General features: G+C 34.0%; 14 protein-coding genes across 18 annotated transcripts in view; 6 read left to right on the forward strand and 8 right to left on the reverse strand.

Annotated features, from left to right (window-relative positions):
• Positions 1-1,920, forward strand: part of LOC111400688 (probable terpene synthase 13) — a 1,965-nt gene extending 45 nt beyond the window's left edge. The window contains exons 1-4 of the mRNA XM_023028080.1: positions 1-102; positions 217-332; positions 952-1,233; positions 1,707-1,920. The exon at positions 1-102 is cut by the window's left edge and continues 45 nt beyond it. Coding sequence (XP_022883848.1) covers positions 1-102; positions 217-332; positions 952-1,233; positions 1,707-1,920 — 714 coding nt within the window. The remainder of the gene's footprint in view (positions 103-216; positions 333-951; positions 1,234-1,706) is intronic.
• Positions 1,921-2,260: 340 nt separating this feature from the next.
• LOC111402310 (pentatricopeptide repeat-containing protein At1g55890, mitochondrial-like) lies at positions 2,261-4,551 on the reverse strand. The gene is made up of 2 exons (XM_023030528.1): positions 3,360-4,551; positions 2,261-3,061 (listed from the first exon to the last, which is right to left on the reverse strand). Exons 1-2 carry the CDS (start codon positions 4,488-4,490, stop codon positions 3,050-3,052), a joined length of 1,143 nt encoding a protein of 380 aa, XP_022886296.1. The 5' UTR covers positions 4,491-4,551; the 3' UTR covers positions 2,261-3,049.
• A 16,062-nt stretch (positions 4,552-20,613) lies between these two features.
• LOC111402311 (DAG protein, chloroplastic-like) lies at positions 20,614-23,174 on the reverse strand. 2 transcript variants are annotated; one of them, XM_023030530.1, is made up of 5 exons: positions 22,730-23,174; positions 21,915-22,012; positions 21,738-21,803; positions 21,442-21,617; positions 20,614-20,986 (listed from the first exon to the last, which is right to left on the reverse strand). In XM_023030530.1, exons 1-4 carry the CDS (start codon positions 23,080-23,082, stop codon positions 21,448-21,450), a joined length of 687 nt encoding a protein of 228 aa, XP_022886298.1. In that variant the 5' UTR covers positions 23,083-23,174; the 3' UTR covers positions 20,614-20,986; positions 21,442-21,447. The 2 variants fall into 2 exon arrangements, with proteins under 2 accessions (XP_022886298.1, XP_022886297.1); XM_023030529.1 differs by having other exon boundaries at positions 21,434-21,617; positions 22,730-23,173.
• Positions 23,175-33,614: 10,440 nt separating this feature from the next.
• Positions 33,615-36,413, forward strand: LOC111402312 (transcription factor bHLH112-like). 2 transcript variants are annotated; one of them, XM_023030531.1, is made up of 6 exons: positions 33,617-34,073; positions 34,492-35,032; positions 35,135-35,200; positions 35,282-35,341; positions 35,722-35,772; positions 35,935-36,413. In XM_023030531.1, exons 1-6 carry the CDS (start codon positions 33,784-33,786, stop codon positions 36,082-36,084), a joined length of 1,158 nt encoding a protein of 385 aa, XP_022886299.1. In that variant the 5' UTR covers positions 33,617-33,783; the 3' UTR covers positions 36,085-36,413. The 2 variants fall into 2 exon arrangements, with proteins under 2 accessions (XP_022886300.1, XP_022886299.1); XM_023030532.1 differs by lacking the exon at positions 35,935-36,413 and having other exon boundaries at positions 33,615-34,073; positions 35,282-35,396.
• A 7,633-nt stretch (positions 36,414-44,046) lies between these two features.
• Positions 44,047-47,962, reverse strand: LOC111402314 (G-type lectin S-receptor-like serine/threonine-protein kinase B120). Its single transcript, XM_023030533.1, has 7 exons — positions 46,366-47,962; positions 45,746-45,853; positions 45,440-45,654; positions 45,146-45,356; positions 44,801-45,038; positions 44,567-44,714; positions 44,047-44,486 (listed from the first exon to the last, which is right to left on the reverse strand). Exons 1-7 carry the CDS (start codon positions 47,672-47,674, stop codon positions 44,172-44,174), a joined length of 2,544 nt encoding a protein of 847 aa, XP_022886301.1. The 5' UTR covers positions 47,675-47,962; the 3' UTR covers positions 44,047-44,171.
• A 17,633-nt stretch (positions 47,963-65,595) lies between these two features.
• Positions 65,596-66,185, forward strand: LOC111402783 (calcium-binding protein PBP1-like). Its single transcript, XM_023031116.1, has one exon. It carries the CDS (start codon positions 65,780-65,782, stop codon positions 66,104-66,106), a length of 327 nt encoding a protein of 108 aa, XP_022886884.1. The 5' UTR covers positions 65,596-65,779; the 3' UTR covers positions 66,107-66,185.
• Positions 66,186-66,852: 667 nt separating this feature from the next.
• LOC111402315 (universal stress protein PHOS32-like) lies at positions 66,853-70,759 on the reverse strand. 2 transcript variants are annotated; one of them, XM_023030535.1, is made up of 2 exons: positions 69,856-70,749; positions 66,853-67,204 (listed from the first exon to the last, which is right to left on the reverse strand). In XM_023030535.1, exons 1-2 carry the CDS (start codon positions 70,574-70,576, stop codon positions 67,200-67,202), a joined length of 726 nt encoding a protein of 241 aa, XP_022886303.1. In that variant the 5' UTR covers positions 70,577-70,749; the 3' UTR covers positions 66,853-67,199. The 2 variants fall into 2 exon arrangements, with proteins under 2 accessions (XP_022886303.1, XP_022886302.1); XM_023030534.1 differs by having other exon boundaries at positions 66,924-67,194; positions 69,856-70,759.
• LOC111400690 (WD repeat-containing protein 75-like) lies at positions 70,680-78,405 on the forward strand. The gene is given in 16 exon segments (XM_023028081.1): positions 70,680-70,781; positions 72,650-72,739; positions 73,154-73,280; positions 73,891-74,319; positions 74,486-74,604; positions 74,700-74,742; positions 74,745-74,776; positions 75,348-75,488; positions 75,936-75,980; positions 76,291-76,481; positions 76,615-76,693; positions 76,761-76,843; positions 77,135-77,198; positions 77,200-77,265; positions 77,413-77,637; positions 78,128-78,405. Coding segments are annotated over 16 exon segments (1,872 nt in total). The 3' UTR covers positions 78,164-78,405.
• Positions 78,406-88,353: 9,948 nt separating this feature from the next.
• On the reverse strand, positions 88,354-89,163 carry LOC111400691. The gene is made up of 2 exons (XM_023028082.1): positions 88,668-89,163; positions 88,354-88,580 (listed from the first exon to the last, which is right to left on the reverse strand). Exons 1-2 carry the CDS (start codon positions 89,161-89,163, stop codon positions 88,354-88,356), a joined length of 723 nt encoding a protein of 240 aa, XP_022883850.1.
• A 1,734-nt stretch (positions 89,164-90,897) lies between these two features.
• LOC111402316 lies at positions 90,898-92,513 on the reverse strand. The gene is made up of 2 exons (XM_023030537.1): positions 92,433-92,513; positions 90,898-92,331 (listed from the first exon to the last, which is right to left on the reverse strand). Exon 2 carries the CDS (start codon positions 92,324-92,326, stop codon positions 91,031-91,033), a length of 1,296 nt encoding a protein of 431 aa, XP_022886305.1. The 5' UTR covers positions 92,327-92,331; positions 92,433-92,513; the 3' UTR covers positions 90,898-91,030.
• Positions 92,514-95,500: 2,987 nt separating this feature from the next.
• On the forward strand, positions 95,501-98,422 carry LOC111402784 (equilibrative nucleotide transporter 3-like). Its single transcript, XM_023031117.1, has 10 exons — positions 95,501-95,551; positions 95,739-95,802; positions 95,898-96,002; positions 96,157-96,312; positions 96,405-96,548; positions 96,650-96,755; positions 97,036-97,211; positions 97,301-97,455; positions 97,764-98,022; positions 98,114-98,422. The coding sequence occupies exons 2-10, from the start codon at positions 95,752-95,754 to the stop codon at positions 98,222-98,224; spliced, it is 1,263 nt and encodes a 420-aa protein (XP_022886885.1). The 5' UTR covers positions 95,501-95,551; positions 95,739-95,751; the 3' UTR covers positions 98,225-98,422.
• A 1,640-nt stretch (positions 98,423-100,062) lies between these two features.
• Positions 100,063-108,680, forward strand: LOC111402317 (lysine-specific demethylase JMJ25). 2 transcript variants are annotated; one of them, XM_023030539.1, is made up of 14 exons: positions 100,063-100,993; positions 101,175-101,311; positions 102,927-103,029; positions 103,126-103,255; positions 103,346-103,400; positions 103,499-104,228; positions 105,509-105,838; positions 106,025-106,543; positions 106,624-106,696; positions 106,778-106,863; positions 107,247-107,383; positions 107,465-107,536; positions 107,855-107,952; positions 108,102-108,680. In XM_023030539.1, the coding sequence occupies exons 1-12, from the start codon at positions 100,406-100,408 to the stop codon at positions 107,466-107,468; spliced, it is 2,892 nt and encodes a 963-aa protein (XP_022886307.1). In that variant the 5' UTR covers positions 100,063-100,405; the 3' UTR covers positions 107,469-107,536; positions 107,855-107,952; positions 108,102-108,680. The 2 variants fall into 2 exon arrangements, with proteins under 2 accessions (XP_022886307.1, XP_022886306.1); XM_023030538.1 differs by having other exon boundaries at positions 100,064-100,993; positions 107,264-107,383.
• An 8,586-nt stretch (positions 108,681-117,266) lies between these two features.
• On the reverse strand, positions 117,267-118,623 carry LOC111402318 (transcription factor MYB102-like). Its single transcript, XM_023030540.1, has 3 exons — positions 118,425-118,623; positions 118,190-118,319; positions 117,267-118,094 (listed from the first exon to the last, which is right to left on the reverse strand). The coding sequence occupies exons 1-3, from the start codon at positions 118,555-118,557 to the stop codon at positions 117,422-117,424; spliced, it is 936 nt and encodes a 311-aa protein (XP_022886308.1). The 5' UTR covers positions 118,558-118,623; the 3' UTR covers positions 117,267-117,421.
• Positions 118,624-131,598: 12,975 nt separating this feature from the next.
• LOC111402319 lies at positions 131,599-135,057 on the reverse strand. The gene is made up of 4 exons (XM_023030541.1): positions 134,706-135,057; positions 133,063-134,047; positions 132,357-132,439; positions 131,599-132,047 (listed from the first exon to the last, which is right to left on the reverse strand). Exons 2-4 carry the CDS (start codon positions 133,907-133,909, stop codon positions 131,895-131,897), a joined length of 1,083 nt encoding a protein of 360 aa, XP_022886309.1. The 5' UTR covers positions 133,910-134,047; positions 134,706-135,057; the 3' UTR covers positions 131,599-131,894.
• Positions 135,058-144,179: the final 9,122 nt, after the last annotated feature.

Genomic DNA, 144,179 nt, shown 5'->3' on the forward strand with positions numbered 1-144,179 from the left:
TGCGGCTGTTCTATTCTCTCGACCGTTACTCGGAAAATAGGAAAGGGAAATCCCTTTCGTGTTGCATGTAGAGCTTCTACTACTCGGAAATGGAGAATTCTAGTAACTTCTGATATAAATGAACACGGCTCCAATTTATCAGATATTTTGTATTCACTACGTGTAAATCTATTTGATCTATATATATGTAAAGAATATATGTGCTCTAACTTGCAGGTCCAGGATGAATTTTATGTTCAAAAAGTGGAGAATCTTAGGCACTTTTTGGTATCATCATCTTCAGGAGTAAATCAAAGCAATTCTGAAGCAACACTACGTGGCAACAAGCACTTGTGATTATAAATACTACACTCTTCATCATGTTTTACTTTCTTTCGGACTCTTGAGACAACAAGGATACCATGTACAAGCATGTTAATTCTTCTTTTATTTCCCATGAACTTCATTCATTTTTTAAGTTATGAAACTCGTATGCTGTAACTCGAGGGGCATCTTTGGTACGCAGTACTAGACAGTCTCGTACAGGAACAATCAAGATTTTGACTTGTTTTTATTCCTCATTCCTGTCTAGTATTTGCACAAGATGAAAATAAAAAAATAAAAAAAGAAAGAAAGACTTTAAGCTGCTTCTATAATCTTGTATGTATCAAGCTTATTCCGGTACTATTTACAATAACAAACAAGATTTTTTACTTATTTTTCTTACATAATACTCTTAAATAATGTCAAATCGCATATAAATATATATATAATCTTTTAAATACTGGTACTTAGGAGATCATTTCCGTATATATATATATATATATATAATGTATATATATAGTATCATTAACCAAGTAATAATAGAGATCCATAATGCATATGTATTCACCAACTTCAAGGGCAAGGATGGGAGATTCAGACAAAACCTAAGACAAGACATCATAAGATTGATGGAATTGTATGAAGCAGTACAGCTTTGTTTAAAGGAGAAGACATTATTGATGAGGCTGTATATTACAGTAGCCAGATTCTTCAAGAATGCATGACAAATATGGATCAAAATTTATCCAAATTTGTTAATCACAAATTGAGACATCCTTATCACAAAAGCATGGCAAGATTGAATTCGAACGACTCTGTCTTTTATTTTAAAGGCAAAAACAGACGGGAAAAAACATTGAAAGAGCTGGCAAATATGGATTTTCGGATGCAAAAATCCGTTCACAGACATGAATTGCATCAAGTTTTCGAGTAAGAAAAAGGTTATACACAATATACAGTTTAATCTCTTGATGAAAAAGCCCCTCAGTAATCTCTACCTATCCACTAATATCATTTTCAAATATAAGTACCCCGTACCCTTTCATTTAATATGTGCTCCACTGTTCATTCATACTCTCGATCATGAATCGATCTTCAGGTACACGTACCATTTTGGGCACTCATATCCTTGTATTAGATCGCTCTAACTTCCTACCTATATAAAGGAGTATGAAAGGCAGTTTTTTGTGTGGTGCGAGATCTATATCGTAAAACTTCTTCTTTATCATAGTGAAAAACTGCAACCAGTAGACATGGCTCTTACGTTGAGGGTGAGCCAACATAAATCTATATGTTCTTGTGTATGTTTTTCTGTTTGTTGCGTCGTTCATTATTTGCTCTCAGATATTTGGTTAGGACTTCATCCCTAAAATAAGGTCGGGTTTTAATCCTTGATATTTTAGGTGGTGGAAAGAACTTGGCTTGGCAGAGGAATTGAAGCTCGCTAGGAACCAACCAGTGAAATGGTACAGATGGTCCATGGCCCGCCTAAAAGATCCCTCCTATGAAGAGCAAGGAATTCAGCTGACAAAATGCATTGCTTTTATCTACATAATAGATGACATTTTTTATTTTATGGGACACCCCAAAAACTGGCACTGTTTACAGAAGCCATAAACAGGTATTTTTCAGTTATTTGATTTCTCAGAAGCAAATTTTAGCTACAATATAATGACCAAAATTTGATTATATATAGATGGGAATATGCTGCCATGGATATGTTACCAGACTTCATGAAAATTTGTTACGAGGCACTTCCTGACACGATGAATGAGATGGGCTACTGGATCGAAAAGAAGCATGGACATAACCCGACTAAAACCCTAAGAACATTGGTAAATCAGCAATTCTCTATGGAAGCTTGTTTTGTAAGGCGGTCTTGACAATATTAAAGAACAAAACAAAGATGAATAATGTTTATTGTAATGTCGAGTACTTTTAACGAAACATGCAAAATGTATATTTTCTTAACCGTACGAACACGACAATTTAATAGGATTCTTTTAAGTTTCAGTGGGCGACTTTGTGCAACGCGTTCCTGGTAGAAGCAGAATGGTTTGCATCTGGTGACTTGCCAACAGCGGACAAGTACCTGGAAAATGGGAAGTTAAGTTCCAGAGTACGTCTAGCGCTAGTTCACTCCTCTCTCTTGGGTATTGGCCAAACAACACAAAATGCCATCCATTTGAATGATACATCCAGACTCATATCCTCAGTGGGGACAATTCTTTGCTTATGGGACGACTTAGGAAGTGCCAAAAGGTAATGATTTCACAACTTATGATGAATATATATGTCAACGTGATCATAATTTAGGATCATTTGGCAGGATGAGCATCAATATGGCAATGATTGATCATAAAGAGAATGCTACATGAAACAGCACAGAGGCATATCTGTCGATATTGCACAAAATCATGTTCTTGATTTGATATCAAGTGAATGAAACTGTCTTAATAATGAGTATTTCAATCTAAAACTTTCGGCACCATCTTTCGCCCAGGGCTTCTCTTAATCTTGCAAGAATGGTTCCTCCTATGTACAGTTATGATGAGAATCAACGGCTCCCACTTCTTGTGGAGTATACGAAATCTATTGTGTTTGATGATGCATAGAAAAAGCAACCCTTCTTATATGATGGAATTATTCTTGAGTGGCAGTTTGAACTGTAACTGGATTTCTAGCAAAGCACGCTACTAGATCAAACTGACGCCTATCTTCTTGCCATTACATGCTCAAAAATGGTTCACTGGCAAACCTAACAAAAGAGCATAAAGTTTCACCAAACATAGCAATGGTTCCAAAGCAATAGTAGGTATTAAGGGAAAGACGTAGCATGCATGCATTTCAATTGTATTCCAACATAAGCGGAAGGACTGCAAAACATTCTGTCTAAAAGTCTGTCTCTAAACGAGGCCAAAATAAACAAATCTTTCAACTTTAGAGCAATTCTCAAGTCAGTAGCTCAAATTCATTCAGCTATCTCAACTCAATATTCAGTCAAGCCAAAGATTAAGTACAAGGATAAAAAAATGTAGTCAGGATAATTAAACTACTTGTGATGGCAGCTCAAGCTTATAATGGCAGTAATCATTTGACCTCCCCATCTGAACAACCGTCTTAGCCTCTTCAATCCTTGAATCCTTCATCAACCCATCCACCACATTCTGCAACAATCTTGCATCAACCAGACGCTTCCTCTCGAAAACCTCTTTGCAAAGCTCAAAAACCCAATCATAATCACCCTTATCTAATGCAGAAGAAAGAACCACCCTGAACAATGCCCTATCTGGGACATGATCGCTTCTGACCAAGTCGCCATACCATTTCTTCACCCCCTTCAAATCTCCCTCATCGCAATACCCTCTAATGAGAATTGCGTAGCTAAAAAAATCAGGCTGTATCCCACTTTTCCCCATTTCACTAATCAACTTAATAGCTTCATTAAACTTCTTCTCATTAACCAATCCCACAAGCCTCGCATTATAGCTCCTAACATTGGGGAAAAATCCACTGTCCACCATTCGTCTCCACATCTTTTCACCATCATCATACCTCTTATTCGAATATAACTTATCGAGAACTGTATTAAAAGTAACCAAATCGGGCTTCACCCCACTTCTTTCCATCTCATCAACCACTCCCAACCCTTTATCCCACTCCCCCATCTCACACAGCCCTTTGATCACAATATTGTATGAAAAGACATCAGGCCTCACTTGCCACTTCATCTCAATTTCCCTAAAAATCCCCTCAATCTCCTCAAGTTTCCCCGAATTCACACAAGCTGATAAAAGGGCATTCACACTCTTCACACTCCTTTCACAATTCCTCTCAGGCATTTCATCGAACACTTTTTTCGCATTCTCAAACATGCCCGATTGTCCATACAATTTGACAAGCCGGATAGAGAAGTTCTCCTTGGAAATATCATGTCTGAATTGCTTCTGATGTTCGAGAATTTCTTCGATCCATTTGAAGCGTTTGGCGGAAGCCAGGCGGCGGACCGTAGACTCATAAATACCATTCTTGGTGCGGAAACGGTCGGAAGATGAATAGAGCTTGAATTTATCGACGAGTTTCTTCAGGTTTCGCTCCTTGTAGAGGTCCTCAGAGAGGGACTTGATGGAGGGAGAATGGGCCGTGGTGGAAAAAGAACGGTGGAGGAGGCGAGAGACGGCGGACATTGGTTGTGGCAGTGTAAAAAGGTCGAGGCTTCTCGATTCAAATGGAAATGAAAAGAGGAGGGAAGGGTTTTAGGAGGAATTAGTGGCCAACGGCCGGTTGACCCGATCAGTTTTTTAAAGAGGCCTTTGATCAGTTAAAAAAAAAAAAAAAAAGGCAAAATTATTTAAAACAGTGAAAATCAACAAAAATCAAGAGAAACCTAATTTTACCCCTCAGGACTTGCAAGAAAAAAAGCAGAAGGCGAGTGGAAAAGTACTGTAGTACAGTCGACCCAGTTATCGACAAATAAGGAAAAATAGGAGACCTAATTGGCCATTTCTCTCTGAAAAATGTAAGATTTTTATACCAAAAAAAACAATGTTTTTATTTTTATTTTTGGAAAAAAGTATGATTTTATATATATGTGTTGAGAAATCCTTGTGTGAATGTGAAATTTGGGTTATTGTTTGGGAAGGAGTAGAGATCGTCGAAAATGGAGTTTTTCGGCGATTTCCATGGCCGGAAATGGAAGGCTAGCGTTGGGCACGCCGCCTGGGCGAATGTACCCAGTCAACTGGGGCAACCCAGTTGACTGGGCCACCTGGGCACAGTAACGCCCAGTGGCCCAGTCAACTGGGCAACTGGGTGCCCAGTTGACTGGGCTGGCCGTTATTTTGGGCCGTGGGCTTTTTTTTCAGTAATTATTGAAGTTAATTAAATAATTATTAATGGCTTATATTGTGTTTTCTAATATTTGCCCAGTTGACTGGGTCGGCCGTTATTTTGGGCCGTGGGCTTTTTTTTCAGTAATTATTGAAGTTAATTAAATAATTATTAATGGCTTATATTGTGTTCTCTAATATGTAATTGTTTATTTGAATTGCTTAATTTGAATGTATATTATGTATTTAAAATTATTTATAGTAAATATAAGGTGTAAATGTTATATTATTTATCGAAATATTTATTAGTTGCTAATTTAGATTAATTAATTATTTTATATTAAGTAATAGTAAAAAAATTAAAAGAAATAATATAATATTAAATAATTAATATATATAAAGAATTTAAATAAATATTTAAACATTTGTAAACTAAAAAAAATAAGCAATTAAATTAGCAAAAAAATTAATTTTTTTAAAAGCAATTAAAATAAATTTGTAAATATGAAATAAGTATTATGCGTAAAGAATTAAAATTAGTATTTAAACATTCATTAGAATTAAAAAAACTAAATTAAGTGTTAGAAAAATAATTAAAATATTAAAATAAGCATTTAAAAATAAGTGTTACTAAATTAATTTTAAAAAATGAAATATTAAATAAGATATATATAAAGAATTTAAATACATAATTAAACATTTGTAAATAATTAAAATAAGTTTTAAAATTTCATTAAAAATAAATAACTAAATTAACTGTTAGAAAAAAAATTAAAATAAGCAATTAAAATATCAAAATAAGTGTTAGTAAAATAATTAAAAGAAATAATTAAATATTAAATAACATATATATATAATTTAAATACATATTTAAACATTTGTAAAACAATAAAAATACGCAATTAAATTTGAAAATTAAAATATTAATCAAATTAAGTTTTTGCAAAGCAATTAAAATAAATTTGTAAATATGAAATAAGCATTATGCATAAATAATTAAAATAAGCATTTAAACATTCATTAAAAATGAAAAAGTAAATTAAGTGTTAGAAAAATAATTAAAATATTAAAATAAACGATCAAAAGAAGTGTTATTAAAAAAATTTAATTACATGTTCAATAAGTAATATGCATAAAGAATTTAAATAAATATATAAACATTTGTGAAATAATAAAAATAAACAATTAAATTAGGATATGAAAATGTCAATTAAATTAATTTTTTACGAAGCAATTAAAATAATTTTGTGAATATGAAATAAGCGATATGCTTAAAAAATTAAAATAAGTGTTTAAACATTAATTAAAAATGAAAAAGTAAATTAAGTGTTAGATAAATAATTAAAATAAGTAATTAAAATATTAAAATAAACGATCAAATTAGCAAATTAAGTATATGAAAAATAGTAATTTACGTTCATTTTGTTTATTCCGTTATCGGTTGGTTATTGCATCTAATAGCAGTGTGTTAGTATATTTTTTTAATATTTTTATTTATCGAACATTATTTGCATAGGGTTCTAATATTTGAAATTTTGCAGGATGGAATATCATCTGCACGACGCTGTCAGACAAATCCCTGGTAAAGTTACGTCGAATTGTAACTTTACCAGCTTCGCTTTGGCATTAGATTTGCTGGACGACGATCACGCAGATATATTACGTCGATCATGCTTATGGCCATTGTATTCGTTGCGTGATGTACAGTGGTCTGGGCAGCTGCTCGATGCCTGTTATGTTGCTTGTTGAAGCCAGTTGACGGAGACGCCCTCCATTTTAATCTTGGGGGCAAGGTAGCCACGTTCTCCATATTTGAGTTTGCCCTCGTCACTGGACTGCGATGTACGGACGATGCAGAGGCGAAGGCCTGTGTTCCGAGGAACAGGAGGCTGTTGAATGAATATTTTCATGGACAGACGACGGTTACTCTAACGCAACTAGGAGATGCATTAAGGAGACGTGATCGGATGTCTGATAGGCTGAAGTTAGGCTTGGTGCTTATCATCGAGAGCATACTCCGGTGTCATCACAAGAAGACATCGATTGACATTTTCCATTTGGAGGTTGTTGATGATATTGATGCCTTCAACAACTACCCATGGGGTTGGAGATGTTTTCTTGATACATTACGCGTGTTTAGGAGGGGGTTTTCAATGCCAAAGGGGGATAAGCCCGAGCGCAAGTACGATGCATATGGACTGTCGTTGGCGCTGCAGGTATATGTTTAAGTTAATGAATTACCTACACATTTTTTATTGAATTCTATGCATAATAATTGTAATTGTTTCAGATATGGGTGTACGAGACTGTCCCCATCTTGGCCAGTCAGTATACGAGGAGAGGAGAGACACGCTATCCTCGGATGCATCACTGGCGAGCACAAGACAAGCCGCTTGCCAGACAGTTATCGGCTTTCTTCAACGATCCTGAGGTACGTATTATACAATTGCTATTTATGTTGTACGTCCTTTTACAATCTGAATACATAGTCATTAACTGTGACATATCAAAATGACAGCTTGAAATTCTCACTGAATTGGCACCATTGATCGAGGAGGAGAGTAAGTTTTATATTGGCGAATTGCCTCTTCGTACTGCGCAAGACGATCAGATGCCCGAGTCCAGGATGGATCGAGATAGGGTATGTCACCGTGCAGGATTTGTTGAATATCGCTTTGATCTTGTAATTAAGTGTTTCACTTGTAATATTTATTTTTTCAGGAGGATCGTTCAGTACTACCTCCGTTGAGGATAGAGTGGAGAGCACTGCAGCTTGGGTAAGTTTTGTATTTTATATAATTAGTATAGTACGCAGACGCAGACGCTGACACATGTATACTTCTTATAATTAAAAATTTTGTTCTTATTTTTTCAGTGCCAGCCGCACGATTGCTGAGAAGAAGATCTCAAATGCTTACAAGTGGTTCCACTATATCACCACTTCGAGGGCTTGGCTCGCCGACGATATAAGTGAAATGAAAATATTTTTATTTATTATGTATGTTCAAAATCAATTTTTTGAATGAAATTCATAGATTAACTCCTTTCTTTATTGGTGTTTCTTGATGTAGCACATCTACTTGAGCATGGATTTGCTACGAGATCGTGCTGAAAGAAATTCAAAATCGTTCAACATTCCTGACAGACTTATATTGAACACCGAGTTCATCCGTGCCGTTGACATTGAGTATCAGTTGTTCCAAGCTATGGGTAGCGAGTACACGGTGCTGGAATATATGATGGAATGGGTCGTAGGGATGTGGCCGAGTGTCGGTTGAAAGCCATGGGATGGCTGTACGCAAATGTACATACCAGTATGTGTGAATCATCACTACATTGCAGTGGAAATCGTATTGGCCGACTCCACGATGTATGTGTACGATCCCGATCATTCATGCCTGACAAAATCTAGAGTTGGTGTCTGTGATCGTTCCCATGATGACTAGACGAGTGAATATCACTGTACAGGATAAATTGGCCACCGTGCGGAACACGACGACGACGAGGCAGCAAATATCGTAAGTGTTTGTAATTTTCTTTTTGTCATTTACATCTTAAGTTCTAACTAATTTTCGATGTGTTAATACAACATTGTTTAATTGTAGGGGTGATTGCGGCATGTTCGTCATCAAGTACATAGAATTTTTGAGTGTGGCACATAAGGTTGATGCAATCAACCAGGCATGGATACAAAATTGAAGAAATAAACTAGCATGTGATTTATTTGAATTTAATGGGGATCCGTAAATAATTGTACATATTTTTACATTTATTTAAACATTGTACAGTTCATTCATTTATTTATAATTACGAAAGAATTGTAAAATGTTGATTATTTATGTAATATTTAAATATTTATTTTACAATGCAGCCTACCGTATAATGCAGTGTCTACAAAAAGTTTCGATTTCAAATAATTAACATAAATAATATGCATAACAAATGAATGTAATGAATAAAATGTTTGAAAAAATACTAAATCTAATAATTCACATAAATAATATGCATAAATAATTAACGTCAATGTTATAAATAATTACATTGCCAATAGTTATTAAAATTACACATCCGTTACATTGTCATGCAGAGGAATCTGACTTGTACAATATCTTCTAGTATGCCTTGTTGCACCGCACCTACAGCACTTACGAGGCTGGAGAAACTCTCCGGTAGATGGTATTCTAGACATACGTGTACGTCCAGAAATACGTGGTCCAAACTGCTGGTGGCAACAAGTTATTCAGTGGGAGAATGTGGTCGGGCACTTCCCACTCGACTTTATTTGGTACAGGCAATATTGTTTCCGCATATGCTACTCTCCAATAATCAATCATGTAATACACACTGCATAAGGTGTGTGGTGGTAATCCTCTATGCATAGCCACTGTCACTGCATGTGTACACGGAAAACTCTCCAACTGAAACAGTCTAACACGTGCACGTGTTATCATTCAAGTCCACAATGTATCCGAAACTACGTGCACATCTCATGGAGAAGTGAAATTGATCCAGTGGTTCTACATATACCTTTCTTGTCACATCTAGAGTCTTGAAGAGCTTATCTTCTTGAGCCGAGGTTAGCACACTTGCACAGCTCTATGATTCTTCACGTATATCATGAAATCACTGTTGTAACTTGTCATGAATGTTCTCAATCATTGCAAGAATTGGTAACTCTCGATCTTTCTTGAATAAAGCGTTAAGCGACTCCGCATTGTTCGACGTCATCATGTTGTGTCGACGTCCTGGAAAATGTGATCGTGCCCAATGTTCAATCCCCATCTCTATTAGATACTCCCATGCAGCATGCGATTTACTGTCTATTTCGACCATGAACTTATCAAACTCTTCAAAACTGTAAGTCTCTGCAGCTCTCCTAAACAATACAATGACGCCATTGCCTCGATACTTGGTCTTCAAGTTTCCCTATATATAGTACATACAATAACCATGATGTGCCTCAGGGAAGACTTCGACGATACCATTTATTATTGACTGCCCTCGATTGGTTACGAATGCAAGATTTTCGGCATCTCCAATTACTTCCCTCAACTTCGTGAAAAACCAACTCATTGTTACATCATTTTCTCCGTCGATTATGTCGAACGTAAGAGGGTAAATTTGGATGTTCGAATCTTGACATGTTGCAATAATCAACTTGCTCCTATATCTCGCTTTAAGGGTTGTACCGTCGACTAAGATTAGGGGTCGCACTGCATTTTGAAATCCTCGAACACATTGTCCAAGAGCCATAAAGAAATATTTGAAGCGATTTTCATCATCATTCTCAATAAAAAATGCCGACCCAATATTAATTCTTCCCATGTTATAGCAATACCTGGCTAATGTAAATAAAAATAATCATAATTTAGATAATATATTAAATATTAAATGAACAGAAAAATAAACAATTCAATTAAATAATTAATTACGTATAAATAAACAATTGAAATTAAAAAATTAAAATTTAAAATAACAAAGAAATAAACACTTAAATAATGAAATACCTGGCTAATTTAGCATAACTCTCCTTGGTCGAATCCATCAAATCCTCCAATGCACATTCTTTAGCCTTCCAAGTCTGCTGATAGCTCATGACCACCCCGTACTCTCGTCGAACATCATTAATGATGTCCGAAGGTCTGTAGATCGTTCGTGGATCCTAGAATTTGTGCATTATTTCTCGACCAATGAACCATGATCGGGCCTGCCTATGATCATTTCGAAGAATACCCACTTCGCAAGTATGTTCCTGTGCATACTTACGGACTACAAAGAACTCATTCGTGTCCATCTTAGTCGCTCGCAAACGCCAATGACAACTGTCGTCACCGCAGATAATTGTGTATGTCGACTTGTTTGATTTCTTCACTTTAAACTTGAAGTTATGTTTTGAAGCAATCCAGTGCACAGCTTCTTGCAATTCTTTTTTTGATTCGAATAGTTGCTCGACATATACATCTTCATCATCGGGAACTACACGTGAACAATTAGAGGACCGTGTACTCGGTCCGGCCTGTGAGCTCTCACCCGACTCATGTCTCCTACGAGATAAAGCAATCAAATCCTCGTTTGTAAATGCGTTTTCATTCTCATTGTCTTCAACTATCGATTGAATTCTGTGCGTAACAGTGTGATCATGGTGAGTAGCAGTGGTCTCGGGAATAATCACATCATCTTCACGAACAATCTGAATTGTATCCCAAACATCATTTACATTACAATTCTCTTCATTTGAAACTTCGTGTTCACCCTCGTGGACATTCTTCTCCAATAAAGTTACGCAAATAGGAGTCGACTTTTGGCCTTGGTTCAATTTAATTAGATATTTCATTTCCACTTCAGAAGTAACTTTCATGGATGGAATTGGAATGGTTGAATGCTTATGAAACAAAAATCCCAATTCCATATCGTACTGAGAGGAATCGACGTTAAGCATGTTTTGTATATCACAGTACATTTCTGCAAACGATGTACTCATTTTTATAAAAATTGCTTTAACCCCATCTCCTCCACTGGTCCATTTTCATTCCCACTGAACATTTTCATTCATTTGAAATTTACCAAAGTAACAAATTGGGACACATGCTGATGTCATATCTGCCACAAATTAAAAAAATAAGGAATTAATATATAATTTTTTAAATTGTTCATTTCATATTTAATTTAATTTAATACTTTAAATGATTCATTGATTATTTTAATTGTTTCAAAAATATTTATTTCAATTAGTTTTAAATATTCATTAATAATTATTTCAATAAACATATTAATATGAACAAATAAATTCTAAAATCTAAAAGGGGAGGGGAAGAGAAAAAAAAAATTAGGCCGGCTGGGCTGGATATTTCTAGCCAGCCCGGATAACTGGGCCGGTTGGAAACATTTGGCCCAACTTTTTTCGTCCATTTCATCTGAAATTTACGCTCGAATTTTTTATTTTTTCCCCTTTTCAACGAAATAATGTTTAAATATTTATTTTACAGACACCTATAAAATTTTTCTGTAAAATATATGCATACAGAGATGAATTTTTTTTGTTGTTTTTGCTATAAAAAAATTATACATCTGTGTTTAAATACTATAAAATTCATCTGCCTTTGTCAAAAAAAGATTTAAAGATTCAAACAATAAATTTAACAAAAACAAAATTAAAAATACGTATTTACACTTACCAATTTTCAGTACCAACTGTGAGTATTGTTTCTTTGTTGAACCTTTGATAATTTTGGGAAATTTCAATATTTTAGCAGATGGAAGGAAAAAATTCTTTTTTACTGTATTGGAGAAATTGATAAGCAAAACTGATTTTGAAATTTATGTATGGAAGTAACTGAATTTATTTAAACTATTAAGGGTATTATTGTCTTTCGAAGAATTGATATACTTTTGTAATTGTGAAACATAAATAAGGGCACAATTGTCTTTTTATTGACAAGAGGCCAATGTGGTGAATACAAAAAAAAATGGTCAAACTGGAAAATTGGTTGTTTGACCAAGCCAATTTAAAAAATGCCCCGAGTTTTAGGGGGTAGTTTTAAAATTAACCTAGTTAAAGCATCTAAATTTCACATTGACTTCTCAACAAAGGGATATTATGAAATTGGCCTATCCAATGTTAAAAGACAAAAATACCCTTAAATACATTAAACAATTGCAAAAGTTAGTTTTTTTAAAAGACATGAATCTTCTTTCACTTAACAAATAAAAATCAAACACTTCCTACATTTCTTATCTGTATACTCCAACACAGATAAATAAAACACTCTCATCCTTCATCTGCTTCAACTGCAGAAACTTAAAAATTTATCGAAATAGGAAGTTGAAAAATTTGTGGACATCAATTTCGTCGGTTCAGTAAGTTTATATACGTAAATTTAATCTTATTTTCGTTAAATTATTGTATGTTTAAATCGATAAATTGTATTTCGACATTTAATGATTAGTGGAAAAAAATGTAATAGATCTGTAATTTTTGAAGTATTTGACCGAAAAAAATTCATCTGCATATTATGCCGGTGCCGGTGAATCGACTGTTTAAACCTGCTGTTTGCCAAATGTTTTCTTCTTTCCCCCTTTTTTGAGTTATTTTTATTGTTGTTGATATTTTTTCATGTAATTAAAAATTCTGTTTCGATATGCAGATATAATTGTAGTCCCAGTTTATTACTTTGGTGATTTCGAATTGGATGAAAAAGTTCAATGGGTATGGGAATGGACAAGTGATAAACGTGGTGGTATCATAATTTCCATATCATCAGGTACATCGTATGCAAAACTTTATAATGATTTACAGAATAAGTTGAATGTTGATCATTTTCAGTACAATGTGGAATTGAAATTTAAATTTAGCAAGCATGCATCAGTTCCGATTCCACCTATAATGATTTCTTCTGTTGATGAAGTGAATTATCTGATTAATCTGAACAATAAGCACAGGACTCCTCTTTTCGTGACTTTAGTAAGGAATGATGTCGTCGAAGATGAACAAGTAGACTCGGGAGGTGGGGATCACAATGCTAATGATTTTTGGGATACGGTGGAGATAGCTCGTGAAGATGATGTGGTTATTCCCGAAATAGTTGCACACAGAATTCCCTCCGCTGCTCGTAACAACGAGAATGAAAATGCAAACACTTTTATAAATGAGGACTTGATTGGTTTATCCCAGCAGAGACATGAGTGGGGTGGCACCTCGAGGGGCTAGATCGAGTGGACCGTCCTCTAACTCCTCACGTGTGGTTCCTGATAATGAGGATTTGTATGTCGAGCAACTGTTTGAAATGAAGAAAGAGTTGCAAGAAGTCGTGCATCTAATTGCACTAAAATACAACTTCGAATTTAGAGTGAAAAAATTGAATAGGTCGTTGTTGACACTATCGTGCGTAAATGATAGTTGTAGTTGGCGTTTGCGAGCAACGAATATGGACACGAAGGAGTGCTTCGTAATTCGCAAATATACACGAGAACATACTTGTGAAGTGGGAGTTTGTCGCAATGATCACAGGCAAGCCCGAGCTTGATTTATTGGTCGCCAGATAATGCACAAGTATCAGGATCCACGGACAATTTACAGACCATCGGACATCATTAACGATGTTCGTCGAGAGTACGGAGTAGTCATGAGCTACCAGAAGACCTGGAAGGCCAAAGAATGCGCATTGGAGGATTTAATGGGCTCGGCAAAGGAAAGCTATGCTAAATTGGCCAGGTATTGTCATAATATGAAGAAAACTAATCCTGGCTTGACATTTTTTATTGAGATGGAGGTCGATAACTACTTCAAATTCTTCTTTATGGCTCTTGGACAATGCATTTGGGGATTTCAAAATACTATGCGACCCCTAATTCTAGTTAACGGTACAACTATGAAATCCAAATACCAAGGTCAGTTGATTATTGCTACATGTCAAGATGTCAACATTCAAATTTACCCTCTTGCATTTGGCATAGTTGATAACAAGAATAATCTGTCGATGCTTTGGTTCTTCACAAAGCTAAGGGAAGTAATCGGAGAAGTAGAGGACCTTGCATTTGTCACCGATCGGGGACAGTCTATAATAAATGGTATTGCTGAAGTTTTTCCCGATGCACATCATGGGTATTGCATGTACCATCTACAAGGCAACTTGAAGACCACGTATCTAGGCAAAGGCATCATTTCATTGCTTAGGAGAGCGGTCGAAGCTTACAGTATTGAAGAGAGTAATAGGTACATTGTTGAAATAGGAAGCAAATCATTCCCGGCATGGGACTATTTAACGAAAATGGGGATTGAACATTGGGTGCGCTCATATTTTCTAGGACGTTGATACAACATGATGACGTCAAACAATGCGGAGTCTCTCAATGCATTATTTAAGAGGGATCGAAAGTTACCCATTCTCGCACTGATTGAGAATATCTGTACAAAGTTGCAGCAGTAGTTTCATGATCGACGTGCAGAATCATATAATTGCACAACCGTGCTAGCCCCAACACAAGAGGTAAAGCTCTTCAAGACTGCAGAGGCTGCGAGAAAATTAAATGTCCAATCACTAGACGAGTCGCGCTTCTCTGTAGAATATGCACGTCATACGGCATATATGGTAGATTTAAGTGATGGAACATGCACTTGTAAACAATTTCAGTTAGAGAGTTTTCCATGTGAGCATGCAGTTGCAGTGACCATGTATCGAGGATTTGCAGCGAGAACATTGTGCTCTCCTTATTACACTACTGAAAACTGGAGAATTGCGTATGCTGAAACCATATTTTCGCTTCCAAACGAAGCTGAGTGGGAAGTTCCCGATCATATTCGCCCGTTCAATACATTGTCGCCACCTCTCATTGAACCACGTGGTCCTGGACGTCTAAATACTTCTAGAATATCATCTACTGGAGAGTTTTTCCGACCACGTAGGAGTAGCAAGTGCAAATCAGTAGGACATACTCGCCAATTTTGTACAAGTCAGGTTCCCCTAAATGACAGTTAGAGCATTGTGTATTTCCATTGAAATGAAAAGTATTTACATTGAAATGAATAATATTTACATTGAAATAAACAGTATTTACATGAATAATAAAAAAATAATTACAAATATTAAGTACAAAAAATATTTACAAATAATTTATGGATCACAATTAAATTCGTATAAATCACATGCTAATTTATTTCGTCTATTCTGTATCCATGACTGGTTGATTCCATCAACCTTATGTGCTATACTCAAAAATTCTATGTATTTGATTGCGAAAATTCCACAATCGCCCCTGCAAATGAACAAATATGTGTTAGTTCGGTTCCAATTACGTATGAACTGATTACTAAATTAAAAAAAATTACAAAGACTTATGATATAAACTGTCTCGTCGTCGTCGTGTCCCGCACAATGGCTAGTTTGTCATCCACAGTCAAGCCCGCATGTCTAGCCATCATAAGAACGATCACAGTCATCGGCTCTAAGATCTGCTCGAGCTGTCCCTGTGTCAGACATAAATGATCGGGGTCGACATATATCGTCGAATCAGTGAACACGATTTTCAGTGCAATACAGTGCTGATTCGCGATATCTGGAATGTACAAATGCGTACAACCCTCCTATGGCTTTCCCCCAACACTCGGTGACAGCCCGATGACCAACTCGAGCTTATACGTGGGAAGCACGTACTCGTTACTTAGAAGTTGGAGGGACTGATACTCAATGGTAACGGCACGAAAGAACTCGATGTTCAGTATGATGTGGCCAGGCTTGTGGAATGATTGTGGATATCTCTCAACTCGATCGCGCAACAAGTCCATGGCCATGTTGATGTGCTACATCAAGGAAAACAAAGACATAAATACTTATTTCATTTACCAAATTAAACATAACGTATACAAAAAGTAACATTAACACTTCACTTACATCGTCGGCGAGCCAAGCCCTCTGAGTGGTGATATCATGGAACCACTTGTATGCGTCCAATATCGTCTTTCCGGCTATCATGTGCGTGGCTCTGGAAATAAAATAGAAAAAACGTTAAACAAAGCATATACGAGTAATTCTAGTCTACTAAATCATACAATACTTACCCGGGCAACATTCTTCGCCTCTCAGTCTTGAATGCTTTCCACTTCGCATGGTCGACCTCCCAGAATAGATTGGGGTACGTCCCATCAACGAACCTCCACCTCTTCGCCTCAGCCGTGAAGGGAGAGACGATGTACTGTGATGGCACTCTCGGCCTCTTATCGATCACCGTTTTCGGCATGTCAACAACACACTTTTTTGCTTGATACATTGTCACCTCCTCCATCCCCTCATCTACCACGATCTTCGACGGGGCCACTCCCTCATCTGTCACTCCAACATCTACCTCCGTCTCCGTCCCTGACGGAGTCACTCCCACATCTGCCACAATCTCCATCCTCGACGAGGCCACTCCCTCATCTGCCTCCGTCTCCCTTCCCGACGGGCCCCCATCCTCTGTCACTACTCCCATCCCATCGCGCTCCACGGATAAAATAAACGATTCCCATGCATCGTCATCATGTATGTATGACTGCCGGAGACCCCCATCTCTATCACCCCCATCCCTATCACCATCTCGATCACCCCCTCGATCACCGTCTCCGTCAACCCATCGCCTACCGGCTATATCACCCCGAAGTGCTGCAATCTCATTCGACAAACCTTCGGCCCTTCCTACTAACTGTCGTCCCAGATCATCAACCCTTTCTATTATCTCTCGACGTAGCCCATTGACCTGTCCCTCTATAAATCTGCTCAGACGGGCGCACAGATCATCAAAATAGTGCCGCTGACTACGTACAGGAGGAGATGCTGTTGGCGACATCTTCGGCGGAGGAGGAGATGCTCTCGACGGAGGTGGTGATGCCCTCGACGGAGGTGATCGTCGATCAACTGGATCACGCTTCTACACAAGCAACAACATTACAAATTATTAACTTCATCAATAGATTTTATTTAATTCGTTCACCGAATCTCGATCGTGGATCGGACCGGACATATTGTTGTCTTCGGTGTGCGAAACGCCTAATTCACGCACAAAACCCTGAGCCTCCTCCTCCATCGACGGGGTCAACTTAGTTATGACTTCAAGCTGACATATTAATATTTGAACTAGTTAACGATCATGCAATCAGATGTTAAATCACGCACAATATAAATTACAAATGCATAATACTCACCTGAGGGTCATCCAGGATAGCCGATAACTGTTTCCCAGTGGGACATCCCTCCGATCGAGATGCTCTCCAATGGTGCATTTGAGAGCAGCATGTCTCCTCGCCTTGCAAATCGGGCACCCAATATGGAGATGGCCTCATACGCCCAGATCTGCAACACATATAGTTATTATATATAAAATTAATTATGAAAATAATTTTAACAATCATTATGTTAACCATTTACCTGCACCGCCAGGGGCAATCCATAGGTGTCGTACTTATGCATGGCTCCCTTCGGCTTCGAGTGCGATCTGGTGAAGACGTGTATAGTGTCCTCAAAACATTTCCGACCTCACGGATAGTCGTTGAAATGATCGATGTCGTAACTCGCAGTCTTTTTATGGTGACACCGCACCACGCTCTCAAGGATGTAGACCAGACCTAACTTCAGTCTGCCTAACATCTGATCACACCTCCTGACTGCGTCCAACAGCCGTGTAAGGAGCACAGTACCCTGTCCCTCGAAGTAAGCGTCAAGAAGCCTATTTCTTCTCTGAGTCCCATCACCAACTGCTTCATTGCCCGTGATCTTTAATCCCGTGATCAGAGCAAACTCAAACATCGAAAAACTGGCGATTTTACCCCCGATTGCAAAGTGGAGGGCAGCGCTATTGACTGGACTCAGCAATCGACATAGAAGTGCATCAATAATCTGACCCGAGTACTGCAGATCTCTCAAGGGGTACAAAGGCCACAGGAAGGACTGACGCAGCATATCAGCATGCTGATCATCATGCAGCTCTAACACAGCTGTGAAACTATCAAAGCTACTATTCCATGTAGCTTTGCCTGGTATTTGTCTCAACTCTGCGTCAAGATGATAATCTATCCTGTACAAATTCAAAATGTTATAACATTGTACAAATTATGATAACAGAAAATTTAGCGAACGAAATTGTAACTACAATACGCAAAAGGTAGATTCATAATAATTAAAACCATCAATAATGTGAATTTTTTTATCCTATTATCAATAATGTCAATTTTTCCCAATTATCCTATTATTAATTTTTCCCAATTATCACAAAATAAAAATAAATATTAAATTTCAAATTAAATTTCCAACAATTATTTCAAATCACAATTACAAATTTCCCAACAATTATTTCAAATTATTATTTACCAAAAATGAAAAAAATAAATATTAAAACAAAAATTAAATGTAAAGATTTTATTTAAATTTAGTCGTAGCAATTTTATCTAAATTCGACAAACTAAATAATTTATTATTTATTAAAACCAAATAATAAAAAAATTTAAAATTAAATTATTAAATTATTTGTGAAAAAAATAAATTGGAAAAAAAAGTAATATTAATTATCAAAACTAATAATAAAAATAAATATAAATATTAAATTTCAAATTAAATTTCCAACAATTATTTCAAATTACAATTAAAAATTTCTCAACAGTTATTTCAAATTATTATTTACCAAAAATGAAAAAATAAAAATAAATATTAAAACAAAAATTAAATGTAAAAATTTTAGTTAAATTTAGTCATAACAATTTTATTTAAATTCGAAAAACTAAATAATTTATTATTTATTAAAACCAAATAATACAAAATTTTTAAAATTAAATTATTAAATTATTTGTGAAAAAAAAAATTGGGCAAAAAAAAAAGTAATATTATTTATCAAAAACTAATAATAAAAATAAAAATAAATATTAAATTTCAAATTAAATTTCCAACAATTATTTCAAATTATCATGTACCAAAAATGAAAAATAAAAATAAATATTAAAACAAAAATTAAATGTAAAAATTTTATTTAAATTTAGTCGTAACAATTTTATCTAAATTTGACAAACTAAATAATTTATTATTTATTAAAACCAAATAATAATAAAAATTTAATATTAAATTATTAAATTATTTGTGAAAAAAATAAATTGAAAAAAAAATGGGCCGACTATTTTAACAGTCGGGCCACACCAACTACAGTAGTAACAGTCGGCCCAATACCACTGCTACCCGACTGTTAACAGTCGGGTTTCAGCCAAACTGGCCGGCTGCTCTTCACGCTTTCTCCCCGGAAAATCACCATTTCCGGCGAGAAAAGCTTCCAAATTCAAGCAACCAATATTTTTTTAGACTATATAAACCCTATTTTACTAATATAAACAAATAAATATTGAAAAAATCTCCAAAATCTAAATATTAAATTAACCAACAGTAACTTACCTTAACATGATGTCATCGGCGATAGATCAACCTTGCTCCGACCAGTTTTGTGATTTTCAGTTTTGGGAGAGTCAGTTTTGTGAGAGTCGATTTTTGTGAGGGTCGATTTTGTGAGGGGTATTTTGGGATTTTAAGCTTTAAATTCGATTTTTTTTTTAATTACAAAAAGGGGGTCAAAGGTTACTTTGGAAATAGCATCGGTTTATCCAGTCAAGGTTTTAGGGCTTCAGGAAATCAGGGCAGATTTGAATTTTTATTTTTTAATAAAAAAACCTTTAAAGGAAAATCGATTATTATAAAAACTATGCAAAATGTTATACATCTATTATTTAGATATATTGTCAATAGGAAATTCTAAAAAAATTATCATACTTCCATTCCATTTTGTATTGAATAAAAATTTCGCTTCAACAAAGCATGATCCTGACTGTTCCACTGTTCCCAACAAAACGGTTAAAAAAAAATGCAAAAAATACACAACCCCACTTCAAATTGCTCAGCAATATGGGACAGGTGGAACTCATCACTACTGTGAACAAGATTTTAACCTTTTTTCATAATGCCTAGTCATATCCATATTGTATACCAAACACACATGGCTATATCCGCTTAGTGAAAACTTGGTTACATAACATTTCACAAGTAAATAAAGCGAACTAGTTGCAGGAGAAATAAGTTCAAGCTGCCGGAACATAGAACACCAAGGAGACAAAATCAGTTCTCCATTACACACTCACACTGCATTGACTGTTGTTGCTCACATAGAACAACTATGAACTGGTCTCAATGTCAATAATCGACAACAAGAACCGGTGACCAAAGCTTAAGAAATAAGCTGAGTTTGGTAACCTCTATGGACCTCCCATTGCCATAAAACCCTCCTACCTTTTAAAACTATTAACGACATAATAGCATTTCACTAATACTAATTCAACTCTGCAACCAATTCGCCACCTGCAAACCAGCAAGCAACAACAACAATATTAAAAATTTAAATTGACTAATGGCATGTCTGCTACAAAAAATTGAAAGAAGCGAACAGTACTTGACATCAATTAAAGTACAGCAGCAAAAAATGAGAAAACAAAGTAAAAAGAAAATAAAAGACAACACTTATAGTGCACTTTAGACTGAGCTTTTGAAAAGTCAAAAGTTATTTCTGAATCAAAGAAACTGCTCTTGGGTCTGTTTGGATAATTTTCTAGTTAGAATAACTTATACAGGTAGTTGGCCTAAGATAGCTTCACTAGGAAGCTCTTTTACAAAAAATAGAAGTAGAAGATATCCTAAAGAGGACCTTAGTATTATCAAATGAAGAACAAATTATATGCTTGCACGTTGTCTCAAGTCATTAGAGATAAGAAGCTAATAACAGAATCCATCATGGAAAAAAATTCGTACCTACTGACCGTTCATCAAGAGGAAGATTCAGGAGTTGCTTCTTGTCTTGGTTTTCTTCGTTCAGCTGGAGGACCATCTCTCTGTCTCACGTATGCTTTGCTCTTGTATTTTGAACTTCTAGACTGCTTTGGTTGATAAGTTGGGTATTGGCAAGGAATTATCTCTCCATTAATGTACTTATCTCCTAGACTCCCCCCACAAAAAAAAAAAGAAAAAAAAAAGAGAGAGTTAATATTATATAATGGATCGCTGTAGTCACATTTCGATTAGATACAGATACGAAAATTGCTTTTAAGTAAAGAACCTCCATAGTCCTTGTTCTTAACATCAATGTATGAATCCGGCAGAACCCACAAAACACCTGGCAAACCTACAGATACGAAAACATTGTTCGAATAGTCAGTTGAGGACCTGGATTTCCAGTAACTCAAATAATTTCTATAAAAAGTAAAAATGGATGTCGATGCTTGTATGCAAATACCTTTGAATTTCTCTGATGTCTCTTCAGATACAGTGCATTGAAATCCAGTATATGTGGTCGTACTAAACGCATACATATTCTTCTTCGCTTCTTCCATACTGACACAATAAAAACACTCCAAATATGTGACATATAATCATATGAATCCCTACAACATACCTTTGTCAAATTATAATCTCCAAAAAATGGTTCCAGATACTCCATTTCATAAAAGTTGGGTGTGTTCAATTGGAGAGTAATAGACAGGATTCAATTAGCAACAAAAAAATAATATCTTCTCCATCTAAACAATATGGGCATCAAATTACTGCAGTTTCATTATAGCTTAAATCAAGCACATCATAGTATCATTCAGAAGGGCTAATGCAGCAAAATCAATTCCATCATTTGCCAAATACATAAAGGTCGCATTTGGCGCACTGAATTAAATTATGGTGAACTTAGTTGGGTAGTATTATTTCATTTTTATCCTTTCTAAACCCATCTCCACGTTCCGTTTTATGTTGTACCATTGATAGTGCAAATAATACATTTGAATGAAAAATCAAAGAATACTACCAACCTCAATCACCATAATACCATCTACTTAATATTTATCCATTAAAATTTTGCACTAAGTTTCTTATACAGTCAAATCGGTGCACAAAACACAGCCAAAGGTTTTCAACATTGTAACACAGCATAAAGGGGGGAAGGGCAGAAAATGTTAACCACTACTACCTAATGAACAACATAAACAAACACAAAATTCCCAGAATTCTAAAAATGAAACTAAACAATAAAAAAATAAAAATAAAAATAAAAAATCTTCTAACCTTCCAAGAACGGTGGCAAGAGTGTTTAGATAAGTCTCAATCATTTGCTCTCTAGTAGGAGCAGGGTCTTTAGGGAACTCCATAACAATAAGCCAGTGATTATAGTCACAGCCAGGTAACATTATCGTTTCCCTTTCCTCACTGCTGCTGCTTCTTTTGGAAGAGTAATCCCCATCAGTTATGGCTCTCAACACAGGAATAGCGGCAGTTCTTGATGGAATTTGGGGCGTGGAAGTGCAGGGAATGAATGATATGGAGGTAGAGGGAAAGGGGCAGGAGAGATTAAGGATTGTTAGGGTTTTGTAGGTGGAAGATAGGGTTTTGGGATGGAGAGAGAGGCTTGGAGTAGCCATTAGAGTGGAAATGAAGGAGCTTGTGAGGGAGAAAATGATAAGGTCGCAAAGGAGATAATTTGGGAATTGCAGAATGGTAAATTTTGTATTGAAGATCATTTTATTGGACTATAAACCCCATCAGCCCATCGTGGGTCCATCAAAATATCATATCCTACTTATAGGTTGGCAATGTTCGGCTTGATTCATCGACCAACGGGTCAAGTCGTGTAAGGTTTATAGGCCCTGCTCGTGATGATAAAAGTCCAGAGCTCGTGGGGAAATGAGCAGGTTGGCTTGGGCTCATTATAGTATTGTTTCAAGAATCAAAACACACGTTTATAAAATCTTGTTTTTTTTTATATCTGAATGTTTGATCAATATAAGTTCTTACACCTCTTCTAATGAGACCTAAGTATTGCCAAATAACAGCTGCACAACAAGAGAACTTAGGCCCAAACTCCATATTATTTTACACACGTAACAATTTGGCAGAGCCCCCACAGTTGAGCCCTATTGGCCGAACCCTAATGGGGAGCCAAGCCCTCATGTGTGAGGCAAGAAAGGTAGAGGCATCTTAGATCTTCATACAAGATCTTATAACAAGTAGGCAATGTGACAACTCACTGTCTATACAACTCAACTCAATCAGCAAGTCAAGTCTAATCTTACATGTCATGTCTAGAATTACAAATGGTCATACCATTAAATGCATTCGAGTCTAAGTTTGACTGATTGATGACTATGACAAGAGGTCCAAGCCGCCGAGATAAGGCCACGTGTCTCTTCATCCAACGGTTCTTACTCACCTTCTTCTACTATAAAAGTTTACAATTTGTGTCATTCCAAAAATAATATAAGTTTAGACTTTGATACTATAATTTCGCTCTTTGCATTCTTTATTTACTTCACCAACCCCCATTTTTTATATTAGAGGCTCATATTAAAAACCTTCCCACACTAATATATTTCTTTTCAAAACTGATTTGATCGTCGGAGTGTGCGCAGCCACCTTCACCCCCACCGGAGAAGGTCATGTGTGGCTAATGGTTTGTCCTAATGTGAAGGAATATAGCTTGCTTGGATGTGAGAGGTCTTGTGATCTGTTGGCCACATTGGAGGTACATTTTTTGAGGTCAACATGAGTCATTAGCCATGGGTCATTAGCTATATTGGTTGTGCCTCCTTATTAGTATTTTGTTCGTCTAGGCCGGGAATGCCCGGTGTAGTTGTATGTGGATTTGATGGGACATGTTAGCAAGGATATGCTCGGTGTAATTGTAAATCATTTTGGTCAATATAATTCACATTTATGATTTATAGATAAAAAAAAAAAAAAAAAGAATGACTCTTTTTATAAGTTAGTCTCATTTTTTAATTTAATAAGATTTTCAAGGATGTTACACATCTTTACGTTCATTCGACTTCATCCAAATGTATCTATTGATAAAAATATCAACTACATTCTCTTATCTTGTCACTTTTTCTAGAGTTAATTGTTTCAATAATCACCCAACTTATACCATGGTCACGCTTTACTCACTAAATTTCGAAGTGCTTCACAATGCTCATCAAACTTTACTTGCTTGCACTCCATCCATCGTACTCAAAAATTCGTTACCTTATTTGCTGATATGGCGTGTCAAGTTACGAAAGTTAAAAAAAATTACAACTTGGTTAAATCATTGTTTCATTACTCATCCAACTTACAATAGGTCACAATTTGCTTATCAAATTAAAAAATGCTCCCCAATGGTCACTCATCCATTATCCGTCATATTTCGTTCACTTCATTGCTAATTTATTGTACGAAAATTCCACAGTTAAGTACAATTATTAAAAAAAAAATTACAACTCAACCAAACCACAAAAACTCACAAAAATCACTATATGTGAAACGTGATTTTCACACCATATAAACTTCTTTAAAATCCAATAAAACATCTCCAATTTCAGCCCTAAAAAATCTAGTGATAAGTCCATTATGTTACCCTTATTTAGAACTTTAAATTAGAGTATTTGTTGGATATTTTAATAAATTATGGCTTAATTCTATATATATGAACAAGAAAATGGTGAAATATAGACAAAGTACAATCAAAAATACAAAAAAAAAAAAATGATTGAAATCACATATAATCAATTATATGCAACTAGAAGTTAAAGGGCGAGGTATAGACAAAGCATTTTCACAAATTAATTCCCAATCGAATAAGTTATGCTTCATATTTTCAGCTTTATATTGAAACCTATTTTTCATATAGTAAACACTCGAATTGGAAAAGTGATATTTCTAAAAAAATCATTGGAGACGCTTTACTGGGTTTTAAAAAAAGTTTTATGGGACCTTGGAAGTCATGTTTCATAAATGGTGATTTTGATGAGTTGATAATTTTGTTGATTTATAATTTTTTTTAAATATTTGTCACTTACCATGCGGAATTCTATGCTAACATTAGTAAGGAAAGAAATGAAACATGGCGGATGATAAATGAAAGGTAACATCTCAAAGACGAGTAAACTACGACTAAGTATAAGTTGGATGAATAATGAAACAATAGTTTTGTTGAATTATAATTTTTTAATTGTCGTAATTTGTCACGTCAGATTTTCGTGAGCCACATCAGCGAATAAGGTAATGGATTTTTAGGGTGATGGATAAAGTGCAAAGGGATAAAATTCGGCAAGCACTTTGAAATTTAGTGAGTAAACTGCAACAATGATATAAATTGGGTGATTATTGAAACAATTAACTCCTTTTTCTAAAGAAAAAAGATAGATACTAATATGTATATTTGGATCAAAGACCAATTATGACATGGATAATACGGGCTAAAATAAGCCAAATTGGACCATGAGCCCAACCCTATTATTGGGCTGGTTATTTGAAAACAACGGAAATCAAATATATCTCCATATCTAAGGGTGCGTTTGATTGCAAGTATGAAATTTGCATTGAAAGAAAATAAATTCTAAGTAATTGAATTACCTAGAATTTATTTGTTTGAAAATTATTAATTAAACGTATTTGATTGATTTAGTTTTCAACCTAAAAAATATCATATTTGTTCATTTCTATTTGTGGATAGATGAGAGAAAAAAAGATAGAGTGGATTTCTTGAAAAATAAAATCCTAATCCCTCGAAAGAAAATATATTCCTTAATTTTGAGGAAAATATGATCACAAGATCAAATGTAGAAAAACGATTTTCATGGAAAAAATATCAATCAAACAATATAAAAGTAAAAATTTAAATGAAAAACACATTTTTCATGGAAAAATATTAACAATCAAACGTACCCTAAATTCATTTATTCTAAACTCATTTACATCCCCATTTTCAAATATTAATGAATTAATTTTTAATTACTAATGTCACATTGAGTATGCTTGGCCTTCAATTTTTTTTAATTTTTTTTAAGCCCATTTTTTCAAAACTAATTTTCAATCACACATTCTCCGATAACACAATTTTACACATAAACTTAAAATTTTTCTTTATTTTTTAACAACACATTCTCCAAAAAATCGTTATTTCAAAATACACTTTCCCCAAAAATGAGGCTCAAATAAGGGAGTCAAGATCCACTGTCTATTTTGCTGTTCATCGAATTAATTCTTGATATGTCATCAATAATTAATGTGTTATTTCAAATTTATCCTAATTAATTTCAATGTTAAACAACTAAAAATTGATAACGTGTTAAGAATTAATTAGATGGATAAATCTCAACTCCAAACAATGAGGTAATTTTATAAGCTTCATATTAACGGAGGATATTATAATACAAGTGCACACATTTAAATAGATATATAACACTTTCGCTAGCTACTTTTACTTTTACTACTACTAATACGTATAGATTTAGTTCAATCTCTAAACAAATAAGGCGATCGCTTATGGTCACATATTTAGATAAGGTCGAATTTTGGAATAAATGAATTTTACCATCAGAATCTTGGAATTATATTTTCATTTTGTAATAATTAAGAACTCATTCAGTCCCATGTTTGATTCTCTTTACTTTAATTTATTTTGAGAACAACTTTTTACATTCATGATTGTTATATATTCATCCCGCATAATATCGATGACTACTAAAATTTGAAAAAATTACTATTCAATCCACATCATATTCCAATATTATTCCTAATATAATTTTAAAAAATTATTATATTCATCCGCGTTACATATAACATCAATATGGTATTCTCCTGTGTAATTCCAATATATATTAATTCAAAGACTGTACAAATTGTATTCAAATTAATAATTTTTTGTAACATTTGCTCTAACAGTGTCTCTTTTATTTTTTACTAAATTCTTTGTCTATTGAAGTAATTAGTATTGAAATATTTCAAACATATTCACGTATATTTTGTTAGTCTTTCTAGATTCACGAATTTGTTCAAAGAGGCGTGACATAAAATTTATTGAGTTTCTAAATCGGGTTCTCACAAAATTCAATGAGTTTCTACTTCATATTTTCTATTCCTTATTTGGGAGATAATGGCTTAAAGATTTGATGGAATTGTTTGATTTCAACGTGAATGTGAAAAGATGGTGAAATTTAGAGTATTCCATGCATTAAAGGATATCAGAAAGTGAAATGCACCTCTCCCTATCATTTAAGAGCTTTCTAGTTTTAGTTTTGACCAAACGCTTTTAGTTTTGATTTTAGTTTAATATGATATTCTATAATTATTAGAGTTTGAGTTAAACGAAATTTTAAAAAATATAAAATGATCCAAGAGAATTTAGGTTATGTTTAATTGTGAGTATAAAATTTACATAGAAAGAAAATAAATTATAAGCAATTGAATTGTCTAGAAGTTATTTACATGAAAATTGTCAATTAAATGTGTTTCGCTTCTATTTTCAATCTAGAAAATGCTATACTTATTTATTTTTTATTGGTAGGTAGATGAGAAGAGGATAAATGAGAGAAAAAGAGAGTGAATTATCTGAAAAATAAAAGCATACTCTCTCTAAAAAATATTTCCTTATTTTCAAAGAAAATATGGTTATGTGACCAAAATAGTAGAAAAATATTTTTCATGAAAAAAATATCAATCAAACAGCATAAAAGTCAAATTTTTGATGAAAAATGACATTTTCTATGTAAAAATATTGACAATCAAATATACTCTTAGTGAAAATAAATACTAGTAGATGAATTTAGAGATATATTTTTATTTAATTTTATATATGTCTATTTAAGTAAATTTATATAAGATAAAAAATATATTGTAATTATCTTTTTAAAAGTGGATGTGGATATAAAATCCCACATGTAAATAGCATCTCCCTTTATTTTTCATACTCATTTTTAATGACATATTCGCATAACAAAATATTCTACACGTAAATCTAATTTTTTCCCTAATCTTTAATCACATATTCTCCAAAAAATACTATTCAAAACATATATATATATATATATATATATTATTTTATTTCTTAGTAAAGTCCACAAAACAGGGACCTAGTTTATCAACAGAAATTATGTAGTATAATAAAGTAATAAAAAATTTTATTGATAGAAAATTCTATACTATATAGGCATTTAAAATTAGCAAAAAGAGTTTTTTTTTTAATATGAAATTTCCGTCTGTAAATAAAATTACAAAAGAGATTAAATATTATGCCAGTATTTAAATAACATTTAAAAATTATATTTAAGATTACAAACGAACTTTTTTTTTTTTTTTTTGTTAAGTTTGGAGCAAGCGATATCACCGGAGGAAAACTAACAAAATTAGGTAGAAATCCAGCAATATAAAATCAAGAAAAAGGCCTAACTTGATAGATTAACCATAATTCAGTGTCTTAAGAGATATTAGTTGACTTGCAGCAATCGTGTAAACCACTCTTTCCAAAAGTGGTCAAAATCCTTTATTTTATTGAAACCACTTGACAAAATCCCTTCTTTTTTTTTCTTTTTTTTTTGGCATAATTAAAATTATTCACGGGACACACAGGGACCAATTAGGAAAACTCGCCAATTCTTATCCGTCAACGACCCAATTTAATAGCTAAAAATTGAATAGGCTTATTGACGGTTTGATTTTTTGCAGAATATTTTAAACCAAATGTTGGAATTCCCCTCGCCCACACCTCCCTCTCCCCTTTTAACTAGGGTTGCATCTTTACGTAATCCTTAAAAATATTTAGGATTAAATATAGGAAAAATTCATATCTAAAAGATCAAATATGATCAATTTTAAAACTAAGAAAAAAGATTTATTATTTCAAAAATCAGATATTACTTAAATTTTATTTATGAAATAATTAATTAAATATATTAAGATTACAATATTATATAAATTATGATTATAGTTATATATTAGACAATTACAACCGTTACAGTTGCAATCACAAATTTTATAGGTCACAACTCATTTCTCGATTACAAATTTATCATATTAATAGGTCACATATTATTCTTTGATCATAAATAACAAATTTGATAAGTCACAACTTTTTCATGATCAGAAATTATTCTGAGGTCACAAATTATCAAATTATTGATCACAACTAAACAATTTTTTAAGTCACACATTATGATTGATCACAAATTATCTATTTCATTAGTCGAATATTATTTATTGATCACACAATAACCAATTTATTAGTCACAATCAATTAAATAATGTGTAACCACGACTTCACCACTATTGCCAGAGCCATCACCAACACCTCATAACAATCAACGGCACCACCATCTCAAACAAACACTCACTACCAAAAACCACCATGAGCACCACCGTGATCATTCAAATGGAAAAACTACCATGACACCGCTACAACCACCAATATGGCACCACCAAAAACCAGGTTAGCTCGCGACCACAACCACTATGGCATCACCACAACCACAATAGCACCACCATGAGCACTACTGTCGCTGCTAGAACCACCACCAATACCCAAAATCATTGCACAACTACACCACAGCAAAATGCCACAACGCCACCAAAAAAAATATCCAAAAAACCGGATCCAAAATTACCATCACCGCTACCTTGCCGCCACCACTCCCACAAGCAACATCAACACCACTACCACACCCCAAGTGGATTCCCCAAAAACCATCACAAAGTAGATCTAATCAGAGCCAGGGATGACGTTGCCATTGCTGAAAACCATGGCGGCATGAAAACCACCCTAAGTTGCTGCATCGTGATGCCGAAGATGATGCTCATGCTCTCAGATCTTCGAGCATGAGGATGATGTCATCGCCGCTTGCTTCATCTATGTTTTGTGAGTGTTTTTAGTACAGCGAACGGGGTACTGAAAAGGGATCAAAAAATGGGTTGGATCCTATCCGCATCCTGCTGCTATCGCGTCGTCGACGTCGTGCTGCGGTCGAGCCATTGGCGTAGTCTTCGACGGTGGTTGCGTCTATTAAAGTAAAAGAAGGGAAAAATTATAGAGATGTGGAGAAAATGGGGATAGGAAGATAATTAAGGATTGGGTGTATGGAAGTAGGGTGGGTATATAGATTAATTTAAATTTAAACTACTATTATTTTATGTATATTAAAAAGTTTAAATTATTATCTGATTTTTAAATAAAAAAAACTTTCAAATTTGATTTTTCAATTGAAATTTTAAAACTCTGGGTAGATGTAATTTCCTCTTAAATATATCTTCTTGATGATAATCGCCACATGCAAGGGGACTCGAGGAGATATACTATTGTATATCATGATTAATTTCTTCAAATAGAATTAAATACATGAAATTGAAGATTTACGACAACAAATATTGGATTGAGAAGAAAAACGGAATGGAGTGGGGAGATATTAAGTTCATGTTATGTGGCAAGAAGAGGAAATTTGATTTCAATAAGATTTGATCAAAATTACAATTCAAATTCAAGTTGATTCAATGAGAACAATAGAAGTCTTCGAATTGGAGAGTCTATTCATTCAATTTGTTCGAGATTTAAAATATAAATATGTACGAGAGGACATTAAGAAAACACGATTTCTTCTAAGATTAAATGATCACAAAAGGCACCCAAGAGTAGATCGTGTAATTAAAGAAGCACACTGGATGGGCGAGCTTCAACTATGTCTCCTGACAACCATTCTCTTATGCATACATGACCTTGTACTCAATATAAGATGCAAAATCTTAACTACTACATTTTCGTTATCTCTATTACAATTTATTTACATTAAAAGCCGTTTCCCCTTATTTAACCTCTATGAACAATTCGTACATCTTGGAAAAAAATATGATATTGTAACGAGTATTTCTTCAACTTACCTTTAATTATTGTTAGACTTAAAAGACATCCAATACCAAAGATGGTATTTGTCCACAAAAAAAAAAAAGGGCATTGGGGGTCAATATCTAATTAGCAATGATAACCAATGGAGAAAAGAAAATGAAAGAGTAGGTCCACCTTACCTCTCAACTCCATTAGTACACTTCATCCAAGCAAAACAAATAACATCCTTGGCAAAACTCCTCTATAATTTGTCTAATACTCAAAAATCAATCTCATTGAAAAAAATATTTTCTCTAGTTTAAAAAATGTGCACAATACATAGTTTTTTATTTTATAGGTTAGTTTTTTATTTTATAGGTTGAAAAGGGTTGATTATCTTATGTGAATCTTCTTAAAGATTGACAAGAATTATCCAAATGCAAAACTGGGCTAAAGACATGCAAAGGTTTGAATTAATATTTTGGCGAATGTCAATTATGTTTCTAAGGCCATAATTAACAATTTTGAACTAGTATTAGGTGATAGTAGGAGAAGTCATAAACCGTGACATGTCAAGTTTAAATGGTCATTTTTGTAAAATAAGACATCCCACTACTACAAAAAGACAAGTAGAAAATCCAAGGAGTGGATGAGTATGACCTATTTCTCTTTGGCACAAAGAATTTGACCTTTGTGTCAACCACGATATCTTAAGAAAATGAACCAAGCCCAAAAAAGTAATAAAAACGTCAAATATCAAAAGATAGATGTTAAGTTGAAGTGGGATTAAAACGATTGTAAAAAATTTAACTTCTTCTTCCTCTCCTTTTAAATAGAACTAAGAAAAAACTGATAAATTTAGGTATATTTCACTAATTTTCAGGTAGACGGACTGATTCTTTGAATTTTATATCGACTTTTAAATTTTGACTTTTGCTCAGTAATGGAGGTTCGAACTTGAGGTTCAATATGATTCTTGCAACACCGTTGAACCTTGAATTAACCAGAAATCAAAACAAGCACACCATACGATTTGATTAAACATAATCTCAATAAATTTACTAGCTTCTTGTTCATCATATCCTAAACCTATCGAAAAAAATATAAAAATATGTTAAGTTATTTGTATTTTGAAACGAGTCTAAAGAGTATCATAGCACATAAATTATAATGTTAGTTAATTACATTTTGCACAAGTCAAATGCAGCAATTTATGGGATGAAATTATGGACTGACCTAAGGCCATCACCAACATCACATTTCCAATGAAAATGTGAACGTGACCTAACTTACTTTTGAAATATTTGACACACAAGTCAAAGCCAATTAGCCTTTTTTGTTCTTTTTCTTCAATTTTCTTTAAGTTGACCTACGTGCATATATTTATTCGAGTCTTAAATTTCTTGAAGTTGAAGATTTACATACTAGATGAGTCCAAATACAATGATTTCTTACTCTTGTTGACGTTAAAAATTGTTGAAATTTCTATAGCAATGCAAATTACTTTGACCTAATGGAAAAAAAATTGTTGAAATTATTTTTACAAGCCAATTTTCGACCAAATGATGTGTTTTGTCGTTTTTCTTCAACAACTTTTTCATTGCCTTTCATCATTTGGTAAAAGAATTTCATAGCTCAAGAATAAGTAGGGATTAAAACCTTATAGAAAAAGTTGGTAGTGAATTAAGTAAAATTGAAAACCGGCACAACGGTTAAATAAAAGTAAGCTAGATGACTCTTTTGACACAAATTGAATTTCAGTGGCTTACATGACACATAAGTTGGTGATATTCTAGGGAAATTTGCTATTATTTTTCGCAATTGAACATTTGGTAGACCTTTTCAAGCTTAAAAGCTATTTAAACATCATTTTGACTCCAATATTATACAGGATTTATACATTTCATATGATCAACTATAATATGCAAAAAGCTCTACAGATCTATTGATCTACTTATCAAGAAATGAGCTTAATATGGTAACATTGCCCTTGTAACGATCAAGACTGATAAGTCCATTGGTCTGTATAGTTGTCGATGCACCATTAATGGTCTTTACTTATTTAGGTGGAACTTCAAATTGAGGAGTTGATTCTCAAAAAGAGAGGAGCCGTGGTGGTCCTTTCGGACCGTCGGATCCCACAGGTTAATCGAAAGTTGGAATTTTATTCGATCTCACCTGATATTTATGCCAAAACTAATCAAATTTATTTTACTATTCAATATGTTCTTTGGTCTGCCTAATCTACTAATAATAATAACATATAGAGGTGAATCAGATTCCGGAGTTTAATTAACTCACCTGTTCGTATGTACCCTCCACATATTGTCTCTATATATGTACACACATACACACGCAACATTAAGCATAGATTCACTTCCTATAAACCAGTCACAAAGAGCACAAATCATCTCTAAAAGCAAAAAGCAGAAAAAAAAAAAATACAAAACTATTGGAATTGGAAAGGAAAGTTTTTTAGGAACTTGAATAACAAGTGACCATGGCAGAAGAATTAATCCAGGATGGCGTTTGTGGCGGAAACTGGTGGAACCCAGCCAGAAGTTTATTCGGTTCTTCTCCCTGTTCGTCCACCACCAACGACAAGGGAAGCTTTGGATCGCTAAATGATGAACTGGTGAACGATTTGAAGAAAACATGGTGCAGTGATGAGTCTAATTCTAATTCTGAAGGAAAAAAGTCTCAGCAGCCAGTTATTGATTCAACCCTACAAATGATGGGAATCAGCTTTTCATCATCCACAGTGACTGATCATTGGAATCGAGATTTTCTGTAAGAATTTTCTGTTTTACTTATTTGTTGATCTATGTGATTCTTGAACATATGTGCTGCTGATTCGTTTATCTGTCTCGTCTAAAAGCTTATCAGAGCCAACAAAGATACAGCATAAGCTTTAGAAAAGAGGTTTAACATAATCAACAAGCTTGATTATCCAAATAATCATGCCAGGAATAAGTTGCTTGCTCCATATAGATTTTCTTAGGTCAGGTAGATTTAAGAAATTCCTTTTTTTTTTTTTTTTTTTTTTTTTTTTTGCAGCCAAGGAAATGGAATATCTGAGGGAAATTATTCTAAAAAAAAATAAAAATTAATTTTTTTTCTTTTTTTGGTGTTTTGAGGTGGTGTTGTGGTGATTCTGGAAATTTTAAAAAATTTTTTTTTTTTTTTTTTTTTTTTTGTCATCTTGCAGCCAAGGAAATGGAATATCTGAGGGAAATTATTCTCACATAAAGCAAGTAAACCGGGATTCAGGCATGAATTATCAGCAACAAACTGGAATTGACAGTTCACATATTAATCAAATGGATTGGAACTTAAAGAATTTCTCCACTGCTGCCCAAAATTCCTCCTTTCCATTGAATTCAGCTTCGGATAGCGACACTTCATCATTTTTGCAAACTTTATATGATACATATTCTGATCGGCCACAACAACTTTTATCAGATAATGCTCAGGCAATGAACTTTTCATCGGCCATCAATTACCCGGTGAAGTCGAATGAATTTTCGCTTTCTTTGCCAAAACAGCAACCTGGTAGTCATTTACAGTTCTCAAACAACTCACCCTTTTCGGATGCCCTCAACGACAATCGACCAAGCCTTTTCCCTCCGACACAAGCCCGGTTCCCATCATCTCTTAACCCGTCGGGGTCGGAAGCAATGGAAACTAGCATTGAACCAGCATTCAAGCGTTCCCGAATCGAAACACCATCACCATTACCAACCTTTAAGGTACAATATTTCTGATCAATCTTTTGAATAAAGATAGTTGTAATTTATGCATTTTCGTTATTAATTTTTGCAAAAGAAAAATAATTTTTTAGCTTTTATCAGGTCAGGAAAGAGAAGTTGGGGGACCGAATAACTGCCCTCCAGCAGTTGGTTTCACCTTTTGGAAAGGTAAAAGTTCAGATTTTTTTCTCAGCTTTTTCCACAAGCTTTTGTATGTTTTAACTGTGTAATTTTGTTTTACTCTTCCAGACCGATACTGCATCAGTTCTCCAGGAAGCAATTGAATACATAAGATTTCTCCATAATCAAGTCAGTGCATGTTCTCATTATCTCATTAGTCTTGACTTTCCATTGAAACTATAAGGTTGTGTTTGATTACATTTATTTTTCATGGAAAATATCAGTTTTCCATCCAAATTTTCACTTGGAGTGTTTGATTGCTATTTTTTTCTATGGAAAACATTTTCCAACTTTTGAAAATATGCCTAATTTTCCTTGTTTTTAAGGAAAATATTTTCCTTGGGTAGAGGTGGTTTTTATTTTCCACAAAATATGAAAAATATTTTCTTTTCTAGGTAATATTTTCCATGTCAATCAAACACACTCTAAATGATGATTTACAAAAATATAAGAAACTCATTATATATTTTTGAGTTTTGATGTATTATTATTATTATTTTTTTTTTCAGGTATTAAGTACTGCTTATACGAAAAATGGATATCTCGTTCATTGTCAAGAGGTAATACTTGTGCACGTTATGGTATATTAAACAAAATTTAAACTTCTTTTTCTTCAATAATAATATCAATCTTCTTTACCCAAAATGGCAAAAGGAGATCATTATTTATTATTATTTTCGAGTACCATATGGTTTACCTCACCTGTCATATTTTGTATTCAGGCTGCTGATAAATTTAAGAATGAAGAATGGCCAAAACAAGACCTGAAGAGCCGGGGACTTTGCCTGGTTCCAGTATTAAGAACCTTTCCGGTGGCTACAGAGATTGCATCTGATTTTTGGAACCCTACATTTGGAGGAACAATCGGCTAGAAAAGAATATTAAGGGAAAAGAACCCAAAAAAAAAGTTTGGAACTCAGAAAAAAATGCAAATAAGAGCCATCGTTGCCTTCTGCAAAGATTGTGGAAAAGCAAGAAAAATGAGAACACAAAGGAAGTTCAGGCAATTCTTGGCCATTATGTAGGTTAGAAAATGACAGTATAAGATTTGCACTAATAAATTCTCTTTGTATTGTGTGTAGTTAGTTATGGCACGTTTAGTGTTAAAAAAAAAAAAAAGTTAAATTTTATTCATTAGACAGTTGTATCGAATATTATGTACCGAACTCACGCAAAAAATAAAAAGTTTCGATTACCCAAACTCACGAGTCTTTATAAAATCAATGAGCTTTTGAAGTGATACAGCATCTTTTGCACTTCCATTGCAGCATAAACAAGCATTAAGGTGTGGGATTACTAAAACAGGAAAAGTTGTTGAATTTAACTGTGTTTTAAATTAGTTTAGTAAATAAGGGGTTTTATTATATACCTAATTATGGATTAAGCCAAGTATTTTATGTAGGGTTGATCGTGTACCTTTAATTTATGCAAAAGAATATGAAATCAATGTAAAGATTATAAATAAAGGCATTACTATTGAATTCAAGAACATAAAGAATTGAGAATGTGTGGAGTTCATTTGATTGATGAAACTTTTAATTTGTTTAATAGTTTAAAATGTTGTAGTGGAAGTCGCATAATATACTGCTTTCATGCTTTGTAGGGTTTCCTATAATTGAGATGGGGTATGAATTTTGGTGTCATTTATATATATAAAAATTTTAAACTAATGATCTCAATTAAAATTTTGATGCATTTTAAAAGATTATATATTCTAATAAATTCCGTGAATTTAAATAGATTTTCACAATTTTCATAAGGATCTCATTAAAAATGATGAAATTTTAAGAGATTTTGTTATATATATTTTTAATCTTGAAATCCACATAATATCTAAATTTTAAAGAATTTAATTGAAATTCATCAATTGAAAAAACTTAAATTTAGAAAGATTTTTAAAATCTATCAAAATCACAGTTGAGAACACTTTAATATAATGATTCTCACATAGTGTGCCATGTATAATTCCCTTAAAATAAAATTATTAATAAATTTGATATCTAGAATTATATTCTACTAAGTGATTAAATTTGGAAACGTGTCACGTACTACATATTCCCTAATATAAATGACAAATCGATAATTTCTTCCAACATCTCAAGGTTTACTTACCATAGAGAAATATTGTTTCAAACAATTCGTTATATTGCCAAAAACAATTTGTGTATTTTCTATCTTTTAAACAATACCCACCCACCCACCCCCCCAAAAAAAAAAATCTCGATAGTTATCATATTTTATAATATTAGTCATTATTATTTTGGGAGCGGTCAATGGCCAATATTTTTGAAAAAGTATTTGTAAATTTGTATCAAAATAATCTAACGGTGTAGATTTATTTATTTATTTCTAAAGAAAAACCTAATCATATTTACCATACCGTCGCCTCCTTAATAATAAAAGGGCGTTTCTCCGACAAACGGGAGGACAAATCCCCCTAAATTCGATGTAGCACGGGTATATAATCCCCCTTAATTCGCCGAGTTGGGGAGACTTTAACCGGGAATTTAGGGGGAATTTCTCCCGTCTTGTTTTTCAGTTTAACAGGGAGTGATTTCCCTCGCTAATAATCGAGGGGCATTTTCCCCCCTTCCCTTGATTAAGGAGACGGTGGTGGGGTGAAGGAGATGACAGATTTTTGTTTTCATTTTAATTATTTCTGTTTTGTTAAGTTAGATTTATATCCTTAAATTAAGATTATTTGTGAAATACCTTTGTCAAAAATATTTGTCCATTGAATACTCCACTATTATTTTAGTTAGGAATTTTGCAGTTGAAAATTGTCATATAAATAAATTATCTTTACATCATATGAAATTTAAAAAAAAAAAAAAAACACTTTTTTTACTATAGAAATGCAAAATTAGCATGGAAAAATATCTCTGTGTACAAATAAATATATAACATCAAAAGTCCAAATAAATAAAGTTACATGAGTATTGGTCATTAAAAGAAAGAACAAATTGATCTAAACAATCCAAGAAATATTTTAACTACAAATTAGGTCCTGTGCATCCTCCTCTTAATGAAGGAGGGCCTCTTTATTTTCTTAAGGATTACGAGTTTGTCTTTCAAATTAATTCGAGATCGTTGTTGTTATTATGCACGACATAAGACATCAAAATTTCACTAGTATTTGAACTAGAAAGCAAGATATGGAAGTCTAAGTGCCAATTGCACTATGCGACAAGTATTTGAAAATTATGTTACACTCCCAATTGATCCATCCTAGTAAAAGGTGGCTCCGGTTGAACACAACAAAAAGGAAAAGGAAAAGAAAAAGGTCTCCCTTCGACGATCGAATAAAATATTTCTTTTAAAAACTACCGAAAATATACTTGTGAAGTAACATGTAACAAAATCTAATACTTTCTGTTATTTTTCCCTTATCAGAATAGAATAGTTCTATGTATGCATGATGTATGTCTCCTTTAGAATCTCTTTTTCAAAAAAAAAAAATTAATCTAAACCCATAATTAAAATAATGATTGTTTTTGTAGAATACATACTATGCTGAATGAATAAAGTGATTGGAGTTTGAGAATCACTTTTGAAGGTCGAGGAAAATGTTTTTAGCATATCAATAGTCAACTGACTTCATGGGGGAAAACATGCATGTTTTGTATACGTTAATATCGGCAAGAATAAGGAGGGGGAAAAAAACTCTTAAATCTTGTTTGTTGACTCGTACAGACATATACAGTGCAATTCCAATATTTGAGAGCGATTTGATGAATCATTTTTCGTCTACGAAGAAATTATCTGATCATCTCAATTGAACCTTAAACACAAAGAATCCAAATAACAAGTGACAATATATAAAAAGATAAGTTAGGATCGAACTTTTTGAGAGCGAATTTCAAACTTTCTCTTGAAAATATGTTTGGCATCTGCTTTACAAACTCTCTGTGACTTGAATTCAAAAGTTGATGGGAATTATACCATACCTTCCATCATCAAGGACAAGTCAGGATCGAAGAATTCAATTCTTACGTATTTTTCTAAAGATGAGAAACACGAAGGACTACTCAAAAGGAAAAGCATCTTGGCATACACAAGTTTGACATCCAGAATTGCTTTTGCTGTTTTGGCTAATCATAGTGAACTCTTTATTTGTCTTCTGAGACAAGTTTAATTTTCAATTAAAAGGGTTCTCAGTTTATACAACTTTGAATTTTATAGTGCAAGTAATTTATGTGACTACTGACCTTATCATCGATCAAACCCGACATAAAGTTGATTAGTGAAATAGTCGGTGGCCATCGTCATACATTTTGGCAGGGGAATGTCACCGACTGAGCTATTTGTTGGTAATTTTTTACTACCTTATACAACAAATCACTAGCTGCCACATGTATGTCACGTAGGACGACTGCGGTAGTGAGCGAATGCAAATCATATTATTTTTTTCTTATTTTTTTATAAAACCGCGTTACTGATTTTAAGAGTAACATCACAATTTCGTAATAAATAACTTGGTCATTTTCATCTTTGACAAAAAGAAAAGAAAAATTATTTTAGAACTTAATAATTAAAAAATTTAAGCTAAAGCCAAATATGCACTATCTGTATGTACTTCAAAGTTCAAACCAGAGGAAGATAACAATTCAACGGTGCATTTTCATACTATCACAATTTGAGTTTTTGGACATCAATCACTAATGAAACAAAATCATTTTCGGGTTGGATAATTATTGACTAAATATAGCTAATTGTTCGATCACTAAACTGAATTTGTTAAATGCTAACTCAAAAAATAATATATGCAAATAGTGAATTAGTTAATTGGCATATGATCAAAAAACCAAACGAAAAGAACATTGAGATAATGATATGAAAAAAAAATACAAACAAGTGACATTGATAGGAAATGTCATGAAAAGTGAGAATGAGATTGAAATGCTATCTCACAAGTTGCGTGAGTTTATAAGACGTAGCAAAGACTTATATGAAAGAATAAAATCTCACAAAATTCTGAAACATGTTGATTCGCTCATAAATGTCAAGAGACAATATTTGGGGAAAAATAACTTCTCTCAAATTTTATTATATTCAAAAGCAACTAAAGTCATTAAGGCTTACAATCTATATTTAAAGAAATAATTAAAAGCTGGATAATGACTAAATTAAATTCCTAGATAACGACTAGATTTAAATAAAATTAAATTCTAATTTAATTAAAATACCAAAATTATCCCCAAAACACGTTTTCGGAGCCCTAAATGATATAAATTGGTTGAAACGAGGTGAAGCACTGCATTTTGTTCATTGGACCATATTATTAAATTCGTCCCCGTGGTTTATCCAGAAAAATCATCGGTCAACAGGTCAATGATCCAATTGGTGGGTTGGCGGTTCAAGCGTGGGTTATTGTTAAACTTTAATTTTAATTATATTATTTTTTTGAAATAAAAGGAAAACCATTTTTCGAAATGTGTGTGTGTGTGTGTGTGTGTGTGAGTGAGTGATATTAAGGACCATCGTCACTTGTCATATGGTCATGGAGGTAAATTGTCTCCTTTGTTGACAGGGTTTAAATCAAAGCTCTAGCAAATTTTATTTTAAAGTAAAATTTTTCTTCAATTTAGTAATCATCCGGTTCAAACATTGAACCGGATCCAATTCCACTTAAAATCGTCCGAACCTGCTTTAATCGGTTTCTAATCGATTCATACACTTAATTGATTAATTAAATCACCCGGACCAAACGAATATTAGGTTCGGCAGTTCCTGATCTGAATCGGTTAGTTTGGTCCGATCCGATTTTAATAACTATGCATTGGACCATTTTGACTCAAAATAGACACCATTTTTAAAAAACGAACACCCTGAAAAAATACTTCTTTCAAACTCAAATTCACTTTTCAATGAAATCTTCTTCTTTTTGTATTGCATCATTATAGCTCTTCGGCGCTCTTCTAAACTGCTAGTTATCTCTTCAATTTGTTCTCCAAAAACCCTTCATGCTATATATGCAAATCCATGTGCAAATGTTCGACAAAAAACATTCTTTGTAATGGTCTGAGGAAGCCATATTTGATTATTCATACACTTAGTAAACTTAAATGTTAGTTGCTGAGTTAATAATACAAATAGTCATTGTACTTCGTCAAAAGTTTTCAAGAGGTCACTGAACTTTGCCTAAAGTTTCCAGGAGGTCATCGAATTTCAAAATTTTCCTAAATAGTCACGGAACTTTGTAAAAAGTTCATAGGGGTCACTCAACTTTGCAAATTGGGACTCCATACATCATTGGTTTAGTGATTCCCTAAGAAATTTTCGCAAAGTTTAGTGACCATTAGTATTTAGGGAAGTTTTGAAATTTGGTGACTTCCTGATAATTTTTGGTAAAGTTCAGTGACTATTTAGGGAAATTTTGAAATTCGGTGACTTCCTGAGAACTTTTGAAAAAGTTTAGTGACTATTTGGGGAATTAACTCGTTAGTTGCTTGAATTTGAACTTCCCCTTCGTTATTGGCAATTTAGTAGCATAAGGCAAACGATATTTTTTTAGTCAACTGACAGCTATTTGGACAGATTTCATCCATCTGTCCTCCAACCAAACACACTTGAAAGGTTTGGAATTACAGGTGCGATAAATGAATAATCAGGATAAAAGTTGCAAAGATTTCAAAGGTTTGAAACTGTGACTGCAATTATTCCAAATAATTATAATGGACAAGATTTTACTTTTTTTATTAAATATTGATTAGTCCTATGTCATCTCTTATCAAAACAAGCCACAGTTTTTGATCACGTATAATGCTACTACTAATCCAATTAAATAATCGAGATAATCCGTAAAAGAGATTATAGCTCGTTCATGACATATCGGTTATGAGAATCAGATAATATTGAACAACACTAGAGAAGAAAAATTGATCAAAAAGTATTTAAAATTTTACCAATACGTACGTCAAATACTGTATGCCAATCCTGTGAAAAAATTCAAAACCCATGAGAAAAATATAGATAATATGAGATTATAGAAATATATAATATATTCTTTGGTTGCCATTGGATTCAAGAGTCCAAATCTAAAAATGTTGACAAGAGAACAGAGGGAGAGAGAAATTTATGAGCCACCATATACATATAATAGTCAGTGCTGGAGGCTGCGTTGACCATGTGCTAATTGTGACATAATGTCCATAGTTGCCTTCGCAATCATTACTTATTTTGCAAAAATAATTATTTTACAAATAATTTAGTTCCGTCGGACTACCATTATTTTCAAACTTTTTTCAATATGCTTATTTTTCACCATACATTCACATAATAAAATATTTTATACGTAACTCCAAAATTTTTTCCTACTTTTTAATCATAAATTCTTCTAAAAATCACTATTCCAAACATTATTTTTTGAAAATAATGGCCGCCAAATAGGGACTTAATTAGCTTGTGTTGTTTATGTCACGTTTATCATCATTATCATAATTATTAAATATTTTGTGTTCATCTGTATATATATGTTCAAAGTGAAAGCAAAGTGGTCGTGGAAAAATTTTCTACTTACGGCAGCTTAAAATTTCAGAGTGAAAACAAAGTGAATTTTGACCCAATCACTTAGTGGTACGAAATAGTTTTGAGAAAAAGAGAAGAATATGCTACATCGAATCGGCATGACGTGTAGAAACAACTTGAGTAAGACTTAGGCCAAACTATCGTGCATCAATGATTTTCACCTATGTTGCTCGAATCATGTCAAAGGTATATGTATACCCTTATTTATTCAAAGGTGGAAAAAATTTTAATTATGTGGGATTTGAATGAGATGTACATCACTATTTTTAGTGACGATTATTTAAAATTTATTGCGATACTGATTTACAAAACGATTATTAATTGAAATGACAAATCTTCAAAGTCCAAGCCATATAGGCTGGCGAGATTAGAAAATTTAAATATTTGTTAGTCTAAATCAAGCATTTGCAACAATTAATTTCTAAATTATTTAGGGGGTGTCCTCAATTGAGATTTGTGATAGATTTTAAAAGTTATTCTAGATTTAGACGTCTTCAATTGAGATTTTAATGAAATCCTTTAAAATTTAAGTATCCTCAATAATTAATGGATTTATAAAGATTTCATTAGTAGAAGAATTTTAAAAGATTTGAATAGATTTCAAGCTCAAAAATACATTTAACAAATCTTATGAAATTTCATCATATTTGATGAGATTCTTATAAAATTTGTAAGAATTTATTCAAATCAACGAAATTCATTAGAACTCATAATCCTATAAAATTCATTGAAATCTTAGTTGAGAACATCCCCATCAGACTAGTTCTTAGCCCTTAGGTGAGCCAATAAGCATGGAATTTCCAAACTTGACAGTGAAAAATGGTGCAAATTGCTTAATAATGCTGTATTAATTTTAAAAAATAAAAAATACATGGAACCCGCATCCTACCATATTATTTTAAGATTCAATTAAGAGGAGTAGTTGGGCTCATAAAACAATTGAATTAAAAAAAAAAGGTTCCTGCATTAACTCCTAATTATTGGATAGTCAAAATCATTAATTTGGATAAAAAGATTTGAGAATATTGAGAATGTAAGAACGAAGTTTGTACTTTTAAAGTAGAATTGTGTTATGTGTACACAATGGTGTACACAAAGCATTACACTCCTTTCACATGGAAGGGGGTCTACAAACAATAAAATATTCATAAGCCTTCTCCTTGTGAAGGAGGTGTTATCTATTGTGTACACTTTATGGTGTATACATAGAATAATCCTTTCAAAAATTATTTAAGTTTAAACTACCAAATTTGGTACAAAATCGAAATGTTTTGATTTCCTATGTAAACCACATTCCATGGCAAATGTTCATCCAAAAAAATCTAAACTAATCAAATTATTGAAACCCTCAAACGTAAAAACCAACCGAAAAAGTTGGTAAACTCGTATCAACATAAAATAAAAGGAAAAAAATAAGAAAAATATAAACAATTTATCTACCAAGAATGACACTAATAGTTACATTGTTCGAAGATACAACATCATGATTTCCATTCCACATATCTGCATTCTTAATCCCAGAATGTCTCATTGAAGTAAAAGTAGGTTGTCTTGGCAGAGGCAAAGTTGCATTCTCACTCTCCAACATCAATACAACGGCCGGCATGTTTGGTCTGTGATTCGCCATGTCTTGAATACACAGCATCCCTACGTGTATGCATCGAAGCACTTCTTTTTGGCTACAAAAGTTTATGAGGGAAGGATCAACTAGCTCAATTGCTCGGCCACCATCCCAAAGATCCCATGCCTACAACGGGAAAAATTGGATAGGTTATGATGATTCATATACGTAAATAATGGTTAGAAGTGAGACTTCAATAAGCATACATATTCAATAATGTTCGAGTGATCAGATGAGCGAAAGCTAGTGTTCCTTCGGCCAGATACTATCTCTAATAGCAATACCCCGAAGCTGTAAACATCCGACTTCACAGAAAAGAGGCCTTCCATTGCATATTCAGGCGCCATGTAACCACTGCATCGTACAAAATTTTAGTTGATACATACTCTCTCTACAAAAGCAAAAAATATATTTCCATATGCAAGACTATTATTACTTACTATGTGCCCACAACCCTGTTTGTATTCGCTTCATTTTGGTTCCCTCCGAAAATTCTGGCCATGCCAAAATCCGAAATCTTTGGGTTCATTTCTTCATCCAATAAAATGTTGCTAGCTTTTAGATCCCTATGTATTATTCGAAGTCTTGAATCTCGATGCAGATACAGAATCCCTCTTGCAATACCTTCAATAATGGCAAAGCGTTTCCTCCAGTCAATCTGGGCTTTCTTAGCAGGATCTGCAATATGTTTGACAATGTAAGCCTAAATGAACATTCTGTACTAAACTAAGCAGTTTTTAACAATTCATTCTTAAAATTTAGAAATGAAAAAATAAAAAGCTAACCAAAAAGAAATGAATCCAAGCTTTTGTTAGGCATGTACTCGTAAATTATCATTTTTTCTTCTACTTGGATGCAGCAGCCCAAAAGTCTAACAAGATTTCTGTGTTGTAGTTTAGCCATTAGTGTAATTTCATTCTTGAATTCCTCTAAACCTTGACTAGATTTTATGGAGAGCCTCTTTACAGCGATTTCTTGATTCCCCGGCAGCGTACCCTGAAGATAAAAAGTTAGACTTAGCTTTATACAGTTAGACAAAGAAGAAAATGTCAATTCCTCGCCTGCTGACGTGAAGTTACCTTGTAAACATGTCCAAATCCTCCTTGTCCGAGTTTATTCTCATCCGAGAAGTTGTTTGTAGCCGCTGCCAGACACGAGAAGTTGAACAACGCTAATTCAGCACTAGTTCCTGGCTGCCCTTCAACACTAAGGTCAACAGGTCCTGAAAATTCGCTGGAAAATTCCCCACTTGGACTGACTTTAGGCATTTCATTTTTCGTCTGGTTTAAACGATCTATAGTTAAACACGAGCGTTAGAAGTGTACAGCTCTATGGTTAAGCTTAAGCCCGTACTAGGAACTTCATACTTTCTAGCAGAATTTTACCTCCAAATTTCAATTTGCGCATGCATAGCCAGATCGAAGCACTTAGACAGATGATCCCAACCAAAACAACTGCTACAATAACAATTTTCGTCACCTTACTTTTGCCACCTGTTTTAAGATAAAATCATAAACCAAACAACTACTTAACATTTCCTCAAAAATTAGAAGCGCTAGAAAGAAAAATTCATGAATTTCGTTGGTTTGTTAAGGTAATCGTGTTTGTAAGAAGATCGACTATCTACGAACTTATCTAGACAGTTCTGTCTCTGTGCTTAACTTTTTACTTATAGGTTATCCACTGAAGTTAAAAGAAAGGTATAATAACAGACGGAGAGGCTCTACCCATCGTACCAAAGAAAATTGAAATTAAGACTTAAGAAATGCCAAAATTAAGTTAATTCAAACGCAAATCTAATGCAGGCATTTATAGTGAGAATCTTCTAGTTAAAATAAGGGGAATGCTATCAGAAAGAAAATTGGGAAACTACTAAAACACAGAAAACAAAATCTCTATAACATTCTCAATCGACATAGAGAATGCTAGAATGACGGACCGGATAAGATTGGACATGATAATTTCCGGCCTAGTGTACAATGCACACTACAAAAAATAATCGTACCTAATTCAGAACGGTCAAGACGAACGAACAGAGTGCTTCCACCTTCTGCAAATTGTTCAATGTCAACCAATTCCCGACTCCATATCATGCAGTTTATGCCACTAACAAAAGCATATGCAGTGCAAGAACAATTCTCCAAACACTTATTTTCACACTGCTTAACATCTTCTGATCCCACATAATCCACAAAATCGGGCAATTTCACTCGTTCGGCCTTGAAAAAACCATCCCTTTTGACCTCAGATAAACACTCCAACTTTTTCCTCCTTGTGCATCCACCTGACCAATTCCCTCTACTCCATTGATCCAAATTTTGGGGTACAAACCCTTGAATACAACTACAAGCTGGCCTATTCTTCATATCACATTTTCCAAAAGGTCCACATTTGTTGTACTGATCACATTCTTCATCGACAGGGTGTGATTGTATCAAATCCCATTTATCGAGCCCTGCGTTCCATCTTTCTTGCCTTTCGGTTCCATCCCATCTAATCCAAAACCTGATCAAATCAGTACTATTTGAGGGAGTATAGGTAAAGTACAACCTTCCATCACCCTCAGTGTTTAGCTTAAATCCATACAAATATATAGCCCTCATCCCAGGAACACCAACAAATATTAGTCCATTCCAATTCCCACTTCTCCATTTCCGACTCCTCCCTTCCCATATCACAATCTGAGGCGATCCACGAGGATCAATGCCTAACGAGTACTTTCCAGCTCTCGGATCACTAGCACTTCTCCACGAAGTGAAAACGTGCCTCTCTACTTCACTGACATTCATGTAAACTCGCATACTGGGTAAAAATGTATCCGTTGAATGATCGAAACTCTTCCATGAAGCCTTGTTTGGATCACCACTCCCAAACAGAACAAGATTGCCGGTATCCATTAAAACAGCAGTGGAATTATCTGATGCAACTGTGGCATTGGTAGACCAAATCATATCACCATTCTCATTCGAAATGATCAAATTTCCATCATTCCCAATTCTTAAATCTCCACCGTTGCCACTGATGGGATTTTCTCTATTTGCAACCCACACCACAGATTGATTTTCAACTTTATTGTACCAGATTCCAACATACCTAAAATCAGAACCCACAGGACTAAAGAATCCCAATACAAATCTCTCTTCTTTTGATATAATTTCTTCTCCATCTCTTACCGACTGACCTGTTGTAATTCGATTTTCAGCAGAAATAAATACAGAAACTACGTGAAAATTGATCAAGAAACACCAAATGAAGAGATTACTGTAACTTCTGAAATTTGGGGCCATTTCAGAAATTGATAAATTTCTAGACATTCAAGAACGGAGAGATATTTAAATTTTTTAATGGTTTAAAAAAAAAAATATTTGTGGCCGCCCATTGAAGATTTGTACGATTTTAATACAAAGTTGAGGAGATTGACTTCAAAATACCATTTTTTTAAAAGATTGTTGGTTGACCACCACAACAACCCTACGCAATATACACACAGAGATATTCTGACAATTCGTGTGCAGTTTTGAATATAGATACACATAACTATATACACGAAAAGAGAAAGAGAGTAATTTTGGTTCAAGCCTACAAATTGGAACTGTGAATTTGACAGTTCGCCTACAATTTTGACAACGTGTTCAAAGAAAACATGCGTTCATATTTAAAAGTGAATAATACAACATTGGTCCTCAATGTATTGATGTAGTAACAAATGAGTCTCCAATTTTTATTAAAAAGGCGAATTATAGTTAAACATCAATCCCCCGAGGAGCCGTTGAAATGCCAACCAAAACATTATGTTTCCTTTTTGTGTTTTTCAATGTTATTATTTTAATTAGCATGTCCATGTGTCGGTCTTGCTATTTTTAAAATAATGCGTTAACATGTAAGCACATTTACAATGTAACCATGAATCATTTGTACAACATGAGTAAAATAAATTATGTTTAAAAAAATTCATATTCATTGCAATAAAGTAAAGATTTTGTCAAGCTGACGAACAAAGGAAAAATAGATAATATCTAAAATTTTATCGAGATGCAGAAGCTCTATTAGACAGAATGACTTAGCAAATGAATATTTCCTTCTTCTTTTTCTCAAATTCATATTTTCAATTCAAATGTAGCCGTGATTTTTTGTTTTATTTAAAAAATTAAACGACGTTTAAGAAATAGTCATTTGCTGAATCACTTTGTCCACTAACGATATTAATCAAATAGATCAAAAGCTTTTCAACTTGTAATTTTTTATTTTTTGACTTGGATGTCCATTTACTTATATTTTAAGAAAAATTAGTTCATGTTTGGCAAAGTTTAAAAATAATACTAAATTTTCATCAAATATACTTCTTATTTATACATTTTGCATGATTAATAACTACTATCCATTTTTTATTCACAAATCATGTGAAATTTGTTGTTTAAATTATAATTTAAATATTCTAATAATAAGTATATTTTTATATTGGATATTAACTATGTAACTATAATGAAAGATGGATTATCAGCTTCCTTCAGATTAAGGGGGTGTTTAAGTCACATTATTTTGGTAATAATGCATTCTTGAATAGTGTATTGATGGGAAATGTGTGGTTAAAAAATAAGGAAAATTTTTTGGTTTGCATGTAATATTATTTTATTGAAGAATGTGTGGTTGAAATGATATTAAATCACTGTTTAAGAATGTATTTTTTTGAAATAATGTGGCTCAAACAGGCTCTAATTATAAATCAATTTATTATGCATCAATACATTGGGACCAATGGTGCAGTTTTCCCTATTTCCATAATATCTCCTACTTGAAAATAACATCTTACCATAAAGAAATGTGAAAACGTTGGCTCCGGCCATATGTTCACCCCCACCTATTCGGGGGTCGGTCAGCCCCCGTTGCTCCAGCATTTCCCATTTCCTTTAGCTGCACATGGACTTTTTGGGTTCATTGTAAAATATGAATCGAGTACGCGTAGAAGTATCCCTAATAGTGTTTTAAATTAAATATAAATTGTGATTTAAATTTTTAAAATGATCAAAAATCTTTTCAATGGCAAGATGCAAAAAAAATCCAAAATTTATTTTTCGATAGAAAATAAAAATGAAAAAAAGTGTGTGTGTGTGTGTGTGTGTGTGTATCTACTTGTGAAATCCGAAAGAGATAAAGCTACCGACTCACTTGCACCTAATTTTTTAGATTTTTTTATTGGAATATAATTTGAATTTAGATCCACGAAATGTAAAATTGATTTTGGAGATGCCAATTTACACTCAATTTTGCATCACCATCGGAGATATTCTAATTTGCGTAATTTGTAGTTTTTCGAAATTATAATTACTAATATTGTCATTAAATTCAGACATAAAAAATCTCTAATATTGACTTTCTTGTTTCTTGGATATCTTTTCAGGTCCTATAACACATTTCATTATTACATTGGGACATAGGTTTTGATTATTTATTAGTTTTCAAGATATAATTGATCGAACTAGTGACCAAGCTTAACTTTTTTTTGCTTTTTGAAACATTATTTTCTGGTTAAGTTGTCATTGTGTTATGTGTGAACATTTTGGGATATTCAAACTCACGTGTCAAATCATTAGCCACGATAATAAAATAAAATAACAATTTTTAATAAAATTATCTGGAATCGACATCGAAAACCTTGAGTATGGCCGTACTGACGGACAGGTCATGTGCGAGGAATTTGATTCAAACTTTCATTTATGAAGGTCCTCCCCGTTTACGATTATAGGTTTTTTCTTGAGAGTCCAAATTCAAATTCCAAATTAAATGATGTTGGATACAAGTGATGCAAACGTAAATCTTGGAGGACTTAAACCTGCAAATCTTGTAATGGTGTCATTTGCTTAAAATGCGATCCTAAACCACGAGGACGCCTTCACTTTGATTGCTCGACGTGGACAAATGAAGGTCATTTGATTTGAGGGCTTTGAATCCTTCTATAAGCCTCTCCATTTTGTACCAAAGCAGAGAGCTAGTTTAGAAGTAAATTTTTCAAGTGAAAAAATGATTTTATGTAGTCCTTGTATGAGCCCCATTTTAAAGGGGAAAAAAAAGGAATTTTGAAATAGTGAGTTTTTTAAATGTGTGATTAAAAAATGAGAAAAAATTCAATTTACATATAAAATTATTTTATTAAAGAATATATAGTTGAAAATAAGTTTTGAAAAAATGAGGCTCAAATAAGGGCCAATAATATTCAGTTAAAAAGTAAGAAAAGATATGTGTCACATGGAATATATGAAAATATTTTTAAAAAAATAATAATAATGTTTCAAAAAATATCTTCCCAGCAGGCTCTTGAGCACCTCACAGCCTTTTTTGTTCTCATTTCTGTTACCTATGTTCTCTCATATGCAACCCTCATCTTCTTGCAGGAAAATGATTGTGTTACGAAAAAGGTGGTGTTCTATCTTAGTCCAGCAAAAAAAAATTGTGATACTGGTCTCTTGCCAACATTAGTCACAAGTTTTCAACAATGCAATTCTATTTTCATATGGAGAATAGTTGTGAGAGTAAATAAAATATTGTATTGTAATATTTTCACTAATAAAGTAATTTTCCTGTAGCTATCATTACGTTTTTTTAATAATTTCGATATCTCCATCAAAGTGAAAATCCAAAGGAGCTAACTTGATATATTCGGGTTTCATCTGATTTAAATTGAAGAAGAGACGAAGGTCAATTTACCACATAGGAAAGTGTTTCAAGTTTCAAGAAGGTATCATATTGTTGAGATTTGGTCAAATTCTTTTCTGGATCAAGCATTCTTACTTAGAAGACTTGTTTTTTTTCTTAGGTCTCTTATTTCAACGATTGACTTAGTCTGAAAAGTTCTTAAACCCCCCTGGCAAATCTAATGAATAATATTTTTTAGTGAAGATGAAGTAACTAACTAAAATTATTGGAGTGTCCTCTCCTTTATGCTTGCTCATGCATAGGCCAAATTGAGGAGTATTTCATAAGTTGACTTTCATCCCTAAACAAAGCACCAATTAGCCTTTGCTTCCTCTAATAGAGAGCCAAAATTTGCTTTCTACCAATAAATGATTGACACATCATTTTACATTAAAATATTACCTAATTTTAAGCACAAGCGATAGTGAGAAAAAAGTTGAATATGTTAATTTAAAATGATGTGTCAATCATTCATTGGATGGACAATAGATCTCAACTCCAGAGTGATATCTCCATTTATTTTCTTTCGTGCATAATTTTGGATTTTTTGACAGAAGAAATAATAATAAAAATATTAATTCTCAAGAACAATACCAAAGCTACAAATAATATCATGGTATATTTGTTCGAACATGAATTATCGACTGATATTAATTAGAAATTTCAAAGTAGTTCCAAAAGAAAAACTTGCATAAAGCAATAATTGAGTCAATTTAGAATATTTCTAGAAAATACTTTAAAATAATAAACTTCTACCAATAGCTTCAAGTATTGCTTGTCATGACAAAACTTGATATTGGAAATATCGAAGAGGAGAAGGAGAGGGAAACAAGAAATGAAAAATGAGGATCTAACACGTACTTGATGCATTGTCCTAAAACACAATATTTGCCTCCTCTAATATGCTTTTAGGATTTTTTGAAAAATATTTTAGAGGATTTAAAAGCTTTCAAGAAATAAGTACAAAAGAAAAATGATTCTTTTTAGTCGAACTTCTTGAAAACTTGAAGAAGGTTTTGAATATGTATATAAAATTGGGAAAATTTAGTGTAAAATGAATGATGATTTCTAATGTTGTTTTCTTATGTTTGGAATTGGAAATCTATCACATATTTATGAATTTCTAACATTATACCACGAAAAGGCTCTAAACCAAAAAGTATCAGAAATTCAAATAAAAAATCAACCTAACAGCTAGATTTTTTAACCATGTTATATCCATGCGTATGCATGGTAGAAGTAAATTTGCTTTTGTTTTTTGTACAAGGCCGTGCTTACATATGGTTATTTAGCATTTGCTTACGCATGGTTAAGCAGAAATAACCTAATATTGACTTCTAATTTCATTCAACATTGTCTTCCAATATCATAATTAATTTATTCACATTTCAACCCCAAAAAGGCTAGATTTTGAACAAAGAATAATTAAATATAATCCCCCAAACTGTTCAAATTTCTACATATTCATACCTAGTAACAATAATGCATAAGAATTTGATATCTTTCAATTTGAATATAATTATAGTGTAAATCTCACAAAGTATTATCGAAATTACAGGTAACATGATAGCTTTGAATTAGTCATTCCTTGTGACAGTACCGTGAAATCACACACACAAGTGTTATGTTTTTACAAATTCTTGAAACTCGCTTAATGCTATTATAACCTTACACTTATCAAATTTTTGAATTTTTAAGAAAGAAACTCTAACTCTCTATTGAGGCTGCACCACTTTGAAATTCACATAAGTGAAGTTCTTTCAATATCTTTCTTATTTTTAGAGATACTTGTATTTCATATCAAACCTTATTAAGAGTTTTAATAACTTGTCCCTCCAATCGTAACAACCAGCGCTAATTATCAAGGATAGAATTTTATAATAAGTTAATAGTGTTGAAACTTATACACTTATCGAATGACTTGCTATCACTCTTTGAACTTAGGAATACTTATTTAGTATAGTTAGGTAAGGTTGTCATCATTGGAGAACTTTTAATCAAGGAGTTTCAACCTCATATTTCTCGATGTAGATTTTGCTAACTCTGTTGTAAAAGGTATAGTCAACGATACTGCTAAATTTTCACTAGACTTAAACAGATGTGAGCGAAATTACTTCATGCTTGATTATTTTTCTCGCATACTCATGTCTTAAGCTCATGTGCCTAGACTTTTTATCATGTAATTCATTATATACTTGTGCTAAGGTGATTTGACTATCACACAAGATAGGTATTTAAGAAGGAAAATGATAGTCTGTCAAGGTCATTTGCACAGACTCTGACCAGACTATCTCTCAAACAAGGGGGCCCACACCTATTTTTTAAGGACAAAAAAATGCCCACCCTCTCATAGTCTGGCCAGGGTTTGTGCAAATGACTCTGATAGACTAGCATAGTCCATTTAAGAAATATCCTTTGTACCTAAAGGAATTTCATAAAGAAGCTCCCTTAGCCATTCGGTCTATTTTCTTGTTTTAGCCAATGCTACAAATTCATTTATTGTTGAGTTTGTAATGCATGTTTATTTTTTAGACCTCCAATAAATTGCGCCTCCTCTAAAATTTAACATCTAAATCAAAGTAAACTTTTTTTCCCCCCCCCCCCCCCACTCGATATCTAATTAGCGTCATATATCTTTCAAGAATGATTGGTAACTTTGTATATTATTGTCCAAAGTTTTCGATTTTCATTAAGTAACCAAGAATTCTTGCTATGGACTTCTAGTGTTCTAAACTTGCATTACTAGTAAACCTACTTAGTTTACTCATGGTAAATGCAACATCCGGTCTTGTACATTATACCATGTACATAAGACTTCCAATTGCATTTGCATACATACTCAATTTATCTTATTGCTCTTCCATCATTCTTTACTAACTTAATTGAATCCAACGTTGCCTCTATAATGTTCAAATATTGGAACTTATTTATCACATTCTTAACATAATTTGATTGGCTTAATGAATAACCCCCACCATCCTTCATAACTTTGATACCAAGAATAGTATCCACTAGTCCAAAATCTGTCACTTTGAACATGAAAGATAGAAACATCTTTGTTTCTATAATCTTTTCTATGCCATTACTAATAATTAACATATCATCTATATAAAGACGTACAAATATAATAATATCATCACATATTTTGATATACAAACATTTATCAACTGAATTATGAGTAAAACCATCTGACATAATAGTAGTGTCAAATTTCTCATGCTGTTTTTGGGGGCTATTTTAAGGACTTGATTAGTTTGTATACCTTATAAACGAGCCTTTCCGATAGTTCCATTTAGACATTTTCTTCGAGATTTCCATTTAGGAATACTGTCCTGACATCCTTTGATGAACATGTAAATCATAAATAGATATTAATGCAAACAAGATCCTTATCGAGGTTATCCTAGCCATGGGTGTATATGTGTCAAAGTAATCTATTATTCATTTTGTTGATACCCTTTAACTACTAATTTAGCTTTATAGGTATTGAGCGTTTCATCGAAATTATATTTCCTTCTAAACACCTATTTACAACCAATGGATTCAACTATTTCCTAAGTGTTGTTTGATATAATCAAATCTATTTCATTATTCATTGCATCTTTCCAGAATATGCAGTCTCTAGAATATATTAATTATTATAGGTTTTAGGATCACTTTCGAGTTGAAGAATAAAAGGAATTGTTCTTACAATATCCTTCTTATCTCCCTCTACTAAGTAGAAAAATAAGTTATGAATCTATTTCATCCTATTCTAGACATTTTTTCTTTCTAGTTCTTTTACTTTTTCGAGGTTCACTTTCAACATCTCTTGTAGATGTCTCTTCTTGTGATTCTCTAAAAGTCGAAATATTTACATTAGTTTTATTTTGATAATTTCTTGTTGCCAATACATTCTCCAAAAACTCCACATCCCTTGATTCTATTATAACATTCGATTCTAATTGTAATAACATATAGTCCTTGCTATTTAAAGCATATCCCACAAAGGCACATTTGATACCTCTAAAATTTAATTTAGTTCTTTTATGATCCATGTTCTTGCAAATAATCAAGACACTTCCACATTCTGAAATAATTAATATTTGGTTTCCCTCATTTGCATATTTCATATGCAAAAACCTTATTCATTTTCAAATGAATCCTATTTACTATATGACAAGCACTAAATAAGACTTCATCATCCATAGGTAGGGTGAATTCTAAGGTTCTTTATTTCTCTTGTAAAGCGGAAGAAGCCATTCTCCCTGTCCCGCTAGTAGCCCGCATTTTTTATCCGAAAGGAATTGAAAATGAAAGAAGAATCCGTGTGCACTATCTATGGAGTGGAGTGACTATCCTTAATCTCTTATTCCCTATCTTTCCCTTTTTTTGCCGTCGGCTATTACTGGTTGGCAACGCTTGGCCCAAGATTGGATTTGTTTGAAAACAACCAAGTTAGCGTTCATTCAATCAAATCTTTTAGATTATATGGTAATTCAGAATTTAGTAATATAGCATTTATCATTTTTAAGAATGTCCTATTTTTTCTTTCTGCTAGACCATTTTGTTCTTGTATACGTGGTGTTGAACATTGACGTATTATTTCATTTTGTTCATAAAATACATTGAATTTAATTGAAAAATATTCTCCAACTCTATCACTTCTAAGAGTCTTTAATTCCTAATTAATTTTCAACTTCAATTTTATATGTTTTAAAAGTACTAAAGACATTATCTTTATGTTTTAACAAATATATATAAGTATACCTAGAATAATCATCAATAAAAGTAATAAAGTATCTACTATATTCTTTTATTTGCATGCTATTTAATTCACATATATCGGAAATAACAAGTTCAAGTAAGTTTGTTGATCTTACTATACTATAAAATGACTTTTTAATCATCTTTGATTTAATACACGTTTCACATATCTCTATGTTATTACCTTCACATTGTATTAACCCATATTTAACTATTCTTTTCATAGTGCTAATTCCTATGTGTGCTAATCTACCGTTCCATAAATTAAATGAATCAGTAACATAAGCAAAATATTTGTTTTTTATTATAATTATGCTCAAAAGTGCAAAGTTTGACTACTCCTTTAGTAGAATAACCATTTCCAATAAAATTTCCATTATGGGTTAGTAAAAGTTTTTTTCATTCAAATATAGATTTGTTCCCGATTTTTTCAAGAGAACCCCACTTGCTAAGTTCCTATTCATTTCTAACATAGGACATTGGCAAAGTAATATTCTTTCCCAAAATAAAGATGATTTCCACATTCCCTTTATCAATCACTTTATATCTTTCCATTTTTCATTTGGATCTCTTGATCATTATCAATGTTATGATAACTTTTGAAAAGAGACTTATTATAACACACATGAATAGTTGCGCAGGTATCATATCACCAACCCAGAGTTCACTTGTCCCTCATTCTCTTGTTTTGTGCCCACAATCCCTTGCATAGTATCTCGATTTTCTACAAACATAACAAGGTCTTTTGGACTTGGTTTTAAACTTCCCTCAAATCATTTTTATGACCAAGAGGTTTCCTTTTCTTCTTGTACGTGTTAGAGTTATTTATATTGTCCATGGCATTGGCTTTTGAAGGGCCATCATAAGAACTTTCGAACTTAACTCTTGATTTTGATTCTTTCTCTATGCGAAGATTTTTTGAAAGTGTTCCAAAGAGAGGTTTTTGGAATTGTGAGAAATCTTATTCGTATATCCTTTCCAAGACCCTGAGAGTTTAGCAATAATTGCTCCTACTTGAAAGGATTTGGAAAGTTCGATTTTCACCTCTTTTAATTTGTTGATAATGACTTGTAATCCATGTACTTGAGGTAACAAAGGAATATTATCTAACATTTTAAAATCAAAGTATTTAGATATAAGAAATTTTTTCGTACCTTCCTCCTCAGCATTATATTTATTTTCAAGTGTATCACATAATTCCTTTGTCGAAGTGGTGCTGGTGTATAGATAATATGATCGATCCAAAAGAGCACTTAGAATGTGACAGCAACATATCAATTCGTCATCTTGCCTCTTCTTTCTCTCCGTACGAACTTCTTCCTATCTTCTTTGGTTGTATCAGTAATTGATTTTAAGTTTGGATCAAGTACATAGAAGATTTTTAACGCTATTAGAAGAAATTTGAGTTTGTCTTACCATCTTTTGTAAAGTTTGATCCATCAAACCTATTAAAACGTACCAAATCTTGATTCATCAACTTGATGGTAGCGATTGTAATTTTCGTCTCCATCGCAGCAAATATTGATTTTAGAATACGTGGTTAAAAATAAATTTTGAAAAAAAGAGGCTCAAATAAGGGCCAATAATATACAGTTAAAAAGTAAGAAAAGATACGTGTCACATGGAATATATGAAAATAGTTTTTTATTTTTGTTTTTTTTAAAATAATGTTTCAAAAAATATCTTCCTAGCTGGCTCTTGAGCACCTCACATCCCCTTTTGTTCTTATTTCTATTACCTATGTTCTCTCATATGCAACCCTCATCTTCTTACAAGAAAAGATTGTGTTACGAAAAAGGTGGTGTTCTAGCTTAGTCCAACAAAAATGAATTGTGATACCGGTCTCTTGCCAACATTAGTAACAAGTTTTCAACAATGCAATTCTAGCTTCATATGGAGAGTAGTTGTGAGAGTAAATAAAAATATTGTATTGTAATATTTTAACTAATAAAGTAATTTTCTTGTAGCTATCATTACGTTTTTTTAATAATTTCGATATCTCCATCAAAGTGAAAATCCAAAGGAGCTAACTTGATATATTCGAGTTTCATCTGACTTAAATTGAAGAAGAGACGAAAGTCAATTTACCACATAGGAAAGTGTTTCAAGTTTCAAGAAGGTATCATATTGTTGAGATTTGGTCAAATTCTTTTCTGGATCAAGCATTCTTACTTAGAAGACTTGTTTTTTTCTTAGGTCTCTTATTTCAACGATTGACTTAGTCTGAAAAGTTCTTAAACCCCCCTCGTGAATCTAATAAATAATTTTTCTTAGTGAAGACGAAGTAACTAACTAAAATTATTGGAGTGTATCCCTCTCCTTTATGCTTGCTCACGCATAGGCCAAATTGAGGAGTATTTCATAAGTTGACTTTCATCCCTAAACAAAGCACCAATTAGCCTTTGCTTCCTCTAATAGAGAGCCAAAATTTACTATCTACCAATGAATGATCGATATATCATTTTACATTAAAATATTACCTAATTTTAAGCACAAGTGGTAGTGAGAGAGAAGTTGAATATATTAATTTAAAATGATGTGTCAATCATTCATTGGATGGACAATAGATCTCAACTCCAAAGTGATATCTCCATTTTTTTTTTTGTGCATAATTTTGAATTTTTTTGACAAAAGAAATAATAATAAAAATATTAATTCTCAAGAACAACACCAAAGCTACAAATAATATCATGGTATATCTGTTCGAACATGAATTATCGACCCGAAATTAATTAGAAATTTCAAAGTTATTCCAAAAGAAAAACTTGCATAAAGCAATAATCGAGTCAATTTAGAATATTTCTAGAAAATACTTTAAAATAATAAACTTCTACAAAACTTGGTATTTGAAATATTGGAGAGGAGAAGGAAAGGGAAACAAGAAATGAAAAATGAGGATCTAACACGTACTTGATGCATTGTCCTAAAAACAATAATTGCCTCCTCTAATATGCTTTAAGGATTTTTTGACAAATATTTTAGAGGATTTAAAAGCTTTCAAGAAATAAGTACAAAAGCAAAATGATTCTTTTTAATTGAACTTATTGAAAACTTGAAGAAGGTTTTGAATATGTATATGAAATTGGGAAAATTTTAGTGTAAAATGAATGATGATTTCTAATGTTGTTTTCTTATGTTTGGAATTGGAAACCTATCACATATTTATGAATTTCTAACATTATACCACGAAAAGGCTCTAAATCAAAAAGCACTAGAAATTCAAATAAAAAATCAACCTAACAGCTAGATTTTTTAACCATGTTATAACCATGCGTATGCATGGTAGAAGTAAATTTGCTTTTTTTTTTTGTACAAGGCCGTGCTTACATATGGTTATTTAGCATTTGCTTACGCATGGATAAGTAGAAATAACCTAATATTGACTTCCAATTTCATTCAACATTGTCTTCCAATATCATAATTAATTTATTCTCATTTCAATCCCAAAAAGGGCTAGACTTTGAACAAAGAATAATTAAATATAATCCCCCACACTATTCAAATTTCTGCATATTCATACCTAGTAACAATAATGCATAAGAATTAGATATCTTTCAATTTGAATATAATTATAGTGTGAATCTCACAAAGTATTATCAAAATTACAGGTGGCATGATAGCTTTGAATAAGTCATTCCTCGTGACAATATCGTGAAATCAAGCACACGAGTGTTTTGTTTTTACAAATTCTTGAAACTTGCTTAATGTTATTATAACCTTACACTTATCATATTTTTGAATTTTTAAGAAAGAACCTCTAACTCTCTATTGAGGCGGTACCACTTTAAAGTTCACATGGGTGAAGTTCTTCCAATATCTTTGTTATTTTTAGAAATACTTGTACTTCGTATCAAACCTCATTAAGAGTTTTAATAACTCGTCCCTCCAATCGTAACAACCAACGCTAATTATCAAGGATAGGATTTCATAATAAGTTAATAGTGCTGAAACTTATACACTTATCGAATGACTTGCTATCACTCTTCGAACTTAGATATACTTGTTTAGTATAGTTAGGTAAGGTTGTCATCATTGGAGGACTTTTAATCAAGGAGTTTCAACCTAATCTTTCTCTATGTAGATTTTGCTAACTCTCTAGTAAAAGGTAGAGTCAATGGACCTGCAAAGTTTTCACTAGACTTAAACAGACGCAAGAGAAATTACTCCATACTTGATTATTTTTCTCACATACTCATGTCATAGGCTCATGTGCATATACTTTCTATTATATAATTCATTATATACTCGTGCTAAGGTGGCTTGACTATCACACAATATAGGTATTTAAGAAATATCCTTTGTACCTAAAGGAATTTTATAAAGAAGATCCCTTAGCCATTCGGTCTATTTTCTTGTTTTAGCCAATGCTACAAATTCATTTATTGTTGAGTTTGTAATGCATGTTTATTTTTTAGACCTCCAATAAACTGCGCCTCCTCTAAAATTTAACATCTAACTCGAAGTAAACTTGTTTTCTCTCCCCCCCCCACTCGATATCTAATTAACGTCGTATATCTTTCAAGAATGATTGGTAACTTTGTATATTATTGTCCAAAGTTTTCGATTTTCTTTAAGTAACCAAGAATTCTTCTTATGGCCTTCCAGTGTTCTGAACTTGGATTACTAATAAACCTACGTGGTTTACTCATGGTAAATGCAACATCCGGTCTTGTACATTATACCATGTACATAAGACTTCCGATTGCACTTGCATACATACTCAATTTAACTTATTGCTCTTCCATCATTCTTTACTAACTTGATTGAATCCAATGTTGCCTCTTTAATGTTCAAATATTTGAACTTATTTATCACATTCTTAACATAATTTGATTGGCTTAATGAATAACCCCCACCATCCTTCATAACTTTGATACCAAGAATAGTATCCACTTGTCAAAAATCTTTCACTTTGAACATGGAAGATAGAAATATCTTTGTTTCTATAATCCTTTCTATGCCATTACTAATAACTAACATATCATCTATATAAAGACATACAAATATAATAATATCATCACATATTTTGATATACAAACATTTATCAACTGAATTATGAGTAAAGCCATATGACATAATAGTAGTGTCAAATTTCTCATGCCGTTTGTAGGAGCTATTTTAAGGATTTGATTAGTTTGCATACCTTATGAACGAGCCTTTCCGATAGCATACACCAGCACCACTTCGACAAAGGAATTATGGGATACACTTGAAAATAAATAAAATGCTAAGGAGGAAGGTACAAAGAAATTTCTTATATCTAAATACTTTGATTTCAAAATGTTAGATAATATTCCTTTGTTGCCTCAAGTACACGGATTACAAGTCATTATCAACAAATTAAAAGAGGTGAAAATCGAACTTTCCAAATCCTTTCAAGTAGGAGCAATTATTGCTAAACTCTCAGGGTCTTGGAAAGGATATAGGAATAAGATTTCTCACAATTCCAAAAATCTCTCTTTGCAACACTTTCAAAAAATCTTCTCATAGAGAAAGAATCAAAAGCAAGAGTTAAGATCTAAAGTTCTTATGATGGCCCTTCAAAGCCAATGCCATGGACAATATCGATAACTCTAACACGTACAAGAAGAAAAGGAAACCTCTTGGTCCTAAAAATGATTGAGGGAAGTTTAAAACCAAGTCCAAAAGACCTTGTTATGTTTGTAGAAAATCGAGATACTATGCAAGGGATTGTGGGCACAAAAAGTAACAAGAGAATGAGGGACAAGTGAACTCTGGGTTGGTGGTTGATACCTGCACAACTATTCATGTGTGTTATGATAAGTCTCTTTTCAAAACTTATCATAACATTGATAATGATCAAGAGATCCAAATGAAAAATGAAGAAAGATATAAAGTGATTGGCAAAGGGAATGTGGAAATCATCTTTATTTTGGGAAAGAATATTACTTTGACCAATGTCCTTTATATACTAGAAATGAATAAGAACTTAGCAAGTGAGGTTCTCTTGAAAAAATCGGGAATCAAATCTATATTTGAGTCAGAAAAATTTTTACTAACCCATAATGGAAATTTTATTGGAAATGGTTATTCTACTTAAGGAGTAGTCAAACTTTATACTTTTGAGCATAATTATAATAAAAAACAAATATTTTGCTTATGTTATTGATTCATTTAATTTATGGAATGGTAGATTAGCACACATAGGAATTAGCACTATGAAAAGAATGGCTAAATTTGGATTAATACAATGTGAAGGTGATAACTTATAGATATGTGAAACGTGTATTAAATCAAAGATGATTAAAAAGTCATTTTATAGTATAGTAAGATCAACAAACTTACTTCAACGCACTATTTCTTATATATGTGAATTAAATGGCATGCTAATAAAAGAATATAGTAGATACTTTATTACTTTTATTGATGATTATTCTAGGTATACTTATGTATATTTGTTGACACATAAAGATAATGTCTTTAGTACATTTAAAACATATAAAATTGAAGTTGAAAATTAATTAGAAATTAAAGACTCTTAGAAGTGATAGAGCTGGAAAATATTTTTCAATCAAATTCAACATATTTTACGAACAAAATGAAATTATACATCAATGTTCAACACCACATATACAAGAACAAAATGGTCTAGCAGAAAGAAAGATTAGGACATTCATGAAAATGATAAATGCTATGTTACTAAATTCTGAATTACCTTATAATCTAAAAGATTTGATTGAATGAACCCTACCTTGGTTGTTTTCAAACAAATCCAATCTTGGGCCAAGCGTTGCCAACCGGTAATAGCTGAAGGCAAAAAAGGGAAAGATAGGGAATAAGAGATTAAGGATAGTCACTCTACTCCATAGATAGTGCACACGAATTCTTCTTTCATTTTCAATTCCTTTCGGATCGAAAATGCAGGCTGCTAGTGGGACAAGGAGAATGGCTTCTTTCACTTTACAAGTGGAATAAGGAACCTTAGAATTCACCCTACATATCGATGATGAAGTCTTACTTAGTGCTTGCCATATAGTAAATAGAATTCATTTGAAAATGAATAAGGTTTCTGCATATGAAATATGCAAATGAGGGAAACCAAATATTAATTATTTCAGAATGTGGAAGTGTCTTGATTATTGCAAGAACATGAATCTTAAAAGAACTAAATTAGATTTTAAAGGTATCAAATGTGTCTTTGTGGGATATGCTTTAAATAGCAAGGACTATATGTTATTACAATTAGAATCGAATGTTATAATAGAATCAAGGGATATGGAGTTTTTGGAGAATGTATTGGCGACAAGAAATTATCAAAATAAAACTAATGTAGACATTTCGACTTTTAGAGAATCACAAGAAGAGACATCTACAAGAGATGTTGAAAGTGAACCTCGAAAAAGTAAAAGAAGTAGAAATGAAAAATGTCTAGAATAGGATGAAATAGATTCATAACTTATTTTTCTACTTAGTAGAGGGAGATAAAAAGGATATTGTAAGAACAATTCCTTTTATTCTTCCAGTGAAAGTGATCCTAGAACCTATAATGAATCAATATATTCTAGAGATTGCATATTCTGGAAAGATGCAATGAATAATGAAATAGATTTGATTATATCAAAAAACACTTAGGAAATATTTGAATCCATTGGTTGTAAACGGGTGTTTAGAAGGAAATATAATTTTGATGAAACACTCAATACCTATAAAGCTAAATTAGTAGTTAAAGGGCATCAACAAAATAAATTATAGATTACTTTGACACATATACACCCATGGCTAGGATAACCTTGATAAGGATCTTGTTTGCATTAATATCTATTTATGATTTACATGTTCATCAAATGGATGTCCAGACAGTATTCCTAAATGGAAATCTCGAAGAAAATGTCTAAATGGAACTATCGGAAAGGCTCGTTCAAAAGGTATGCAAACTAATCAAGCGCAACATATCAATTCGTCATCTTGCCTCTTCTTTATCTCTGTATGAACTTCTTCCTATCTTCTTTGGTTGTATCGGTAATTAATTTTAAGTTTGGATCAAGTACATAGAAGATTTTTAACGCTATTGGAAGCAATTTGAGTTTGTCTTACCATCTTTTGTAAAGTTTGATCCATCAAACCTATCAAAGCGTACCAAATCTTGATTCATCAACTTGATGGTAGCAACTATTGTTTTTAGATTGTTGGAAATATCGAAGAGGCAAAGAATGAGATGTAAACAAGAAATGAAGAATGAAGCCAAAACACATATATGATGCACTATCCTAAAAACAATATTTGTCCCCTCTAGTATGCTTTTAGGATTTTCGACAAATAGTTTAGAGAATTGACAAGCTTTCAAGAAAGAAGCACAAAAGCAAAACGATTCTTTCTAGTTGAACTTGTTGAAAATTTGAAGAAGGTTTGAAAATATGTATAGAATAGAGAAAATTCAAGTGTAGAATGAATGATGATTTCTAATGTTGTTTTCTTATGTTTAGAATTGGAAATCTATCATTTATGTATAGATTTTTAACATTATACCACGAAAAGGCTCCAAACACTTGAGAAAAGTTGAGAATTTTTCTCCAAAAGGCACCAGAAATTCAAATAAAAATCAACCCAATAGCTAGATTTTTAACTATGCGTACACATGGTGGAAACAAAATTGCTTTTGTTTTCTGCACACAAGGTCGTACTTACACATTGCCATTTAGCCTATTCTTGCATATGGTTAAGTAGAAATGCCCAACATTGCCTTCCAATTCGTCCAACATTGTCTTCCAATATTATAATTAATTCATTGATCACATTTCAATCCATAAAGGAGCCCAATTTTTGAACAACAAACAATTAAATAACATTTGATACGTCGAAAGTTGCACTTCAACAGCTTTTTTTTTTTTTTTTTTTTTTTTTTTTTAAAAAAAAATTTTTTTTTTTTTACAAATAAAAAACAGTTTTTTTTTTTTTTTTTTTTTTTTTTTTGTAGAAAATCATATTGTAATTTTACGACATATAAAAGAAATAAAACAATACTAACGAGGCATCCTCAACTAAAATTTTAATGGATTTTAAAAGATTATAAATCCTAACAAATTTTGTGGATTTAAGTAGATTTCCACAAATTCTATTAGAATGTCATCAAGTATGGTGAATTTTAAAGGATTTGGTTATATGTATTTTTAAGTTTGAAATATATCCAAATCTTTTAAAATATATCTATTAATGAAATCTTTACAAATCCATTAATTATTAAGGATACTAAATTTTAATAAATTTCATTCAAACCTCATTTGGAGACATATAAATTTTAATGAATTTCATTAAAATCCATTAAAGATTTAAAGTCTCAATTAAAGACACCTAAATTTAGAAGAATTATTAAAATTCATCACAATTTCAATTTAGGACACTCCTAAATTTATATGAATAACAATGTCGTGTCTAATTGTTAATGTCTTGAATATCTAGCAATTCTTTTATTTAAAAAATAAATAAAAAATCATTGCTGTACATGTAAATAAACTCTCGCATTCAACTTATAATGAATTTATCGTCACGTATAGATAATGAACTTTTATATTTGTGTATTTAACACGTGTAGATACCAGATAACATTTGAAAAGCCAAATGCGTGAAATTTTACAATAATAAATCATAATAATAGGTAAAAATTGAACATCAATAATTTGATAGCAAATCTCAACTTAAACAATTAAAAATGAGAAAATGGATCCGCCCCCCTCAACCCCCAATACGCTACTGCATTAATATAACATCAAAAATAAAAATAAAAATAAAAAAAGTCATTGAAAATTGTTGCCACAAATAAGTTATAGTTTCTTGCAGAAGAAAGTGCTTGGCAGTTGGCATGACCTCAAACTACATTTCCATGCAGCTTCCTCTAAACAGAAAACACATCTGATCTGTGCTTTCCACAACTTTTTCTCTCCTTCTTCTCAATTTCCTCCTCTTATAACATTATATATACAAACCCTTCATTTCCCGAGAGTTTTCGAAGAGTTTCATTTTCCGTAATGGCGACGAAAAGTGAGGTTGTATTTGAAGATTTTTTCCCGTCAATGGTTGAGAAACTGGGTGCAGATGGGTTCGTGAACGAGCTGTGTAATGGGTTTCGCTTGTTGATGGACTCTGAGAAGCGAGTTATTACATTCGAGAGCTTGAAGAAGAATTCTGCAGTTTTAGGGTTGCAGGAAATGAACGATTCTGATTTGATTTGCATGTTGAATGAAGGTGATTTGGACGGTGATGGGTGTTTGAATCTGATGGAATTTTGTGCTCTTATGCTTAGATTAAGTCCTGATTTGATGAAAAGATCAATGTTTTTTGTGGTTTTGCATTAAATTGATGAATTTCATGAGATTATTTTGTTCACGAATAGATGTCATTAGTTGTTTTTTCTTTCATACACATTTCTTTGTCGATCCAAGTGTTTGAATAACTTTGTTTGTTTATAATTTAATAATATAGTAAGGTTAAGAATCTAGATTCGATGATTCACTAAACTAATATAAATTAAAGAAACATTAATTAATATTTCTAGAGTGTTAAATTTCTCTAAAGTATTTGGCATACTACTATTTCACATTCAAAGTCATGATCTCATCGTCATCGTTTACATGAGCTGGTTGGAATTTCAAGTTTCTTTAATCAATGCTACCAACTCGTAATTCTAGCTTTTAAAAAGAATATTTCTATGTAACCCCACCGAGTTAAAATCTCCGTCTATGTGACGTTAATGTGACATTAAATAATAAGTGAAATATTTAATTTCATCTTTGACTCCGTCTATCATCTAGCGCTACCTAAATTAGAGTTGTTACCCCAGCGCAGCTAAATATATCTACAATATCAAGGGCTCAAAGAGAGCAATGTTATTATACCAATAAATCTTCTACCTAAACTTTCGAATATTACCACTTTGCAAGTTCGGTTAGGCACTTAGGCTTATTATTAGTCACACACAACAACCATCCCGAATCAAGGAATAAACATTTTTCTGAACTTTTCGTTTGAACTTCTCTAAGTACGTCGGGGATACTATTCCACGTTCAAACTCACGATATCATAGTTGACATTAACAGTAGACTATACAAAATTTTAACTTCATTTTATAAATTAATACTGTTCAGTACAGATTTACCTTTGAAAAACATGCCATAAGTATAACAAAATAGACTGAAAGGATAAGTTTGCAAAGCATTGTTCTGAAAGCTAACTTACTACAGCAAATGGAAAGGAATGGATTGAAAAAACTCATCAACAAAGTCACTTATTTCACGCTACAAATAGTGAAAATACAGCTACTAAACATAAGCAGAAACGACCTACAGGGCACAAATTAATATTCATTGAGATCACTTGACTTTGACTAGCTTATGAATACCCAGGTCTCTCCATATCCCATTTGCTCAAGAAGTCTTCTCCATATCTGCATTATACTGAAATGGAAGGATGAAAAATAGCGATCAAAAGTTTCAAAGAATCGTCTGGTAGAAGAGATGCATGGTTAATCACGTCAAAGGAATATAAATTGCCTCAAGAGAATGAAATTGCAAAGATATTGCAATTGCAATCCATAGAGGTTCACGTCTAGGTAATATAAATTCAAAACTTCTACCGTGCATATGATTAGTAGATTCCATCCTCTCAAAGAAGAAATACCACCATACCACAATGATAACTGAGAAGTTAAATGCTTGATTTAACATCTTACGAGTTACAATATCAAGGTCGTATATAGATCTGGATTATTACAGAAATGTTACCATATATCCTTGACAAATTCATGGTGGCTAAAAGATCCAAAGAAATTCTAATCAATGAAGTCGAGGTGGCTTAAGGACTGATGTACCCCCTCAGTTGACAAAGCTCGTGATAAACCATATGGAACCTCTGTGACACTCATCTTCAGCCTAGTGCACTCAATTTACTCAAGAATCAAGTAATCAGTGAAAACTTTTGCTTTATAAAAAATCGTAGATTGTAATGTTCCCCAAGGAGATGAATACTTAATGGCAGGCAGACGCAGATATTTTGAGTTGGTGGGGTACAGTCAAATTTACAAAAGATATAGATTTACGTTTATCTCGAACATCACCAAGTTTAGTATCCTTTTTATTTCCAACATCATTTCATTCTCTTATCTCGAATAATCCTTTCATTAACATTGTGATCATCAAAAGAAAATGCATATTTACGTTTAAATTATTTTTCCATCATAATCAATGAATACAATCAATTCAAGTAAGAAATACAAAAATCACATCAAATTCTAAATATTATATCATCAACTACATTCTAGTTCAAACAAAGAATAAAATCACAACAAGAATCCATTACCATAAAATTGCCTAAACTAGATTGAAATTGGAGTACTTGATCATATCCTCAATTCCATTTTTAAAAAAAAAAAAAAATCATCAAAAAGAAATTATTTCCCAAATAATGAGGCTTCAAATCTGATTTCTGAAAAAAAAAAAAAAAAAAAAAAAAAGAGCTGAATTTTCAGTTGGTGGGTCACTTGACCCACCAGGACCCACTGTGGGTCCGCCAATGGCAGCAGATGTGTATTGTGCTGTGGCTTACAATATCAAAGGTCTTCATTCATGTGTCATAAATCTGAGTTCACCTTTACAATTGAATGCCACAATATAATGATAAACTTGTGGAGCATTTTTTATTTTTTATTTTTATTTTATTTTTTGCATCTTATAAATTAAGCCCTTGTTTGAGCCCCCTTTTGAGAAAAAAATATATTTTGGAATAATAGATTGATAGAGATTGTGTGATTAAAAATTAAGAGAAAATTTTGGATTTGCGTGTAATGTTATTTTGTTGAAGAATGTGTGGTTGAATATGAATTTTAAAAAAAATGAATTTTTATAAAAATGGGGCTCAAACAAGGGTTAAATCAATTGTGCTTGAAACAACAACCACAACATAGTAGGCTATAAGCCTTGTTCAGAATAATTTAGGCTTTGGTTACATAAATCCTTTCTGGCTTTTGCCTCTCCCATTCATTGCTAAATCTACGGGAAGACTTTAAGTGTCTAATCCTTAGCAACTACCACAACTACTGTTTGTTCTATTCTACTCTCCCTATCTCTTATTATGGAATTCCCTTAATTTGTCTTCAGACGAAGCCACCTCCACTTGTTGGCCTATATTATCATTTCTTATTTGTGCATATTAGTAAGATCGTGAGTATATCTTAGCATCCTAATTTCCATTACATTCGTCTTGTGGGCATTTTTCCACAACCCAACACTCAACACCATAAACTATAGAATGTCTAACTATTGTTACACAGATCTAGCCTTTCAAATTTATAGGATCTTCTTATCAGAGACTTCTTGCATCACTCTTCATTCATCCAATCCACTCTATTCCTATGCATTAGATTGTCCAATTCGTTCCTCCTTGTAATAATTGAATCTAGATACCAAGAAAAATCATTTTTAGGACAGCACAGCCTTCTATAATTAGTCCTTCTATTACTGAAGTGGAATAAACATGTACGTGTCTTGGTTCTACTAAACCTAAAACCTTTTAAATTTCTAATTACTACAAAGTTATAACTTACATCCTATCCCATTTCAGTCTACATTGTAGTTTAATAAGACTCATCCAAGTAAAACTATATACTGACTAAAAAGACGCGCTCTCAATTTCTGTCCAAACTCGGTACTCTTTTAAATTAACAAGTTTTTGTTGCCTACTTTTTGGTTTTAATTAGTTTTTGAATCAATTTATATGTTATTTTAGGAATGCATCCAATTATAATTCCATTCAGAGGATGCCAAAGAGTTCTCTGAATCCGAAGTCCAATTCATCACGCTTCCAGTGAAAAACCCATTAATCAATCCATTCAAACACCAGCCACAACATTCTGTTTCGAACTACTCGGCACACTCTCTCAATCAATCATCAGAAAAGCCATTACAACAATCCAAATTGTGGCCTTATGTTTTCCCCACCTCCTTCGTTTCGTCTCTCACATAGTGCAATATCACGATTTAATAACACAACCGAAAACAGACATAATATCTAAAATTGATGGTTATATGCATATCTAATAATTATTTCATACCTGTAGTTTTGTCCGAAGCATCATGGTACTCGGACTCCTCCTCAGGCACTGAATGCAGAATCAAGTCATCCTTATCGATGGCCTTAGCCGAACCCCCATTGCCAATGACAGCATCATTAGCAAAGCTCCCATCTTTCTCATCTGGATACCTCACCACCACAATTGGGCACACGCAGTGCTGCACACAGTAATCACTCACACTCCCAAGCCTCCCTTTCGTGCTCCTCCTCGACGCCCCAAATCCCCTGCTTCCCATGATCACCGCACTCAACCCGAGCCTCTCCACTTCCAAACACAGCCTCTCCTTCATGTCGTGGTCCTTCACTATATGGATCTTGAACGGAATATTCGCATCCACCAAGGGTTGCGCCAAGTCATTCGCCTTAGTGGTGGTGAAATTATCGAAATCGTCCTCGAGCTCCTGCTGAGATTTCTCTTCTGCCGCGTCGACAGAGACATCGGTTGAACCCCAATCGGCGCCATAGAGTACGGATGTGGGCCGGACGTGGAGGAGGACAACAGCATCGCCCGGACGAAGGTAGTTCTGAACAGCCCACTTCACGGCGAAAGCGCTCTCATCGCTGAGATCCACAGCAATCGCGATCTTACGGTGGGCCCCGGAGGTGGGCGTGACGGATGGGAAGCGTGGGGAGGCAGGCCGGTGAAGGATCGCGGACGGTGATCGAACGGCTTCTGGTGGAGGTTTATTCGGTGATGCCATACAATAAAATTATACACTGTATGTGTGAGTGAATTAGGATATTTGAGGATTCAAATTGCTTGTTTGGTTAAATAATTCGATTAATCAATTTTTATCTGCGAATATGGGTTCTCTCTTTCGTTGTGGTTATCTTCTGCTTACAGTAATACTGAGCGGTTGGGCTAGACTCTGTAATGACGTGTTTGTTGTCATTTTTTCGTACGAGGTAAAAATCATAGTGTACAATGACTTTTGTGCGAGTACAATGACTTTTTTTTTTTTTTTTTGGCGATAGTCAAAGTCTTGTATTATTTCCTAATGGGCCGACATTGGGTCACTTATCTTGGGCCAGATTCATTCCATAAGTCCACCGTCGTTTCAGGCTCGATCCACATAATAGTAAATTAGTTAGGGCTAGACAAGACTCTCGAACCAATTGAGCCCGAATTGAGCGGTTTTTCTTAAATTAAATATCGAAATGAATACGTGAATCAAGAATCGACGGGTTTAGTTCGGTTATCAGTTTTAGATTAAGAACCGAATATTCCTAATTTTTTAATTAATTTATTTTAAATATGCCAAATTATTTTATTTTTCTAAATAAATTTGCTAACTAGTTAATTTAGTTAAAACCCAAAAATATAATTTTACTATTTCTAATTTTCAATTGAAAGCCAACTTAATCAAATTGATCTAAATTTTATCCAAATCTATTACTCTACTGTAGTGTCGTTTCTACCGTTCTGGAGAAATCAAATTGAAGCTCGACAATTCTCTTAATTATTGTGAGTTCGTTATCTTTCTCTTCTTGTGATTTTGACAATCAAATTTATAAAAAAAAACTTAGCAAAGAAAGGTACAAAAGACACATAAAATTCGACTACGTTATTTTGTAATAGTTAAAATTGAATATATCATTAGTTGAATTAATGTAACTTTGTAAATATTAAAAAAGTTAATTATAATACGAAACTTGGGAACCGAACTGAACTGAATAAAAGGAAATTCGAACTATTCCATAATTAAATTTGAATCCGACGATTTCATTTACTAAATATCCGAAAATTTCAGAATTGAACCATCCAGCCCTAAAATTAAGGATTTGAAACAAAATTCCTAAAGAGCAATCAACCACGGGCTTTACAGGAATTGGAGGGTTTATACTTTGCAACAAAGTCACTTATCTTGCAACAAACCCAATCGACGAGTTCATTAAATCACTGCTCATTAACATTTAGGTAGGTTACTAGTTGCTCACCAAAAAATAAAAGGTAACTGATTGCTCGCTCACTTTTGTACAAAGTTATTCATCCATCACTCCAACCATCCACTTGGACAAAAAATTACACACAACGGATGAAAATCCTACGTTGCCAGTAACGATGTTAAAAATTGACAAATGGACAAAACACATTCCAGCAAACTCGTTTGCTATTAAAAATTGGAAGAATCGTTCGCCACCATCACCTCAACCTCCTGACCTCCACCTCCACCTCCACCACCTTATTTAGGCTTGACCTCCACCATCACCTCAACCTCCTGACCTCCACGTCCACCACCTTATTTCGGTAAAATACATATTTAGGCTTGAGCTCTTAGTGGGGAATATGGCAGACATGCATTTTAAAGACTTTAGTTTCTATCACCACGACTGGAGATAGGATTATAGTAGAGATTTTAGTTCATGACAATTCCCAAATGTGAATTGTTTTGATACCTTGTCTTGTTCATTCAGGGGAGGCAGGTGTCAGAGCTGATGTTAAGGATTGAGGCAGGTCGAGATGAGGAGGAGTGCCTCTAGGTTTTTTTTTTCTGATCCATTAATTTCTTATCTTATGGACTTAAAAGTATCATTTACAGGACTTCTATGACATGTTCAGTACTATATAAGTTACTTGTGGTTGATATGAGAATGGAGAGAGAGAGAGAGAGAGAGAGAGAATGAGATTAGAAGCAATGTACACGGACCTGTCCGCTAACCTATTTCTCATATAGGGTTCCAAGGTCAATAATAGAGGGGAATAGATCATTGGCAGAGGGAAAAGAAGATGAAGTTGTCAGCATCTTTGTGTCTTTCATAATCCTTTCTGGCAGCTCCTTAAATTGGAGAATGTTTTCATGAGATTTGATCCAAGGTGGTTGGACACATTAGTGAAAGCAAGTTTGGACACAGTACTGAAAGCAGTGAGTTGAACCTTTGCTGTTTACTTTGGAGATGCCCTTGATTGATAGAGGATTGGAGAAAGACGATCCATGTAGCCAATTAGATAAATATGTGATAGTGCTGTGCTGAATTGTTGAACTTCATTTCCAGCCTTATTCTTAATATCCTTGTTGATTTTACGCTCAAGTGGATGTGTCAGTTCGTACACAGATAAAACCAGATTTCAATAGAGTGCCTTCTTCCTGTGATAAATACTCAATATCCACATGATAATTGTTGCATAGATTTTACTTTATTTTATTTATTTGTTTCTTTTTAAGGATGGCCTCATGTCTGTCTTTGAAATTGAGCAATTATTCGGGTAGGATTAGAGCTATTTCAGTTGTAGGTGAAAGTTAGAATGTAAGTGTCTATATTTCATTGATATATTGAAGTGGAAAATTCAGCAGTTAGAATCAATCGAATTTCTAGATCCATGTGAAATATATGCACCATTGCTCATAACTTACCAACTTATGAACTTAAGACTCTTTATTGTAAAAGGATATAGGTTTCCCATTGGTGATTAAAAAAGGTCATAGTAGAAAAATGGTAAAATAAATTTTGCACAAGATCGAAAGAGAAATGAATGCCACACGTTTCAGATATACTAACTTGAGGAGAAGTTATGTAACCTCGGCTAGATAACACTGGTGATTTATTTTAAAGAATTTGAAGGATAGCTTAATCAAATAATATTGGAGATCACTGGATTATATATTTAATATGAAAATTAATTATTATTGAGTGCTATGCTGGGCATCACTGGTTATTTAATATGAAAATTAATAATTATTGAGTGCTATGCTGTGCTTGTTAACTTCTTCATAAGCCCATGTTCGTGTATTTGAGATCGTGCATTCATGTCCCCAGGGCATATCTCCCAGTGGCAAAGGGGAGGGCGGATAGAGCTCAGCGCGGCAGTGTGCAGAGTTCGATTCCCCGCAAGGTGGAATTGGCTTTGTTGCAAGCGGGAGTTACCATATGGGTTAATAGCCTTGGCCTATCCATGTGCTCTCCACCCTGGCTCCTGGGAGGCACATCCTGCGATTTACCTCCTCCACAATGGCCCAGGGCAGGGTCGGTGGGGGCCCCTAAGGTTGGGGTTCAACCTTTTTTTTTTTTTTTTTAGATCGTGCATTCACTGTTTCGCAGACTTATAAACCGGGTTGCATAACTATTAGTCCTTCTGGGGAATATATTGGAATATGCGAAACACGCAGGCTTCAAATATGGGAAATTCTGACAGAAGATTCTGATAATGCTATTTATGAGAAAATCAGATTGCATCATTCAAAAATGTTTACCGCTCTTGCTTTTCATCCTACTGAAAGGGTGGTAGCAGCAGGTGAGGTAACAGGAAGGATCTTGTTGTGGAGAGGTGTTGGTCACGGAACATTCTCTACAGGTAAATTTATTAGTGGAGGACTTAATAAGAATGCAGAAGAAAGGCCTGGAGTTTGGGGCAATGGTGATGCTGATTCTTGCACGACATGGCATTGGCATTCTGCAGAAGTGAATGTTCTCTTTTTCTTGTCTGGTGAGGCGTATTTATTTTCAGGTATACACATGCAATTTGTTAACACTATCGACTAGGTCGATGCAGTAGTTCAAAATGTGTAGGAGGAATCCTCATTTGTTTCTATCTTTTTTTTTATTGCATTCATTTGGTATGTTTATGTTGCATATTGCATTTTTGTCATAATAAGATCTTTAAATGGATCAAGGTGGGAGAGAAGGTGTTTTTGTGGCATGGCAATTAGACTCTGGGAAGAAAAAATTTCTTCCAGGAGTTGGATCTCCGCTTCTATATATCACAAATTCTTCAGATCCTTCACCATCCTCTGTAAGAAATCATCTAAGTTTTAGCCAAGTTCATTTTCTGTACATAATCTTGTATCTGCTACCGTTGAATGAGTTCTTAATAGTAAGTTTCTTCAGATATCCTGTGCAAATAATCGGATTCACCTACTCAGAATGCCTTCAAGAAGATCTTGAGGTCCATTTCAGGGATTAAGGTTTGTTGCAATAAGCCAATGTCTTTTTCTCTTGTGAAAATAATGAAAATAGTGAAAGCTATATTCATTACTTCAATAAAATGTTTTATTTGAAATGTTACCTTTGATAAATTTATCTAAAACCTGTATGGATGAAGCTCTGGGTACTTTTTTAGATAATTTTTGTCTCTTCTCAATTCACCCTAAATTTTTAATCTTCATATTTTCGTCCAAGATCTTTCTGTCACACGGTTGTCAATATGTGCCATAGGTTTGCATGATTGGTATTTTCATAAGTATCATTAATGGCAATTAGCAGCATTTGGGATCAAATACTTACATTTATATTAAGACTTCAACTGGAATTTTTGCTATCTATTTTGTCACAGTTTTCTTGTCGTTCCCTATTAGGCGAGGGAGTTTGTAGGATTTGGAATTGGGAGTGAGATCCCTCTGCACATTTATTGGAATGCTCTTGTGCCAGTTCCTTATAATTCTTGTATTTTTTGTGATGTGTGACAAACTCATGGGTTGTATTGTAACTGTGTAATAGATCACTGTGCTTAAGAAATATTTTCTTTTACAATTTCAGCTTCTGAGTTCAGTTTCTGATATATATGAAGGATCGGGTAGTGGTGTTGTCTCTGATCACACTGCTGGGTTGGTTGCAATACCAGCAGACAATTACAGTGTACAGTTCTACAGCTTGTTTAATGACCTTGAAATTTCCGAGGTGAGCATGGCAAATTGGTTTGTTAGTTCTGCTATTGAATTTGTCGTGTATATTTAGACACTACTTTTTCTTTTTTCACAGTCCTGCATTCTGATGTTCAATATCTCTTCCGCAGTTTTTTATTTACTTATTTATTTATTTGATGTTGTTGAGTGGGGGTGTTGTGAGGGTGACGAGTCAAGAATCATAATTAATTTCTGAGATAATCAGTGATCTGCATAATTTTAAATATCTTTAAAGCTTCTAGGCCTGTTTAGAATGTTATATTGTTTTGGCATGAAACCTTTTGATTTCAGAAGGAGCTCAGGTGCCTTTTTTTTTTTTTTCCTTTTCTAAATTTTAAAATTTAGTATAATTCTTTGCAGTTTCATTTGAGGTAATGCAGAGAGTTATTTTGCAGCATATTATCTTTTAGAAGGTGATGTCTCTTGATTTTCATGTTTTCAGGTCCAAATTTGGGAAAGGAACCATCAGCCCGGTGATGAAGCTACAGTATAAATACTCTTTTAAATATCCTTTTCATTGGATGGACCTATGATTTGGTATGGCATAATAGTCTTCATTTTTTACAAATATTTTTGTCTAACTTTCTTTGTTGCTTTTTGGCTTAGTGTTTTCATGTTGAATTGAGAAGCTCCAGATTCACACCTCACTCTTAATCTCTTTAAATCCTCAAGTCTCAACCTATTTTTATATAAACGGTCCCAGAAATATTTGTGTAGTTAATATTGTATTTTACTTTTCAGCACGCTCATTTCTCCAACTAATATTTGATGCAATTGGGATCGAATCACAGTGATTAGACTTTCATTACATGGCTTTGCAGGTAAAAGTGAATTTGGTAGCCCTCTCCCGAGATGGTTCTACCATGGGCACAGTTGAGGCCAGACTTCCTGAAGAAAGGATAGGCAGCCTTGTAAGTTTTAAGTTCTGGGCCTGTGGCTCTCAAAACAAAGACTTTAGCTTATCTACTGTCATATACGGACCGCACAGGTTTATCATTATCTTCTAACACTTTTATATTGCAGTAGCAGTGATTTCATTTGAAAAATGCCTCTCTTCCCTTCCACGTATATTACACTAGTCTAGATATCCTAATATTTTTTTCCTTCTATAAACCGTAAAGGGGGGCTGGTGTCTCTTCTATTGCATTCCATCCTACTTCTCATATGGCTATCACTTCCTCGTATGGTGGCGACTTCCAGGTGGATGGACTACTTTTGAGTGATTTGTTCTGTAAATTTTCCCATACTAATGATTTCAGATTGGCAGATTTGGGTTCGTATGCATGACACCCACCTGAAGGACCAGATTCAGAGTAGTGGCTGGAAGTGCCATGCTGTTGGTTCATACAAGTCTTGACTTTCCTTCGACAGATAAATCATATTAAAGTTTGTTTCGACTATTGTAATGTATAATATCTACAAATTTGAACAGAATATCAAGGTTATAAATTCCTCCAGGTACTGTTATGTACTCTCATGATCATGAACTTTATATCTAGTTAGTTTCACTTGCCAAGGTCCTTTTATCTGATACAAGCGTTTATTATGACAACAAATGTGCATTTACTAGTATGTTGATATATATGTTAAAGGTAGATTTGCTTATACATACACCTAATAGCGAAGATTTGTTTTTGGTAGGAAAAAGCCTATGATAGCTGCTGCATTTTCTGCCAATGCGTCTGTTTTGGCTGTTGCTGCAGAAAAAAGTTGTCACATTGTGGGATCCAGATCAAAATATTCTGGTGGCAGTAATTGGAGATACTCTTGAGGTAATATTACAGAGCTGTCTATTGCTGTTTTTAAAAAAAAAAAATTGGGGATAGTAACGTGTTGTCACCTGGAAAATTTTAGTTCCCTTCGTGATATCCACTATGAGATTTTAACTGATTTTTCCAAAACAAGATATTGCATACCAGATGGAAATGCTTTCTTCATCTGTAAATCTTTTTGGTCAATATTATGATATATGTGCAGATATAACATGTTCCCTGAATGGTTCCACCTTTTCTGTTCTTGCCCTTCTTCCCAAGACGTATGAATGTGTGGAGTCTACTGAAGCCACATTACAGGGCGTAGATCGGGCAATCTTACTGTTCAATGCAGAAAATCCTGTTCCCTTGGCTACCTGGTTTGTGAGCAAGGTAAATTTATTTTTATAATCTAATGAGATTTAATACTAGGTAGAGATAACGTGAATACCCTTCTGCTTCTTGGAGGGTGTAAACTCTGGTATTGCTCGGTTGGTTTCATAATAAGGAACAAGCCCAGCCTATGGTTTGCTGGCGTGCATGAATAGTAATTATGAGTATGTTCTCTTCAATCCATATGGTGAACGAGGACATAACCAGAGCATTACTCACCATAAAAATCCAAGCAATCTTGAGGAAAAAGGTAATACACTGTTTTTTCGTATGTACGTTAAGGTAAATCTGCAATGAGATTTTATACACACAGTCAGAATGTTTCGCTGCTTTTGATTCTTGAAGTTGATATTCTACTTGATGCACAGTAGCGCTGCTCATTCATTTTGCATAAAAACCTGTTCAGCATGTTTGGTTGGGTATTTTATTGTTTGTGCAGACATAACTGAGTATTCTCATTTTAATCTCGTGTAAATATTTACCTTGGCAGAAAAACTTGGTTACGCACCCATCTATGGTAAACTAGCAGAATTCAGTGCGGAAAAAGATCAAACTTGAATCCCATACATACCATATGAGAAAAATTGGGAAACAATATTCAGTGGATCGTTTCATAAACTTTCTCCTCTGACCAAGTTATGTTTGGACTATTTGGAATCATCACTGGATCCGATCCATATCGGATCCAATCTGTTAAGAATAATTATTCGATCTGATTCGATAATCCAACGGATATTTGAATGTTAAATTTATATATGATTAGCTATGTTATTGGATACTCGATCCGAAATTGAAATAATTAGAAAATTAAAAATTTTATTTATTTTTTTAATTAAAAATCATAGTCTCAACAAGATTTTAATTATTTATTTATTTTAAAAAATATTTGAATTATTTTGATGAGCTCACTTGTTATGTTAGAAGACCCAAATCAACTTTTTTTATTCCAATGATGCTCCTTTTTAAAGGAGATTCCTCTTGAAATGTTTTAGTGATATTTCAATGGGATACTAACTTTTTAAAGAATTCTCCTCTTTCAATGATTTAGTAATCTTTCAATGTGAGATATTAATAATAATCATTTGTCAATTCCAAGTGTTTACTAGTGTACTTTATTATTTTAATTAAAAATCATAGTCTTAATAAGATTTAATTACAAACAATATCAATTTGAACAAAGTAAATTATTTTGGACATATTAGTTAGTTTTTTATGTTATAAAATAAATTACTATTAATTAATAAAAAATTAAATCTCTTCAAAATTTTCAATCAAAAATATTATACTATTACATAATATTATTTATTATTTAAATATTACGTGTAAAGTATAATACAATATTTAAAATGGAAAAAATATGTCATAAATTATGCAATAAGATAAAAAAAATATGTATAATATTTTAATATATCACATCAAGGAAGAAGATTTTAACCTTTTTATAATTCAATTATTTCAATGATACCTCATTTTTCATTTTTCGACATATAATAAATACTATAAAATCATTGTCATTTATAAAATTCGTGTTATTAATTCTTAATTAATTAATACTCATATTAATTTAGATTCAATGAAATTTTACTTGATGAATCTTGAATTACACGAATCTAAAATTGTTATAGATGAATTTCATTTATATTCATGTATCTAGAAATTTTAATAGGTATTTAAATTTATGTATTGACAATTAATTTTTATGTATCAATATAATATAAAAAGATTTATCATTTGTAATATTTCATCATTACAAAAAATTTGAATCATAGTAATTGAGTTTTGATAGTACAATTTCTTTTTTTAAATTTCTATATTAAATTTTATTTTCTTTATTTTGCATAAGACTCATTAAATCCTCTAACAGATTTGTATCAAATATCACTTTTACAATACTTATGAATTAGTTCAAAAGAACGTGCAATGCACGTTAAATTTTGACTAGTTATTATAATAAATTGGATCAAGTTGTTATCGGATTGGATTGACTTATATCTATATTTAATTCATTTAGTTAACATATTATCGAATTCGGATCTCTGTCGAGTTATCGAATTAAGACTCTAAATTCATCTCCCATTGATTTCATCAAATTCAGATCAAAATTCAATCCATTGACAGTCCTAACTGTGACCGTGGAATGAACCGTGTGGAGTACCGTTTCTCTATAGTAGCTAATCATTGATCACTATTGAAGCTTGAGGATGATTCAGTTGCAACGTTGGCAGGAAGCAAGTCATGTGGACTTACAAGCACAGTTTAGCTGGAATGTTGGTAGGAGGCAAAACATGTGAATTTTGTAGCACAGCAATGGAAGAATCGTCTAGAATGAATTAGTTTCAATTTTGCTTGTTGAGCAAGTTGATTTATTCTGCATTTATCTGTGTAAATTAGTTAGGGAGAGGTTTTTCTTTTTTTTCTTTTTTTTTTTTGTTGGCTGTATATATACACTTCCTCAGTGTACATCATGGATAATTTTGAATGAATAGAATTCTCATTACTCCTTAAAGTTCTTCTGTGTACATCTATACAAACTTCATATTCATCAAATCCAATAATTAATTTTCTCCAATTATTGCACAGTTTGAAACAAGGAAGATATTCTGACATAGTTATTACTCGGGTATTTTCGTCTCTGTAATGGAGCAGATGATATTGCAATTATCGATGGAAATACCTACGGGTAACCAGAGATTCAAGATATGGAGGGACGACCCACAATGTCAACCTTTTGCCCCTTGTATGTTGTTAGTTTACTTATATGTATAGCAATAGTTACTCTGCTGACTGGATTTTATGATTGTTAGCAGAAGCAGAAAAATTTGGGCTGAATCGAAGCTATAATTTTACGTAGTAGGTAGTATTTTTTGGTGAGCTCTATTTCTAAATCAAGTCAAAACTAATTTGATTTTATTTGTTGGATGACCGCAAAATTGAAAATTGATTTTCATCTTATCTGGTCAATTCAATAGTTAAATTCGTAACATTAACGTAATAAGGAATTCTTTCTACTCTCGAGATATAAGAAATTCTACTTGATAGAGTTAGTCGAATAATTTAAGGATATCAGTAGTTAACACAAGCGAATATTTGTCTACCGGTTTTAAGTCCTAATGCTTTTAATATTCGAATCTTCTAAGTTTGCTATGTAATAATTTAATTGTTTTCAGTAGTTTTGTAGTTAACGATCGATCGATTGTTGCTATTTGCTGTTCTGAATTAGAGTTAATTCTATACGTCGTAGACTCAGTCATCAAGACCCAATAAACATGACTAACAGTAGTGAGGTCCTTCATTAAGTCATTGACATTGGTTTTAGTTGATAGTAATTTATCATCAACTTGTTTATAAATTAAAAAAGTACATACCAATCATCACTACAGGGAAAGTCAATGAGACATGATTCTCAACGTTGCGAATTTTTGGATTAATTTATTAAGATGTTAACTGACCAAATAATAGCACAAACTATATTAATCCAGTCGATCTAAGGACAAATCAAGAGAGAATTTATGACCTCGTTTATGCAAAGAATATGAACCCATAAGTTTGGATCACTAATTTGTTTTCAAAACTAACTCTTTCACGCCTCTTACACGCATCTTCTTCCATCTATTTATGAATTGGACATTGCTACATGTACATCAAACTTTATATAATGCGTTACAAAATACAATCAATGTTTTTATGTAATCTTTTTCATCCACGTCATTTTTTGTAATCTCTAATGTACTATTTCTATATACAAGTAGCATAATCTTTATCAATTATCATTAGTTTGTTCAATTCAGGGCAATCCCGTCTTTGAATTGTCAATATTTAATAAACACATTCAAACTCACTTTTTACCTTTTTTTTTCTCTTGAGAAATTCATAAGTACTGCTTACTTATCTATATTTTTTTCTATTTATAATTTAAATCGTTCATAATACTAACTAAATATGCTTTAAACCTTACTCTTAATAAATTAAAATTGATAATTGATGCTACCAAAATTCGTACTTGCAGGTTTCCCGAGCTTGATGATTCGGGTTGATCACGATCGTAGTCTTCCGGTACCTGAAACAAAGGCAACAAGGTGTGCTCTCGTCGCCCCTCCGATGCTTAAGTTAGAAAGGGAATTATATGCGTGAGGCTATATACTAGAGAATAATGAAAAACGTACCTGAATAATGGCTCAAGGTTCTGTATTTATAATAGTAAGCGACATTCTCCTAGTGGGACTCAACTAGCTGGATGTCCTTATCTGTTGGAGTCCTGAATAGTTAAGGAGTTGATCAAATTCCATAATTATATGTGGGATAGAATCCTTGCAGGAGTCAAATATATGGTTGAGTTAGAGTCCTAATTGCGTAGGAATTCTAAAGGGTCAACAATCGTAGGTTGTAAGGGGAGCATATGTTCAAGGACAAGTATTGCAATATGCGAAGCAGCCAGGCGGGATGTGGTCAACCCTAAAATAGGAAAAGGCGGTAAAAAATCGTAGGGGGTGGATGTAGGACACGTGGCCAGATCTGAGGGTCGGGGTAGTGACCTTTGGACTACCCGCTCCTGTTGCTTATAAATACTCTCTCCACATTTCATTTTTCACTTTTTACTCTCAGTAAACTTCTCTTGCTAATCGTCGGGATCAGAACTTTGAGTTTTTAGGCGTCGACTTTAAGGTAAGACCTCGAGTTTTTAAGTTATTCTTTAGGCACTTTTTTACCTAAGTCAGGATGTCTAGCAATAATAGTACTGAGTCTTCGTCCACCTTCTCGAGGAGTACTCCCAAGGACATAGTATGCTCGATCATACCTATGGCCGTCCCAATTAATGCCCAACCTCGGGCACAAAGTATCCCGACCCCCTTTAGGTACCTCGAGGTTCCTTTTAAATTTAAAGAGCATCTAGCAATATCGACGGCTAGGGAGCATGGGCTCATGCCAAAATGTGATATTAGGACGCCAAGGGTAGAGGATAGGATGGTCTTTGCTCGAGATGGAGAGTTTGTGATTTTTAGGGACTCACTAAAGGGGGGATTTAGATGGCCTCTGCATTCCTTTTTTATGTCTTTATTGGTCGAGCATAACATGAGCCTTGGACAGCTTGTGCCAAAGGGGTGGAGGATGCTCACCTATTTTTTTATAGCTAGTAGATACCTAGGAATTAACCCATACGTCGATCTCTGTAGAATGGTCTTCGACCTAAAACAGTTACCTTAACATACCTGTTTTGCTTACCTTTCATCCCGAGGAGGCTTTAGATTGCCGAGGATGCCCAGGTCATTGAAAGGATGGAAAAAAAAGTGGTTTTATGTCGCACCTCAGGATAGTGACCTTCCTTTTAGTCCTAGGTGGGTTTTGCCTGATACTCCCAGGTTTTGTAAAGGCCAGGCCTATTTTGAGTCTTTAGAAAGGCATAGGATGATGTTAGAGAACCTCGAGCTTTTTGTATATGATATAGATGACATCCTCGGGGATGACGTTCTCGATCTCGCGGATGTGAAAGGTACTGAAGGTAGGGATCATCTTTTTGCCTTCTTCCTTACTGATCTGTCTTTGAACGTATAATTGTGCTCATGTCAATGACTTGCTTTTTGCAGAGATGACTTTTGATCCTTCAGCCCTCAAATAGGCCGTGAACAAAAAGTCGAAAGCCCCTCAAGCTCGAGCTCCATGTCAAAAGAGAGGGAAGAAGAGAGCTCGAGATTCAGGCCCCGAGAATATTAGGAGTGGGCCAGGGAAACCTTCTGCCCGAGGACAATCCCCGACCATACAGGCCAATGAGACTCCAACTGCCCCACCTCGATCACGTCCTCAGCCAAGGTGTACCCCCGAGGTTGTTGACCTCGAGGATGAGGTCCCACCTATGCCCTCGTTCCAAAATCAAGATCCTGGTGTCCAGCATCGTGGAAAAGTATCCAAAGGACCTCGATTTTGATGAGGGTATGAATGCTCTTGAATCTCTCACTCTGAAGGTAAGGTCGCTCAACTTACTTGGTGTAATTTATGGGTTTATACGATGTGATTGCTTTAAGCTGGGGTTTATATGATGCAGGCTCTGAGCATTGCCCAAGGTCTTTCTCTGAAGGGGAAAGACGAGGCACAAAAAACTACTGAGCTCGAGGACACTTCTCAAGCACATGAGAAGAGGATAGCCGACTTGGAAGCTGAGCGCTTCCTTCTCCAGAGGGAGCTCGAGGACTCGAAGAACGACGTCTAGAGAGCTCGGGAAGAGACTGGAGCTGCCATGGGCGAGGCCGAGGATTTAAAGCTCGAGATCGAGCGTTTGAAGATTGATTTCGAAACTCGCCTAGCTGAAGCTCGAGGGGTTACAATCAAGGATTTCAAAATGTCCGAGGAGTTCAACTGGCTTAAGGGAAAGTACGCCATGGGCTCATACTTCCACGCTTTCAAAGAGGCTCGGGCATTTTTGAGGTCAAAGCCTGACGTCAAACCCGAGGATTTAAAGAACATCCCTGAGATTGCTGATGACCTCGAGCTTTCAGAGTCTGAGGAAATCGTCAAAGACCATGAGGTCGATATTGACGGCAAGGATGTGGTGGAAGAACAGGGGAGCACGACCTCGGGAGAAAGAGCCGAGGACCTAGATTAGTTTATGTTTTTTCTCAGACATCCCCCTTTTTTTGTATTTTGAACAAGTATTCTGCTCGATCTTAGATAATGTTCCATTTATGGTATTTTGCTCAATCAAGTATTTTTCATTTTACGCGATTATGTATGGCTGATGTCTCGATCATGACAAACTCAAATAGCTCGACGTTAAGATGGTTCAATAACTTGACGCCTAAGATGAATTGACAACTCGACGCCTAGATTAATAAAATATCTTGAGGACTCAATTTGTAAAATCATTTTTGAACATCAAGTGTTGAACTCGAGCATGTAGACAAGTTATCCCGAGGACTCAATTTGTAAAATCATTTTTGAACATCAAGTGTTGAACTCGAGCATGTAGACAAGTTATCCCGAGGACTCAATTGTAAAATCATTTTTGAACATCAAGTGTTGAACTCGAGCATGCATGACGACGTAATTGTACCGACCTATAGCGTGTTCCCGAGGACTGTAAATGGCCTTTTTATAAGATCTCTCATACCATTGATCGGGCACTGTGTGATCGGGAATGTTACTTGACGTGCTTGTGTGGTACGAGGCTTTTTTGATTGCTTACGCGGGGCAACGCTTTTTTTATTGCTTGAGCAAGGCAAGGCTTGAGTTGCTTGCGCGGGGCAAGGCTTTTTGTAGCTAGATCATATTTTGACGAATTGCTTAATTCTTATTATACTTTAAAAACAGACTTGGCACGCAGGCCTGACAACTAAAAACGTGAACCTTGGCCGCAGGCCTGACTACCGAAAAATAAAACTTGGCACGCAGGCCTGACAATTGAAAACATGAACCTTGATGCGCAAGCCTAACTACCAAAGAAATAAAACTTGGCAAGCAGGCCTGACAATTGAAAACGTGAACTTGATGCGCAAGCCTCACTACGGATAACTGGAAGACCAAGTTACTTGTAATATATCTTTAAATTCTCGGCGTTCCATGGTCTGGGAAGCGGCCTTCCTGACGTATCCCTTAAATTGTATGCGCCTCCTTGGAGTTGTCGTATGACTTCGAAGGGCCCTTCCCAAACTGGTCCTAGCTTGCCCGAGGCATGACCTGCTGCTTCAGCCCTTCTTAACACAAGGTCTCCGCCTCTAAATCTCCGCGTCCTTACTTTTTTATTGAAGTACTTTGCTGTTTTATCCTGGTAGGAGGCCATTTTTAAAGCTGCCCGATCCCAAACTTCTTCCAAAAGGTCGAGATGTTCAGTTGTGCACCCTACATCTTTGGGCTCGAGCCTCCTTTGGCTGGGCAACCTGACTTCAACAGGTATGGTGGCCTCAATTCCAAAAGCCAACATGAAGGGGGTTTCCCCTGTAGTAGTTTTGTGTGACGTTCTATACGTCCAAAGTATGGAAGGTAACTCGTCAGAGCAGGAACCTCTTGCATCGCCGATCCTTGTACGGAGGTCTTACAATATAATCCGATTGGTCACTTCAACGAGACCATTACTTTGAGGATGGAAAATCGACGTCAAACGGTGATCAACCCCTAGGTCGGTACAAAATTTTTTAAATTGTGCATTGTCAAACTGCCTGCCATTATCAGTTATGAGGACTTTTGGTATCCCGAACCTGCATATGATGGATCTCCAAATGAAACTTCTTAACTTTGGCTCTGAAATTTTTGCTAAAGGCTCGGCCTCTACCCACTTAGTGAAATACTCTACAGCCATAGCCACAAACTTCAATTGTCCCCTATTTATTGGAAAGGGACCAAGGATGTCAATTCCCCACTGCTCAAATGAGGCTATGCAACTAATGCTATTGAGGTCTTCTACGGGAGGGTGGATGACATTGCCAAATCTTTGGCACTTGTCACACTTCTTGACATATTCGTGGGCGTCTTTCTTCATGGTTGGCCAATAATATCCATACCTTATGAACTTGAAGGCTAAAGCCCGTGCTTCTTGATGGTTCCCACATACACCTTAATGAACCTCTTCTAGGGCCTGAGATGATTTGGAAGGCCTAAGGCATCTGAGGTATGGAAGTGTGAGGCTCCTGTGAAATAAAATACCTTCAATCATGCAATACCTCGGAGCTTTGGACCGAATGCTTCTCGCTGCCTGAGGATCTGCTGGAAGATTGCCATGTTTTATGAAGCCCACTATTGGGTCCATCCATGATGGCTTATTATCAATATCCATGATGCCTACGGTTTGATTGATGCTTGGCTCGGTTACAATTCTGACGTGGACTGTCTTGTCAAGCCCATCTATTCCCTTGAACACCAATCTTGACAAGGCATCTGCCCTACAATTCTTAGCCCGAGAAATTTTTACAATTTCACAACTCTTGAACTTTCTCTGGAGATCATGCACTTTCAAGCAGTATAAGCTCATCTTCTCATTCTTTCTATTGAACGTCCCTTCGATTTGCTCAACCACCAACTGGGAATCACTATAAATTTTGATATTTTCAAGCTCGAGATTTATGGCGAGTTCCATAGCTATGATGACGGCCTCATACTCAGCTTCATTATTGGTCGCCTCAAATTCGAACCTTAGTGCACACTGAATGTTTATGAGCATGTCCGGACTTATGATTATGACCCCTGCGCTAGAGCCCAAGGAGTTCGATACTCCATCTACGAAAATTTTCCACACGGTTATGCTTGAACTCGAGCTACTATCTGGCCCCCGAGGCCTTGGAGTGAGTTCTGCAATGAAGTCAGCTAAGGCCTGAGCTTTGATAGATGGACGGGGCTTGAACTCTATGTCAAATTCTCCAAGTTCAATTGCCCACTTTAGTAATCTTCCTGAGACGTCTAGTTTCTAAAGAATGTGTTTCAGAGGTTGATTGGTAAGCACAACAATAGGATGTGACCGAAAATATTGCCGAAGTTTTCATGCCGCTACTATCAGTGCAAGGGCAAGTTGCTCTGCCAAAGTGTATCTTGTTTCTGCATCACTTTGCTTACGTAATAAATGGGTTGCTGGCCCCTGTTAACCTCTTTCACCAATGTCTGCTTGAGCTCTTGAAAAGCCTTCTCACACTCCTCATTCCATTCAAAACAATGGTTACCCGGGCTTTGAAGAAGGGGAAGCACCTGTCTGCTGCTCGGGACATGAACCTGTTTAAGGTGGCTATCCTGCCTATCAACTTTTGAACCTCTTTCTTGGTCGTTGGTGCCAAAGCCTGAATTTTGTCGGGGTTAGCCTCAATCCCCCAATGAGTGATCGTGAAACCCAGAAACTTTCCTGAAGCTACGCCAAATACACACTTCTCTGGGTTGAGCTTCATCTTATATTTTCGTAGGGTGGCGAACACCTCCTCAAGATCGGATATATGTTCCTCCACCTTCTTACTTCTTACAACCATGTCATCCACATAGGCCTTGATGTTCTTCCCTATCAAATCGGCGAAGACTTTGTTGATGAGCCTTTGATATGTTGCCCCAGCGTTTTTCAACCCAAATAGCATCACCCTATAGCAATACATGGCTGAATCAGCCATGAATGAAGTCTTCTCTTGGTCTTCTTTGGCTATAAGGATTTGATGATACCCTGAGAATGCATTTAAGAAGTTGTACAGCTTATATCCGGATGTGTTGTCCACAAGATTATCGATCCTAGGTAGCGGGTAGCTGTCCTTTGCGCATGCCTTATTCAGATCTGTGAAGTCAATGCAGAACCTCCACTTATCGCTGGGCTTTTTCACCATAACAACATTAGTGAGCCAATCGGGGTATTGGACTTCCCTTATGAACCCCGCTCCCAACAATTTGCTGACTTCTTCCTGAATGACCACATGTCTTTCCAGCGCATTGTCTCTTCCTTTGCTTAACAGGTTTGGCCCCTGGGCTGATATTAAGTTTATGGACAGCTATTTCTGGGTCTATCCCTGTCATATCCCCCACCTTCCATGCAAAAACATCAATGTTGCGGGACAGACAACTGATGACTTCCTCCTGGAGGTTGGCCTTCAGATCCCGACCAATAGTAACAACTTTTTCGTGCTCGAGCTCGACCACTTCCAATTCCTCAACGGGGGCCAATCTACCCCTTGCCTCGAGCTCGGGCTCGAGGTCTACCAGTTGCATGACGTCAGCACTCATGCCTCGGATGCTTGTAACATAGCACTGTCTAGCCGCCGTTTGGTCTCCTCAAACTACTCCGATGCCATGACCTGTGGGGAACTTCATGGCGAGGTGGAAAGTTGACACAATAGCCTGGATCTTGTTCAGTGGGGGTCTTCCCAGAATGATGTTGTAGGCCATTGGGGTGTTAACCACTTGGAATGGTGTGATTTCCGTCACTTGTGTACTGCCAACTCCTAATGTAAGCGGGAGCTCGACGATGCCTTCAGGGATAATGATTCCACCACCAAATCCTTATAGGGGAGTTTTTACTGTTTTGAGCTACTTGGGAGAGATTCCCATTTTGGTGAAAGCCTCCTGCGACAGTATGTTCGTGGCACTCCCATTATCAATCAGAATCCTCCTTACTTCGAAGTTAGCCACAACCGCAGAAACGACCAAGGCATTGTCATGAGGATATGATATTCTTTCCAAATCTCTTGCACCAAAAGTGATGTCTTTAACTTCATCACTGGATTCTCTTGGGGTATGAACATGTTGGCGGGCATACTGCTTCCGCCCACTACTTGTGTCTCCACCGGATGCTATGCCCCCAACGATAATATTAATGGTTCCAGCAGTGGGTTGAGCACTGCTTCCAGCCCTAAGCTCTTTCCGATTGTCCCGATCATTCCTTGGCCGTTTATCATGACCAATGTAATTCTTTAAAAATCCTCTTTTGATAAGGGCTTCAATTTCCCGCTGTAAAGAATGACAGTCCTCTGTAGTATGCCCATGATCCCGGTGAAATTCGCAATACTTGCTCCTATCTCTTGTGTCAGGGGGCGACTTCATCCTTGAAGGCCACTTTAATTCTTTCATATCCTTAAACTCCATCAAAATGTTTGTCTTAGAGGTGTTCAACCGAGTGAGAGGTGCTGATGGCGCCTCGTTCCTGTGCTTATCCCGAGGAACCTCATGCCTAGGGACGGGATCATGTTGCCTTTTGTTCTATGTCTTTTCATGAGAAGGACCAGGTCTCCTTGGATTTAGTGTTTCCTCCATATTGAAGTATTTTTCAGCTCGGGTGAGGAGCTCAGTCACTGTCTGCGGCAGGGTCTTTGATAAAGACATCTTGAAAGCCTCACATCTTACGGCATAAGTAAGGGCGAAGACAGCTGCTGTGATGTGGAGGTCGGGTATTTGAAGCCTTTCCTTGTTGAACCTTATCATAAATCCTCGCAGGGTTTCGGTTGGTCCCTGCGAAGTTGCATGAGATAGGCCACGATCTTCCTGATTCGCTTGCTACTTGCAAAGAAGGCTGAGAACTTATCAGCCAAATCTGAGAATGAGGCTATGGAGTTGGGCTCCAATGTCGAGAACCAATCCCTAGTAGCATTAGTTAGCGTTTGTGGAAAGGGTTTGCACGTAACCTAATCCGGTGCAACTTGCAAGTTCATGACATCAGTGTATACATTGAGATGGTTGATGGGGTCGGTCATCCAATCATACTCTTTAATGCGAGGATACTTGAATCTGTCGGGCAAGGGATATGTCAATATCTCTGGCATGAATGGAGTGTTAGGGGTGAAACCTGTTAACCCCCGAGCATTACGTTGCAGGCTAGCTGTAATTCCTTCTTGAATGATCCGGGCAATTTCACCGGAATCTATGGCGACCGATCTCGAGCCCGAGGCCATATTATGAATGCTCGATGTTCCAACTCCGCCATTTGCTGGGTTTGGTGGTCGTGCTCGAGCATTGGCCATAAAACCGCCATGCTCCGCCTGCGCTGGCAACGGATGTGAATTTCTTTGACTTAAAAGTTGCGTGAGCGTGGCCACCTGCTGACGAAGCTCTTCAAAGGCTTCGATTGTAATGACTGCTGGCAGAGGTGTGGGCACTCCCGAGGATTCTTCATGAGGAGTCGGTTGATCTTCGGCAGGATGAGGGATGGGAGCGGATGAGCTTGCAGGAGGAAGACCTACTCACGTGTTAACCATGGCTTTTGGTAGCGATTCCCACAGACGGCGCCAAGATGATTCAGGTTGATCACGATCGTAGTCTTCCGATACCTGAAACAAAGGCAACGAGGTGTGTTCTCGTCACCCCTCTGATACTTAAGTCAGAAAGGGAATTATATGCGTGAGACTATTTATTAGAGAATAATGAAAAACGTACCTGAATAATGGCTCAAGGTTCTATATTTATAGTAGTAAGTGACATTCTCCTAGTGGGACTCAACTAGCTGGATGTCCTTATCTGTTGGAGTCCTGAATAGTTAAGGAGTTGGTCAAATTCCATAATTATATGTGGGATAGAATCCTTGCAGGAGTCATATATATGGTTGAGTTAGAATCCTAATTGCGTAGGAATTCTAAAGGGTCAACAATCGTAGGTTGTGAGGGGAGCATATGCTCGAGCACTGCTGATACTCGAGGACAAGTATTGCAATATGCAAAGCAGCCAGGCCACATGCTCGAGGACTCCATAGTTGGAGATATAAGTTCATCGAAAATAGTCATCGGGATAATTTTGTGATCGGGCTGCTGGAAATGTCACTATCAATAATCATACAAACTAGAAATACAAGAAGAGTTAACTCTTGTTATCAATTTTCAACAAACAAGAAATATTTTAAATATTTTCCTAAAACCATTCCCAAATCCAATTCTTACAGTTACAAAAACAGACATACAATGCATAATAGGCTTCAATAATCAATGAAAGCGCAAAAATCAACTATAATTATATAACCAAATATTCAAGATCCATGAGAGACCCGAGCAACTTCTATTCCTGATCCCTGCATTTCTTCCCCACCCGAAACCACCATACCCGGATAAGAACCCGGTATTGCAGCCGCAGCATTTCGGGGGGTTCCATAATACAGTGTTTGGTTTGCAGTTTCTGGCATGACCCGTGTAGGCATTTCATATTGCATCACTCCAGCACCATAAACTTGATTGACACCGGGTACGGTTTGAGATTGAGGATACACGACTGGTACTTGACCTGGAGCAAGAGGGAATTGTTGAATATACTGAGTTCGGATTGGAACAGGTGGAAACGGATTACTTCCGAGTTGTGGAGCAGGTCCCGGAACGTAATACACAGCAGGTACATGTTGCACGGTTTGACCCGGGCAGTGCCATATCGGAGCACCCGCGTACCCGGATATTGGAGGACCCATTTTGTCAGTTACCACCTCAGCCACACCCTCAATGGCTTGACTTTCCCTGGGCTCAACTGGAAGCGGGTTTGGGTTAACAGGTTTCGTTCTCACCGGCGGAAGATCTGGAATCCCAGGCGTGCTAGGTGGTGCCAGAGATGATGAGGTGGAGCAAAACGGCGAAGAAACAACCGGAGCTGGTGAACCCGGATCCGAAAACGATACATTGTCGTTCATAAGGTTCTTGTTCCTTAATTTGGAGTCTCTTATAGCATCATCCGAATTGTTATCCAACCCAAATAAATAATCCGGAACTTCAGATACAATTGATGAGACTTCGGACCTCCCACGTTCCAGAACCGGACCCGAGCCTCCATTGAGAGCATCTAAAAACCAGTTTTGCCGCTTAGCCGAGCCATCGAGGAGGGAGCTGATACTAGAAGCTCTGGAATCAGCATCTGTCGAGAAGAGGAAAAGCCTGAGACGAGCTGTTTTCTGATTCTGGTTGAGCCGATCATATTCCTCCATCATATTCTCTACATCCTCATCCGTAGTAACTGTAATCAGAGAATCCAGGTCTTCGCTTGGAAGCTGGTACTTTATGCTTATGTTGGTTGTACCAGAGAGCTTCGAAAGTTTCAACAGGAAAGAGGAGAAGGTTATGTGACGGTGGGCGGCTACGATTCTGGTGTCGCCGCCTACATAACGGAGCTGGTTGTCGTGTGGTCGGGGGAGGATTTTGCCGCCAAAGCTGCACATGAAACGAACCTGCGGTTGCTGCACGGCGGAGAAGTCATCATGTAGGTGGTGCTGCTCTGACTTAGGCGTGGACGAGACTGAATCCACCGTGCCGGAATCCAACTCAGTTACCGGGTGTAGCGACGCCATTAATTCTGCAAACAATTTCAAATACAACAAAAAGAAGTTAAGCCCATATGGTCAAATAAATATATACACACATATGAATATAGAGAATTGTGTGTAACGTATATACAGAGAAGGGAGTGGAGTGGTGGAAGTGGAGGTGGAGAGGAGGAGGAGGAGCGGCAGGAACAATTGTTAGCGTACGAAATTGTAAAGAATGTCAGAATATTTAAAAAGCTTTGGCTGTGATATAAGTAGCGTCACAAACGTGTACAAATACAAAATTCTTACATCATGTGGTTGTTTTTCCTTAAAAAGGAAATTAAAGTTTTACCTTTTTTATTGCCTGATTAATTAAATATTAATTGATTTAATTTGGCGTTTTCAATAATTGAGTTGGATTGTCATCTCCATCACCATGTCTTCCATTTTTAAAGGTTAACACAAATATTTTATACCTAATTACTTATTAGAATAATTCATTTTTTATTCTCAATTTTTCCTTTTTATTGTGCCAGTCGAGAGTAGGTTTTCAATTTTGTTAGTGGTCGGCAATAACACTTTTTGGATATTCATTATTTATTAATTAAAACCATAATAAAAATGACGTGCAGCCACTAAGAAATATGCAAATCAACGTCGGTCCAATTGCAGAAAATAATTGGCGTCACCCTCTTCAATTATCATTTACAATTAAGGTCCTGAAAAGGAAATTGATATTGGTACCGTCCATGTGACTTTTTTAGAAATGGTTCTAAATTTTTACATTTTGAAGATTGGATGGGACATTGATCCTAGAAAAAGTCAAGGGTCAAAGAAATCCGATTGAACTGATGGCAAGAAAAAGAAGAATATTAGATTTTATTTTTTTTTGGTGAATTTTACGTTTCTCCAATTTTCAGATATTATGTTGGGTCATCTTATTCAGATGCTACTAAAAATAAAACATGTTATATATTTAGAGATGTTAGTCAATCGTTCATTTGTGATTGTGTAAAATAAATTGAAGTTTAATAAAATTATTGAACCTTCTGAATTGAGATTCGCTCGGCCTTGACCTATCTTTGTACCCGAGGTTTAGGGGAACTAGAAATTGCGGTTGGGGACAAAGGAAAATAAGAGTCGAGCTATCAACTTTGAGCAGGGCCACAAGTGTTTCAATTATCTCTCGTCTCCAAGGAAAAAGTGTAGCCCCACTTCCAATCTCAATTGCAACCAACTGAAGTTAAGTAAATATAAAGTTTCGAGTTGTGCCAAACTGATTTTCGAAAATAAAAGCAAAAAGGCGTTAAGTTCAAATGGGTTTGAAATTTTCACGTGCTAAAAATTGACTAATATCAATTTGTTTTCTTTTGTGATTTTAGATTGAGGGCCGCTATTTACATCTACATAAGTTATATATCTATCACACTTTATATAACATCAACCTTCTCACAATTCATTACATATCATTTCATATGTATTTTTTCCAATTTTAAATGGCCTTTTGAGTTTTTCTTCAGGGAATTCACGATTGTTGCATAGATGTATCATGCTGCATTATCTTGTGAATACTTGTTAATTTTACTTTAAAATTTAATCCAGTCAGAATGTAATATTGAGTTTTATTTCAATCAAAATTAACAATGTTTTTGTTTATACATTTGGATACTTTGTCATGACGTATGACTGTCAGAAATTCCACATGACTTCCAAAATGTGTTTCTTGAGGAATTCATAAAACCTCCTAAACGAAGGAAAAACAAATTGTAAAAGAAAAAGAAGATAACACCCTGTTGAAGAAAGATGTTCAATGTGTATTATTCCAACCAAATCCACAAAATTGCTTCTTTACTGTCTAGAGTACATTGTATAAAGGTGAGAATCTGATTAAAGTTGGGGACTAAAGAGGGAAGAAGTTCTTCTTACATGGAAAGGACACGATGTTGTGTTTACTATAGCTTGGCTACCTATGTGATGATACCTTAAAATAATGCCAGATGTAGTTTTAGTATATGTTACTATATTTTCTCCCACCACTAATGTTAACTGATGCTTTCTATTTCTTTCTTGATTATATGCTTATAATTGTTCTTGGTTCCTGGAAACCCAAATAAACCAAGAATAAAAGCATAGAGATCATGTATCCTTTCTTGATTTCCTTTCATTTTCATCAATAGGGCTTTAGTAGTGCAATGTTGCATCTTTTTGCATTAAGGATTTTTTTTTTTTTTTTAATTCTTATTGTACGTGAAAAGTTAGTATATAGAATAAGTCCATATAAATTAAATGTTAAAAGTGGAAGAAAATCACCAAACAATTAGTATCAATACACACAAATTGGATTTTCTGAAGAAAGGAAGGATCCCAAAGAATTCATCTTACTTTTACTTGTTGAATCTCTTTTCAATTGCTCGAAGCACCAAAAAAAAAAAAAAATTTAGAAAAAAGGGAACCAGAAGAATTACTCGTAATGAGGTTGAAGCCTCCATTTAGGTGTTTTATAAAGTTCAAGTAGTGAAATGATGATGTTTTAACTTTTTAATGTTTAGATTTACATTTTTTTTTTTTTTTTTATATTTTTAGTGGAAGAGGATATTTTATAATATTAGAATTTTAGTTAAACACAAGTTCTAAAAGAATATAAAAAGAGCCAAGAAAATTTAATGAAAATAAATATTAATGGATGAATATATATATATATAGTGAACAAATTTAAGTTTAATTTTATCTGCGTTGGAGTTTTAATTTAATAGTGATTCTTAAGGTTTTAGGTTAACGTTTCTAATTAGGTGAAAATTTAATGAAATTTTAAAGAGTAAATTGCGGCCATCATCCCAACCTTTACCTCATTTTATACTTTTATCTTCAACCCTTCTCTCTTTACATTCATATCCTCAACTTTTCATAAATTAGTGGCCATCGTTCCTAATAAAATTTTCTGTTTTCATTAATGCGACTTGAAATGTCAAATTTGCCCTTGAGTTTATATAAACGAAAAAATAACTACAAATTCGAACAAAAACTATTATCAAGGACGATGGCTACTAATTGTGAAATAAAAATGTCAAAAAATAAAGGTTAAGGATAAAAGTGCAAAAGAGAGTAAACGTTAATGACGATTTTCACAATTTACTGTTTTTAACAAACTTTGCTGAAATTAAGCCATCTAACTTGTAAAAAGCTAAAAATTCATGACTCTGCGTCTATCAGATTGAATAAGACGAAAACACTTCTGTCTCTCTCTTCTTCCATACACCCGTTTCAAAAGTTAATTTCTGATTATTTTTTGTTCGTTATGATTCCCAGTTAGTGCTTCTTACTTTCTGCGAAAGGAACACAGGGTTTAGTTAAAAAATTGACCTTTTATGTATAAGGAATTATGCATTGTTCCATTATATTCCTATGTTTTGTCCAATGTTGTCTTTTTAATAATATTTTTCTTCTCCTGTCTCAGAGGAGGAGCGACCATGACTAGTGTCGATTCAAGCGGCGTCCCAAGTACTCCAACCAGGCTCGAGGTTTGCGCGATACAGCATGTTTGCTCGTGCTTAAAAGCTACAACATGCTCTTGTAATTTAAACATTTAATCTTTCCTTTGTGAATCAAATATCAGGGAAAGGGAAAGGCGACCTTGGTTTGCTGGTTTCTTGGACTTGGATCGCTTATGGCATGGAATAGTATAATGACAATAGCAGATTACTACTATGCATTATTTCCCGTAAGCAATCTTATTTCTTTAGTTAATCAGCCCTGAATTTTTTCAGGTTCTTGCTTTCAGCATGGTTGAGAGTCAGAATGGTTTGGTGCAACATAAGAGAACGTTTTTGGTGACACATACGGTAATGGACTGGAATCGTGTGTTTTTCTTGCAGCTTTACCATCCTTCGAGGGTACTTACCCTCATTTATCAGCCATTCGCAGTTGGAACAATGCTAATACTTGCTTACAATGAGGCAAAGATTAATACAAGGATACGCAACATCTTCGGATACATTCTATTTTCCCTTGGTACTTTAGGACTTCTAGTTGTAAGTTCTGCTATCAGCCACTTTGTACGATTCATTTAATGATTTTTTTGGGTCTAAACCCCATCGATGTAATCAAATTTGTACGGTTTCAGTTGGATCTAGCCACAGGAGGTAAAGGAGGAATCGGAAATTATATAGGCATTTGCGTTTTTGTCGCTGCTTTTGGAGTTGCAGATGCTCATGTTCAAGGTGGACTCGTTGGTGATTTGTCATTCATGTGTCCCGAGTTCATCCAAGTAAGATTTGTAGCTAAAGCATGTTGTTTCTCTCTGCTTAAAAATTATTATTCTAGAAAGTAATCGAGTTGGGCCACCATTGTGCTCTTCTGTTCTTGCAGTCGATGTTTGCTGGTTTGGCTGCATCGGGGGCTCTTACTTCTGGCTTGAGGCTAGTGACAAAAGCTATTTTTGACAAATCCGATCACGGACTTCGTAAAGGAGTCGGTCAGTATCCGTAAATATCATAAATGTCAACGTTGATATCCCTAAATAATCAGATTCATTGAATGCTTCGGGTTAAACATTCAAATGATGAAAATTATGGATTTGAATTGTGGGTTAGCTAGTCTTTTAGCATATATTCGGTACATCTAAATAGTACACTAAGATTATAAGTTCTTTATCTCGTTCATTTCTGTCCAATATTGTCCAATCCTAATTATGGAAATGAGATCATTGTTATTTGGATTCAGACGCAATAGTGTTCTTTATTATGGTTTTGCAGTGCTATTTGTCGCCATCTCGACAGCTCTTGAATTTCTATGCATTTTCCTATACGCGTATGTATTCGGCAAACTCCCAATCGTGAAGTACTATCGGGCAAAGGCTGCATCAGAAGGATCGACAACAGTATCATCCGACCTTGCTGCTGCGGGCATCCTGACTACAGAAAGCAAAAGCGTACATTAATTTATCTTTATCGATAGTTATTTAATTCTCAAAAAAAATTATTTCGACTTTTAAGAATTGCATTTTGCTAATCACTACAGGCTGTTGATGCTAAAGATGAAAGACTGAGCAACAAACAACTGATATCACAGAATGCTGATTATGCATTAGATCTCTACTTGATATATGTTCTCACATTGTCAATTTTTCCAGGATTCTTATACGAAAACACTGGATCCCACCATCTAGGCTCTTGGTAAGTGCTCTTATACAAATATGGAAAGATATTTAGCCATTTTTCAGCACCTAAAAGATTAATTTCTTGGGTTTAATCAATTATTCTTCGAGGAAAATTTGCTTATATCAGTTCTCTTTCCTATTCAAATACTTTTTCTTCCATGTTATTTAACCCTCTCCACCAAACATGCCGTTGTAGCTTACTGTACCATGTTTACTAGTTTTTAGTGGCAGTAGTCTCATCCAAGAAATTCAAAGCAGCTGGTAAAAAACCAGATATTATAAGTATTTTGGCTATTAAGAATCATAAACTCTATGTCTATTCAGGTATTCAATTGTCCTAATAGCAGTATACAATGTGTGGGATCTTATATCGAGATACATTCCCCTTATTGAACGCGTCAAGATAGTATCACGAAAGGGCCTTGTGATTGCTTGTCTATCGCGTTTCTTGCTTGTCCCGGCCTTCTATTTCACTGCTAAATATGCTGATCAAGGATGGATGATATTTCTCGTATCCTTCTTGGGACTAACAAACGGCTACCTCACTGTATGCGTACTCACGGCTGCTCCCAAAGGTTACAAAGTAAGTCGAAACCTCAACCCTCATAAAATAGCGTATATTCATTATAATTTCTTTGTATGGCCTAATATGCGAATGGAAACTGTATTTGTAGGCACCGGAGCAGAATGCATTGGGTAATTTGATGGTCGTTTTTCTCCTTGGAGGCATTTTTTCGGGCGTTGCTCTTGATTGGTTGTGGCTTATTGGTAATGGAAAGTTTTGAGGTGCTGAGAAAACTACTCTCAGTAAGCTCAAGGAATTTACAACTATTAGTATAGGAGTAGGAAAAGACCTGGCACGGTAGATCCACGCATCCCGGCTTCGAATCCTAGCTTCTTGGCAATTTTTTTTCAATTATTTGCTAGCAGTAGAAATTTCCATGCATCAACTATATTATAAATTTGTAAATATATTCAGTATTTGTAAACTTCCATGCATCAACTTTACATTTATAATTTCCCCAAGGAAAAAAAAATGGAAAAAAATTAAGTTATTTCGAATGAATATCGAGCAGTCGAATACTTGTTGAATGGTATGCCTTTAAACATGGTAGAATCCATGAAAAGGCACAAACGTTTGATTAGAGTAATCTTTAGGTAATTGGTTTCGGATAAACAGGCAGTTAATTTCCAATATTCACGGGTTAATTCACCTTACATAGGAATGAAAATGACTGTTATTTTGACAGTTAAAAAGTCAGTGGTTGAGACATGTTGAAACAAGTCCACTCACCACTTTCTTTTCCTCTAACCCCTTTCGTTATATTTTTCGAGAATTACTTATATATAACATATTCGTTATAAATGTATCGATGAGAACATCTAGCAGAGAAGACAATTTCATCGCGGAAATCTGAACTTTACTTATCGTTAGAGAATTGCCATTTCGGGGAATGCAGTGTTGCCTTGTTGCCATGAACTTCTTAAAACTACCTTGCTTTTCTTGCACTTAAACTTTTCCTTACAAAATGCATCAAGGCATTCCTGCTTTTGTAGAAGACGTTTTCTTCTTATTTGAGGTAGAAATGTATTTATGTTTCTAGTTTATCGACATTAATTTTTCGTTGCGCTTTATGTCGACTATGCTTATTTTCTCAGACGTTTTCTAGGTTATTTTGTTGGAAAAAATGATGTTGCAAAATTCTAGATTATTTTGTTGTAAACAAATACTTCCCAAGCCATTTGGAGTTCTATGCAGGAACTTGTGCAAGAAATCGTTCAATGTGACATGGGAAAAACCAGACATCGGTTGGATAAAATTAAACTATGACGGATCCTGCAAATGCAAGACGGGAAAATCAAGCATCGGAGGGATTTTCAGGAACCATAATGCTGAATTCTTACTCGGATATGCTGAATCAATCGGAAATTCCAACAGCACGATTGCAGAATTGGCTGCTCTTCGAAGAGGCCTTGAGTTAGTACTCAAGAATGGTTGGAACGACGTATGGCTTGAAGGAGATTCCAAGAGTCTAGTCGACATAATTGCACGAAAAAAACCAGTAAAATGCGTAGAAGTACAGAGGCATGTTAAGCATATAAATTTGATGATGCCAGAAATTCGGAACTGTATTTTAACACACATTTATAGGGAAGGCAATAGGGCTGCCGATAAATTTGCACAAATGGGACACAATTTGAAGAACCCACAAATTTGGCGGGACATTCCTCGAAATGAAGTTCTTCGACGTATCTTGCTTCAAGATGCTGGAGGCAAAACGCTTCTGCGAAGAAAATAAACTAAATTATACGTAATTTTCATTTTCTTGTTGCAAGATTTTCTTCTAAATGAACATAATTGTAATATCTCAGACATAGGAACTAGGAAGAATTCGAAATATTTGGCAAAACAGCACAAATAGAGGCAACAACATTGTAAAACTCAATGTAAATACTTGATTTTTGGTATTCATTGTTGATTTTCTCGAGCGAACAGTTCGTACTATGATTTCAATTTCAGACGTCATGGAATTATATACCTTAGCCTATTCATCTGCCAATCACGAAACAGATCAAGAAATTGCTTACTACTTTAATACCAAATCAACCTCATCACCATACACAATCTGATAGATGAAGAGAAAACCTTCGATTGACAGAATTTATTGAAAACGAGTAGGTACACGTGGAGTTGGTCGAGTTTACAATATTTATAGTAAACACATCTGATATTTGTATGCACAAAATGGTGTTATATATATGTTTTAAGTGGCAAATTGAAATTGAAGCATCCAATACAGTAAAAGACTCCTTATTTATCGCTATAACTTCCTCGTTTTCTCTCAATAGAAACACACAATTCTGAAACCCTACAAACCCCAGTCCTTTCTCGTTCTCACCAAAAAAATTTTTAAAAAAAAATTCGTAAAAGAATCTGGAATTTGAATTAATTGCTAACTTTTTCAATGCCGGAAAAAGATTTGCCACCGGACCATTTGCGATGCAAGAGGACCGACGGCCGTCAATGGCGGTGCAGCAGGCGAGCGTTGGACGGGTTAACGCTATGTGAAATTCACCATCTTCAAGGCCGTCACCGCCAGAAGAAACAGAAGGTGCCAGACTCGCTTAAAATCGAGCGGAGTTATTCAAAGCAGAGGAAGAATTGTGAAAAAGGGGGTGTTTCGAAATTGACTAAAATGCAACAGTCAGTGGAGAAGAGAAAGCGGTGTCAATCGGAGGCGCTGGATGAGGCTTTGAAGCGGATGAAATTGAGAAAAGGCGACCTGCAGTTGGAACTGATCAGAGTGTTCTTGAAGAGGCAAGTTGAGAAGAAGAAGGAGAGAGCATTAAAGGAATCTGCAACTGGTGAAACGATGAGAGTGTTGCCTAATGGAGTCATGGCTATTTCGCATTTGCCTTTGGGCTCGCAGGAATTTAGCAATCAAAATGGTGTTTTGGATGTGAAATTAGGGGTGGATTTGAACTTGAGCTTGTTTTCGCAAAGGAATTTCAGATCAAAAAATATTGAACCACTTCCAATTGGTACAATGCAGGTTGTTATCTCACTTTCCATCAAATGAATTTGAATTGCTTATTTAATTTTTAACTGAGAGGAGTCAATATAATGTAGGTTCTCCTTTGTATAAAAAAATATGAATTTTGTTTTGGAATTTTTGTTTCTTGAACTGTTATCTATTTAAGGAACTGATATTAATGTTTCGATTTCCCCACTAGGTTGTCCCATTCGCAGGGAGTGTGAAGAAAAGAAAAATAAAGAGATGCCATTGGTGTAGAGCAAGTAATAAACTGAGTATGATCAAGTGTTTGAGTTGCAGGAAACGGTTCTTTTGTGCAGATTGTCTTAAAGAGAGGTTTGATATTCTTATTTACTCAGATTTTCAAATATTTGCAGCTGCGCAGCTGGAAAAATAGAATGCAAATGGTTCCCCTTTTGATTCTCAAATGAAAGTTTCTTTCTTTGTTGCTACCATGCTGATCTCTTTATATGGTTTTCAACCCTTACTAAAGCAATTTTATTAAAATGCCAGCTAATGTTCACAGATGAAGTCGGGCAATTCTTTTTTGGTGGAGTCATTTTTCCTACGCATGATTTGTTAAGATTTTGATTGAAACATTTGCCGACTCAAGAAGCGATTATAGTTGCAAGCTATTTGTTAGTAAGGAGTGGACAAAATTATGCCACAAAACTAAAATAGAAATTAATGTAATAAATACCTTTACCTATTGAATTGATAAAGATTTTGTTGCATGTTTGGGAATTCTTTATAATCAGTTTTAACTATAATTATGAAAAAATAAGTGTTGGATAAGTGAGCAGCACTTGTAGATTCCACAAAATGTTTGAATAAAAAGTTGTTTGACCAATTATACACATTAGCCAAACATGGGCTTAGGGCAACTCCAACCCAATGCTTCTCCAACTCAACTTCAAATCTTGACACCAAATTGGCGTAATAAATAGTGTTGCACGAAATTTGGAGAAACACTGTTCATTTGGTGTAATTTATAGAGTTTTTCTTGTTTTCCATTTTTTGCTTCATTTTATACTACAATAAATTTTAATTCCTATTATATCCTTTTATTACTTAATGATTTAATTTTATTGATAATTAAATGTAATTTTAGTAGTAATAGAATTCATAATTAAATAATTTTATTAAATAAATTAATTGTTGAGAACTAAAACAGGAAACAAAGTAAACACTGTTCATTTGGAGTGATGTTGGAAATGACTAAATGAGATGGTGTGAGAGTTGCACCGTTTGAGTGAAATGGGTTGGAGATGGTCTTAGAGATTTTCACTATATGACTCATAATATTTCATTTCAATAGGAACGTATAAAGGAAAAATGTGAGTTTCAGTGGCGTGAATTGACCCCGCTGGATTCAATCTAGCTCCACACATCTATGCACTAGATAAAGATACTGTTATGAACATTGTGTAAATTGTCTCATAATTAGTAGCAGCCATTCTTATTTGTAGCATATGGCTAGCAAAGTTCTATTTGTTAACCCCGTAAACAATTAATTTATTGGTTCCATTTTGTCGTGAGCTATGAAGCTTCTTACATTCCTGGAAATTAAGAAGGGAGGCAATAAAGTCCTTTGTAATACTATTTTCATGTTTAAATCTTTATATTATATTAATAGTACGGTTAACCAAAGTTGAAAATGGTACAAAAGAAGGAAGAACTAATTGGAGAACTTTTGAATTTAATCTTTGCAGCAAGAAGAAAAGGAAAGAAAGAAGAAAAAAAAAGGAAGGAAAGAAAGAAAGAAAGAAGAGAGTTAGAATTAAAGGAAAGATCTATCATGAATTAACTACGGAGTTTGGAACATTTTCTAAAATATGTAGTAGTTGACCATTTGAGTTTTCCACACTTTTCTTGTGCTTATTAATTTGGACACTGAGTAGGAAGGTATTATACAGGTCGCTGATGGTTATAGAACTTTAATGTCATTTAGGTATTTTGAGAGGCAAGAAGTGAAGGAGAAATGTCCTGCCTGTCATGGAACTTGCACTTGTATGATCTGCCAAAAACAGCAATCCAAGGCTGTTAATCACAAGGTTTGACATGAAAAATGCTATGTCTTAGTTTTTTTTCATTTTGTTTTATAAGCATTGAACGTTGATGCATCTGTTTCTTTATAATTCTTCTTCCAGGAATGTCCTAGAAGTAAAAGGAGGGTCGATAGAAATCACTTACTTCATTACCTGATTAATATACTTCTTCCAGTACTAAAAAAAATTAACCATGACCAGAGTGCTGAGATAGAGATAGAAGCTCATGCAGGTATACCAACATCATGCTCAGTCACTGTGTGGCAAATATGTTTCCTTATTTGATGTCAAATCAGTGAGTCTTAAAAATGTTACCTAACAGGAAATGAAGTCCAGATTCCACAGGCCAACTTAGGCTTCCAAAATTTACATTGCTGGTAATTTCCATCTCGCCGCAATTTTAGATTATGTGATGAGACCCTAAGTTGACTTTCTTTTAATATTATTTTACATGGTTTATTTAAACATCGAGCAGCAACTGCAAAACTTCCATCGCGGATTATCACAGAAGCTGCGCAAAATGTTCCTATAATATTTGCTTAAGTTGTTTGGAGTTATGTCGAGGGAGCTTATGTGGAGGATTTAAGCTTAAAAGTTGCAAGAAAAAGAAAACTTGTCCATCTGATGATGAACTGCTGTTAAAGATAAACAATAAGATTTCAATGCAAAGTTCTGGTGGGATGTCCTCTTTTTCTCCCATGTCATTGCAAAATTGGGAAGCTAATGCAGATGGCAGTGTTTCTTGCCCATCCGTGGATGTTGGAGGTTGTGGAAATAGCCTTCTTGATTTAAGATGTGTATTTCCCTCAACCTGGACCAGAGAACTGGAAGTTAGAGCTGAAAAAATATTATGCAGCTATCACTTTCCGGAGATTGCAGATGCTTCTTGGTTTTGCTCTCTCTGCAATGGAATTGACCATAAAGCTGGTGTGGATAAGACTCTGCGAGAAGTGTCTAGCAGAAGAGGTTCTAATGATAACCATTTGTATTGTCCTACTCTACAGGGTCTTCGTCAAGAAACCCTTGAGCATTTTCAGAAGCACTGGGGTATGGGTCATCCTGTTATAGTTCAGAACGTACTTAAGAGCACCTCAGGTTTGTGTTGGGATCCATTTACCATGTTCTGCTCTTATATTGAAAATAGAAGCTCCAAAGCTTACAATGAGGATAGTGTGGAAGCAACAAACTGCTCAGATTGGTGTGAGGTCAGTGTCTTAGTATCTCTTTCCCTACTATAGTGATAAACTAAGCAACTATCGAAGCAATTCGACAATATGTAACATCTTGGGAAGCAGAAGAATATTGCGAATAGAATTCTAAATTTGAACGGATGTCTATTAAACACATGATGCCAAGTACATTTGGAGATAGTTGATATCATATTATAGACAAAATGCCATGCTGCATACCTCGGTTACGGTATAGATGAGAGCAATGCAATTGACATGCAACTTAGTATGAATCAAAAAGTGACATTCTAAAATTCATACATTACTGCAGCTAAAGCATTGTTTATCCCTTCATCTTACTAATTGTTAATGATGACATTAAGAAATGAATATGATGTCTTTTTCTGTTCCAGGGTGTATGCTTTCCAAGTTTATAAATCACCAAATGTGTTTTGGAGTACTATTATTTGTGAAATTTCAGATATTGCAGAGAGCTAAGATGCACCGACACCCTCTCAACGCTGGCGAGTTGGTGTCCGAAGTGTTGGCGATGCTTCAAGTGGCATGTCCAATTTTTTTTTTAGTTTTGTGCAGTTGAACATAATGCTGACACGCCACAGATAAATCATGTAGGACACCGACACGTCCTGAAAATGCATGATGTTGTGTCCAAATTATTTTTTGATTTTGTACGGTTGGGAAAGTTCTTGACACATTGCCGACACATTGGGGATACATTGTGTCGGATACGACATGTATTTTCAGATGTTGTGTCCAAATTATTTTTTGATTTTGTACGGTTGGGAAAGTTCTTGACACATTGCTGACACATTGGGGATACATTGTGTCGGATACGACATGTCCTCGAGGTGTCAAAAATATTCATTAGTGTTAAAATTATTTTTTTGGTTTTTTATAATTGGACATGTTGTTAACATATGCCCACAATGTGGGAGATAAATTACTGATACATAATGAGATACATTATCGTCCTGTCAAAGTTAACATAAATAAATTTATTTTGCAATATAAAAAATAGAACATCATAAAAATAAAATATAAGAATTAATATTATTTGTGTAAGCGTGTTAGAGACGTGCTCAGTCAGTAATTTTTGAAAAATTGTGTGCGGCGTGTCAATGTTGTGTCATGATCCTAGGCAAAGAAATACTCTTAATGATACTTTAATTTCAGTATTCTTTTAGCTTTGGCTGTTTACACCTTCTCATGAGTGATGATATATTAATTTCTTTTAATTTTCACCCTGTTCTCGCTTAAATGCGCCTTGATATGTATTTTTTCATTTGTTCTTGCAGGTAGAAATTGAGAGGAAGCAGATATTCATGGGATCACTGGAGAAGAGAACACATGCAAGTGTGCGGCATAAAATGCTAAAATTCAAAGCTTCGTTTTCTTCCGGTTTATTTCAAAAGCAATTTCCAGCTCACTATAACGAGATCTTACATGCTTTACCACTCCCACATTACATCAATCCAGTGTCTGGCCTTCTGAACTTGGCTGTTAAGTTGCCTAAGGAATTGCAGAAAACTGATTTGGGTCCTTGTATCTATATTTCATATGGAGGTCCAGAGGAACTAATGCAGGCAGATTTTTTGACAAAACTATGTTATGAATCACATGATACAGTATGATTTTGTTCCTTTCTTTTTAACTTTCTGAACTTTTCATTGTAACCCATCTGGACGATCACAATTATCGTTTACTAACAGAGAAATAGATGATTCAGAATTTACACGGGGGGCATTTTTATAAAGGATTAGTCTTAAAAGTTGGGAGATATTATAACTAATTCTGTTTTCTTTTCAATCCAGGTTAATATCCTTGCTTATGCAACAGATATTCCAATCTCCCAAGAACAGATTACTAAGATTGAAAGTTTAATGAAAAAGTGCAAGTCTCCAGTTCCTCATGAGCAGTCAGCAGGCAATTCAACTGATCAGAAAGGCAAGTCATCTTTGCAGAATGAAGGTACTGGTGAATTAGGCTTGCCGGCCGTTGTTGGAGACAGGATGCAACTAACTAATGGAATCCACTCCAGTGATTCACTCAAGCGCCATACATTAAGCGTTGAAGATGAAAATATGTCTCTTGACAGTGAATCTGATTCTGAGGAATCAATAATTTGCTGTGGAACTATTGAAAAATCTGAAGACACTGATGAGTATTTTCTGGCTGAAGATATAAAAAGCTCTTGTTCTAGTGAAGATAAGCGAGGAAACAATTCTTGTGGTGCCCAATGGGACATTTTCCGTCGACAAGATGTCCCAAAACTTCTAGAGTATCTAAAGCGACACTCTAATGAGCTCAGCCATACTTGCTATTCAAAACATGTATGATTACTTTAGAAAAAGTTTTGTTAGACAACACTGACGTATCAAACTAAATACTGGTTTATGCATATCTGCAATAGGTTGTTCATCCAATCCTTGATCAGAATTTCTATCTTGATGCTTTTCACAAATTGAAGCTTAAAGAGGAGTTTGGTAAGTTGTGTTGATAGGTATCTCTCTTTGAGATTACTCATAGATTTTCAACATTGTCTTAGTTTTCACGGGCGGTTTCAGATATTCAACCTTGGACCTTTGAGCAACAACCTGGAGAAGCTATCATAATTCCTGCAGGATGTCCGTATCAAATTAAAAAACTTAAGGTAAGGTTCTATACTGAACATAGTTATTATTTAACTTCATTTGACCTGCGAAACATTTTTACTGATTCGTCTGTTGTGTGTTATAGTTTTGTATACCTGCTGCATCTGTCTTTTGTTATGTGGAGGTGGATGCAAATTTTAGAATATGGTCAATGAAAGTTATAGGACTTTTTCATAGAACAAATTATTTGTATATGGGAAAGGATGGCTTTTCTGGATGTAGAAAAATAAGAAGACAAGTTAGGGGCCCCTTCTGCCTTGGGTGTATTGCACTAGATTTGTGCAGTACATTTGCCAATTATGAGATTACCTCTTTATTTGGTTCTTGAATTAGTATCTAATATTGCAATTAGTGGATTTGAGCTACTCCTTATTGTTGCCAGCTTTTGGACTTTTTCAGTCATGTGTCGGTGTTGTTTTGGACTTCATCTCACCTGAAAATGCCACTCAATGCGTTAAACTTAGTGATGAAATCTGCCTACTTCCTAGGCGGCACAAAGCAAGAGAAAGATTGTTGGAAGTACGTTTTGTAATGCACCGTGTTCTTAATATCCCTTCTCGATTTTTTTATACGGAAAACCATGAAAAATGACTTTTACAGGTAAAAAGGATGACCCTTCATGGAATCAACGCAGCAATTGAAGATATCTACAATCTTGTGCACTTAGAGCAAGTAATCCTCTTATGCACATTTCTAATTTTGTTCTTGTTTGCATTTGTTTGTGTGGAACTTGATATTTACTTCTACACAGAAACTCTTGCGTGTTTCCTTTACTAGTTTGCTTATGAAATTTGTCGCCCAAAAGTTGTGGGCTGTGGCAAAAGTTTTAGGGAATTCTAGATCTTTAGCCATTCACAGGTTCATGATTATTGTCCGTGTGTGTCGTATGATTGGTGCGCATCCATAATTAGCTTGAGAATCTTTATTGAATGGAGAGGAAATATTAGTTCAAATGAATCCCCCAAATCATTTACTAAATTCACACTCCAGGATTGATGGACTCGATGAAATTGGAAGCACCCACCATCGGAAGAGATTAATCTGCGTAGCTTGTGATTTTCTGTCAGCCTACGTGGATTTCTCCTTCTGTAAGTATCAGATTGAAGAGCTAGAATATATGCATTTTTATCTTCTCACGTGATATTGATTCTTCTTTTATCAAATTCGCGTCTGTCTTGCTCCCTTAGGTCTGGAGGTGTTACTAATATCGTTTATTATTTCATTATTTGTGTTGCAGTGAAAGCGTTTGTGCTGGCTGTCTAGTGGCTTGTTGACTAAGAGGAGGTAATTGAAGTAAAATTATGATCTCTCCCGGTCGAGTTTTTGGAATGTGGAGGCCCAAATTCCTAGCGACAATATGGTTGATAGTTTTGAGTCGAAGTTCTTCTAAACTCTGATGATTATTTCAACAAGAAGTTTACAAATTGTGGAATGGACTATGATCTACAGTTTTCTACCCATTTTCCGCCATTATTGTTGTCCGAGGTAGAGTTTTGATGCAGTTCATTGTGCAGTGGGAGCTGCGAATATACAGGTATATTGTTGGAAAATCTGCCAGCTTGTTTGACATATTTCTGAAGATTTTTGGAGCTCACATGCATTGTAGCCATCATAAAGTTGTACATAAAATTTCTTAGGATTCTTCCTTATATCTGCCAATTTGTTTCTTTGTTCCATTGGCATTTTTTCAAGGCTATTTTTAGACACTTGTTCTGAATATATTTAGATGTATAGTTAGGCAATTGAATAAGCAGGAATTATTATTACAAATGCATCTAGATCTGAATCATAACATGGTATTAGAGCCCGACTTGAATATGTTAGCCTTAACATGTAGTGTGCTACAATGTTTTGACCTTAATTTGACAATGACATTTTCTTCATCTATTTTTAATCAGTCAATTGGAAAAAAATTACCTTGGAACAAGGAAAGATGTCCATTGGAGATTGCAACAATAATTGTATACAATCTAATCATTGAATTATCTTTTTCCAGAGAAGAAACTTTTTTGCCAACAAAAAGGAAATAATTGTATACATTGATCGATGCATTAACCAAAATAGCAAAAATGTGTGAAAATCATGTTAGAGATTGAAAATTTTATGGTAATCCATGTTTTCGTGAAGCTGGAAAATGTGATTGAGATAAAATTAATTTTACGCTACTTTTTGAAAAGTTGAGTCCGAGATTGCAAGGTAGAAAATTAAAAGTAACACGACGATACTCGAATTCACGTAAAAATTAAAAGTAATAGAACAATACTTGAATTGACATAAAAGAGTCGATGCAAGTCATGTTTCGAATACGTCAATAGAGAGGCAAGAATATGTCAGTATGATGGATATGGTCACCTGTTACCCTTGTCTATATTGCAATGGGCATTAGGCAGCCATTTTGGATCCGGGTTCATCCTCTACACCAAAATAAGAGCATTTATGATCGGGTTACAGCGTTGACTTAATAGCTAATCCCCTCCGTATGTGGTGACCACATCCTTAAAGTAGAAAGACCACGTGTCTAGATACTGACGTCGCCCAATGTTTGAATGTTTGAACGACAAAAAAATAGCACAGGAGCCACGTCAGGGAAATACATGAAAATAGCCTATAGGAAAATGCCATTTTTCAAAAATGACATTTGGTCAATTTACATACCTAAAATATCCTTCATTTAGATATTACATAACAAGTCACTATAATATAGAAATTTTCTAATTTAGTCCTTAAAATTAAATATTACTAGGATTTTGACAGTTTTTTATTTATATGATTTTTGTTCGCTCTAAGTAGCCCCCTAATTGGTATCAAAGTCATAAAAATCATGAGGAAACCCATAAAAAACAGATTACCTGAAAAAAATAAAAATCTTTAGATTTAGGTTAACACTTAGATTTTATATAAATTTAATAAATAATAGATTAATTATTATAAAATTAAAGGAATATTTAGATTATACATCTTTAAAATAATAATTAACTATAAAATACAAATATTTATATTTACATCTTGATAAAAGCATAGAGATTTTGGAAATTAAAATAAGAGAAATAGATAATTATTATAAATTAGAAGAAGAAAGAGGAAGTTATATATTTTTAAAACCTATTCATAATAAATTAAAAATAATGACACTAATAATAGTTAAAGATTTACCCAAAGAAATAAAAGAACAAATATTAGAAAAATTAATAATCGAAACAATAACGGAGATATATACATATAAAAAAATTATTAATATATATAAAAATGAAGAAATTATTTATATTACAAAGAGAAGTATGAGTGCAAGTGATAATACAAATTTAAAATTAAATAAATTACTTATAAAAATGGAAAAAAAAATACAAGAAAAAATGCGAGATATAATATTAATACCAGAAGGAATAAGATTATCAAATAAAAGACAATTAATAAAATTAAAATGTGAAAGATTAAGACTTGAAAATAAATATTTCAGTATAGTAAAAGAAGAATTAATAAATCCAGATATAGCCAATGGAAGATTTGGAAAATAATAGAAAAAAAAAAGATAAAAGATGTAAATTAACTTATATATTAGAAAGATGATTTTAATATGTCAATAAGTGAATATATGGAAGAATTAAAGTCATTAATAAAAATGTTAATAAATGATATACAAGATTTAAGAAATGAAGTAAGAGAAACAAGAAACGATATAAACATATTAAAAATTGAAATTAGAGAATTAAAAAAAATAGATAAAAAAATTAATAGAAAAAGAAATGACTCGAATAGGAAAGAAATATATTAAAAAGGAGAGTATAATAATAGAAACAGAAAGTATGAATGGTGAATTTAGAAAAATATAGTACCAAAAATATTAGAAGAAGAAGAATTTAGAGAAAAAATGTTAGGAAAATTTAAAGTAGAAGAGAAAGAAGAAAAGGATGAATGAGGAATTAGACTTACTTATAGAAAATTTTGATCAATTAAATTTAACTGATATAAGTGAATACCAAGTTTTAATGAATACTGAAGGAGAACCTAATTCAATAGGAACTTCTAAACAAGAATTACAAGATTTAGATGGAAGTTATACACTTATATATAATAAACTATATAGACAATTTTATGATAAAGTAAAAGATAGACAACCACTTAAAGGAAATAAATATAGAGACAGATTTGAATTAAATGATAATTATGATAAACCTATTAACCATGGAAGAACAAAATTATATTTAAATTGCAAAATAGATACTAAAAAAGCCTTATTAACTTGGGCAGATTCAATGACATTATTCTTTTTATATAATAAAGATGACACATGGGAAAATAATGAAAGAATAATAAATTTCTTAATAGCATCTTTTGAATGAGATATTAGAAATTGGTGAGAAGGAATAAGTAATGATACAAAAATATTAATAAAAAGAAATGTACAAACAGAAATAATAAAATCAGACAGACAAGGTATATAAAAGTTAGTAGAATATATTTTAGATGAATTTTTAGAAGAAATTTGGATAAGAAATGCTGAAAAAGAAGAAATAAGAAAAAAAGACAATGCTATAATTAAATTAATAAATTTAACAATATGTGATATGTGTAAAATTAAAGAATATATTTGTGAATTTAGAAATTATTATTATGTTCAGTTTTATAGTATTGAGAACCAAGAAGTATACCAAGATATGTATTATAATAAATTACCAAGTTCGTGAAGAATGTATTTTAAAATAGAATTTGAAAAATATGTTAGAAATAATGTTCGAATACCTAGAACCTTAGGTTCAAGAATAAAATTTTTATTTGAAAATTTTGCATATATATGTCAACAAAGACAATTAATGAAAAAAATCAGGAAAACTAACTAGAATATGTTGTGAAGATATGGAAAATCCTATACAGTGAGGATGTAACCCTGAAAGAATGGTTAATAAAAGAAAATATAAAAATAAAAAATTTAAAAATTTTAGAAATTTTAATAAAAAAATATATAAAACCTAGAAGAATATATTATAAAAGAAAAAATATCACATATGGTCAACAGAAAAATAAAAGTCAATGTAAATATTGAAATTGTGGAGAAATAAGTCATATAAGTCCTGATTGTGATAAAAAGAAAGTTAAAATATTACAAAAAGAATATTTGAAAATAAAAGAAGAATTGAGTTAAATATAAGACATTGAAGAATATTATAATTAAGAAGTTTATATAAGTGAAATGAGGATGATGAATCAGAATCTGAATAAAGAAATAGAGGAAATAGAAAGTAATAATATAAATATACAAGAATATGAAAGAATAGAAGGATATGGATTAAAAGTTACATTTGATAACAATAAATTTAGAAGATTACAAAAATTATCTTTAGATTTAAAAATAGGAAAATGAGAAGTTTTAGGTAGAATTTGGAAAAGAGAAAGAATAGCAATAAATGAATATTACAAAATAGAAAAACTCATAGATGTAAGAACAACATATGGACAACATAAATTAAATATTTTAACAAAAAATATGGTTGAATAATTATTAACAAATGTTAGTAAAAAACAAAGTGAAAAAAAAATCAATATATTTATTTAGCAAGAATACAAATAATGTTTAAATCATTATTCAGAGAAATGATAAACTCACCATTAACTATAACCTTACATGATGGAAGAATAATAAACTTAAAATATAGTCATTTAGGAATAATAGAAAGAAATTTGGCATATTAAAAAATAATGTTTACATGTTTCCCAAAATATTGTGTATCATTGAAAGATAAAAACTTTAATGAAATTTTAGGATTGCATTTTAAATTGCATAGAGATGATATCATGCAACTAGGTGATCAAATTATGACTATAGAGTATAGAGCTTTATAAACATTTACCAATTAATTATGGAATCATTTATTCCAATAAACTTTATATTGAAATACATAAAGAATGTAAAGATATTTGCAAAATAATAGAACCAAATAAACAATAAGTTTAATTCCAGAAGAATATGAAATTTGTATAACAAAAAATAAATCTGAAATAACATAATTAAATGAAAGAGAATGTTCTAATAATATAACATTTAAAGATGGAAGATTAATTAAAAGATCAAAAAGTCTTAAAATATCTAATAAAAACAAGTTAGAAGAATTTAATAATATAAAAGAAATAAAACTATATAAGAATGCTGGAAACATGAAAATAGAAGGAAAATATTATAATGGAAGAGAAAATATAAATTGACCAAATATATTGATAGATACAGGAGTTAGTGAATGTCATATAGCTTGAATAAAAAATAAAGGATTAATAACTCATAAAACTGATCCATATAGATATGTAAATTTTGATGGACAGGTACATATTATAGAATTGGAAGTTAAGGTACCAATAAAAATAGGAGGAATAGATCTTTTAGTACCGTGTTAAATAAATAAAAGTATGGATATAAACCCCCATATACTTTTAGGAATGAGTTTTTTAAATGGATTGGAAAATTATAGTATAAAAAGAGAAGGATTATATATAGTCCATAATGGACAAACTATACTATGTAAAAAGAACTAAATGAATAATTAGATAAGTTTTCCATTGTCTGCATATATACAAATTACTATTATAGAAACAAATATAATAACTTGCGTTTTAATAGATACAGGAAATGATATAAAAATATTTAAATATTTTTTTGATAAAATCATGGAATGATAATAGTAATATAAAAATAACTGGAGTTACAGGAGAAAGTACTCAAACAATAAATAGTGTTGATAAAGTTAGTATAATTCTTGAAAGTAAACAAATTACAATAAATAAAATTTATAAATATGATAAATTAGAGTGTGATATATTATTAGGAAATGATTTTATACAACAATTTCAATATTATAAGCAAAATAATTACATGATAATGCTCCACACACCTTGTGGACATTTATTAAAAATTTCAAGAGAATTTAAACCTTATAGAGTTCAATCAGCCCAGCATGGTGATAAATGGAAGAAAAAATAATAATATTTAATGAAATAAAAAATAAAAGAATATTGTATAAAAAGGTTTTGAAAACGGGAATAGAAATAAGTATAAAAAAATTATTGAACAATTATAAAAAGTTTATGTAGAAAATTCATTGTTATTTTGGAAACTAAATCACCCTAAAGCCAAAATAGAATTGACAGAAAATATTATAATAAGAGTCGGGCCAATGATGTATACTATAAAAGATACACAAGAATTCAAAAATCAGATAAAAGAATTGTTAGAACAGAAACTTATTAGACCTAACAATGTACCTCATAGTAGTCCAGCCTTTATGGTTATGAAACATTCTGAACAAGTTAGAGGAAAAACTAGAATGGTTATAAATTATAAAGAATTAAATAAATATACTAAATTTGATGGATATTTTTTTACCAAATAAAGAAGTTTTAATAAACCTTACAAAAAGAAAACAATATTATTCTAAACTCGACTGTAAATCAGGATAGTACACCTCAAGGAAAATATGAATGATTAGTAATACCATTTTGATTTAAAAATGCACCACAAATATATCAAAGAAAAATAGATAATTTATTTAAAAAGTTTAATAAATTTCTAATTGTTTATATAGATGATATACTAATATGTTCTAACAGTAAAGTAGAACATATAAATCATTTAATGCAATTCATAAATGAATGTAAAAAAGAATGAATTGTACTCTCTAACAAGAAACCTGTAATAGAAAAACAATAGATAGATTTTCTTGGATTATCAATAGATGAAAGAGAAATAAAATTGCAAACTCATATATCTAAAAAGATAGAAAGTTTTTCAGACGTGATCATATACCAACTGATAAAAAAGGAAATTCCATTTCAGTATCATCAACCAAAAAAACGATGATACATGTAGATAAAAGAAATTCCAAAACAATTAGCATCATAGACCAAGAAAATAAAATCTCTTTAGATCCAAAAAAAAATAAAATATATTGAAATAGTCAGAATTGCTTATGAAATAAAAATGAGTTATTCATATTTCATTTCGCCGGGAGATAATGTTTATCCCAAAATAACAGTTATGGAAGAAGGAGACCCTTCATTATAAAAATTATGGCAGATTATGGATTCATGGATTTGATATATCTAGTAAAAGATTTGATAAAAATTTCAAAATTTGATGATATATTCATAAAAGAACTATTCAAATTTATCAAAGGAAAAAGAATATATTTGAAATTTTACTCAATAAGTCCTGAATACGATGGAATTGTTTATTATTCAGTTGAACATATAATATCAATTGGGTATGTAGCATCCAACTTCCAAATAGATGTGGTGGAAAATGATAGAAAAGTTTCAACAGTGACAAAATCACGGATCAGATATAGAAGAGCACTTGGAATTAAAGTCATATACAACGTTGCCAAAAATTTGTTTGACAAAAATTTCTCATGCCTGTGCCAATATGAAAACCGGATGCTAGTATCAAATCAATGACATGAAAAATCAGAAATATTGAAGGATTATATTACAAGATTCAAAATACATCAATTTTCAGGATATCCTACCATTATAAAAGAATATTGTCAGTTAAGGGAGTGCCCCAACTGCATGTGAAAGAAGAACACAATAATAGAGCATATTTGACAAAGTTATATGAAGGACAATAATACAGCTGTATGTAAAGACATAGAAGATAAATGACAATAATAAAAAAAGATGCTCTTTTGATAAAAAAAAGTTGAAGAAGCATGTGAAGATGTAGGCCCAAGAAGAAAAATAATAGAGAGGCAAGTGTGCCTTTACTGATGTACTAAATGATGTAATAGATTATCATATACTTGTATAAATAGAGGCATTGTAATAGATAGAAATCATTTTGAAATCTCGAATTGTAATCAATAGCCACTCCTAAGCTATCTTTAGTTTGAAAAATCGATTTTTCTGGAAATCCTTATATACCAGATAGAAATCTTGAAAAAGTTTTGATAGAAATAAAATTTCAATATTTTGATATCAATATGAGTTTCTAAATCTTTATTCCCAACGATTCTTGAAGGATCTAATAGAAAGTTTTTTTCTTATTTTAGCAAAAAGAGAGTTTTTCTTTAACAGAAGTCTAAAATTTAATTCTTTATGATTAATACAGTGAGATCAAAAAACTGAAATTGTAAAGATTCCGTGAAGGCAGGAGGCCATTGAAGGAAGCAATTTACATATTCAGAGTTCAAAGGTTCCTCGATTCTAAGAATAAAGATCCAGATCAAACCTAAGGTAAAACTATTAAAATTTTGATAAAATTAGAACGAATATTTTTAGATTTTAGAGAATCAAAGGGATTAATTGCAAGATTTGATGATTATTTGTATGAATAAATGTTAGGATATACAATTAAAGGATTGAATAATTTATTAGAAAGAATGTTAGACGTCATAAAAAATATGTATTCTCAATTAGAAAATTTTGATACATCTTCTGAAAAATATAATATATTAAATAATAAATATGAACAATATGTTGCAGATTATTCCAATTTATTAGATTATATAATGAAATTATATTCAAGTATTCAAAATAAAGTGAATATAAGATAAAATGTTTAAAAGATTAGGATATATGTTGCAATATAGAAAAAATCATTTCATTAAGGACAATATAGACTTTTCCATGAAAAAGAATAATGATAGGCCAAATAAAAAAATCTCCCGCCACGCCATAATCTGGACCATCTGTAGGCACCCCCAATAGGGGGGAGATACATACCTGGACAACAAAGGGATTTAACCCCCATAATTTTCAATAATGCTAATTATACCTTTTTCTTCAAGTAGTAATTGGACACGTGACCCTCTTTAGTCAAACCTTTCTATTTGTCACAGCTATGCAAATAGTACAATATATCAATTTATTTTACGTGAAATGAAGGCAATGCAACATGTGGCAATAACACATTCCTCAATTCTTGAAGACATGTACAATAAAATTTAAAAATTAATTATATTTTTAGATGATTTGATTCAAATATCGACTTGTTATTGAAATTAATTGAGTAAATCTTGGAGTGTTTTTAACATACAGCTAGACCTTAAATTTCTGTAAAAAATTGACGCTTTATGTGACGGTTATTCACCGTCACAAAATCCCTATTTGATTGTAGTGACATTAACATAGCAATTGAAGACCAAAATTATAAATTTTCTGATCTCAATTTCTTGCTCTTTGGCAAGGATGAAATTCTTTTTTTTTTTTTTTTGAACAACTTAAATTTGTAGATGAGATGACAGTTGCAACCATTCCTACAACATAATTTATTAAATAAGAACCACTTAAGATGTTATGTCTGTTGACAGAAGAAATTATGATTCTTGTCAATAATGGAAAGATGAAACATAGAAAAATTAAGATAAATGTTTCTTAATTTCTTGGCAGGGGAAGACCTTTAGAAAATTACAAGAATTCCTTAACTAAAGATTTTACATAATAATCTAATAACTTCGAACCCGCATTGAGTCGTACACAATTCGATACTAGTAAAAATAAAAATAAAAATAAAAAAAATAAACCTTAAATCTTCACATTTATAGTGTCCAATCTTACACACCAATGTGCATCAAGTTACACAAATTCATTGACATCCAAAATATCCGAAATTTGGAAATTCAACATATTGCTGCAGTTGCTCTCTCTCTCAATATCTTCAGTAATATATGTTGAATTTGAATGCAGTGTAGTTGAACTTGACGAAGGTGTTGGCATATTCGAAAACCCGGATTGGAAAGTTGAAGTCTCCGATGAAGGAGGATCCACAATGGATTGACCCGACCCATAGTATTCATATACATAGTTTGTTACTGCTGGTACATAGTTTTCTTCTGGAAAGGTAAATGGTAATGGCATTCCATTAAACCCTAGAAAATCTTGATGATTTTGTGATTGGAAATGGCAAGGTTGGATCAACGTTGGGATTTGATTTTGATTTTGAACATGGGAATTGTCGAAAAGTTGAGTTTCTAGAACAACATTGTTTTGTTGTAAAAAATATTGGTTTTGGGACGAGAGAGAAGTGGCTGAACCAAGCAAATTAGAGTTTACCAATGGCTGAAACTTTGAGAAATTCAATTGTGAGGATGAATTTAAGAATTCAGAAATTTCAAGAAGATCAAGTCGAGGATAGTGAGTTACTGGATCAATCCCCATTCGAAGAAGCTTTTTTCTTATATGTGTGTTCCAATAGTTCTTGATCTCATTATCAGTTCTTCCAGGGAGCCGACCAGCAATTGCTGACCACCTGTTATAGAAGAAACACGTAAGATGTTCGTTAACATTATTCAACCTATGATTGTACTAAATAGAACCCAAAAAAAAAGGGGAAGAATAACGTACTTGTTTCCCAATATCCTGTGAAGTTGAATAATCGCCTCTTCCTCGAGAGATGAAAACTTACCTCTTTTGATATCTGGTCTAAGATAGTTTGCCCAACGCAATCGACAACTCTTACCACACCTTTGAAGTCCTGCAGAAACAACATATAATTGAACTGGACTGGACAGTATAATAGATAATAATTTAATCGAATGGTGCGATCGAAACAGACTAATAGTCAAAAAAGCAAACTAACCAGCATTCTTAGGAAGAATTCTCCAGTTTCCACAACCATTCTTGTGAACGTAATCAATGAGTTTCTGATCTTCTTCTGGGGTCCATGGACCTTTCTTGAGCCCAGTTTTTGCACAACATGGTGTTCTTCCCATTTGAATGGTCAGCCAATTTTCAGGTTCTATTTTGTGTAAGTGAGAGGACAGAAAGTGTAAGATCTGTACTTGGTGTATATATAGGGGTGAGATAAGATAAGGGTTAAAGGGAACAAGTTCAAGTCAAAAGAATTCGGTGCCGTCCCTATTACCCTTTGAGGCAACGTGTCCTCGTTTTCTTTCTGCACTAAATGTTAACTCCTCAATCTCTCCCATACAAAAATAAAAGAAATGTTGATTGTCATAATCCGGCGGAGCCAAGAAAATAAGTCCTAGCTCACTCGAATTTCTGAAACAATCATTGAGTTCAAGCGGTCGTCAAGCAACCGTCCAATATATGAAAAAGAAAATTTCAGTGGAACAAGTACGGACGACCACATGACTTGTCAAGTGCTAGCTCCGTCACTGTATGTACTAACCTGATGTATTAAAAAAGAAAATCCTAAAATTTTAATTTTTTACCTAAAAAATCAAAATGGACATGTCCCCTCCCTCCATCCCTGATCATATCGACAATGTTATTTGTTTAGTTGATAGTTGAATTCACGGTCTATAATTAATATATGGATGGTAAACAATGAATTTCATTGTTACATAGTCTAATGATATACGCCCAGTATTAAAAAACGCTACTCTCAAAAAATTAACAATCGATTTGAAAATGGTCCCGTTGTGACCTAAAAAGTCAGAAATTGATTTTTGACGAAACCCAAAAAAATTCATCAAATTTCATTTTCGAGAAAGGTGTGTAACTCGTATTAGCTGTCATCAATTTAAATATGCCACGTACCCCCTCCCTTTATGTCACCCTTTCAGGGACCCGCCGGTCTTAGTTCATGGCTCAAATAGAAGCCGGCTTCGTGGAGCCATGTAGCCTCCAGATCAAAACGACGATAAAGTCAAACATTGGAATCTATGTGCAAATAAAAAATGAGATTATATTTTAATTTTAACAAAATAATAATGTGGCCCTCTCTTCTATGGTTGGACATTTAATTTGAAATAATAAATGCATTAATTAAAGACTTCGTGAAAGCATCAAATTATCGGCAACAATAATAGAGTTTGTTTTTGCCAAAACATTAAGAAAAAAGCTCGCATAATTTTAGCCCATAATTTTTAACCCAAATCCAATTATTTTTACATAATTATGTTTCGCATTTGCCGAACCAAAATCCTAGATTCTGCCCTGTAGAGAATTTTGTACTATAGGAAAGAGTGTACAGTTATTTAGAGGTTTAAAAGCCGAGCATGGATTGATTCAAATCTCATAATTTTTTGGATTTCATTAACAACATGTTCGGCAAAAAACTTTCTTCTGCTTTTAATTTTTTAATCTTAAAAGTAAATTTTGACCTTCTAAAAACCCTGCATAATGGCCCTAAGAGAAGGTTGGTCGGCTTATTTTGACTTTTGAAGTTTACTATTACTAAAAATTATAAGCATTACTAATTATCATGAAAATTTGAAAATTGGAAAATATTTATTTGGCCAATTATCATATATCGGAGTAGCATTATATAACTAGACAGAGCTACAAATATCATAATTAGGGAAAAATTGCAGCCACAGTACAAAATCTTTCACTTTTATATAGACTTGACCCAAACATTTACTTCGTAGCACCCATGATACCTAATCTTGTAAAAACTCTAATCGGAGTTCAAAAAAAAGAAAAGAACCCAACGCTACCTCACCCCCACCACACCAAAATTGCAAACCAATTCAGTATTTGCTGATAAAATAAAAAAATTAGAATCTTGCTGACTTCTTGATCCTCCCTGAAAGCTTCATCAGAATCTCCATCGAACGCTAGTATAGTATCTGATGATAGAATTGAATGGCCCAAAAGCTGATTTCAAGCTCAGCAACTCATTTTTCTCAGCTTTATGTTCATGGCCCTCACCCGCCCCCTTAGACCTCAAGGTCACTGCCTCTGTCGCCATCCACATCTAATTTTTCCTCATTCTCCAAAAATCCATCGATAAAAGCTTGAAGAAAAAGCACTTATTTGCTCGCAAGAATGCTGAGATGTTGAATATTTTTTCAAAATCAATTGAATGATAATGGGCTAAGTGTTGGATTCAATGGAATCAAAAGAAATTGAAAAATGAAATTTTTGATTTTTGCCTATGCGTACGCATAGGCTTAATTGTTTAATTTTGTGCGTACACGAGATGTGTTTTGGCTAAAACAGAATCAAATTTGCTTCTACAATGCGTACGCATAGTGTTAAAAAATAGCCATTGGTTAGTTTTTTAATTTGAAACTTGGAAACGTTTTGGATTAAAAGTTGTCACTTTTCATCATATTTTGACACCATTTCGTGGTGTATTGATTAAGGATTGTACTTATATTTTAGTGTTAAATCCTTTACAAGGCTTTATACAATTCTACAAATCGTTTACCAAGACTCTTAAGCATCTCATTCAATCTTGAGAGTGGGCAATTATTGTTTGAGGACAGCGATTTCACGTTCGAGCCTTCGAATCTGTTCTTGACAACTTTCTAGTTTCTTCATCTTGTTGCTGTAATTTTTGTTATTTCTTTTGTCTCTTCTCCAAACTCTTTTGTTTCCGACAATCTCAAACGATATTTCTACGATGGAGAGCGAAACAATAATGACGACAATCAAACTTATGAACCAAGACCTGGTGCGGTTGGATCAGTTCGATGGCACAAATTTCACGCGGTGGCAAGATAAATTAAAGTTTCTCTTAACGGTGTTGAAGATCTTCTATATCCTTGATCTAGACTTGGCACCATTACTGGAACCTACAAATGGAGAGACCAAAGCAATCAAAGCAGAAACACAAAAAGGCCAAGAAAATGAATTGATTTGCCGCGGTCACATACTCAATGCGCTGTTGAATCGCTTGTATGATTTATATACCAACACAAAATCGGTGAAAGAGATTTGGAATCCTTGGAAAGTAAGTACAAAACGGAAGAAAAAAGTACCAAGAAATTTTTTATTTCAAAGTACTTTGACCTTAAATTTCTTGATAATATCCATCTACTTCTCCAAGTACATGAATTGCAAGTAATTGTCAACAAACTAAAGGCGGCGAAAATTGAAATTTTGGAGACCTTTTAAGTGGGGGCTATAATTGCTAAACTCCCGGGGATTTGGAAAGGATACCGGAAGAAGATCATGCATAATTTCGAAAATTATTGTTTGGAACAATTGCAAAAGTATCTTCGGATTGAGGAAAAATCCAGATTATGAGATAAGAGTGAAAACACTTTGGATGGAACTTCCAAGGCTAATGCTATGGAAAAATCTGAACCGCCTACAAAATCCAACAAGAAGAAGACTTCGAGGAACATTAATAAGTCCAAGAGGAAGATCAAAGGAGGAAGTTTTGTTTGTGAAAAATCCGGTCACTATACTAAGGAGTGTAGACATCGAAAACAAAACAATTTCGAGGATAAAGTGAATTCCATTCAAGAGGATAAAATTGTGGCCACTGTAAGTGACATAAATGCGATCAAGTGAAAGGTTCTCGGGTGATGGTATGATACTTGTGCTACCGCACATGTATCATATGACAAATCTTTATTCAAAACATATCCCGAGGTGGATGGAGACCAAGATATTCAAATGGGTAACGAGGTTTGGTCCAAAGTGATTGGAAAATGAAATGTTGATATCATCTTTACTTTCGGGAAAACTGTTACTCTTGCAAATATACTACATGTTCTGGATATAATAGGAACTTAGTGAGTGGTAATCTCTTTGGAAAATCAGGTATCAAATGTGTATGAATCCGGTAAACTTGTACTCTCTCTTAATGAGAAATTTGTTGGTAAAGGCTATTCTAGTGAATGAATGGTCAAACTTTGTATCGTTGACAAAGAAATGAATAAAACTAATATTGCTTATATTGTTGATTCTTTTTCATTATGGCGTGCTAGATTGGGTCATATTGGTAGAAGTACTATGAAAAGTATGAAAAATTGTGACTTGATTTTATATGATGAATATAATGAAAGTAAATGCAAGATATGTGTAGAATTTAAGATGGTTAAAAAGCCTTATCATAGTGTAAAAAGGGCTTCTAGCATTTTAGAAATAATCCGTATTGATATATGCAAAATGAATGGCATGTTAACTAGAGGTGGAAATATGTACTTCATCACCTTTATTGATGAATTTTCTAGATATACATATGTTTACTTATTGAAGTATAAAAGTGAGGCCTTTGATATGTTTAAGGCATAAAAGAATGAAGTTGAAAATCATTTAGGAACGAAAATTAAAACTTTAAGGAGTGATAGAGGTGATGAACACTTTTCCAACGATTTTAACTTGTTTTGTGAACAACATGACATAATTCACCAATATTCTGCACTTAGGACACCCGAACAAAATGGTTTGGCTAAAAGAAAAAATAGACCTTTAGTTGAAATGGTTAATACCATGCTTATTTATGTTAAATTGCCATTTAACTTATGGGGTGAAACTTTATTAAGTACATGTAGGATACTTAATATAATTCTTTCTAATTATACAAAAGCTTCTCCTTATGAAAGGAAGAAAACCAAATATTGGATACTTCAAAGTATAGGTGTGTCTTGCTTATTACAAGAACACGAACCCCAATCGGACCAAATTGGGATCAAGAGGCATTAAATGTGCCTTTGTTCGAAATGCTAATAATAGCAAATCTTATAAGTTATTAAATTTGGAGACCAATGTGATTATCGAATCTAGTGATGTAGAGTACTTTAGGGATTCACTATCTTCGAATAATGAATTGAGGGAAAATGTTGAAAAAATCTCTAGCTCAAGTGGAACATGTGATGAAATGTCTTCTAAAGACATTGATGAGTCTAGTGAATCACGAAGAAGTAAGAGAACTCGAGTTGAGAAGTTTTTGGGATCAGATAAAATTGATTCTCAACTTATCTCCTTTTACTTAGTAGAGAAAAATGAGATGAATGTTGTAAGAATAATTCATTTTGTTCTAAAAGTGAAAATCGATCTTAAAACTTATAAAGAAGCTATGGCTTCTCGTGATAGTATCTTTTGAAAAGATATAATTAAAGATGAAATGGATTTGATAATGTCTAACGATACTTGGGAACACATCGATTTGCCACCAGGATCCAAACTTATAGGATGTAAATGAGTATTTAGGAGAAAATATAATATTGACGGCTCTCTAAATATTTTCAAGGCTAGATTAGTAGTCAAAAGACATAGACAAAAGAAATGAATCGACTATTTTGACACTTATATACCGGTAGCTAAAATAACATTGATTAGGATATTATTTTCATTGGCTTCGATATATGACTTATATGTTCATCAAATGGATATCAAGATGGCATTTTTAAATGGGGATTTCGACGGGGAAGTTTATATGAAATAACCCGAAGGGTTTGCTCTACCTGAAAAGGAACATAAGGTGTGCAAGTTGGTGAAATCCTTATATGGTTCAAAGTAGGCACCTAAGAAATGGCACGAGAAATTTGACTTAGCTATAATATCATTTGGTTTTAAACATAATAGTGTAGATAAATGTTTATATTCAAAAGTATGTGAAACTTTTGTGACATTTATATGCTTATATGTTAACAATATATTGATTATGAGTAATCACATAGATGGTATAGAAGAAATGAACGAGTTTCTGTATTCCACATTCAAGATGAAAGATCTTGGACGAGTGGATACCATTTTGGACATCAAAGTTACAAAGACTAGTGGGGTTTACCATTTAAGTCAATTAATTTACATCGAGAATGCGATAAATAAGTTCAAACATTTGAACTTAAAGGAATATAGTACTCCAATCGATCCAAATTTAATACTTGTAAAGAATAGTGGAAAGGTGATTGTTCAATTAGAGTATGCAAGTACTATAGAAAGTCTTATGTATGCAGTTCAATGCTTAAGATCGGACATAGCCTATGCAATAAGTAAACTTAGTAGGTTTACTAGCAACCGAGCAATGATCATTGGAAGGTCATTGAGAGAATTCTTGGATACTTAAAGAAAACCAAGAACTTGGGCCTATAATATACTAAATTCTCGACGATATTGGAAGGATTTACCGATACTAGTTAAACATCTAACGTGGGTGAAAGTAAATACACTTCAGGTTGGGTGTTCACTATATGAGGAGGTGTTTTTTCTTGGAAATCAAAGAAACAAACATGCATAACACACTCGATCATGGAATCTGAATTTGGAGCACTATCAGATACCGAGAAAGATGTTGAATAGCTTAAGGATCTCTTTTATGAAATACCTTTGGGATCGAAGAATATTTCTTCAAAACCTATCATGTGTGATAGTCAAGCCACATTAGCAAAAGCATATAATGAGGTATACAATGGAAAGTCTAGACATATGAGTCTAAGACATGACTATATAAGGAAATTAATGAAAAATGAAATAATTTCCCTAAATTATGTAAGATCAATTAAGAATTTAGCAAATTCTTTGACTAAATATCTAAATAGAGATTTAGTGGCATCCACTTCAAGTAGGTTGGGGTTCCTTAACTAAAAAGGTCCACCAATGATGGTAACCGTACCTGTCATTACTTAAAAGGTAATCCACGGGTTCAAAGGGTAACAACAAGTCATTCAATATGTGGATAGTTGCAGCATTATTTAAATCTGTGATAACCCTATCCAAATTAAATAATGTTGGTTGTTACTGAAGTGAAGGTTGAGCATAATGCTCTTAATGAAGTTCAGTTTTAAAACACGAGTATCTCTAAAAATAACAAAGATACTGAAAGAACTTCACCTAAATAAACCTCGAGGTGGTGCCGCTTCAATAGAGAGTTGGAGTTTCTCTCTTAAAAATTCGCTGAATAGGATGAGCGCAATGCCATAAATAGCGTTAAGCGAGTTGAGAAACTTGAGAACACGTGACACTTATGTGTATGTTCTTACCGGTATTATCATAAGGAATAATTGGTTCAAAACTTCCATATCTCTAATTTCGACTTTACTTTGTTTAAATTACACTATTGTTATATTCAAATTGAAAATATCTAATCCTTATGCATAAGTGTTGTCATTTTGAATATGTGACCGTATTGATTTTGAACAAGTCGAGAATTTTTGAATATTTGTTCAAAATCAATGGAATGATAATAGACTAATTGTTGGGCTCAATTGTGAAATCAATGGAATCAAAAGAAGCTGAAAAATTAAAATTTTGATTTTTGCCTATGAGCTTAATTTTGTGCATATACGAGATGTGTTTTGGCTAAAACAGAATCAAATTTGCTTCTACTATGCGTATGCAAAATTTATATTATGTGTATGCATAGTGTTAAAAAGTAACCGTTGGCTGATTTTTCAATTTGAAACTTGTGGACCGTTTTGGATTAAAAGTTGTCACTTTCATAATGTTTTTGGCACCATTTCGTAGTGTATTGATTCAGGCCTATAAATATGTGATGAATGATCAATACAAACATATTAGAAACATTGAAAAACATCTTGACATCCACATATCATTCCACATTGAATAAAACTATTGATTTACATTCATATTCAATATCTTCCTTTGCGTTCTTAGAGTTTTGAAGGATTGCACTTGTGCTTTAGTGTTAAATCCTTTACAAAACTCGATATAATCCTACAAACCGTTTATCAAAATCCTTAAGCATTTCATTCAATCTCGAGAGGGGACAAATATCGTTTGAGGACAACGATCCCACCTTCGAACCTTCGAATTTGTTTTTGACAACTTTCTGATTTCTTCATCTTGTTGCTGTAATTTTTGTAATTCCTTTGTCTTTTCTCCAAACTCCTTTGTTTCCAACACGAGCTTTGTAAAAGAGCTCTGTTCAACTATGTGTGAATGCCCAATTCCTTTACTTGTGCGAATGCCTAGTACATTCAACTGTGCGTATGACAATGCACAATGCTGCATTTCTGCTCAATTCATTTACTTTTGCAAATTGAGATTGAGGTTTATATTGTGGGTTAAGGGTTTTGATAGAAGACGATTAAACTATGCGCGAGTTTAGAGTGCGTGGGGATGGGGGTGGCAGTGGAGACGATGATTGAGATTTTTTTTTAATTCTTTTATTTTAATTTTTCTATATAAAAAATGTAAAGTTACCCATTTTCCCTTTAAAGATTAGTTAACAATTGATCAAACCTTTGATTATTGGTCAACTAACAGTCAAACTCATAGTTTCTGTTAATTTAGACTCCGAGTGTGAGCTTTTGAAAAGTTAGGTACTACGGGTACTACAATAAAAGTTTTGGTCAAGTTTGCATAAAAGTGAAAGATTTGATACCATGGCTGCAATTTTCCCTAATTATTAATGAATTTACTCTATGTCATAGTCCCACCACCAACATTGTATTGCTAAGAATTCATCTATTTCAACATGAAAATTAGACTAAAAAATTTGATGTTGTCGTCTCAGCTAGCATCATATTTATTGATACGAAGTTATCCATGTTATAAATATGTATGCATACTCGTTGAAAATATAATAGTTTGAACAAATGTCTCAAATTTAATAAAAAAAAAATATTGTCTGTTTTACACGTGGAAAGATGTCAAAGATAAAATATATAAAAAATTCCAGTTAGCCGAATAAAAGTTATTTCAAGGAGTGTTCCACGAGAAACTATTCACAAGATCTTGAAATTGATTGAATAATTGGAAAGGAAGAGGGATTGAATATCCTCAATAGAAGGACCCAATCGATTTCAAATCATCATCTGTTAGCCTCTTTTAGTGGTTGAGTTTCTTTCCCTTCTCAGGGTTAATCCGCTCACTTCCAAGCTCGAACGAAAAATTCAACCATAATTAATTCCTGCTGCACAAAATATTCTATAAATCTCTGTGGCAAATTTAAAACTAACCTATCTGACAAAATTGAGTTCAATTTTATTGACTTTAAAACTAAATTAGACCTATCAAAAGGAGGTGAGTTCAAATTTATTGACTTTTATACTCCAATAAGTATCATGTCTTGAATATTTGCACTAGATTATCAGTGATTAGGTATCACATTCACCATATATAATGTTAGACTATGGTCCCGTCCCGTCCCGTCACATCCCATCCCATTCCATTCCATCTCCTACATCTATCTATCAATAGACAAGGGAATATTGGGTTCCAATATTGTATAATATCTCAAATCCATTGGCCACTTTTAATTTGGATCTCAGTCTTCTTCAAAGTCGTCCTCCACTATCACAATCTACAGTCTGTATATCATGCTTGTTCAATTGGAAATTTAACATAAATCTCGTATCGATTGCGTTTTTAATTATAGACAAATATATAAGAATTTTAATTTTGAGTTAAAAAAATTTAAGTTTAATATGATATCAGAGCTCTAATGTACTCAAACGAGTTACACATCTTACATCGTTTAAATATCGAAATGTAATCAATATATTTTTTTACCAATTATAGTGCATGGTTGTATAGGTGATTGTGCTATATATATGAAATAATACTTTCCATCATCATTTTTCTATAAAAATTCACATGATATCATGGTAGGCAAAGATCTAATCTCACCGTTACACATTTAATTAATTATGCACATGTTAGACTTTGACAAGGAAAAATAGATATCTCCTACACGTAAGAGAGAGTAGTGAAGATAATATCTAAATTATATATATTTGGCACTATTTAAATTTTTAGATCAAATGATTTAACAAAATCCATGACACGGTCAATTGTAACTATTAGAAGGATTCAAAGATGCTTACTTCTTTATGGACAAGAAAAATTTATGTTTTTCTTTATGTTCAATCTTCTTTGCTCTTGCAAAATCAAATCCTTCAGATAATTTTATGTTATTTTATTTTATTTTATTTTTTGTTGTTGTGCTCAATAGGCTTCTAAACGTGAACCACGTCGGCCTGGCATGACTCATCCAATACCCAAAATTGCCTTAAAAAAAGTGTGTTGTAGGCAATGTACACAAGATAACTTAAAACAGTTGTGCTATTTGTACAATCGAAGTTGACAATTAGACACATGGGAGGAGGTCCAGATTGAATAAAAAAATTACCTTAAAACTGAAATGACTCATCCAATGCCCAAAATTGCCTTAAAAAAAGTGTGTCGTAGGCAATGTATACAAGATAACTTAAAACATGTGTACAATCGGAGTTGACAATCCTGGTTGACAATTAGACACATGGGAAGGGGCCCACATTGAATAAAAAAATTGTGAGTCCCCCTCTTGTAAGTATATTGTCAACTGGAGTTGTCGGTTGTACAAAAAGAATAATTCAACTTAAAAAGTCTTGGTTTGAATTGTCGTGAACCTTTAGCACAATGATTTTTTTTAATTGTCAAGATATATATATATATATATATATATATATATAAAAGAAATTTTGAAATCATTTTGGTTCAAAATATGGCATATACACTACATATTGTCCTCGCTAGCAGGGGCGGATTTAATGGGCGGTGAGCTAGGACGGCCGCCTTAGCTGGATTTGTTGGGAATAATTTTTTTTCTGATAATAAATAGAATTTTTTAGATTATATATTTGTTAATTCATATTAACAACAAACATATCTAGTAGCCTATTGAATTGGTGCTCATGTGTTTGAAACTCTTCAAGAGTAATATTTTATATAATTTTTGTATTTCAACAATTTTTACCAAAATAAATGTAAAGAAGGTGATTCTAACCTATTACCTTCCTTAAACGCATTGACCACTTTACTATCATGACACTTATTGATTTTTAGCACATAATGTAAAAAAAATAATATATGTTCAATTTTAATGGTTTAATGCAAGTAGAAACATTTTAACCGATAATTTGTCCCTCTTCTTGATTTTATTTTTCTTTTCTTTTTTTCCCTATAATCAATTGATTTGAGAGTTCCGTCAATTAATGGTAGATGAATTTATAGAAAAATTGACCTTAGTATCATAAGTAATCTTTCATCAAAACTTATTTAATTAATAAAAGCTTCCACTTTTTGTTCACAAAAAATCGATTGCGAAAGAGTGATATCGTACAATCACATAAATAATTTCAATTTGTTAATATAATAATACTTGTTTAATTAGCTTTAATTGTAAATTGAATATTGACGTTTTGTTAATAGATGTTACCTATTTATATGGAACGATTTTTTCATCCAAAATGAAGTTCGTACATAGTTCTAGTTTAGTGGTGTATCTAGTTCTCCTTGTTCTAATCCGTACGATTTTTTAAAATATTATTTAATTAAATATTAATAAAAAAACCCCGCTATTACGAACGTTGGCCGTCAATAGTAAATTTTCGACGCTCGCGATCTGCTTTGTTAAACTCGACCTCTAGATTCGCTCCTGCACGCTAGACTTTATTATATATATTTAGTACAATAATACATTATGATAATTTGACAATATATAGCAAATAACGTGGCATTGTAGAATTACTTCACAACTACAGGACCACAAATACACACGCACATGCGTGTATGTTAATTTTATTTTTAAAACCAGGTTATTATTTTTTATTTCGAGAAATCAAGTTCAACAGTGATCAACCTATCTATCACCATTAGTTTGACTGACATAATTTGTTAACGTTGATGTCAAAACAATGGTGGGACGATGTGTATGTCCACATCACCCACCTCACAATACATATTTAAAAAATGCACCCAAAAACAAATTGACTTGTTATACTCCCTAATACGAAAACAAAATATTAATATATTGGCAAACGTGAATACTCTCTAAAGTGGGCAAAACACTTGGTAGAGAGACCCAATCTTAAGTGAAATAAATAATGCGACTAGCATTTGCATAGTACAAAGATGGTTTAATTTGATTCAAAAATTCATGTTTTGGGACTCATTATACAATATACTTAAAATAAGAAAAAACATTACCAGTAGTGTTTCATTTTTCAAAACACATCACTCAAATTATTTTAATATCCACATCAACATATGACGGTAGTGGATAGAGCGATCATGGTTAAAAGTACATCGAAGTTAATTGACCTTATTGTTAGAAAGAAAAGATGAGTGATTCAATAGTACATACATTGAAAGTTTAATGATCGACGCATCTAAAAATCCAAATTTTGGAAAATTGAAAGGAAAAAAAGTCTCAACTATAAGTCGGATTGGCTGAGCTTATAATAATGTATTAATAAGTAGCTTTATATATATAACGTGTCTCATTCTAGTCCAAATTTTGATTTTGGTCAAGTAGTAATTTATTCATTGAGTTGGATATGCTCTAGGGTGTTTTCCAGAGCCTTCTTAAATTACAATTTACTATTAATAGCTAAATAAACGTATCCTATATACATATTTAAAATAATATGTCCATAATTATTTGTCCATGGTCGATGTCATTGAAGGCCAACTTTTATAAAATTAATCATAATAAGTATAACGTAGAGATATGAGCAGATTATTTTAGTGGGTTGTTACTTTATTTAAATAATTGCTTACATAATCTTATACTTAATCAAGTAATTAGTTGTCCGAATTGGAAGTTTGCTGATGCATGAATACTTTTGAAATTGAATCATTGGGTGTTACAGTGAATTTCTACCGAAGCACTGCCAAAGATAGAGCTTACTTGGTCGTCATACGGAAGTAAGATGTGACAACAAATGAAACTTCGATTTTAATATTATGGAGTAGATAAAAATTAACTCATGCTGTGAGTAGTTCGTTTTTTCATCATCTCTAAACATCAATTTTCACAATGATTTTTTTTTTTTTTTTTTGGTGCATACGATATCCAAAGAATATGTGGATTGTGTGATATGTTTCTACTCTTAAGCAATTACGCGAATATTTTTTTTCTAAGTTGATAAGTTGTTAGTAACACACTTGGCAGTCACTTATAGATTGATCTGATGACACATTTTTCAACCACTAATATAGGAACATGAACAATCTTAATTTTTGGTCAGCCATGCTACTCGTCCAGGGCAGCATGGGCCCTGGATGATCTGGGCGCTACTAGTGGGGGGGGCCTATAGGTGACACCCTGACCGTGCAGGTCCAAGCAGAATAATTCATTTTTGGTTAAACAAATAGTATCATCGTTACGAAGAAATAAAGGTTGAGGATTTTGTCACATCTTTACAGTCTGTTGGTACTTTGATAAAGTAGAGTGCAGCCGAGCAGTGAGACTGAGAAGGGCGGACAGTGATGCTTAAGAAGGTTGTAGGTAGTACAGATGAAGCACTCGATATATGAGAATGGAAACTATAAGTGACTGACACATGGGTAGCTTATGTAATCGAGATTCATGTCAAAATGTGGCTAATCTTGAAAGTACACTTGAGCTTGTCTTCTAATTCTTGTACCAGAAGAATAGTACGTTTGAGAAAAGAAATTACATTCCCTCCACAAGCTTAAGCTGCTTTCCGTACTTCACTTCATTGCTGGTTAAATTTTTTCCCCGAGAGGGAGGTGAGTGACATTTTCGCTCCACTTCAAGGCATTGTGGGTCCTTCCACGGCGGGAATGCTCCTTCCCTTGTTAGATGCTGATGCCAAAAAAAATTAGACACAAGTTCTGTAGCTGATAATTAACTTATAATTGAAACTATCCCAAAAAAAAAAAAAAAGATGATGTAATAACACAAGTTTGTCTTTATGTAAAAGGGATCATTGCATACACGATATTTATGTAAAAAGGGATCAATGGGTACATAATATTGTTTCCACGAATGTAACAAATTATCCATCTTGGAATGATTTTCCATCTAGTTCTCTCCATTATTGTAATCTCTTTCGACGTGGTAATTTTTTATTCACGATGTTTTCAAAGATAAAACAAAGAAAGTTACACTTACTTGAAGCCAAAAGAAGAATCCACGCAAGAGGTTCAAGCATCTTGGTTTGTTGCTTTGGCATCTTAAGAGCGCTTCTTTAAGATCTGTACACAATATGATATATATGTCAAATCAGTTATCTAAGAAAAAATCCTGAACTAATGGAGCGAAAAAATAAGTAAATTGACTCTCAGAATGAAGCTTTTTAATTCTAAAAAAATAAAAAATAAAAATTGGTGCACGAAGAGTGGGAGAAATAAAGATGATTGATATCCACACAACAAATTTAAAGCTGATTACATTTTTATCTTGTTCTGTACATTTCTTTCCGAATAGATTCATTTAGGAATTTCTCATACAAGTTAGAGTAAGTGTTAGGTTTATAAATTTCCATGTCAAGCCAACCCCAGGTGCACAATGCTGGGCAGCCATTCGGACAGAATTAGCATGTTTGTATGCAGCAATTATTATTTTCAGAACTGTAACAGGGAAAGGACATAAAAGATTTACTTTAGTCCATGGAAGGAACATGACATAAAAGGGGATTACAAGTTTAATTGATTTATGAAAAATGTAGCACTAAAATGCAGGTAAAGTTATCCAGGTGAATTTAGCATATACATGGAATAGTCATGATATTCATGAACTTGTCATTGCAGAGATCAAACATGGATAGTGAGGAAACGTTGTAATACCAAACATAAATCTGCAGGGTCTTTCAACTTACCCGGATAGTGATCAAGATACGATTTTCCAACTTCATTTTTAGGGTATGCTCTTTCTCTCCCATGACGCAATTCCAAATGGCGATCTACTGGCTTACGTATTCTGATGGCTTGCCGAAGCTTCTTGTACTCCTCTCTATCATATGGTTTTCTGAGAACATGCACGAGCATTTTCCTAAATCTAGATTGCATTCCAGGATTGACCTTCTCCACTATCTGTGTAGGGAAGATATCATCCGAATCGCTATCATCTGAATCGCTATCTCCTGTTTCATATTTAATGAAAACTCTCGAACCATTTTTCTCACCCTTGAATACATAAGACGTTTCGTATGCTTCAAGATTGGACAAGAAAAGCTCATATTGGGCATCATTCTCCTCAATATCTCTGTCATCATCATGCACACAGATGTTATCTTTTTCTCTTTTCCTCTTATTTGATATAACCCTTTCGTACAGATTGTCTTTTGACCGGAGGGTTCCAGATCTAGTTTTTAGAGAAGCTGACTGCGAGGTCATAAAGTTCCTGGCTTCTTGTTGTTTACCCTCTGAACTAGCAAGTTCTAAATCATAATTAATATCAGAATTATGCAACAAAATCCCATCAAGGGCACCATTCTCCTTATGAATGCTTTCATTATCACTTTGTCTTCCCCCCTTATTCGAAATAGAACTTTTATCCCTCGTTAAAAGATACAGCACAAGGTCCCTGTACTCCTCATTCACATTCTTTGCCTTCTTAAACTGTTTTACAAGCTCATTTGAATCCTTGCCTAATAGTTCAACCTTTAACCTATAAAGTTCTAAATCATAATAAATATCATGTTTAAGAAGATACCGCCAATCCATTTCTATAAAATTACTCCCTTCACCAACATTTCCACCGATTATTAATAGTACATTCTTTTAACTTTCCACCTCTTCAGAAAACACAATGTAATATCACCCTTTCAGAGTTATATCACATTCTTATTCGATTCATATCTCCTGCAATATAAACCCAAACGAAAAAAAAATAAAAAAAAATAAACCTCTTAGCGAAGCAAGTAATTGTTGAAGTAGAAAAGTTGGATATACTTTCTAGAATTCATTCACGCCCATAGATTTCATACCAAAGGGGATAGAATTTAAAGCATGCTTGGGAGTTGTTCATGTTCTGTTTAATTTACAATTAGGTTTAACTGGTCAGGCCTTGGATTTGCTTTCCAATGGTCACCAGTTCGAGTCCCCTCATGGCATTGAGGTGAGTGCTGTAAACTTCAGGCCCCATTTGAAGCATCTAAAAATAAATCCCAATTCTGGCCATTCAAAACCTTCAAGAAGTAGCCAAATGGATATGCAAAACTCATGCACAACCTCACCAATGGCATGCGTCTCAAGCTTCAATATTCTATTTATGTAAGAAAAATCATATTTCAAAATTAGGGTTTTTACATTCAAACCCACGAAAAATCCGAAAATAAAAAATGAAGACGGAGAAGAAAGGATTAATGTCAACATGACTTGGTCTATCTGTGTTACCAATTGATAGAATTTAATTAACAACATCAAAAGTTCCCATTAGCAGATTTTTCCTCTCGCATATGAACAAAAATATTCCTAATCAAATACAAATTATACTTCACAAATGTAAATAGGATGTTACCTTCTATAACTGAAGACAACGGCCGCACCACAGCTCCGTTTCACAAGAATCTAAGGCCAAACGCAGTCTACCCAATCCTTCCCCTTTAACAGTTTAACGGTGCTGAAAAGTTAAAAGGCCATTTCGTGAAGGTACACTGAACTGAAGCAGCCACTGACCACTGTCCCCAAATCCCACATCGAAAGCTTTTGTGAGCCAAGACTAAAATGGGCTTTATCATACCATACAAAAAGGTTCTTTGGCCCAATGGGCTAATCAAGTAATAAAGAAAAAACAAAATAAGTTCATAAATTTAAACATTAAAATTGGAATAGAAAACTCAAAACTGAAATTTCCATAAAAATTAGAGTATCATCAGCCAATGAGACACAATTAAACAAGCTAATGATATTTAATTAACAAAAACTGTTAACTTGATGATTGAAACTTCTAGTGTGTGAGTTGATCAAACAAAAAGAAAATCTCAATTTCACGATGTACCGTATGACTCAAGAGTGCATACTCGTAAACTTATGGGCCAACACCTTAACCAGTGCAAGCTAAAAAACGGTGAATATTTGTCATATTTTGCCATTCTATGGGCTGTTGGCCAATTCTGATGATAACAACCTTATACCTTTTGACAAATTCTTCTGTTTTAATCTATCCAGTTTGTTTTGTGGTCCTCATATTGATTTCCCCCAAGTTTGTTTGGTTCTTAGCAAAAGGGATTTTATGAATCCAGTGCTGATATCTGATTTGCTCATTTCTAATATGATCACTGGAAGAAAGAATTTTGGCACACGACACAAAATCATACGATGGTTTTAGGCCTTTTGGTTGGGGCACGGGTAACACGTAAGAACAAATTCTTAGAAACCAAGTTTACAAACATATTGATGAGTTAATACAGGACATTACTGTCTCTGTGGGCGTTCATAAAGACAGACAAATAATAAAACCTTTAAATATTAAGCCGTCGCCACTAGAAATTCTCGAAACCGTTGTCTGCGCCAACTGAGAGATTTCGTTTCAATCTCTGGCTCTGCCCTATAAATTCATCTAAATTGTCCCTTAAATGTTCCATCTCACCATAAAATTAATTCGTTCTATTTCCTTTTGATTAGAGAAATTAACAAGTACAAGAAATATGAGTTATTTCAGCAGAGTTTGTATGGCTGCAACCGTGGCTAAGGTCGAAGGGCAAAGTGATCAATGTGGTAAATATGGTTCCGGCTTAAGAACCCGTCCTTGTGGTAATCTTCGTCCGAGATTTATTAATGGCGACTTTGAATATTCCGGTAGAAGCGAGGGCGGGGACGATAAGCGAAAACAGATTGATGAATCACTTCAAAAGGTCATGTATATCAATTGTTGGACTCAGGGTTAACTATTAAAGAAATCGGGTTTGTCAAAAATATGGAAATATTTCCGTATCGTTAACAATTCGTAGCTCATCGCCCGAGTAAGATGTGCAAAGCGATTGATGATGGTGGTCAAGATGAGATGGAAGTATTTCCAGAAAATAATGGTTGAACAGGTTAAAAGCAGGAAAAGTGTGGAGAAACTGAATTAACAGCATTTGGTTCCTTTTTTTTCCCCTCCAAATTGTCCATTCATGTTTGACACATGTCACCCCTCTTTTGTAGCATTTCTCAATATTTCCGCATCTTTAATAACAATTTGTAGCTTATCAGCGTCTCGTAGACCATAGACAGAATAGAAGAGCCAATCATTAGGCTTCTTCCGGTGTTGATTAGTGCGCATTAGATCTTTTGGTAGATGTAACAAGGAACATAATGAAAACAAGATTCTTGTAATTTCTTGTTTTATTTTCCTAAAATGAAACGTTCGCCAAGAAAATTACTGTTGCATTCAATTTTTTTACATTTCCTTTATGCAATACATTCCAATTAAGCTATATGCTAGGATTCACCCAATGAGTTCGCTGTTGCACGCCGGCCTAATCCCAGATAATTAACAACGATTTTTTTGGCATTCTCTTTAAGAAATTTTGCTATAAATAGGTGTTGGAAAAATTGGTTTTAATTAGTTGGTTTGACCAATTAATTTAGTGGGTCCCGTTAATCGAAAATAAGATTTCTTTGGCCGAATGTGTTCTACTCCATGAGTAAATTAATATGGTATATTTATTTTTTCAAAATCAATTTAGGGTGAATGAGAAATTAAGGTCAAAAGATGCCCACTTGATGTTGAAATAAAATAGGTGGGAAATTGGAAAATACCAATCCCACATAGAAAAACTAGAAGAATATAAACCACCTTATATAGCTCAAGTTTGGGACTTGGGTTTGGGCCCCAAGGAGTACCAATAGTCTTTGAGGGGGAGAGAACCTACATGTTAGTAGGTTAAGCCAAAGCACGCGCGCGCCGCCGCCGTCCAACCGGCTGGCTCGGCTCGGCTCGTCACGGTCGTGGGCTTGGGCCAAGCTGATATATATTTTTTGGTAAAATAACATTTAATTATATTATTTTATTATAATATAATAATAATATATTTTGTGTTATTAATTTTTTTCCTTCCCCGAATTTTCTGTGTGTGACACGTGGTACGGTGCTTCTAGAATTTAGCCGGTTGACTGTCCAAGTGACTTTTGGACACAACTTTTCGACAGTTGTATCTGTTGGGACACAACCTTTCAACATCTATAAATAGGCCACCATACCCCGATTTTAATTCATTCCAAAAATCAGAATTGATTTTCTACTCTCCCGAAATTATCCCTTTGTCCTTGCATAATTTCTGTTTTATAATTCAGTCCTCGAAAATTAGTTTTCGTGCATTTCAGTCATCTAGTGTGTGTGGAGAGATCTAAACTTTACGAGTTCGTCGGGTCTTGTAATTTAGAGTACTACTATTACAAGATGAGGTCGTTGTATCTTAGAAAACGAGTGCTGCAATACCGTTAGTACCAGTGCGGGGCATTATCGTTTTAAGGAGAAAGAGTCGAACTCTTGCCTCGATCGTTCAAAACCATTCAAACGTCGTTACTCTGCCCAAATATAAATTACGGTAACACTATTATTTACTATTATTTTTCAGCAATCTTAAAACGATAATGGGAAGTAGTAGTAAGTCTATTGTACCCCCTAGTACGTCTGTCGTACCCCCTAACAATGCTCACGGGGAGAAATCGAAAAAATTCACGGGAGTGGATTTTAAGATATGGCAACAGAAAATGTTGTTCTATCTCACGACTCTGAATCTGGTCAAAATCTTGAAAGAGGATGCTCCAACTGTTGAGGAGAAGGAAACGGATTCTCAAAAACAAGCAGCATTTGATGCTTGGAGTCATAATGACTTCTTGTGCAGAAATTACATCCTCAATTGCCTTGACAACACACTATACAACGTATACTGTTTCGTCAAAACGGCTAAATTACTATGGGAGTCATTGGAAAAGAAGTACAAAACAGAAGATACCGGATTGAAGAAATTTGTTGTAGGCAAATTCCTGGATTTCAAAATGGTAGATTCTAAAACAATAATGACTCAAGTCCAAGAGATACAACTTATCTTGGACGATATACATGCAGAAGGCATGAAGCTCTGTGAACCATTTCAGGTAGCTGCAATTATCGAAAAATTACCACCAATGTAGAAAGATTTCAAGAACTACATGAAACATAAACGCAAGGAAATGGGACTTGAAGATTTGATTGTTAGATTAAGAATTGAGGAAGACAATCGAAATGCTGAAAAGAAGTCTGGAAAGAAGCAAATGGAGACTAAAGTCAACTTGGTGGAGCCAAATACTAGCAAGAAAAGGAAGCACCCGAATAATAGCAAGCAAAAGAGCAAGGCCAAGAAATTTAAGGAGATTGCTATAACTGCGGTAAGCCTGGTCATATTGCAAAGGACTGCCGGCAGAAAAAGCAAAACAAAAAGGACCAAGTGCACTTGACTGAAGAAGACAAGCTGTCTAACGGAGTGTCTGAGCTAATGCTCTCGGCTGTTGTATTTGAAGCAAACATGGTGGATAATCCGAGAGAATGGTTCGTTGATACTGGCGCTACCGTCACGTTTGTGTGGATAAGGAGATGTTTTCATTTTACACTCCTATCAATGGACGACAACTCTTCATGGGCAACTCAGCAACATCAAAAGTTATTGGTCTAGGTAAAGTAGTGCTGAAAATGACATCAGGGAAAGAAGTAACACTCATCGATGTGCTGCATGTTCCCGATATTCGCAAAAACTTGGTATCCGGAGCTCTTTTAAGCAAGAATGGGTTTAGGCTGGTATTTGAATCTGACAAGTTTGTACTCACCAAAAATGGAATGTTTGTAGGCAAAGAGTACTTAGCCAATGGGCTATTCAAATTGAATGTAATGCCTGTACTCAGTGATTTTGATATTAATAAAAATAAATCTTCTACTTATTTGATTGAGTCTTCTAACTTATGGCACGATAGGTTAGGACATGTAAATGTTAATACATTACGAAGATTAGTAAGTTTAGATTTATTACCTTCAATGTCTTTTGATCAAAATCATCGATGCGAAACATGTGTAGAGGCTAAATTAGCAAAAACACCGTTTCATTCAGTTGAAAGGAACTCGAATCCTCTAGAATTAATTCACAGTGATATTTGTGATTTAAAGTTTGTGCAAACTAGAGGAGGTAAAAAGTATTTTATTACTTTTATAGATGATTGCACAATGTATTGTTATGTCTTTTTGTTAAAGAGTAAAGACGAGGCTTTAGAAGCATTTAAACAGTACAAGAATGAGGTTGAGAATCAACTAAGCAAACGAATAAAAATTGTTCGTAGTGATAGAGGTGGGGAATATGGAGCACCATTTGATGAATTTTGTTCAGATTCTGTGATTATTCATCAAACTACAGCTCCGTATTCATCTCAATCAAACGGTATTGCAGAATACAAAAATCGCACTCTAAAAGAGATGATGAACACTATGTTGGTTAGTTCTGGTTTACCACAAAATTTGTGGGGGGAAGCAACTCTCTCAGCTAACCACATTCTAAATAAAGTACCACACAAAAGTAGGAACGAAACTCCTTATGAGGTATGGAAAGGTCATAAACCTTCGTACAAATACTTAAAAGTGTGGGGGTGTTTGGCTAAGGTACAAATACCAAAGCCTAAACAAATTAAAATAGGGCCTAAAACTATCGATTGCATATTCATTGGATATGCTAATAACAGTAGTGCTTATCGGTTCCTCGTACGTAAGTTTGACATTCCGAATATACATGAAAATACTATCATTGAATCTAGGAATGCTGTATTTTTTGAGGACAAGTTTCCTTGTAAAGATAGGAAAGAAATAAGCCCGCAAAAACGAACTTATGATTCTGCGATTAGTAATCCTCAAAATGATGAAGAACCAAGACGCAGCAAAGGAACCAAAACATCTACATCTTTTGATCCATATTTTTTAACTTATATGTTAGAAAATGAGTCCAGGACATTCAATGAAGCAATGTCTAGTCCAGAAACTCCATTCTAGAAAGAGGCTATCAATAGTGAAATTGATTCTATTATGCAGAATCATACCTGGGAATTGGTAGATCTCCCACCTCGTAATAAACCATTAGGTTGTAAATGGATTTTCAAAAGAAAATTAAAGACTGATGGATCAGTTGATAAATACAAGGCCAGATTGGTAGCTAAAGGATTCAAACAAAGGGAGGGCCTTGATTTTTTCGATACATACTCACCTGTGACAAGGATAACATCAATTAGAGTATTAATTGCAATCGTAGCATTGCGTAATTTGGAAATCCATCAGATGGACGTCAAAATAGCTTTCTTAAATGGTGAGCTAGAAGAAGAAATTTACATGGAACAACTCGAACGGTTCATCGCTCCTGGACAGGAGAAAAAGGTATGTAGACTCGTCAAGTCATTATATGGACTAAAACAAGCGCCAAAACAATGGCATGCAAAATTTGACAAAACTATGTTGTCAAATGGTTTTAAGATTAACGAATGTGATAAATGTGTCTATATTAAAACCACACCTAATGCATATGTAATTGTATGTCTATACGTTGATGATATGCTAATTGTGGATAGTAGTTATGATATGATAACAAATACCAAGAAAATGTTGACAAAACATTTTGACATGAAAGATATGGGTATTGCAGATGTAATATTAGGAATTAAAATTCTTAAAACATCTGAGGGACTTGTAATGTCTCAATCTCATTATATTGAGATTGTACTTAAAAAGTTTAATATGTATGATGAAAGTCCAGTTAAAACACCAGTAGATTTAAGTCTACATTTGGCCAAACATAAAGGCGAACCCGTATCTCAATTAGAATACTCTCGGATAATAGGCAGTCTAATGTATATTACAAACTGCACTCATTCGGATATTGCATATGCAGTAAACAAACTTAGTAGATATGCAAGTAACCCAACTAATGACCATTGGAAAGCACTGGTAAGGGTTCTGAGACATCTACGATACACCTCAAATGTTGGATTACATTATACGAGATATCCAGCTGTATTAGAAGGATACAGTGATGCTAATTGGATATCAGATATAAAAGACTCAAAATCCACTAGTGGGTATATTTTTACCATTGGTGGTGCGGCTGTATCTTGGAAATCCTCTAAACAAACATGTATAGCTCGATCCACAATGAAATCTGAATTCATAGCTTTAGATAAAGTTGGAGAGGAAGCAGAATGGCTTCGAAATTTTTTAGAGGATATTCCATGTTGGCCTAAGCCCGTGCCTGCAATTAGTATACATTGTGATAGTCAGTCGGCTATCGGTAGAGTACAAAGTAGTATGTATAATGGTAAGTCTCGACATATACGTCAAAGATATAATACAGTTAAGCAGTTGATCTCAAATGGTATTATTTCCATAGATTATGTAAAGTCTAGAGAAAATCTGGCAGATCCGCTTACCAAAGGCTTATCAAGAGATCAAGTATACTGCCTCTCAAGGGGAATGGGCTTAAAGCCTACTACATAAGAATCTTTGTAATGGTAACCCAACCTTGCTGACTAGAGATCCCAAAATCTTGGTTCAATGGGACAACTAAGTTATGAAGATTCAATAAGCACTTCGGAGTTAACTCCTACCCATTCCTATCATAAGGAAGTGCTATCTGCAGAAAGTTTTAGGTTAAGTTATACTTTTAATGATTCCTATATCTTGGACTACCTAAGTAGAGTACGGCAGGTACTCTTAATAGGAGATCACCTATACAAGTGTGAAGTGTGGCCGCTTCTATGAGAATGTTTCAAAGGCTTGAATTCTCTAAAGCACTTATAAAATCCAAGAGTTGTTCAGGACCAAAATGAACACAACAATGAGAACTCGAAAATGTTAGGAAGGTTATTGTGTTGATACTATTGTCTTGATTTACAAAAACGGCTGACAGTTCAAGACACCGCGTTCACTGATTAGCCAAGTAAATTCGATAATATTCTACTACGGAAGGTTCAAACCCATAAGGTACCTATCCAGATGCGATAACATTCCGCCTGATCTCTCTATAAGGTTTGCATAGTCTACTGCATTAATTTCTATTCATATGGGGGATTGTTGGTAAAATTGGTTTTAATTAGTTGGTTTGACCAACTTTTGACCAATTAATTTAGTGGGTCCCGTTAATCGAAAATAAGATTTCTTTGGCCGAATGTGTTCTACTCCATGAGTAGATTAATATGGTATATTTATTTTCTCAAAACCAATTTAGGGTGAATGAGAAATTAAGGACAAAAGATGCCCACTTGATGTTGAAATAAAATAGGTGGAAAATTGGAAAATAGCAATCCCACATAGGAAAACTAGAAGAATATAAACCAGCTTATATAACTCAAGTTTGGGACTTGGGTTTGGGCCCCAAGGGGTACCAATAGTCTTTGAGGGGGAGAGAACCTACATGTTAGTAGGTTAAGCCAAAACCCACACGAGCGCGCCGCCGTCGCCGTCCGTCCGACCGACCGGCTCGGCTCGGCTCGGCTCGGCACGATCACGGTCACGGGTCGTGGGTCGTGGGCTTGGGCCAAGCTGATATATATTTTTTGGTAAAATAAAATTTAATTATATTATTTTATAATAATAATAATAATAATAATAATAATAATATATTTTATGTTATTAATTTTTTTCCTTCCCCGAATTTTCTGTGGGTAACACGTGGTACGGTGCTTCTAGAATTTAGCCGGTTGACTGTCCAAGTGACGGTTGACTGTCCAAAGTAGCGGTTGACTGTCCAAACAGTTTGTGTCTTTTGGACACAACTTTTCGGCAGTTGTGTCTGTTGGGACACAACCTTTCAACATCTATAAATAGGCCCCCATACCCCGATTTTTATTCATTCCAAAAATCAGAATTGATTTTCTACTCTCCCGAAATTATCCCTTTGTCCTTGCATAATTTCTGTTTTATAATTCAGTCCTCGAAAATTAGTTTTCGTGCATTTCAGTCATCTAGTGTGTGTGTGGAGAGATCTAAACTTTACGGGTTCGTCGGGTCTTGTAATTTAGAGTACTACTATTACAAGACGAGGTCGTTGTATCTTGGAAAACGAGTGCTGCAATACTGTTAGTACCAGTGCGGGGCATTATCGTTTTAAGGAGAAAGAGTCGAACTCTTGCCTCGACCGTTCAAAACCATCCAAACGTCGTTACTCTGCCCAAATATAAATTACGGTAACACTATTATTTGCTATTATTTTTCAACAATAGGAGCTTCGAATGAAGAGATATTCCACGAAAGTAAGAACTTATACTCTTAGAGACTAGTACAGAAGAAATAAATCGAATTAAAAATAGCCAAGGCAAGCAACAATATTGCCATGTTCTTGTCATGGCTTTCATACTCTCAATTTTTCTCTTTGTCGTTATGGTCGAAAGCATATTGTTACATCCCTAGTTAAACCATTTCGGAGAAACAGTCAAGCCACTCCCCGAACTGCCACGTGTTCATCCGAAGTGAAGTGATGCCCATTCCTAACGACCTCAACATGATGCGCTGCAAGGTGAAGAGTAGATCCACTAAAGTAACTAAAGTGTCCCTCAACTCTGAAGCGTTGAACACCTTGAGACACTCCCTTAACAGATCCCTCTGCCACCACGGTCAGAAAGATATCTCCAAAGATCAATTGATGTAACGTCTCCATAGGTCTAGTTGATGTGACATATCGACTTTATGTCAATTCAACTCAAAAGGACTAATTACTCGCCCACTCTAGACGCGGTTGATTGACGCCTACGAGTGGATGCTTCACATCGTCAGATGCATACACGTGTCTCACATCCAACGGTGCTCTACATCTATAAATACTCAAGGTTTGGCAAGAGACAAAGGTAATGAAACTCTTATAACTTAGCTCCCTATACTAAGAAATATATATTCTCATTCCCACTCTCTTGCATGACTTTAGCACTATTCCGATCATCCAACGCTGACTTGACCGTCGGAGTGTATGCGGCCGCCACCACAATCGCTGGTTTCGGCCGTATGCTTCTA

The sequence above is a fragment of the Olea europaea genome, chromosome 10 (genome assembly GCF_002742605.1).
Source record: "Olea europaea var. sylvestris chromosome 10, O_europaea_v1, whole genome shotgun sequence".
Taxonomy (NCBI): Eukaryota; Viridiplantae; Streptophyta; class Magnoliopsida; order Lamiales; family Oleaceae; genus Olea; species Olea europaea.

What these genes read in the sequence shown, in the direction of transcription:
- LOC111402310 (XM_023030528.1), bottom strand. Translation starts at nt 4,490, where the DNA reads ATGTCCGCCGTCTCTCGCCTCCTCCACCGTTCTTTTTCCACCACGGCC.
- LOC111402311 (XM_023030530.1), bottom strand. Translation starts at nt 23,082, where the DNA reads ATGGCTACTCCAAGCCTCTCTCTCCATCCCAAAACCCTATCTTCCACC. An exon ending in CTTGCCACCGTTCTTGGAAG is followed by an intron (nt 22,013 to 22,729) that starts GTTAGAAGATTT and finishes TTATTGTGTCAG; the next exon opens with TATGGAAGAAGCGAAGAAGA. An exon ending in GACATCAGAGAAATTCAAAG is followed by an intron (nt 21,804 to 21,914) that starts GTATTTGCATAC and finishes TCGTATCTGTAG; the next exon opens with GTTTGCCAGGTGTTTTGTGG.
- LOC111402312 (XM_023030531.1), top strand. Translation starts at nt 33,784, where the DNA reads ATGGCAGAAGAATTAATCCAGGATGGCGTTTGTGGCGGAAACTGGTGG. An exon ending in TGGTTTCACCTTTTGGAAAG is followed by an intron (nt 35,201 to 35,281) that starts GTAAAAGTTCAG and finishes TTACTCTTCCAG; the next exon opens with ACCGATACTGCATCAGTTCT. An exon ending in TAAGATTTCTCCATAATCAA is followed by an intron (nt 35,342 to 35,721) that starts GTCAGTGCATGT and finishes TTTTTTTTTCAG; the next exon opens with GTATTAAGTACTGCTTATAC.
- LOC111402314 (XM_023030533.1), bottom strand. Translation starts at nt 47,674, where the DNA reads ATGTCTAGAAATTTATCAATTTCTGAAATGGCCCCAAATTTCAGAAGT. An exon ending in CTTGGATTCATTTCTTTTTG is followed by an intron (nt 45,039 to 45,145) that starts GTTAGCTTTTTA and finishes AACATATTGCAG; the next exon opens with ATCCTGCTAAGAAAGCCCAG. An exon ending in ACTCGAACATTATTGAATAT is followed by an intron (nt 44,487 to 44,566) that starts GTATGCTTATTG and finishes TTCCCGTTGTAG; the next exon opens with GCATGGGATCTTTGGGATGG.
- LOC111402783 (XM_023031116.1), top strand. Translation starts at nt 65,780, where the DNA reads ATGGCGACGAAAAGTGAGGTTGTATTTGAAGATTTTTTCCCGTCAATG.
- LOC111402315 (XM_023030534.1), bottom strand. Translation starts at nt 70,576, where the DNA reads ATGGCATCACCGAATAAACCTCCACCAGAAGCCGTTCGATCACCGTCC. An exon ending in TGCTTCGGACAAAACTACAG is followed by an intron (nt 67,195 to 69,855) that starts GTATGAAATAAT and finishes AGTATAATGCAG; the next exon opens with ATATGGAGAAGACTTCTTGA.
- LOC111400691 (XM_023028082.1), bottom strand. Translation starts at nt 89,163, where the DNA reads ATGGAGTTTAAGGATATGAAAGAATTAAAGTGGCCTTCAAGGATGAAG. An exon ending in GATTCTGATTGATAATGGGA is followed by an intron (nt 88,581 to 88,667) that starts GTGCCACGAACA and finishes CTCCCCTATAAG; the next exon opens with GATTTGGTGGTGGAATCATT.
- LOC111402316 (XM_023030537.1), bottom strand. Translation starts at nt 92,326, where the DNA reads ATGGCGTCGCTACACCCGGTAACTGAGTTGGATTCCGGCACGGTGGAT.
- LOC111402784 (XM_023031117.1), top strand. Translation starts at nt 95,752, where the DNA reads ATGACTAGTGTCGATTCAAGCGGCGTCCCAAGTACTCCAACCAGGCTC. An exon ending in GTACTTTAGGACTTCTAGTT is followed by an intron (nt 96,313 to 96,404) that starts GTAAGTTCTGCT and finishes GTACGGTTTCAG; the next exon opens with TTGGATCTAGCCACAGGAGG. An exon ending in CGGACTTCGTAAAGGAGTCG is followed by an intron (nt 96,756 to 97,035) that starts GTCAGTATCCGT and finishes ATGGTTTTGCAG; the next exon opens with TGCTATTTGTCGCCATCTCG.
- LOC111402317 (XM_023030538.1), top strand. Translation starts at nt 100,406, where the DNA reads ATGCCGGAAAAAGATTTGCCACCGGACCATTTGCGATGCAAGAGGACC. An exon ending in ACTGCTCAGATTGGTGTGAG is followed by an intron (nt 104,229 to 105,508) that starts GTCAGTGTCTTA and finishes TTGTTCTTGCAG; the next exon opens with GTAGAAATTGAGAGGAAGCA. An exon ending in CAAGAGAAAGATTGTTGGAA is followed by an intron (nt 107,384 to 107,464) that starts GTACGTTTTGTA and finishes TGACTTTTACAG; the next exon opens with GTAAAAAGGATGACCCTTCA.
- LOC111402318 (XM_023030540.1), bottom strand. Translation starts at nt 118,557, where the DNA reads ATGGGAAGAACACCATGTTGTGCAAAAACTGGGCTCAAGAAAGGTCCA. An exon ending in AATTCTTCCTAAGAATGCTG is followed by an intron (nt 118,320 to 118,424) that starts GTTAGTTTGCTT and finishes TTGTTTCTGCAG; the next exon opens with GACTTCAAAGGTGTGGTAAG. An exon ending in CACAGGATATTGGGAAACAA is followed by an intron (nt 118,095 to 118,189) that starts GTACGTTATTCT and finishes CTTCTATAACAG; the next exon opens with GTGGTCAGCAATTGCTGGTC.
- LOC111402319 (XM_023030541.1), bottom strand. Translation starts at nt 133,909, where the DNA reads ATGGATTGGCGGTATCTTCTTAAACATGATATTTATTATGATTTAGAA. An exon ending in GTATCTTGATCACTATCCGG is followed by an intron (nt 132,440 to 133,062) that starts GTAAGTTGAAAG and finishes TATTGTGTACAG; the next exon opens with ATCTTAAAGAAGCGCTCTTA. An exon ending in GATTCTTCTTTTGGCTTCAA is followed by an intron (nt 132,048 to 132,356) that starts GTAAGTGTAACT and finishes TTTTGGCATCAG; the next exon opens with CATCTAACAAGGGAAGGAGC.